Raw genomic sequence first — 128,613 nt, forward strand, 5'->3', positions numbered from 1 at the left:
AAGCAGTTGAAAGTTATTACCTAAAAGTGACACTAGTCAGAATTTATAAAATTGGCCTGGACAGGAAGGCAAAACATACAAAAACTGTAAATGTGGTATTGCTGTATTCGTAAAAGTGAACAATGTAATAAAAAAAAAAAAAAAACAATTCCTGAATTGTCGTTTCTTCTTGATTCCCTCACAAGAAGCAGAATAGAAAGTGATCAAAAATTATGTGACTCAATAGTACCAATGAAAACTCCAACTCATCCTGCAAAAACCAAACCCTCAAATGATGTCGGCAGCAAAATAAAAAAATAAAAAAACTATTGCCTTCAAAATTCAGTGATGCAAAACAATGTTTATTTTGTAAAAACGTGTTACTAGCCAAACCTAGAAAAAAAAAACAAAACCTATAGAAATCTAATATTGCTGTAATCCTATTGACCTGAGGAAGAAAGCACTTAATGAATTATCATACGCAGGGCTGTGGAGTCGGTAAGCCAAACCTTCGACTCCGACTCCGACTCCGACTCCTCAAATTCTCTTGCACCGACTCCGACTCCGGCTCCGACTCCGGCTCCGACTCCGACTCCGGCTCCGGCTCCGGCTCCGGCTCCGGCTCCTACATATATTGCTTATAGTTAGGTGAAAAATTTATTGTAGTACATGAATATGTGTATGTGAACATCAGACATTTAATAATTTTTATGATACAATAATCAAGATATTTGGATAGAACATAAAATATATTTATTGGAATACAACTTTAGAACACAAAAAACTGTAATAAATTGTAAATATGTAATACACTATGTAATATACAGTAGATTACATATATATCTTGTGTGTGTGTATATACACTGTATATATATATATATTATATATATTACATATTTACAATTTATTAGTTTTTTTGTGTTCTAAAGTTGTATTCCAATAAATATTTTATGTTCTATCCAAATATCTTGATTATTGTATCATAAAAACAATTAAATGTCTGATGTTCACATTGTACTACAATAAATTTTTCACTTAAATATAAGCATTATACTAAATGTTATTATTTAGTAAAATATTCAGCACATTCTGCATTGCACTCCTGTCCCCAATTTATTATATATTTTAGGAGTCGGAGTCGGTGCATTTTATACCGACTCCGACTCCGACTCCACCAAAATGAGCTCCGACTCCGACTCCGACTCCACGACTCCGACTCCACAGCCCTGATCATACGGTGTAATGTCTATTAATAAGGCGGTTACCTCTAAGATTCTAAAAACACACTGGGGTTTTGGAGAGGTACCGCCCCTTTTATTTCAGAAAGGTTTCCCGTTCCTGGGGGTGGATCCAGTCTCATGTACGGTGCTGTCATGGCTCTGGAAAAACCAATTACCGGTAAGTAATTATCGTCTTTTCCTTTCCCATAACAGCACCGTACATGAGAATAAAATAGAAGAAATTTAGGGTGGAACCACTGCAGAAGTACCTTTCTACAAAAGGGATTAAATCAACATAAACACATACAAATAATAGTGCTTAACCAAGGTGGAAGGTGCAGACCATACTGCAGCCATACAGATCTACTCTACCGAGGCATTCGCTGTCTCCGCCCAAGACATGGATATAGCCCAAGAAGAACAGGCCCTAATCACCTGAGGAGAGGCCTGACCTGACCCTGAATATGCCAACTAATGGCCTCACTTACCCATCTAGCACTAGTGGATCTGGTTGCTGCATTCCCTCTATGTGGTTCGCCAAAGAACAAACATGGCGGAGGATTTTCGCTATGGCCGAGTTATGTCCATGTATCTAAAGACGCTACTCCTGACATCAGGGAAGGAAAAAACGTGCTCTCCTTGAGACTTAGGATTTCCACAAAAGGAGTGTAATTAAGTACCAGGCCCCAATGGAATTTGAATTGACTTTGGGAAGAAAAGCCGGGGCTTAAATATTATTCCAACATCCTGAATTGTAATGAAAGGAGGGTGAATGGAAATGGCTTGAAGATCACAAATCCATCTGGTTCATGTTAATATTACCAATAGTGCTACCTTCAGGGTGAGAGGTTTAGTTGAGACCTAGTAGATGGTTCAAGAAATGTTTAACCAAGTTAAGGCTCCTAGGGGGTTATCCTAGTCCTTGCTAGTGTTCTAGAAGTAAATGAGGTCCCAATGAACCTACACACCCACAGATGGTCCACCATTTGTCTATCAAAGAGTGCGCCCAGGTCTGCTACCTGCGCTCTCAATGTACTAGTAGATAGGCCCCTTTCTGATCCTTCTGCAGAAACTGCCACACTCCTGGAATTGGCACCTGCTGACGTTCAGTTTGGCTGCTTTCACACTACGTCTTTTTAACATGCGTCCTAAACGTTTTTTTTAACGCAGAAACGGATCCAGTGCAAATGCGTTTTCATTTCAATGCATTTGCAATGGACTCGCGTTAACATGCGTTCACCAGCGTTTGCGTGCGTTATAGTGAGGATCCAGCGACTTGCAGTTTTTTAACTTCTTTCAAAACGCTACTTGTAGCGTTTTTGAGCTGCGTCCAACTTCTGCAAATTGCTGGATCCTGACTAAACAGCATGCAAACGCATGTGAACGCTGGCGTGCTGATAGGCAGGATCCTGCTTGCTCTACTGAGCATGCACAGAAGCCAGCCTCTGTGATCAGTCTCTCTCCCCCTCTCTCTGTCTCTCCCCCTCCCTCTCCTCTCTCTCCCACCTGAGAGCTGCGGACACTCGTAACCAAGGTAAATATCGGGTAACCACTTATCTTAGTTACCCGATGTTTACGTTTGTAACGTGTGCAGGCAGCCCGGCTCCTAGCAGCTGCAGACGCTTGTAACCAAAGTAAATATCGGGTATCCAAGCAAGTATACCCGATGTTTACCTTGGTTACGAGCCTCGCAGCTGTCAGATGCCGGCTCCCAGTCTGGCACGTTTAGTTACCATCACTCCCGATCACATGACTCAAATGCCCGCCCCTAAACATCCAGTGACAGGATCCTGCAAAGTAACATGCGTTTGCATGCATTTTTTGCTGTAAAAGCAGGATCCGCTTTTGCAGCAAAAAAACGTTCAAGACGCATGTTAAAAAGATGTAGTGTGAAAGCAGCCTTATCTGTCGCCCTGAAAACTCTAGGAATTTTCCCCATACCACTGCACACTTTGTGGAAGTAACTTCCTTCCTGCAACATGGAGGGTGGAATTTACATTTGGAGAAAACGCCCTTGCCATTAGAAGGTTTCTCTCAAGTTTCAGGCTGTCCAGTGTAACCCTTGTACTGGAGTATGACGAACCGGCCCCAGAGAAAGTAGATCAGGTTTGCTTGGTAGAATCCAGGGGTCCAATATAGACCAAAATTTTAAGCCACGTGAACATTGTCTCTGTGGCCAGAAAGGGCTACCATTATGACTCTGACCTGCTCCGTCCTGATTGTCCAGAACTAGCCAGATTAGTGGGAAGGTGGAAATATGTATGCTAATCGAAAGACCCATCTCTGTAGAAGTGCATCTATTCCCTGTGGTCCTCCCTGGGATCTAAGAAAAAGAATGTGTAATTGCATATTTTCCATTTTTTGCAAATAAACCCTTTTCTGGTTCCTCTCAACCTAAAGAGATATGAACACCTCCTTGTGTAAAATCCACCCAGCTTGTTGAAGGTATGGCGACTGAAGTAGTCGACTATGATGTTTGCTGAGCCTTACCGGCAGTGAGCTATGAGTGACCGCAACCTCCTTCCCGCTGTAATAATTTTTTTTTCTTTTCTATCAGGTATTTTGACCTGGTGCCCTGGTTATTTAGGTAGGCCACTACCGTACTGTTGTCTGAGAAGATTACCACGTTTTCCCTGGCGATCTTCTCTACTAGTATCTGTAATGCCTCTATCACTGATGGTAGTTCTTTGAATGCTTCACAAATCAAACCAAATGTTTGGGAAAAAAAGGAGACAGAATGTCATGACAAGCACATCTCGCCAACCATTAAGCATGGGGGTGGATTAATCATGCTTTGGGTTGTGTTCTATCCAATGGCACTGGGAACATTTCACGGGTAGAGGGAAGAATGGATTCAATTAAAGTTTAACAAATTCTTCAAGCAAACATAACACCATCTGTAAAAAAGCTGAAGTTGAAAAGAGGATGACTTCTACAAATGGATAAGGATCCTAAACACAATTCAAAATCCACATTAGCCTATGTCAAAAGGTACAAGCTGAAGGTTTTACAATGGCCCTCACAGTCCCCTGATCTGAACATCATTGAAAATCTGTGGCTAGACCGCAAAAGAGCAGTGCATGCAAGAGGACCCAGGAATCTTACAGAACAAGAAGACTTTTCCAAGGAAGAAAGCATGAAAATCCCTCAAACAAGAATTGAAAGACTCTTGGCTGGCTACAAAAAACATTTACAAGCTTTGATACTTGCCAAAGGGGGTGCTGCAGGGTACTAACCATGCAGGGTACCCAATATTTTTCATTGGCCAACTTTATTTTTTGTTGCGAATTTAAAAAATGTAAAAAACATTTTTTTTTTGTCTAAAATGCAGAGGATAAGTGTTATCCTTAACTTTATGGCTTTTACAGATAATTTCATCTTCAATTTGCTTAATTGTTCAGAATATCAGTAAACTTGACCAGGGGTGCTCAAACCTTTGCATGGCACTGTATGTGCTGCAGAAGCAAGCACTTTTTAGGTTCGAGGAGCTGCTTTTGAAGGCTGGATTCCATTCCCCTTGAAGGTACTGGTCCCTTAGGTGGGCCCCCACAACACTGTTTTGGAATCTGTAGTGATAGCCACCGGCTCTACTGTGTTCCAGGGAACTCCAATCCTGAGGCTTCCTTCATCCTGCCACCTCCAGTGATTTTAAAACCCACTATACCGCAGGGATCATAGACAGAACCGAATAGGGACATTGCACCCCTCAGAGAAAATACTTGGCTTCGTCTGAGCTGGTAAGACTGTCTTATTTGGACATTTTTCCTGGTGGAAGGAATCTATACTGAATCCAGATTGTACTGAATTTGTACTGAAGCCATGATTTTAAACTGTCTTTCCTTGACTGTCTCACGTTCACCAACTGTCCCAACCCTGAGAAGACTGATGTGACCTGGCTGACAGCTGCTGAAAAATCCTTCTTTGATCTTCCCACTAGCAAAAGGTCATCCAGGAAAGAGACTATCAGGAAATTTTTGTTTTTTCCTATATACAGTTAGGTCCAGAAATATTTGGACAGTGACACAATTTTCGAGAGTTGGGCTCTGCATGCCACCACATTGGATTTGAAATGAAACCTCTACAACAGAATTCAAGTGCAGATTGTAACGTTTAATTTGAAGGTTTGAACAAAAATATCTGATAGAAATTGTAGGAATTGTACACATTTCTTTACAAACACTCCACATTTTAGGAGGTCAAAAGTAATTGGACAAATAAACCAAACCCAAACAAAATATTTTTATTTTCAATATTTTGTTGCGAATCCTTTGGAGGCAATCACTGCCTTAAGTCTGGAACCCATGGACATCACCAAACGCTGGGTTTCCTCCTTCTTAATGCTTTGCCAGGCCTTTACAGCCACAGCCTTCAGGTCTTGCTTGTTTGTGGGTCTTTCCGTCTTAAGTCTGGATTTGAGCAAGTGAAATGCATGCTCAATTGGGTTAAGATCTGGTGATTGACTTGGCCATTGCAGAATGTTCCACTTTTTTGCACTCATGAACTCCTGGGTAGCTTTGGCTGTATGCTTGGGGTCATCGTTCATCTGTACTATGAAGCGCCGTCCGATCAACTTTGCGGCATTTGGCTGAATCTGGGCTGAAAGTATATCCCGGTACACTTCAGAATTTATCCGGCTACTCTTGTCTGCTGTTATGTCATCAATAAACACAAGTGACCCAGTGCCATTGAAAGCCATGCATGCCCATGCCATCACGTTGCCTCCACCATGTTTTACAGAGGATGTGGTGTGCCTTGGTGTGATACCAATGTGATATGACTGAAGTTTGAATGACTATTAGATAGGGATCATGATCAAAAGATAGGAGTGATCCCAGATATTATTTGATCCATCAATAATTTAGTATCAAAGAAGATGTCCTTTGGATAATATTTCACTAATACCAAGGAATACATGTCACACAGGTTTCTGAAGCAGTTTGAAGATAAAGGAAGTCACATTTACAGTTCCACTTACAGGAAACTTGTGGTTAGCGTAAAGAAGCTTGCATATGAAATTTACGGCTCATTGCAATATTTCACTAACACTATGGTTAAACTGTGGTCGGACAGTTGACCACTGGCAGGATGTGCAGGAAATGTGCAGGAAGCAAACGGTGCCTCCAGCAGTTTGTGGTCAAGTTACATGAACATGACTCAGCTGTCACATGCTGACGACCATTTTAACACAACCTACAATGTTTTCCTATAAAAATACACCAGACTCGCTTAATGGTAGGGAAAAACCTTCCAGGACATTGAAGTGTACGCACTGTTCCTGTGATGCAAGATGCCATGATGTTGATTCCTTTATCATTAACTCGAGTTCCCTCCGATGTGAAAGGATTGCTACAACAAACGGTAATGTTGATGCATATTTCTGTTATTGTATAAGTTTCTATGACTATAGTTCTTATGCCTATGTACCATTGACTATATATATTCATGTGCTATTAAAATAAATAGTATCTTGCTATAAAGAATATTAGTATTCGTGCCTGATTAGGATATCAGTGAGCGCTTCGTAAGTACGGGCTTTCAGCCCCCTTTTTAGTAGAATTTAGCAAGACACTTGGATCATGTGCCGTTCCCTTTCTTCTCCAAACTTTTTTCTTCCCATCATTCTGGTACAGGTTGATCTTTGTCTCATCTGTCCATAGAATACTTTTCCAGAACTGAGCTGGCTTCATGAGGTGTTTTTCAGCAAATTTAACTCTGGCCTGTCTATTTTTGGAATTGATGAATGGTTTGCATCTAGATGTGAACCCTTTGTATTTACTTTCATAGAGTCTTCTCTTTACTGTTGACTTAGAGACAGATACACCTACTTCACTGAGAGTGTTCTGGACTTCAGTTGATGTTGTGAACGGGTTCTTCTTCACCAAAGAAAGTATGCGGCGATCATCCACCACTGTTGTCATCCGTGGATGCCCAGGCCTTTTTGAGTTCCCAAGCTCACCAGTCAATTCCTTTTTTCTCAGAATGTACCCGACTGTTGATTTTGCTACTCCAAGCATGTCTGCTATCTCTCTGATGGATTTTTTCTTTTTTTTTCAGCCTCAGGATGTTCTGCTTCACCTCAATTGAGAGTTCCTTAGACCGCATGTTGTCTGGTCACAGCAACAGCTTCCAAATGCAAAACCACACACCTATAATCAACCCCAGACCTTTTAACTACTTAATTGATTACAGGTTAACAAGGGAGACGCCTTCAGAGTTAATTGCAGCCCTTAGAGTCCCTTGTCCAATTACTTTTGGTCCCTTGAAAAAGAGAAGGCTATGCATTACAGAGCTATGATTCCTAAACCCTTTCTCCGATTTGGATGTGAAAACTCTCATATTGCAGCTGGGAGTGTGCACTTTCAGCCCATATTATATATATAATTGTATTTCTGAACATGTTTTTGTAAACAGCTAAAATAACAAAACTTGTGTCACTGTCCAAATATTTCTGGACCTAACTATGTCTGACAATTTAGATGATGAACACCTTCGGGGCTACCGAGATGACAAACGGAAGACACTGATACTGAAGGTGAGTCAGCTTCCTTTTGACCATTACTGCCAGTCCGAGATATGTTAGGTGGGCTTTGTGGATAGGGATGTGGAAATAAACATCCGTCCAGTCTATTACCGACATGTAGCAGAAGGGGAATAGTAATCGTACTGTTGATTTTAAGGTCTCCATCTTGAATCTTTCTACCTTTAGATAGTGATTCAGGGATCTTTAGATTGAATTGGTCCTGAAGAACCCATCAGGTTTTTGTTTTGTTTTTTACTAAACACAGATTGCTGTAGTACCTGGTACCCTCTTATGCTACTGGCACCCTGACCAATACGTTCTTCTCTATTAATGAGGACTAACTGTTCCAGAACTTCTTGGCACCAGGTAGCTTATTATGCATTTTGGAGGGAGGAAAGAGAAATAGATCCTGAGACCGAGGGAGATAGTTTTTAATACCCAGTCGGAGCCCAGCTCACAGGTAATAAAATTGTTTTAGTGTTCTTGTCTGAGGCCCGGGGTCATTGCCTTTTAGGAGCTCCTCTTTGAGGGACTATGGAATAAGAACCCTTTAGGCTAAACTTTCTCTCCCCTTGGCATGGTATAGCGCATAATTTCATTTTCAATGAATATCTGTGCCCCAGTTTTTTAGCTCTAATGCTGGTTTGCTGGAATTGGGAAGGGCACAGGCGGCTAACCTAACATCGTCTACTGGGGCGTTGGCCAGGAAGATACAGTAGCTGTATTTTGAATAGTATTAGAGCTTCTAGCAACTGTATTCTCAGATCTCTATCTCTGATCTGAACCTATATTTCATAAACCCATTTTACAAGTGCAAGCAGCAATGCTAGGCTTACAGGATTCTGCTACTACTCCCCAGGCTCCTTCAAGGAAGGTGTCCACCTTCTCATCTAAAGGGTCTTACAGAGAACCTAGGTCGTCAAACGGGTAAGGCCATGTTTTATGAGACTTACTATAACCGCATCTCCTCCAATCTTTCAGCATTGCAATTAAGCATTTGTCGCGGCCCAACAGGCTGGCAGCATCCATGAGCTCTGCTCAGGATCCGAACCAAGGTCCTCTCTCACCCCTAACTACAAATAACACCACTAGACCAATGAGGGGAAGTGCCAAGATTGGCACCATGTTCTGAAAAGGGGTACGTCTTTAGAGTTTGGGGACCAAACTGCTTTTCCTTCATAAATAAATTCAGCAGATTTTATGCACAGGGAAGATCTTATGCCTTTGTGTTTTGAACACTTTGTGTCCTGGACTGATCGCTGCTCATTCGGGGATTCCACCCCATGGTACCTCTTATTATCTTTAAGTTTTTCCCCGTTTCCTCTCCAGAAAGCATGGCCGATCATGCTCTTCATCAGACAGACTGCTCTGATGAGAACCCCAATTCTCCAGTTTCCTCCCCTCGTCCTCAGCGCTATCCTCAGACAGGGAGTAGCAACTACTGGATGACAGGCTATCCACAGAATAGGCCTCCTATCAATCGCAACCCCTCACCTTTAAAAGGTGCAGCGAGGAGACCATATTGTGTGTTGTGCCCGATTCAGTGGGTATAGAGCAGGGGTGGGCAATTAATTTTCCCATGGGGCCGCATGAGAAATTGCGATGGTTTTAGAGGGCCTAATATAATTAACTCAGTTCTACCCAATATACTACATCACTACACCCCCCATATACTACACCTGTAATATACCACATCACTACACCCCCCATATACTACACCTGTAATATACCACATCACTACACCCCCCATATACTACACCTGTAATATACCACATCACTACACCCCTATATACACCTGTAATATACTACATCACTAGACCCCTATATACTACACCTGTAATATAATCACTACACCCCTATATACACCTGTAATTTACCACATCACTACACCCTTATATACATCACTACACCCCTATATACACTACACCTGTAATAAACTACTGTACATCACTACACACCTATATACTACATCTGTAATATACCACATCAATACACCCCATATACTACACCACTATATACACAACACCATATACTACACCTGTAAAACTACACCCCCAGTATTAGTCACCAGCTCCTCCTCCCCCATTGTCCCCTCCTCCGCTTATTAGTCACTACTTACCTCTCCCTTCTTATCGTCCCCGTCCTCAGGCACCTCTGTACAGGTCCCCACCTGAGCTGCTCCTTCTATTGTACTGGCCCTGGCTGCGCTGATGCTGTTCTCCTAGGGCCCCCGCCACTGCTTCTCTTCAGGCCCCGGCTGCTGCAGTTGTTTCTCCTGCCGGGCGGGAACTTTTGAAATGACACACGAGCGCCATACTGACGACATCAGGGCGCGCGTGTGTGTCAGAGAGAAAGGTGCCAGGCAGGGAACAGAGGAGAGATTCCTGCGTTCCTCTCCCTGCCCGGCACGCAGCAGCCAGACTCCACTGCACCGGCTGAAGACGGGCGGGCCGGTCACAGACAGTAGGCAGGCCAGATGTGGCCCGCGGGCCGCCCCTTGCCCAGGTCTGGTATAGAGGAAGATGTTTTGCTCTCTGCAGCTGGCAGATTCCTCCCACTACAGTGGCGACGAAACAGTCACCTGTTTTTATCCCAGGCAAGGAGATGGAGGGAGAAGATCCAGAGCTAGAGATAGATATACACACATTTTTTTGCCTTTTGGCCTACAGGGCATTTAGGGAAGGAGAGAGACAGACTTTGTGATGAGACGTCCACTTACCTGTCCTGAGTCCGGGCAGCTACCATGGTAGGACAGATCTGGGATCTTCTAAAGCGTTGCTGTGGGAGCTTCCATCTTGGAGGACCACTGCAAGCATGCTGTCTGGATAACCAGGTTTCAAATTGCATGGCATGCACCGTCATTTCCGCTCACATGAGCCTCCACTTCTCCAGAAGAGGTAGTGGGGCTCGCACTTGTGCACACGGCCGTGCGCCTTTCCGACGCATTACAGATGGTGCCTGCGGCTTTGCCTTCCGATCTCTAGAAGGCCGCTGCGGTGTCACTGCTTCAGCCGCCGCAGCCAGAAGGACTAGCCCCAGCCAGGACCCCCACCCTGCTAGGCACCTGTGGATCCGCTGCCCGACGGTTGCCCAGGAAGCCCCCAATTCATGCAACATTGGGCATGGAGGAAGGGAACCACGCATACGACCAGTGCGGCCTCGTGACACCTGGATCCCAGAGACCCGATCATCTGGAGAAGTTTCCCCAGGTAAACTTCGGTATTCTCTTCCAGGAACAGGAAACCATACTGGGGTTTTGGAGAGGTGCCGCCCCTTTTATTTCAGAAAGGTTTCCTGTTCCTGGAGGTGGATACACTCATGTACGTAGATTTCATGGGAAAGGAAAACAGCCAATTCTTAAACTGCTGTCGATTTCTTGATTCTGCCTCCCAAAGATAGCAGTATGACACGGCTCATATTTACCCTGTACTTTAAAGGGAACCTGTCACCCCTTTTTTGGCCTATAAGCTGTGGCCACCACCACCGGGCTCTTATATACAGCATTCTAACATGCTGTATATAAGAACCCAGGCCGGGGGTATAACATAAAAAACACTTTATAATACTTAACGGTCGCGCGGTGGGCCTTATGGGCATCTCCGTTGTCCGGTGCGGGCGCCTCCTCTTTCGGCCATCTTCGTCCTCTTTCTGAAGCCTGTGTGCATGACGTGGCTACATCATACACACTCGTCAGTCCTGCGCAGGCGCACTACAATACTTTGATCTGCCCTGCTCAGGACCTGAATGCCGGCAAGTGTGTATGACGTCAGACCCGTCATGCATCGCGGCTAGAGAAGGAGAATAAAGATGGCCAAAAGAGGCGGTGCCAGGACAGGACAACGGAGACGCCCAAAAGGCCCACCGCGCGACCGTTAGGTAAGTATTATTAAGTGCTTTTTATGTTATACCCCCGGCCTGGGCTCTTATATACAGCATGTTAGAATGCTGTATATAAGAGCCCAGTGGTGGTGGCCGCAGCTTATAGGCCGAAAAAGTGATGACAGGTTCCCTTTAAGCTGAGCATTTATACCAGGTATTAAGTGTAAATCTCTGAAATACGTGATCCAGACAAAAATCCCAATGGAAAATTCACTGTAATGAGACACTCCCATCTGGCCTGTGGTCCAGCAGTATCCATCTTTTTACTAGTCTTTAGACGTGCAGAAAAGTGCGGTCAACAACAGTTTTAGTCACCTTTGAAAAGACGGACACTGCTGAACAGAGGCGAAACAGAGTAAAGAATAACTCTGCTGCCTCATAGTGAATGGATCCATCGGGGGTTTCACCTGAATCACGTATTTCGGAAATGTAGATGGAAACCCTCATGTAAGTGCTCAGCATAGAGCACAGGAAAAATGTGAATTGATCAAAAAGGTTCTGTACCAAAATAGGCACCAAAGAGCATTCAACTCAACCCACAAAAACACAAGTTCACACCCGTCTTTTATCTCTTAATGGGAATGTCAGGGGCTTCCATGTTACTACTGTAGTAGTACAAAAGCTCTGGAAAAGCGCTATGGCTCCCCTCCCAAAAAAGAAAACCTGCAAAATCTATGCTCCAAAATCCAAATGCCCCCTCCCTTCCAAGCACTACAAAGTGCCTAAACCACAACTAACATCCATGTGTTTGGCATTTCTGTAGTGAGGAGAGCCAACTTAATTTACAGGAAGTATATCTCCAGAAGCATGAGCTGGGCGCAATGTACGAGAATTACAATGGATTATTTGCAATTTTTAATTCTGCAACATTCACTACGTTTGACTTCATGTGTGTTTTCCAGAGACTAAATTGTCACACACCCATAGATGAACTCCCAGAGAGATGTCATTTCCAAAATGTGGTCAATTGAGGGGGGAGGGGTCTCTGCTGTTCAGTCACTTAGGGATTTTGCAAATGGAGTCTGCAAACTATTCTAAGAAAATCTGTGCTTCAAAAATCAAATGGCACTCATTCCCTGCCAGGCCCTGTGGTACAGACAAACAGTACTGTACAGTCACATGTGGGGTATTGCCACGTTCAGTGGAAATGGTGTAACAAATTATGGGGCCTTTTTTAAACTATTCCCTTTATGAAATTTGGGGTTAAAACATTTTAGTGATAAAAATAAACAAAATTTCCCCACCCAATAGTATAAAATTATGACATGTGGTGTCAAGATGCTCACTGCACCCTCAGATGAATTTGAGGGGTACACCTTGTAAAATGGGGTTACTTGTGGGAGATTTCTGCTGTTCTGGCACCTCAGGTGCTCTGCCATGTGAGATTCCCAAACCATTCCACCTAAATCGGAAGTCAAATACGGCACTCCTTCCCTTCTCTGCTTTGGGGTACTGACAAACTCAGAAGTTACACAACATTTTTGTGGTTTTAAAAAAAATAAATTAAAAATGTACTTTTTCATATTCATAGATCAGCAATATAAAATTGTGGAGCACCTAGGAGGGACGATGCTGAAGTTGGTTTCTTATTCGTCAGTTTCTTATTCGGGGCTGAAGTTGGTTTCTTATTCGGCAATTTAGTTTTGTATGCATTTAACAACAAAAATAACACCTCACAATAAAATACAATGCACTGATGTGCCCTAATATAAATACACTCAAAATGAGCTGCGAAAATTATAAAACTGGCAAAAAAATGGGCATCAAAGTGGGCACCAAAGTATGTTAGTGAAAGGGTTAAATGGCTTTGGGCCACTGATCTAACACCCCAATTGCATATCTAGTGATGCCTCTAATCAAACTCAAGTGACTCCAGCCTGGCCCAAAGGGGTTCTGGGCATCAGAACTGGCATCAAAGTGGGCAAAACCCCTGTTTTCACAGATTTGAATAAGTAACTGGTGTTTTTGAAGGGTTAAATGGCTTTAAGCCACTGATCTCACACCACATTTACATACCTAGTGATGCCACATATCAACTTCAGATCCCTCCAACCTGGCCCAAACAGGTTCTGGGCATCAGAACTGGCATCACAGTGGACAAATGGACAGTTTTAACAGATTTGAATAAGTAACTGGTGTTTTTGAGGGGTTAAATGGATTTGGGCCACTGATCTCACACCACATTTACATACCTAATGATGCCACACATCAAATTCAGATCACTCCAGCCTGGCCCAAACAGGTTCTGGGCATCAGAACTGACATCAAAGTGGGCAAACCCCCAGTTTTCACAGGTTTGAATAAGTAACTGGTGTTTTTGAGGGGTTAAGTGGCTTTAAGGCACTGATCTCACACCACATTTACATACCTAGTGATGCCCCCTGTGATGCCCTGGAGAATCCAGGTAGTCACAATTAGGTCCCCGCACTACACTGTTCCCACACTTAGGAACATCAGCCAACACTTTAAGCCTAGTCCCTCCCTTAGGGAGAGATAGACACACCAGTGGGCGTGGCCAGGCGGTTGGTGCACACCAACCCAGGGGTTTAGACAGCCCAGGACGGGAAAGTAAAGAGTTGAGTGTTGAAGTTCAAGTTGAGAGGAGCTGGGGCTAGGTGTAGTCCCAGCAGGAGGAAAGAGTTCAATTTGAAGGTGCCAGGGTTGGAGCCCTGGTGCTGCTGGCTAGGAGGCAGACGGTGATGTCCATCAGCAGGAGACGGGAAGACGGCTTGGTGGAACCGAGGCGTGCCGGGCCAGGGTTGTAGCCCGCCGGTATCGACATAGGGAACCGTAGCACAAAGGGGGGTACTTGGACCCTGAATCCAGAATCGAATGGTTAATTAACCGATTGAGGCCAGGACTAGAGGTTCTGTCCCACCCAAAGTCTCTCATAGAAGACAACAGCCCACCAATTGGGGATAAGCGGTCACCGCCAAGGCCCATAGATCCCACGGGCCAGTGTCTGCGGGCACGGCTCCTTAGGCCACATCCTGCCGGGAGCGGACTCCTACGTTTCACACTAGGACGTCACTTTCTACTTAAAACAGTACAGAGAACAGAGATAGAGACCACCAGCCGGGTGGGGAACCCTGAATGCTACCGGCCGCGGCACGGGCCACAATCACCTTGGTTTACCAGAGACTCATGTGTTTGTTTCTAACAGTGAGCACCCCTGGCGGTCGCGATCCCCTGCACCACAGCCACCGGGTCCTGGGGCCACCATCCCTGCTCACGGAGGGGTTAACAACTTGCTGCACAACATCTCCCCCGGGTGCCCCGTAACTGCAGCGGTGGTGTCCCAACTCACCACACACCGTGGGTGGCGTCACGAACTTAATATGGCCCAGCCCATATATATACGTCCTCACCCCCTTTTTATTCGGCGTGTCCGCCAGACCCCCGGGTCCGGAGACCCTGGAGCGACCACCCCTGAAGGTCTGGACTCGAGCAGCGGCGTCTGCTGGCACGGGGCGGCACAGATCCTTACCCAATACCGAGTATTGATGAATTCCTAGACCGGCTAGCTGGGGCCCGATATGTCACTACCTTGGATTTCAGTAAGGCTAAGTTCACACATCCTGTGTTTTGCATCAGTCACAATCCGTAGCCTTGAGGAATTACGGAATCCTGCAAAATATTTTGCAGGAATCCTGTATTTCCCCATAGACTTCTATTAGTGACGGATTGCGACTGATGACCCTGCGTTGCATCCGCTGCGTCGCGGTCCGTCGTTTTTGACTGACCGCCGAGCGGGGAGCAACGCAGAATGTAACGTTTTTCGGGCCGTCAAAATTAACGCGCCGCGCAGGAATCCGTCGCCATCCGTCAAGCTTGTAATGCATGTCTAAGGTGCTGGATTCCGTCGTAATCCGTCTTACAACGGAATCCAGCGCAGGATTCCGTCATGCTCTACTGAGCATGCCCAGCACGCCCACTGGGCTGTCCCAAACACAGACGGATCATGACTGATCCGTCAAAAAACGGACGCACAGCGGATGTAACGGACGCAACTGATCCGTTTTTTCACAGGATTCCTGTGAAAGGAATCCTGTGAAAAACACATCAGTTGACATCTTGAAAATGACTGATCCGTTGCTGACGGACCTGACGGATTGAAAACACAGGATGTGTGAACTTAGCCTAAGGGATACTGGCAAATCCCTCTAACGGAGGGAGGGAGAGAAAGGTCGGCTTTTATAAACCCCTTTGGTCTGTATGAATTTCTAAACATGCCTTTTGGAATAAAGAATGCCCCTGCAACCTTTCAGAGAATGGCGGACTAGATCCTCCGGGGATGTGGCGACTTTGCTTGTGCCTACCTGGATGATATCGCCATCTTCAGCCACACAAGGGAGGAACATCTGAATCAAGTTGCTGTTGTTCTTGACCAGATTCTCGCAGCAGGCCTAACCATTCGATCCGATAAATGCCAGTTGGGAATGGGTGAAGTACAGTACCTAGGGCATTGAGTAGGAGGAGGGAAGTTACGTCCTGAACCTGCCAAAATCCAGGCTATTAGAGACTTCCCTGTACCCCAAACCAAGAAACAAGTTATGCTTTTTTGGGCACTGCCAGTTATTACCAAAAATGTGTTTCTCATTTCAGCACTGTGACCAAGCCCCTTACAGACCTCACCAGGAAAACGATGCCCCGAGTGGGGACCTAGACTCCACCCTGTGATGAGGCTTTTAACCTGCTGAAGGACGTCTTGGTCTGTGACCCTGTTCTGGCTGCTCCAGACTACAAGAGGAGATTCATTGTGCAGACGGATGCCTCTTCTTATGGACTGGGAGCTGTACTCAGCCAGGTGCAGTCGGGGAGGAGCAGCCCATTGCCTACCTCAGCAGGAAGCTGCTGGACCAAGAAGGGGCCTATGCAACTGTTGAGAAGGAATGCCTGGCTGTAGTATGGGCCCTTAGGAAACTAAGGCAGTATCTGTATGGACGAGAATTCACTGTGGTTACTGATCACAATCCACTCACTTGGCAGAACAGAGTCTCTGGGGACAATGGACGCATACTACGATGGAGTCTGGCTCTTCAACTCTATAACTTTACCATACAATATAGAAGAGGCAGCAAACACCAAAATGCAGATTGTTTTTCCAGGCAGGAGGAGCCGTGAGTCTGGTCCGCCTTGTTTACCTGTACTTGACAAGCGACCTGTTGAAGTCACTAGTCCGTACACAAATTGAGGGGGGAAGGGGTTGTAACATTATATTCCCCCAGCCTGTACTATATTGTAATCAAGCTCCAGCAGTAGCTATTGTCCTTGATCTGGTGAGGGGTTGCACATATATTGTTCTCCCACCTAGCCAGAATCCTACTCCACACTGATGAGGGGCAATACCTCGAAACAGCTGTCTGTGGATGGATACCAGGCCTTGGTATTTCCCTTGTCATATCTTTAAACTTGTCAAAGAGTAGGATATTGACTAAAAGGGCCACTTAACCCCTTCACGACCATGGACTGAAAGATCCGTCATGGTGCCCTGGGCCTTAACGACCAAGGACGGATCTTTCCGTCATGGCGTAATTGCGGCACCGGAGCCTCCGGTGACTGCGAAAAGTTAGCATAAACCGCAGATTCGGGGAGGAGGGGGACCTGTACCTGACCTCAGATGGGGTGGTGCCTCCTCCCCGGACCTACGGAGGCTGTGATTGGCTGACGAACGCCGCTCAACCAATCACAGCCACTGTAATGTTCCAGCCATTTAAAATGACTGAAACATTGAAATCCAGCCCTGGCCAGTGCAGCTATAGCACTGGCCATTGGCTGGAGCTGGGTGGCCTCACTGGATCACCCTCCCCCAGCTCCAGTAGCTCTGATTGGAGAGATCGGCCTTGTGACCGCTCTCTCCAATCACAGTTGACCTGTTGCCGGTGACCGCCCCATCAGCACGCCAGCACAGTGAGTGTATACAGTGCAATGGCAGGGCGACAAGATCCGGTCCCATGCTGTTATGTGACCGGAGCATGGGACCCGGAAGTTGCCGCGCTGCCATTGCACTGTATGAAACCGGCCTCCCGATTCGCCGCCGCTGCCCTCCGCGATCTGCCACCCGCACCCGCACCCCTCGTATCTGCTGCCCGCACCCTCACACCTCCCGATCCGCCGCTGCCCTCCGCGATCTGCCACCCGATCTGCTGCTTGCACCCCCACCCCTCGTATCTGCTGCCCGCACCCTCACCTCCCGATCCGCCGCTGCCCTCCGCGATCTGCCACCCGATCCGCCGCCGCCGCCCTCCATCTGCCACAGTGCCACCGCTCCCCCCGATCTGCTGCCCGGCCCCTGTCCCTCGTGATCGGCTGCTCGTCCCCTCACCTCCGTGTGCTGCCAGCACCCTCCACTCGAGATCGGCTGCCCGCTTCCTCCTCCGTTATGTGCGTCCCGGCCCCGCCCCCTCTCCGTTATGTGCTGCCCGGCACCGCCCCCTCTCCTCCGTTATGTGCTGCCCGGCACCGCCCCCTCTCCTCCGTTATGTGCTGCGCGCCCCCTCTCCTCCGTTATGTGCTGCCCGGCACCGCCCCCTCTCCTCCGTTATGTGCTGCGCGCCCCCTCTCCATTATGTGCTGCCCGTCCCCTCCCCTCCCCTCCGTTATGTGCTGCCCGTCCCCTCCCCTCCGTTATATGCTGCGCGCCCCCTCTCCTTTATGTGCTGCTCACCCCCGTGATGTGCTGCCCGTTCCCCCCACCTCTCACCCCCGTGATCGGCTACTCGCCCCCTCCCCTGTCACCCCCGTGATGTGCGCTCCCTCCCCTGTCACCCCCGTGATGTGCGCTCCCTCCCCTGTCACCGCCGTGATGTGCGCTCCCTCCCGTCACCGCCGTGATGTGCGCTCCCTCCCGTCACCGCCGTGATGTGCGCTCCCTCCCCTGTCACCGCCGTGATCTGCGCTCCCTCACCTGTCACCCCCGTGATCTGTGCTCCCTCACCTGTCACCCCCGTGATCTGCGCTCCCTCACCTGTCACCCCCGTGATCTGTGCTCCCTCACCTGTCACCCCCGTGATCTGTGCTCCCTCCCCTGTCACCCCCGTGATCTGTGCTCCCTCACCTGTCACCCCCGTGATCTGTGCTCCCTCACCTGTCACCCCCGTGATCTGGGCTGCCTCACCTGTCACCCCCGTGATCTGTGCTCACTCCCCTGTCACCCCCGTGATCTGTGCTCACTCCCCTGTCACCCCCGTGATGTGTGCTTCCTCACCTGTCACCCCCGTGATGTGCGCTCCCTCACCTGTCACCCCCGTGATCTGTGCTCCCTCCCGTCACCCCCGTGATGTGCGCTCCCTCACCTGTCACCCCCGTGATCTGTGCTCCCTCACCTGTCACCCCCGTGATCTGTGCTCCCTCACCTGTCACCCCCGTGATCTGGGCTGCCTCACCTGTCACCCCCGTGATCTGTGCTCACTCCCCTGTCACCCCCGTGATCTGTGCTCACTCCCCTGTCATGTGCGCTCCCTCCCGTCACCCCCGTGATCTGTGCTCACTCCCCTGTCACCCCCGTGATGTGTGCTTCCTCACCTGTCACCCCCGTGATGTGCGCTCCCTCACCTGTCACCCCCGTGATCTGTGCTCCCTCCCGTCACCCCCGTGATGTGCGCTCCCTCACCTGTCACCCCCGTGATGTGCGCTCCCTCACCTGTCACCCCCGTGATCTGTGCTCCCTCACCTGCCACCCCCGTGATCTGTGCTCTGCTCACCTGTCTCCTCCGTGATCTGCACTGCGCTCCCTCTCCCACCCTCCCCGATCTGCTGCCTCCATCTCCTGTGATCCAGCTGCCTAGATCCATCCTGTAGGGTAACTATCCCCAATCTCACCTCCCACTCCCCTTCCCCCCCATCCTCCTCCCCCCATCCTCTGCCGCTCCTGCATCCACTGCGCCCTCTCCCATCCGCCCCCACCCTATTCCAGCCGCCGTCTCACAATCTCACAATCACAGATGCTCCCTTTATATGCCGCTGCCCCCCCATCTGCCGCCGCCCCATCTGCCCGTTTTTTTTTTCTATGCCATGGGGGTCTAGTTTCCAAAATGGGGTCACATGTGGGGGAGCTCCACTGTTTCGGCACCTCAGGGGGTCTCCAAACACAGCATGGAATACGCTAATTATACCAGACAATTTTGCGTTTGAAACGTCAAATGACGCTCCTTGCCTTCCGAGCCCTGCTGCGCGCCCAAACATTTGATTTCCACCACATATGAGGTGTCTGTGTACTCAGGAGAAATTGCACAATACATTTTATGGTGCAATTTTTCCTGATACCCTTGTGAAAAAAAAAGCTACCTGGTTGAAGTAACAATTTTGTGGTAAAATTTTTTTTTTTTTATTTTCACGGCTCAATTCTATTAACTTTTGTGAAGCCCCCAGAGGCTCAAAGTGCTCACTAAACATCTAAATTCCATGAGGGGTCTAGTTTCCAAAATGGGGTCACATGTGGGGGAGCTCCACTGTTTCGGCACCTCAGGGGCTCTCCAAACGCAACATGGTGCGGCTAACGATTCCAGCTAATTTTCTGTTAAAAAAAGTCAAATGGCGCTTCTTCCCTTCCGAGTCCTGCCATGCGCCCAAACAGTGGTTTTTCGCCACATATGAGGTATCTGCGTGCTCAGTAGAAATTGCCCAACAAATTTTGGGGGTTCATTTAATCCTGCTACCCTTGTGAATATGCAATATTTGAGGCTAAATTAACATTTTTGTTGCAAAAAGTAAAATGTTCATTTTTTCCTTCCACATTGCTTTAGTCACTGTGAAGCACCTGAAGGGTTAATAAGCATCTTGAATGTGGTTTTGAGTAGCCTGAGGGGTGCCGTTTTTGGAATGGTGTCACTTTTGGGTGTTTTGTGTTATGTAGACGTTTCAAAATCGCTTCAAATGTGATGTGGTCCCTAAAAAAAGTGGCTTTGTAAATTTTGTTGTAAAAATGAGAAATTGCTCATAAACTTTGAACCCCTATAACTTCCTTAAATTTTTTATTTTTTTTTCCCAAAATTGTCCTGATGTAAAGTAGACATGTGGGAAATGTTATTTATTAATTATTTTGTGTCATATGTCTCGTTGGTTTTAGAGCATAAAAATTCAAAGTTTGAAAATTACAAAATTTTCAAAATGTTCGCGAAATTTCCGTTTTTTTCACAAAGAAACGCAAAAAATATCGGCCTAAATTTACCACTAACATGAAGCCCAATATGTCACGAAAAAACAGTCTCAGAATCACCGGGATCCGCTGAAGCGTTCCAGAGTTATAACCTCATAAAGTGACACTGGTCAAAATTGCAAAAAATGGCCTGGTCTTTAGGGTCAAAATAGGCTTGGGGCTGAAGGGGTTAATATGGTGGTCTCCTTAAAAAGAGACACTCCATGGCTAGGTCCTTCCCGGAGGGATATCTAGCTATTTTCTGGGTCGATACTCCTAACAGAGGCATCACAGACCTTTTTTGATTTGCATACTTCCCAGGGGGCACAGCACCTAGGATTTCACTGTGTTGAGTGCCCTCGTTGGCTGCTGGCAGTGTTTTCTCTGGCTGGTCTCCCCGAGATCAGTGATTGTTTTGTTTTGCTGGTCTACTAGGCATTGCTCCCACCTAGCCAGAATCCTACTCCACACTGATGAGGGGCAATACCTCAAAACAGCTGTCTGTGGATGGATACCTGGCCTTGGTATTTCCCTTGTCATATCTTTAAACTTGTCAAAGAGTTGGCTAATGACTAAAAGGAACACTTAGAATGATGGTTATGGTGGTCTCCTTAAAAGGAGCCACTCCTTGGCTAGGTCCTTCCCGGAGGGATATCTGGCTATTTTCTGTGTCGAGACTCCTAACAGAGGCTCCACGGACCTTTTTTGATTTACATTTTTAGTTTAGTTGATGCTTTGCTGGCTGAAGGGCCAAAGATCTGTGCTGAGGGCAGGTCCTGGTGCCTGTGTATGGACTATGGCACATTGAAGATCAGCTGCTACGTGGGATTTTGTTGTCTCATCCATGCTACCGGATTTAAGGAACTCATCTAAGGACTGTTGTTGCATTTTCCTTGGCATCGGATTGCTGGCTGGCGCTCCCGGATCTGTTTTCTTTGTGTGGACTCATTGTAGACTTTAAAGATCCATTTGGATATTGGATATTTTATGCTCCCTGCCTCAATTAAACTTGATGGATTGTTCATCGGCCTGGTGTTTCTGCCTGCTCTCTCGCACACCCTTTCACATGCTCCATCTCATCATTCATTGCTTTCAATTGTATCGGCAACTGTGATGCCGATACAATTGAAAGTGCAAACCTCGGCAAGGGGGAGGCCGGTCATAGCGCGGGCACAGGGCCCCCCTGAGTAGCGGTGACTTGTCCTACCACTGCGAGTGGGCCCCCCTGGCAGCCCAGGGCCCCGGCATTTGACCAGGTTTGCCGGGTGCCGACCCTTGTTCTGAGCATCAGAACTGGCATCAAAGTCAAGTAACTCCAGTCTGTCTTAAATGAGTGGGATATTGTGAAGATTTTGACTTGTGCAGATTTGTACAAAATTATGAAGGGGATTAGGATGCACCAAAGTGAAAAAGAATCCTAAGGCTATGTCCGCACTTTGCTTTTTACCTGCTTTTTTGCTGCTTTTTCAACTGCAGCGTTTAATGCCAAAATGGATATGTTCTGCTTTTCAAGCATAGTCTATGGGAATTTGGGTTTCTTGTCCGCAATTTGCTGTTTAAAATGCTGCCTTTTTGTGGCAGAAATTTGGGCAAAAACTCTGCTTTGCAGTTCAAAACGCAAATGGCAAAAACATTTGACATAGCTTTTCAAAGAAGCAGTATGTGAAATGTTTTTGCCATTTGCGTTTTGAACTGCAAAGCAGAGTTTTTGCCCAAATTTCTGCCACAGAAAGGCAGCATTTTGAACAGCAAAGTGCGGACAAGAAACCCAAATTCCCATAGACTATTCTTGAAAAGCAGAACATATCCATTTTGGCATTAAACGCTGCAGTTGAAAAAGCAGCAAAAAAGCAGGTAAAAAGCAAAGTGCGGACATAGCTTAAAGGTTTGCATTTATGGTGATATCAGTGGCCCAAAGCCATTTAACCCCTCAAAAACACCAGTTACTTATTCAAATCTGTGAAAACTGGGGTTTGCCCACTTTGACGCCAGTTCTGATGCCCAGAACCTGTTTGGGTCAGGCTGGAGTGATCTGAATTTGATGTGTGGCATCACTAGGTATGTAAATGTGGTGTGAGATCAGTGGCTCAAAGCCATTTAACCCCTCAATAACACCAGTTACTTATTCAAATCTGTGAAAATTGGCTGTGTGCCCACTTTGATGCCAGTTTTGATGCGCAGAACCCCTTTGAGCCAGGTTGGAGTCACTTGAGTTTGATTAGAGGCATCACTAGATATGCAATTGTGGTGTTAGATCAGTGGCCCAAAGCCATTTAACCCTTTCACTAACATACTTTGGTGCCCACTTTGATGCCCATTTTTTTGCCAGTTTTATAATTTTCGCAGCTCATTTTGAGTGTTTTTATATTAAGGCACATCAGTGCATTGTGTGTTATTATTGTGATGTGTTATTTTTGTTGTTAAATGCATAAAAAAACTGAGAAAACTAAATTGCCGAATAAGAAACTGACGAATAAGAAACCAACTTAAGCATCGTCTGGGGGGGGGGGGGTTAGGGGGGTTAAGATACTCACCAAACAGCTAGATGAATTCCTTGAAAAGGTAGTTTCGAAAATGGGTGCACTTGCGGGGGGTTGCAATTGTCTAAGCACATCATGGGCTCTCCAAACATAACATGGAGTCTGCCATCTATTGTTGACACCTGCCCCCCCACCTCTCCCTTCCCATTCCCTAGCGACTCTGGTTCAAAACCTTAACCATCACATACAAAGCATCCACATCGTCTCTCCTCCATACATCTGTGACCTAGTCTCCCACTACTTACCTGCGCATAACATCTGATCCACCTGTTATCTACATGTCATAGATCTGTTAAGCTGGGTTTACACACTGCAACATCGCAAAGGACATCGCTGTAACGTCACCGGTTTGGTGACGTAATAGCGACCTCCCTAAGTCTCTGCTAAGTCGCTGGTGAGCTGTCAAACAGGCAAACCTGGCCAACAACTCAACAGCGATCCGGACCTGCAGAGCGACCTAGCTGGTTGTTGGGGGCGTTGATAAGCAGCCTTTTGAAGGGGAAGTTGCTAACAAAGTCGCTGCAAAGTCTTTCACACACTGAAACTTTCCAGCGATGCTTGCTGCACAGCGGGAAACAAAGGACCTAGGAATGGTCCTGAACGATTTGTAACGATTACAACTTCACAGCAGGGGCCGGGTCGCTGATGTGTTTCACACACTGCAACATCGCAAACAACATCGCTATTGCGTCACAAAACCGGTGACGTTACAGCGATGTCGTTTGAGATGTTGCAGTGTGTAAACCCAGCTTTAGCTACACATCTGCTGTTCAATTCATCAGACATGTGCAGGGATCATCGCTGGCTCAGTGCAGCAGCCAGCGGTGATTACCTATTCATGATTTAGGAAACAATCTATACATCCTCAGTCGTTAAGGGGTTAAGAACATAGTTTAGTTAGAAAATTTGCTAAATTTTCATCAAATCTCCAATTTTTGCCTAAATTTACCACCAACATGAAATAAAACGTCACAAAAAACAGTTACTGGGATCCGTTGAAGCGTTTCAGAGGCATAACACTGATCAAAATTGGAAAAATTGGTCTGATAATTAAGGTGGAAGCCAGGCTCAGAGGAGGTGGTGTTTAAGAGGAAACATTTTTTTTTTTTTTTTTACAAAACTAAAAAACCATTGACATCATAGCCCAATTCTGAGACTGTTGGCGAGAACTGCCAAACACGCGGCACGCAGCAAACACTGGACATGTGAATGGTGCCCTAGACGAGATCTACCGGATCTAGCCAGAAATAAACTACATGGAAGTCGCCTCCATCTTTGCTGCAGTCCCACGTCCTTTCCTCCAGGTCCCCTCAGATTGTACAGCAGAAACGGGACAAGAAGTTCTTCACTACAAACTTACATCTTTACTATATATAGCTAAAAAATGACCCCAAAAATAATCATATAATAGATATCCCCAATAGATTGTAAATAAAAAACACATACAGAGAGGAACACACTGGTATGAGGGTAGATAGCGCACTAGCATGGCCGTGCTGCAGCTCTGTGAGGACAGGCGGCGGCTCATCACCTCAGACATCACACACCTCAGCTGCTGCCCTTCCCGCCCTTTCTCCTCATCCCAGCGCTCAGGCACTGACTGCACCTCCCCTTCTCGGCTCCACCCAGGGGCGTGTCCTGAGAGCGGGCTCCGGCTGTAGCGCTATCATGGCCTCCTTAGCAACCGGGAGCACGGAGACAAAAGAGTCCGCGGTGCAGGTACGTGTGTAATAAGAGGTCAGACACCGGGGGCAGCTGTCTCCATACTGTGTGCTATATATAACGTATCAAATAACGTGGTGTACAGTATTGGGAATCTGGTATTTTACTTTATGACATCCGGTATACAGTTTCTGACGTCATGCTGTCTCTGTAATGACGTCACCGGTGTGATCATTATGTGTATTATGTCATCAGGCCCCTGTACAGCCGCTGGCACCTTTGGTTGCTTTCTGTTGCATAGAGCACAGCATAAGTCTTGGCACTCCTGTTACTTGCTGTTCTTATAGCCAGGAGTTTTCTGGAGCAATTTTTTTTTTTATAAAGCTACTATAACCCCCCCCCTCCTCTGCAAATCCACGGCAGATCTATGGCAGAAATCTGAGGGGGAATCCTGAATTTCTGCTGCACAATTTACAAATATATTACATTTTTCCAAAACAAAAAATCCAGTGTGAACGAATCACTACAGCAGCACGAAACCGCGACCACACGCAGCACGGAACATTGGCCCGCCGTGCAGCTCTGTACTCCCAAGAGTAAAGATGATTTTAATCAATAGATCTTGGAATAATAAGTTCCACAATTGGATTTGTTTTAAAAAAAAATGTTCCTGGGCTGAGATAATCTTATAAATGTGCCCTTGCTATGTGCTGTGTAATGGCCGTGTCTGACCGTACAGAGACATGGTGTGTTCATACCACAGCTCCTTGGCTGAGATAATCTTATATATGTGCCCCTGCTATGTGCTGTGTAATGGCCGTGTCTGACCGTACAGAGACATGGTGTGTTCATACCACAGCTCCTGTGCTGAGATAATCTTATATATGTGCCCCTGCTATGTGCTGTGTAATGGCCGTGTCTGACCGTACAGGGACATGGTCTGTTCATACCACATCTCCTGTGCTGAGATAATCTTATATATGCGTCCCTGCTATGTGCTGTGTAATTGCAGTGTCTGACTATACAGGGACATGGCCTGATCATACCACAGCTCCTGGGCTGAGATAATCTTATATATGCGTCCCTGCTATGTGCTGTGTAATGGCCGTGCCTGACCATACAGGGACATGGTCTCGTCATACCACATCTCCTGAGTAGGGGGGGGACGCATAAGAATATAAAGACATTACAGCATGGGATCATAGCTGAGGTAAAACATTTTTTTTTAAAACAGGTGTGGGAATGCCATACCTCACAGAAAGAATCAGCTGTGATCCCTTATTATAATGTCTTTATAATCTTTTTTTTGCATTCTCCTCTGCCCAATAGCTGTGGTATAATCAGACTGTCCCTGTACGGTTAGACACGGCCATTACACAGTATATAGCAGGGGCACATATATAAGATTATCTCAGCAATGGAACATTATATTAACCCCTTCACGACCGCGGGCAGTAAAATTACGTCCTATTTTAACGTGACTTAACGACCAGGGACGTAATTTTACTGCCTAAACTTCATTTGATTGCCGTGGCCATAGCAACGGCTTTCAAATGATGTCCCCTGCTGTTTCTTACAGCAGGGGACCTTTGCTTGACCCCAGGGGGGGTGGCATCGCCACCCCCCATAGGCGATCGATGTGATTGGCTGTTCAAATCGGAACCGCCAATCACATTGATCACGCTGTTTTCGGCAAAAAAAAATGCCAAAAATAGTGTGATCTTGTAAAATCCAGCTAGGACCGGAGCTGCAGCAGCTCCGATCATTGGCTGGAAGCAAGCAGACACCGTGGCCCCCCCCTGCAGCACTGATTGGAGCGATCGTGCGATGACGCGCAATCGCTCCAATCAGTGTGCAGTGGGGCGGTCTGATCTGCCGGTGGCCGCCCTCCCCAGGCCTGTGCTGGTCTGGGGACCCTCCCCCAACATGTCTGCAGCGTGCAGCACTGGCTGGTACTAGTGGTACTACGCCACCGCTGCTGCTGCCGCTGCTGTCACGTCACGGAGCAGGAGCGGGAGCGGTGAGTATTGTGCTCACCTTGCAGCCCCTGCGCGTGCCCCCCTGCGATTTGCCCCCCCCCCCTGACATCTCGATCTGCTCCCTTGACATCCCGATCTGCCCCCCTGACATCCCGATCTGCCCCCCCGACATCCCGATCTGCCCCCCGCCATCTCTATTCTGCAGCTCCTCCGGTATCCCTCCTCCCCTGCTCTCTTGCAGCCCCTGCGCGCTCTTGTGATTTGCTCCTGCGCGCTCCCGTAATGGCCCCTGCCAGTGCCCCCCTGCGATCTGCCCCCCGCCATCCCGATCTGCCCCCGCACATCCCGATCTGTCCTCCGACATCCCGATCTGCCCCCCCAGACATCCCGGTCTGCCCCCAGACATCCCGATCTGCCCCCATACATCCCGATCTGCCCCCCCCCGACATCCCGATCTGTCCTCCGACATCCCGATCTGCCCCCCCAGACATCCCGGTCTGCCCCCAGACATCCCGATCTGCCCCCAGACATCCCGGTCTGCCCCCCGACATCCCAGTCTGCCCCCCGACATCCCGATCTGCCCCCCGCTTCTGCGTTTGAGAAGTCAAATGGCGTTCCTTGTCTTCTGAGCCCCGCCATGCGCCCAAACAATTGATTTCCACCACATGTGAGGTATGTGCGTACTCGGGAAAAATTGCACAATACGTTTTATGGTGCATTTTTTCCTGATACCGTTGTAAAAAGAGAAAAAAAAAAAAGCTACCTTGTTGCTGCAAAAATGTAAAAAAAAATTAAAAAAAAAAATAAATAATTTTCACGGTTCAACATTATCAACTTTCAGTGGAGCCCCTGGGGGTACAAGGGGCTCACTAAACATCTAGATAAATTCCTCTAGTTCCAAAATGGGGTAATTTGTGGGGGAGCTCCACTGTTTAGGCACCATGGGGGGGGTCTAAAAACGTGACATGGTGTCCGCTAATGATTCCAATCAATTTTGCTGTCAAATGGTGCCCTTCTCTTCTGAGCCCCGCCATGCGCCCAACAATTACTTTCCACCACATGTGAGGTATCTGCGTACTCAGGAGAAAATGGACAATACGTTTTATGGTGCATTTTTTCCTGATACCCTTGTGAAAAAAAAGCTACCTAGTTGAAGCAACAGTTTTGTGGTAAAAAAAAATTTTTTTCTTTTCACGGCTCAACGTTATAAACTTCTGTGAAGCCCCCAGGTGTTCAAAGTGCTCACCAAACATCTAGAAAAATTATTTGAGGGCTCTAGTTTACAAAATGGGGTCACTTGTGGGGGAGCTCCATTGTTTAGGCACCTCAGGGGGTCTTCAAACCTGACATGGCGTCCGCTAATGAGTGCAGCTAATTTTGCATTCAAATGGCGCTCCTTGCCTTCCGAGCACTGCCGTGTGTCCAAACATTTGATTTCTACCACATATGAGGTATCTGCGTACTCAGGAGAAAATGGACAATACATTTTATGTTGCATTTTTTCCCGATACCCTTGTGAAAAAAAAGCTACCTAGTTGAAGCAACAGTTTTGTGGTAAAAAATTTTTTTTTTCTTTTCACGGCTCAACGTTATAAACTTCTGTGAAGCCCCCAGGTGTTCAAAGTGCTCATCAAACATCTAGAAAAAATATTTGAGGGCTCTAGTTTCCAAAATGGGGTCACTTGTGGGGGAGCTCCATTGTTTAGGCACCTCAGGGGGTCTTCAAACCCGACATGGCGTCCGCTAATTAGTGCAGCTAATTTTGCGTTCAAAAATTCAAATGGCGCTCCTTGCCTTCCGAGCACTGCCGTGTGTCCAAACATTTGATTTCCACCACATATGAGGTATCTGCGTACTCAGGAGAAAATGGACAATACATTTTACTTTGCATTTTTTCCCGATACCCTTGTGAAAAAAAAAGCTACCTAGTTGAAGCAACAGTTTTGTGGTAAAAAAAATTTTTTTTCTTTTCACGGCTCAACGTTATAAACTTCTGTGAAGCCCCCAGGTGTTCAAAGTGCTCATCAAACATCTAGAAAAAATATTTGAGGGCTCTGGTTTCCAAAATGGGGTCACTTGTGGGGGAGCTCCATTGTTTAGGCACCTCAGGGGGTCTTCAAACCCGACATGGCGTCCGCTAATGAGTGCAGCTAATTTTGTGTTCAAAAATTCAAATGGCGCTCCTTGCCTTTCGACCTCTGCCGTGCACCCAAACAATTGATTTTTACCCCATATGGGGTATCAGCGTACTCAGGAGAAAATGCATAATAAATTGTAGGGTGCACTTTCTCTTTTCTCCCTTGTAAAAATGAAAATTTTATGGCTAAAGTAACATTTTTGTGTTAAAAAGTAAAATTTTCATTTTTTCCTTCCACATTGCTTTGGTTCCTGTGACGCACCTAAAGGGTTAATAAACTTCTTGGATGTGGTTTTGAGCAGCGTGAGGGGTGCAGTTTTTAGAATGGGGTCACTTTTGGGTATTTTCTGTCACCCAGGCCTCTCAAAGTCACTTCAAATGTGATGTGGTCCCTAAAAGAAATATTTTGTAAATTTTGTTGGAAAAATTAGAAATTGCTGATGAACTTTGACCCCTTCTAACTTCCTAACGAAAAAAAAATTTCTTTCAAAAATTGCGCTGGTGTAAAGTTGACAAGTGGGAAATGTTATTTAGTAACTATTTTGTGTGACATATCTCTCAGATTTATGGCCATAAATTTTCAAAGTTTGAAAATTGCGAAATTTTCCAAATTTTCGCACAATTTCCTAAATTTTCACAAATAAACGCAAAAAATTTCGGCCTAAATTTACCACTGACATGAAGTACAATATGTCACGAAAAAACAATGTCAGAATCGCCAGGATCCGTTGAAGCGTTCCAGAGTTATAACCTGTCAAAGTGACACTGGTCAGAATTGCAAAAAATGGCCCGGTCATTAGGGTGTTTTAGTGGCCGGGGGTGAAGGGGTTAAAACGCATCCAGTTGTGGAACTGATTTATGTTCCAAGATCTATTGATTAACCCCCTTTACGTCCTAGGTCATATCTGTCACTTTAATGTGGGCTCTCGCAGCCAGCCCGTATTGTTCCCCGCACATGTCTGCTGATCTGATCAGCAGACATATGCAGCAAACTAGCACGGATGGGTTGGAGATCCACCTGTACCTTTTAAGTAGTTAGATCGCGCTGTAAAACTGACAGCGCAATCTAGCATGCTTCGGTGTGGATCGCGCTGTTCGCCGTCGCCATTGGCAGCCCTGTGAGGAGATTACAGAGCATCAATAGATTACCATGACAGCATGGGGTTAGATGACCCCTGTTGTTATGACTCACTTCCTGTGAATGCCTTAAACAGGGAGAGGAATACGGGTGTATGCTGCACTTAAACCACAGAATCCAGAAGAATTTAAATAAATCCCTTTATTTTCATAGGTCTATGCGTTTCAGAGATATAACCATCTCCTTCTTCAGGACAAGAGAAATCATCATTGGTAAGATTTCCCTTGTCCTGAAGAAGGAGATGGTTTTATCTCTGAAACCCGTAGACTTATGAAAATAAAGGGATTTATTTAAAATCTTCTGGATTCTGTGGTTTAATCGCGGCATACACCCGTATTCCTCTCCCTGTTTAAGACACTATTAACTTTCGGGGCCGCTGCTGACCACCACCGCTAATTGTGCAGAAAGGAGTTGTGACTGACACAACCTTACCAGGTGAGTGCGTTTTCAGCACTAGTCTAAAACCCTATACCGGGTAAGACCCTATTTTTGCGCTTTTATTCCACAGTTACATCACGTTCCTGTGAATGCCAGCAGAGGAACGGCATTCATAGGAGATCAGCTTTCTGCTGTTCAGAGAGATGCTAAATCCAAATTTTGCTTGTGTCACATTTGTGTCTTTATTTTCTGTGACCTGTAAAGTTTTAATTTTTTGGGATCTGGGGCTGTGTGAGGGCTTATTTTTTGTTCTTTGAGGTGACATTTTTACTGATACCATTTTAGAATAGATTCAGTGATATTATTGCCTCTTATTGCAATGTTGCGGCAACTGAAAAACATAATTTTGGTGTTTTGATTTGTTTCTCGGTATGCCGTTTATCCATTAGATTAATTTATTTTTATCTTTTGATAGATCAGCCATTTCTGATATCAAATATGTGAATTGTTTTTTAATTGTTTATTTTTAATGGGACAAAAAGGGGTGATTAAAACTTTTGTGGGGGTTTTTTCATATTTTATTTACTTTTTATTGTATTTACTAGTCCCTTTAGTGGACTTGAAGCTGTGATCGTCTAATCATTAGCACTGTTCTGTATAACAGAAATCACAATCTTCTAGGAACGCCTGCCACAGGAGAAAAATAATGACAAGCATAAGTCATCAACAGACCCCTAGCTGTCAGGACAGCACATCAGCATCTTGCTATCACATCATGGGCATGACGATGAGCAGGTGGAATGACACTCCCCCGCTGGCATGTGTTAAATGCCTCTGTGAGAGATTGTCAGCTGTACTTAAAGGGAACCTGTCACCAGATGTGGTGACTATAAGCTGCGGCCATCACCAGTGAGTCCTTATATGCAACATTCAAGAATGCTGTATATAAGAGCTCAGGCCGCTATGTAGAACGTAAAAAACACTTTTATTATACTCACCTAGGGGGCGGTCTGGTCCGATGGGTGTCCCTGCTCTCTGGTCCGGCGCTTCCTCTCTGCAACGATCTCCATCCTCCTTCTACCCAGTCCTTCGGACCTGACATCCGTAATGTGATGGTGCACCACCACAGGTCCGAACATTCCTACATGAACAGTGTCCTGGAAAGTGTATTGGTCATCGTGGGCCAGTTGAACTGGCCACTAAGGTCTCCCGATATGACCCCCTTAAACTTTTACCTTTAGGGTCATCTGCAGGCAATTGCCTATGCCAGGGATGGGGAACCTCCGGCCCGTGGCCGTATGCGGCCCCTGATGATTTTTTTTATGCGGCCCCTGGGCACATTCTCGGGGACTACAGTACTCGGGCGGCAGATACAGGTCATGTCGGCTGCTAGCCCTTTAAATCACCATGTGTGGTGCACATACCATTAGGTCCTCAGCCTGCTGGCCTGTGCCAGCCTACTAAGGACGTACTTTGTGGTCGGGGTAAGCGTGAGATGCGCTGCGCTCCCGTCCCACAGAAGAAGAGGAAGCAGCAGGTTTACCAGCCTCCCTTTTGTAGATGCCTCCCACTACTGTGAGCCTTCTGCCTCCTGCGGTGCACTGAGCCTCCTGCCTCCCACAGTGAAGTGAGCCTCCTCCTTCCTACGGTTCTGTGAGCCTCCTGCCTCCCGCGGTGCTTTGTGACTCTTGCCTTTCGCGGTGCTGTGTGACTCTTGCCTCCTGTTAGGCCTCTTTCGCACATTCGTGTTTCCGGTACATGTGACGTCAGTTTTCACACGCATCAGAGACACGAACACATGTAGACCCAATAAATTCAATGGGTTTGCGCACACGTTCATGTTTTCACATGGACCGTGTGTACATGTAGAGCACACTTGGGGCCGTGTGCTCCACACGGCGACATGTCGTTTTTTTCTGGCAGGACGGATGTCATATGGACTCTGAAACCTCTAACCTGACTCAAATACACTGCGGAACCAAAGACCAAATGGAGAGGACATATTTGTAAGGTGCACCCAGCTAAGAAGGTTGCGCGAATGAGAAGCGCGCACGCGCGGGATTTCTAGGCGGTAACAGTGACGTCGCTCATGTAAATGAATAGTATCATGCCCAAGGGGTGAAGCAATGCCCAGGGGACTAGACCCTCTGTCATTTACATAGGGAACACGTAAGTTCCAAAACTTTTTTTATACATTCATTTTACACAATATTACAACACAGGAATGGTTAGGAAAGGGTTTATAAGCCACACATCACCCTGCTTGTAGGTTAGAACGCATATGGGACCTGACAGGTTCCCTTTAAGGTTGAAAGCACACGTGTTGTTTTTTGTTTGATTTTTGCAGCCAGAAGCAGAACCATTTTTTTTTTAGAAATTTAACGACAAAATCTTTCATGTGGAAACTGCTTCTAAAATATTTTTTTTCCTTTGGGATGGGGGGGGTTCTTTTTCCTTAAAAGGTTATTAAGTGTTGGGATTTTTTGCAGCCTTTTAATTGGGCAGTGTCTAGTTTGGCGCCGAGTCCATTAGTATTCACTTCACAGAAGTGACATACACTTATTTTTTTGTGGGTTCATCTGGGATTTTTTTGAAAACCTCTTCAGGAAAAAAAAAAAGTTAAAAACACCTCATATTAACAGCAAGGTGAATATTCCATAAAAAATGGTTAGAGTTCTCAAAGCATTTTTAAGCTGTTTATGAAGACGATTCAGGAGTGGATTCCCTCCAAAAGCTCTGTGCGAACATCAGGGCTGTGGAGTCAGTATATAAAACCTCCAACTCCTCAATTTCCCTGATTACGAGTCCAACTCCGACTCCATGACTTCGACTCCCTCATACAGTTGAAGCCAGAAGTTTCCATCCACTATCTATAAAGACACATATACATGTTTTTCTCCCTATCTTACATAAAATCAGACTAAACCTTTCCTGTTTTAGGTCAATTAGGAAACACAATTATTTATATTTGCCAAATGCCAGAATAGTTAGAGAGAGATAATGTTGAAGGCATTTTTATTACTTTCTGCAGTCAAAAGTTTACATAAATTTCATTAGTATTTGGTACCATTGGCCTTAAACTGTATGACTTGGGTCAAACGTTTTGGATATCCTTCCACAAGCGTCTCACAATCTATTTTGTGAAATGCACCAGTCCCTCCTGCAGCAAAAGAACCCCACAAAATGATGATGCCACCCCCATGTTTCACAGTTAGGATGGTGTACTTATGCTTTAAAGCTTCTCCCTTTTTCCTCCAACTGTAACAATGGCCATTATGGCCAAACAGATCAATTTTAGCTTCATCAGACAACAGGACAAGTCTCCATAAATGAAGGTCTTTGTTCCTGTGTGCATTTGCAAACATTAATCTTGCTATTTTATGTTTCTTTTGGAGTAATGGCTTCTTCCTGGCAGAGTGGCCTTTCAGGCCATGTTGATATAGTACTTGTTTCACTGTGGATAATGACACAATCTTACCAGCTTCCGCCAGCATCTTCATAAGGTTTTTTTGCTTTTGTTCTTGGGTTGACATGCACATGTCTGACCAAAGCACGTTCATCTCTGATACACAGAACCCGTCTCCTTCCTGAGTGGTATGATGGCTGGACATTCCCATCTTGTTTGTACTTGCATATAATTGTTTGTACAGATGAATGAGGCACCTTCAGGTATATGGAAATTGCACCCACGGATGAACCAGATTTGTGCAAGTTCACAATTCTCTTCCTGAGATCTTGGCCGATTTCTTTTGACTTTCCCATGATGCTACACAAAGAAGCAGTGTATGTCATGTGTGCCTTAAAATACATCCACAGGTGTGTCACTAATTATCTCAGATGTTGCCATTAAACCAAAAGCTTCCAAAGACATGACATCATCATATGGGCTGTCCCATATTGTTTAATGAGTACTTAGGGCGGCTTTGCACGTTGCGACATTGCACGTGCAATGTCGATGGGGTCAGATCGAAAGTGACGCACATCCGGCGTCGCAGTCGATATCGCAACGTGTAAAACCTTTTTGATACGATGAACGAGCGCAAAAGCGTCGTTATCGTATCATCGCTGCAGCCTCCGACATTTCCATAATGCCGATGGTGCGACAGGCACGATGTTGTTCCTCGCTCCTGCGGCAGCATCCATCGCTGTGTATGAAGCCGCAGGAGGGAGGAACATCACCTTACCTGCCTCCCGGCTGCAATGAGAAGGACGGAGGTGGGCGGGATGTTTACATCCTGCTCATCTCCGCCCCTCCGCTTCAATTTGCCGCCTGCCGTGTGACGTCGCTGTGACGCCGCACGACCCGCCCCCCTAAGGAAGGAGGCGGGTCGCCGGCCAGAGGGACGTCGCACGGCAGGTATGTGCGTGTGAAGCTGCCGTAGCGATAATAATCGCTACGGCAGCTTTCACTAGATATCGCACGTGCGACGGGGGCGGGACTATCGCTGCAGCATCGGTAACACATTGTTACCGATGTCGCAACGTGCAAAGCCCGCCTTAGTGTATGGAAACTTTTGACTTTGCAGAAAGTAATAAAAATGCCTTTAAACATTCTCTCATTATTGTGACTTTTGGCAAATATAAATACAAAAGCTTTGTGGGTTACATTGTATTTTTTATGTTGGCTTTCACCTAACATCTGCCTCCTTGTTTTCTGGCATTTCACACATGTCAAAATGCCAAAAAAAGCTGTGTGAAACAAAAACCTAAAAGGTTTTTCCTGTCTTATTACTGACATGCCCTCTAAAACTTTTTTTTTTTTGGCAAGCAAACAAAAAAAATGTTTTGAGAAGTTGCTTTACATTGATACATTTATTTTTCACAGGATGATGGTAGTTTTTCTATTCCTGTTGGGGATAATGGGCACAACTGGAAGCTGAAACAAGCAAAAAAGTCCGAATTTATCCGTGAAGCTGAAAAACTGAGACACCAGTAAGTGGACACTGAGATCACTTTTAATAACATTATCATGTAAGACATCCTGGTTCTTAAATGGAATCTGACAGCTGATTTGGGCAACCTAAGTCATACACTTGCTCCTTTGTTTTAGCCACGTATATTTTACTCTAAAATACTGCTGCATAAAACCTACCAAGTGGCTCAGATGACTAGTCAGCCTAGTGGATGTAGGGGAAGAGACCTATTACTCAAAGGGAGAGGGGCAGGAAGAAGCCATCAGGGGCTTGTCTTTTGGACTATGAAAATTCCCTCTTCAGACAGGAAGAGGACATGAACTCTAGTGCCACCTATTGGTGCTTCCAATAGGTGACAATGATGTTATTACAATCACTCATCATGTCCCGCATTCACTACTGCAACCCCCTCTTCTGTGCCCTCCCGTCGAACACTTGCACCCCTGCAATTTATCCATAACTCCACCCTGTCAGTGGTTGGCAGAATAAATTTAATCAAAATGATATTACTTCCAAAGCTTACCTACACACTACAACATAGTGCAGTATCAGTACCCAAATCCTTCTTCTCAATGTTGAACTCGCTTACTACCTCTTTCATATGGGGGAAATCCAGACCCAAACTTCGGTTATCCATTTTACAGAGATCCAAAAGACTGGGAGGGATGGCTTTACCGGAGTTCTTCCTCTACTACCTCGCGGGACAGCTTAGGGCACTAGAGACTTGGATGCCTGGATGTCAGCTGCCAAACTCTGAGAGTCACTTGGCACACGCGGCTGGGACTGATTGTTTAGTGGGTTTTCTTGAATCAGAAGGACTGAGAACACCACGGCAATTACCCCTCCTCAGGTTGGCAAGATTAGTCTGGCGACAAGCCAAGAGGGTGGTACACTTCGAAGGGGTGGTGGCAGAACTCCCATTATGGGGGAATAGCTACTTCCATACTCTGAGAGATCACCCCTCGGCGCAGTTCTGGGCCACTCACAGCGTCAGTGCATTAGGTGATCTTTTTGTCCCGGGAACCACAACCTTCAAGTCCTTTGAACAAGTCCAGATTGAATATAATGTTCCAAGATCACGGTTTTTTAGATACCTGCAGATTCGCACAGCGATTCAATCCCACATACAGAAAATTGGAGTGAGGAAATTGATATCATCACTTCCTATGATAGGTATTCTAAAATCACAAGGACCTCGAGGCCTCATCTCAGCTATATATACTTACCTGTTGTCAGTGGGGGTGGAGTCGGACCCCTTGCCAGCCCAGGATAGATGGAAATCTCTAATTCCCTCTCTACAGGGAGAGGAATGGGAAGAGATATTGCAATCTCCGACTGCGGTATCCCCATCAGTTAATAATAAGTTGATTCAATGCTACATTGTCCACCAGGCATACCTTACTCCAACTCGATTATTTAGTATAGGCCGTTCTCGTACATCGGAGTGCCCGAGGTGTCATCTCTCAGGGGCAAATTTCATACATATGATCTGGAGCTGTCCCAATATATCTTCGTACTGGCGGGGAGTGACATCTCTGCTGACATCGATTGTGTCGATTCCTGTTTTGTGTGACCCTTTGATATGTCTGTTTGGGGTGGTGGAGGAAGAGTCCTGGGATCATTACATGACAATATTCCTCAGAGAGGCATTGTTTCTGGCTAGGAAATTGATAGCTCTGAGGTGGATGGGAGATTCGAATCCAGCTGTGCGGTCCTGGGTTAAACTAGTCAATGCAACCATAGTCTATGAGCGGGTGGTATATTATAATAGGGGGTGCCCGGGAAAATGTAACAAAATCTGGGGTTTGTGGAATTCTTCTCCAGACACACTTGCGGAGGTTTGAGGGAGATTATGCGGATAATGCTGGTTCCCGTTAGATGTTGGGATATGAAACACTGTCCAATGGTATATTGAGGTATAATAATGCAATGTGGCTGTTGTTGTTCTTTCTTCCCTTTTCTATTAATCTTTCTATCTTGTTTTCAAAATATGGTCATGCTGATAGTTAGCGCTGTTCTTATGCTCAATATAAAATTAGATATATATGCAAACGATAAGAAGTATGGATAATAACATTGTTCTCTCTTAACTGCTAAAGATATTATGGACTTTATATGACTGTGTATTGTTATATTTAAATATTACTATCTATATACTGAGCTATCTTTATATGGCAAATGTCAGTTGTACCATGTTTGAAATTGTTAATAAAACGAAGTTAAAAAAAACCCAATTAATCCACCTATCCTTCACTACTTCTCCGCCATTGACATTCTCTTCACTTGCTTCCAATTACCCAGTGAATCCAGTTTAAATTACTCACAATGTCATACAAGGCTGTCAGTAAATTGTTTCCCCATACGTCTACAAACTAATTTGATACCTCTTCACACGTAGTCTCTGGTCCTCACAAGATCTATTTATATCCTCTTCACTAGTATGTTCCTCCAAGATTTAACCCAAGCATCCACTCTCCTCTAGAACAGGGGTGGGCAATTAATTTTCTCATGGCGCCGCATGAGAAATTGGGATGGTTTTAGAGGGCCGGACTAATATAATAAACTCAGTTCCACAAAATACTGTATATATACACTAACCCTCCATAAACAAACAGTGAGGCTAGTTTCACACTTGCGTTGGACGGCTTCCGTAGCATTGCGTTTTGTGACGGATGCAACGGATGCGTTGCATATAGTAGCACAACGTAATGCTACGGATCGTACAAAATAAAGGAAAGCGTTATTTATTTATTTATTTATTTATTTTCTTCTTTACAGTACCGGCAGCTGACTATTGTGAATGATCAGCTGATCGCTCTTAATAGCCGGCGGCCGAGCGCTCTCACATGCCGGCGGCCGAGCGCTCAGCTGAGCGCTATAACATGCCGGCGGCCGGGCGATCAGCTGAGTGCCCTGACATGCCGGCGGCCTAGCGCTCAGCTGAGTGCCCTGACATGCCGGCGGCCGAGCGCTCAGCTGAGTGCCCTGACATGCCGGCGGCCAGGCGATCAGCTGAGTGCCCTGACATGCCGGCGGCCAGGCGATCAACTGAGTGCCCTGACATGCCGGCGGCCGAGCGCTCAGCTGAGTGCCCTGACATGCCGGCGGCCGAGCGCTCAGCTGAGTGCCCTGACATGCCGGCGGCCGAGCGCTCAGCTGAGTGCCCTGACATGCCGGCGGCCGAGCGCTCAGCTGAGTGCCCTGACATGCCGGCGGCCGAGCGCTCAGCTGAGTGCCCTGAAATGCCGGCGGCCAGGCGATCAGCTGAGTGCCCTGACATGCCGGCGGCCGAGCGGTCAGCTGAGTGCCCTGACATGCCGGCGGCCGAGCGCTCAGCTGAGTGCCCTGACATGCCGGCGGCCGAGCGCTCAGCTGAACGTTCGGCCACCGAGAAATAAAATAAAGTTTTGTGATTAAAAAAAAAAAAAAAGAGAGAGCATGCGCAATGAAAAATAAAGGTTTCCGCTGCTCAAAAAAACGTTACATGCAGCGTTCCATCCGCCCGGCGCAGCGTCAAAATAACGACGCTGCGTCATCCAGCGGATGCAACGCTGACACTTGCGTTATAGTGCATTTTCCATACAAGTCTATGGAGAATAGCGCAGTGCGTTAACGAACTGCGCTATTCTCCATAGTGACGGACTGCGCTGAACGCAAGTGTGAAGGTAGCCTAAGTTAAACAATATAACAATATATGGAGGTCAGTGGGGAGCATACATACTGGCCCTGGTGGCAAGTGGGGAGCATACATACTGGCCAGTGGGGAGCATACATACTGGCCTTGGTGGCCAGTGGGGAGCATACATACTGGCCCTGGTGGCCAGTGGGAAACATGCATACTGGCCCTGGTGGCCAGTGGGGAGCATACATACTGGTCCTGGTGGCCAGTGGGGAGCATACATACTGGCCCTGGTGGCCAGTGGGGAGCATACATACTGGTCCTGGTGGCCAGTGGGGAGCATATATACTGGTCCTGGTGGCCAGTGGGGAGCATATATACTGGTCCTGGTGGCCAGTGGGGAGCTTACATACTGGCCTTGGTGGCCAGTGGGGAGCATACATACTGGCCCTGGTGGCCAGTGGGGAGCATACATACGTTCCAGTGGGGAGCATACATACTGGCCCTGGTGGCCAGTGGGGAGCATACATACAGTCCAGTGGGGAGCATACATACTGGCCCTGGTGGCCAGTGGGGAGCATACATACTGGCCCTGGTAGCCAGTGGGGAGCATACATACTGGCCCTGGTAGCCAGTGGGGAGCATACATACTGGCCCTGGTGGCCAGTGGAGCATACATACTGGCCCTGGGGGTGCTGAGGGCACAGGCAGGCAGCACTGCAGCAGTAGAGCCTGAGTGCTCCTCTGGCTGCCTTCTCTGAGTCCCCTGTGTGTCTGCTGCTTCTATTGCAGGCACAGGGGGGATCTGACAAGACACAAGTGCTGCTCCCCTGCTCTCCCCTCTTGCACTCACACTGCACTCTTCCTGCAGCTACTGGCTTAGATTACCGCAGTTGCAGAACAGACGTTTTGAAGTGGCCGCTGTTTAGCTGAGTCGGTCACGTGAGGATCCTGGGTAGAAGGGGCAGGTAAAGGGGGCGTGACCAGCATCGACAGCAGCAGGAGGGGACAAGGAAGGCATCCAAGGAGTGTGTGTGTCCAGCATTCAGAGTGGGCGTGGACGACAGTGAAAGGGGTGTGGCTAGCAGCATAGACGCCATGGAAGGCATCCAGAGACTGACCAGCATCCGGAGGAGCATAACTGGCAGCAAGAGGGGGCGTGATTGACAGAGTGGGGGGCGTGGCAGCTGCTTATCACTGCACTGCGGGATACATAGCTCCCGACAGTAAGAGTGGGGCTGAGGCATAAAAATTAAAATTTGTAGATCAGGCCACGCCTCCAACTCTGAGCTAAGACGGGCCGGTCACAGACAGTAGGCGGGCCGCATCTAGCCCATGGGCCGCCCCTTGCTCAGGTCTGCTCTAGAAGCTACTATATTAGCATATCAGATTGTCTTCCACTATTGATGGACCTCATCTCTTCAGGAAAACATACAACATGCAACAACCCCGCTGCCTCCTGACTAGCACTGGAGCTGTTCCATCCCCTTAATTTGCTATCTCCTTCCCCAATACCTTGTAGATTGTCAACCCATGAGCATCCTCTCCTTTTGTACACATCTGTCACTGTTAGTTCATGTTTATCGTTTTAATATTTTATATATGTGTGTATATCCTCTTCATATGTATAGCCAGTAATTAATCTGTTGTCCACTTGTGATGCCCCTGGACTAGTCAGGTCATCACAGGGTACTGCACGCTCTTTATCTCCCAGTGCAGGACTCAACCCCTCTTGGTTCTGGGTTCCCAACTTGCAGCACTCCAGCCTCCATCAGCATCCAAAATCCCAATCAAACCTCGCACCACATCCTGCCAGGCACACCAGTGGGCTGCTAAGCTGGAATAGGGCCGCCCACTTAGGGGTCAGGCAGGGAGGTGGGAGGTGACAAGTCAGTCGGCTCCAGGGAAGTGAAGTGAGAGGAGTTGAGTGGTAGCTCTCAAGCAGTGAGGAGCTCGGGGAAGCTGGGAGTTGGAGCTCCCAGGGGAGAAGCACATTGGGTTGCAGACGGTGGTCTGGACCCAGAGGAGTCGGAGACCCGGTCGCAGGATATTGGGACTGGGTGCCTGGCTAGTCGAGGAGGATGGTCAGCAGCTGCAGTCCAATAGCCATTCCGGGAGAGGCTTCAAGCAACCCAGCAATTAACCTGCGGAGGATACGGCCTTTATGGACTGTCCCTACGAAGCTCGGAGATCGGGGCACTAGCGCAACGAGGGGGATAGGGCTTTCCAAACAAAGCAGCCAACTGAAATCCCAAGCGTGAGCTCCTGAGAGCAAGCTCCTTTACTACCCATAGTAGAGAGCAGGGCCCGGACAGCTTCAAGCTTACGGGCCACTTGAACACTTCTAAAATTCTGTGCACGAAGGCAGGCTCCGGACCATCAGGCAGTACTGCAGGGGACGGAACCCGGACGAGCTCCCCCAAGAGGGCAGCAGCACCCAGAGGCTTGGTTTACCATGTTGTCAGCGTCTGCTTTCCGTTTGAGTGAGTACCTGATCAGCCCCTGCTACCCGCGAGCCTGCGCTCCCCCTGCAATCCATCCCACCATCCAGAGTCCCGGGGCCTTCCCCTACCCATAGAGGATAACGTCATCTGGCTTCCCCACTCCATCACTCCGGGTACTCCCAACGGCAGCGGCGGTACTCCCTATTACTGCACACAATGGGTGGCGTAAAGAACTATCTAATTCCCCTGTAAATAACCCCCCATCACGTTTTAGAGTGACCATGAACCCCCGGGTCCGGAGACCCTCAAGCCACGAGTAGCGACACCTGAATCCGAGCATTTGGACCGCTGGTGGGGCGGTACACATCTGAAACACACTAGTCAGACAACCCCTTTTCAATCTAAGTATTTTCCCTCATTAAAATAAAAACACTTGTACTCACCTCCGGCACCGTTCCAGTGGTGTTGTCACTCGCTCTACCAGGGCTCATATGATGTTGTTATGTCATGCGAGCACTGTAACCAATCAGCATCGGCTTCCTTCTTTTCGCCTTTGGATGTATCAAACATCAATAGGATGTGGGCAGCAAGCCGCAGCTCTGACTTCCTCTTGATGTTCAATTTGTCTGAAGTTGTGGAGAGTAAAGTCGGCTCTGATTGGGTGCAGGGCTCGCGGGATGTAACCTCGTCACATGAGCTTCGGGAGAGCGAGTGCCGACACCTCTGGGACGGTTAGTATAAGTGTTTTTATTTTAGTGGAGGCAAACACTTATATTGAGAAGGAGATGTCTTAGTAGTGGATAATCCCTTTTAATGAATGGTTCTTTAAAATAAATAATAGTAATAATATATTTGAATTTCTTTATCGTTCCTTTGGGAGACCCAGACCATGGGTGTTTAGCTTCTGCCTCCGGAGGACACACAAAGTACTACACTTAAAAGTGTAGCTCCTCCCTCTGAGCTTATACACCCCCTGGTAGCCAGTTCTAGCCAGTTTATCGCTTTGTGTTCAGGAGGCCATACATCCACACATGCATTCTCATCTGATTTGTTTGACTTTTGGAAAGAGTTTGAAGAAAAGCGGGTCCATATCTGGACTCCCGGCATGTCCCTTCTCACCCCACTGTGTCGGCGGTGTTGTTAAGGTTGATTTACAAGGCTGAAGCCTTACATGCCGCGCTCCTTCACCATCCCTTCTGGGCTCTGGCTTGAAGTGGGAGCCAGCACGGTCTCCATGCCTGGCAGGAGTCCGGTCTCCATCCACAGCCCCTTGAGGATTCTGTTGGACCGGAGCACTCATCCCCAGGGACATGGCCCTGCGTCTCAGCAGCTAAGTACTTGAGACGTTTATGTTGGGGGTCCCGGTTCTTTATTGTATGGGGAGAGTATGCTGTATGTGATTGTTTTTAACTTTTCCGGCGGGTTCTCCAGCTTTTGCCAGAGAACCGCGCCGATGGTGCCTGCTTGTCGGCCTCGCCGATTAAATTTAGGCCCCGGCTTCACCGGAGGCCTAGTTTTGTTTTCCTGCCCTTGCATGTCACTCATGCAGAGGGACAGGTTCGGCTCCTCCCGGCGGCCGTTCTACACAGGGGAGGGACACTCCCCACTGCTGGGGCGTCCTTCCTTCCCTGCAGGTCTCTATAGCCCTCCAGTTCCCGCTCTTTTATAGGAACGCCCCCTCTCTTCTCAGGCAGAGTTCACTCTGCTCTGGGACATCCTGCATTCTGCATCTCTGCTGAGGTGCTGCGCACTGGGGGACCGAGCTTCGGGATCTGGAGGGCACACAACACCGCGCTCAGCGGTCTGGTAAGCCACAGCCGGTCTCCGGTTGTGGACCTCTGTATATTCTCCCTGGGGTTCATTCTCTGCAAAGCCCCCACTCCAGCAGCATGTCTCACACAAGGAGCAAGGCTCCAAAGCTTTATGCTGCATGCACTGCATGTAAGCTCCTGCTGCCCGAGCCGAGCATTTATCCACACTGTGATGGTTGCTCTAACTTGGCGGTGCCACAGCCTGGAGTCTCACCCCCAGTGGTCTCTCAGGCTACTGCTGCTGCACCTGTGACTGAACCCCCGGCCTGGGTAGAGTCCTTTTCTAGGTCCATATCCCAGTCATTTGCTGAGTCCATGGGACTTTTGTCCAGGACTTTGATGAATATGCATCAGCCCCCCTCACAGGGTGCCTCTAATACTCTTGACAGAGGACTCCTATCCTCTGACCTCCGTCCATCAGAGCTCACGGAGGATTCATCATCTGATCCCAGACCCCGTCCTTCTAAGAGAAGGCGCAGGGTTTCCTCCCCCTCCCCATCCCACGGCTCTGTCTCAAGAGCTGACTCTCAAGATGAGGAGGATGCCCTCACTGGGGGCTCGGAGACTATGTATCCCATCGATTTCTCTGAGGGTGACTCGGACCTTAGTGATTTGATTGCTTCTATTAATTCTGTGCTGGATCTCAATCCGCCAGTGTCAGAGGAGCAACTCTCTTTGGCAGAAAAACATCAGTTTACCTCACCTAAGAGAGTGAAGAGTGTGTTCTTTAACCACTCCAGTTTTCAGACCGCTGTGACCAAACCCAGGGCCTGCCCTGACAAACGCTTTCCAAAGCGTGGTTCTGATAACCGGTTTCCATTTCCACCTGAGGTGGTCAAGGAGTGGTCTCACTCCCCAAAGGTAGACCCTCCGGTGTCTAGGCTATCAGCCCGGACCGTTGTGTCGGTGGCTGACGGCACCTCACTTAAGGATTCCACTGACCGTCAGATTGACCTTCTGGCCAAATCTGTGTATGAAGCTGCGGGGGCCGCGTTTTCCCCGACTTTTGCAGCAGTGTGGGCTCTCAAAGCCATCTCTGCTTCTCTAGAGGAGATGCATTCCCTCACCAAGGAATCTATGCCTGAGATGGTTACCTTAACTGCTCAGGCTTCAGCTTTTTCATCTTATGCCATGTCTGCCATGCTAGAGGCTGCTCACCGCACTGCGGTGGCTTCAGCTAATTCTCTTGTTATCCGCAGGATTTTGTGGCTTCGAGAGTGGAAGGCAGATGCTTCTTCCAAGAAGTTTCTTGCTGGGCTCCCTTTTGCTGGTTCACGGCTGTTTGGTGAACAGCTGGATGAAATCATTAAAGAAGCTACTGGCGGGAAGAGTACTTCCATGCCACAAACCAAGACCAGGAAACCCGCCCAGGGTAGGAATCAATCGAGGTTTCGTTCCTTTCGTTCCTCCAACTGGTCATCCTCTAAGCCTTCCGCCTCGTCCGCTAACTCAGCCAAGGATCAGAAATCCAACTGGCGCCCGAAAGCGCGTCCGCAGAAGACCGCAGGAGGTTCTGCCACTAAGGCAGCTTCCACATGACTCTCGGCCCGCTCCAACCACGTCCTTAGTCGGTGGCAGGCTCTCCCACTTTGGCGACGCTTGGTTAAAGCAAGTCTCCGATCAGTGGGTGAGAGACATCGTATCTCATGGCTACAGGATAGAATCCTCTTCCAGCCCTCCAAACAGATTTTTTCTCTCAACTCCCCCCTGCTCCAAGGCCGCCGCCTTCTCGCAGGCCGTGGCGTCCTTGCAGGCAAACGGAGTGATTGTCCCAGTTCCCGTTCAGGAACGGTTCAGAGGTTTTTACTCAAATCTCTTCCTAGTTCCAAAAAAGGACGGTACCTTCCGGCCCATCCTGGATCTCAAGCTTCTCAACAAGCATGTTCGGGTGCGGCATTTTCGCATGGAGTCACTGCGATCAGTCATTGCCTCTATGACCCAAGGGGAGTTCCTGGCGTCCATCGACATCAGAGATGCCTATCTACATGTGCCAATCGCAGTGTCACATCAGCGTTGGTTACGTTTTGCGATAGGAGAGGATCATTTCCAATTCGTGGCTCTCCCCTTCGGGTTAGCCACGGCCCCTCAGGTATTCACCAAGGTCATGGCGGCAGTGATTGCGGTCCTGCACCTCCAGGGGTTGGCTGTGCTCCCCTACCTGGACGACCTTCTGGTCAAGGGTCTATCCAGCGCAGACTGTCAGCGGAGTGTTTCGCTCACTCTCGCCACCCTAGCCCAATTCGGGTGGATTGTCAATCTTCACAAATCCACTCTGACACCGACTCAGAGTCTCACGTACCTAGCGATGCAGTTCGAGACTTTACCGGCACTTGTGAAGTTGCCCTTAATCAAACAGCAGTCTCTCCGGCTAGCGGTGCGCTCTCTGCTGAGGCCCCGCCGTTATACCCTCAGGCGCCTGATGCAGGTGCTGGGTCAAATGGTGGCTTCCATGGAGGCGGTTCCCTTTGCCCAGTTCCATCTGCGTCCTCTGCAGCTGGACATCCTCCGCTGTTGGGACAAGCGAACTTCCTCCTTACAGAGGTTAGTGGCTCTGTCGCCACGGACCAGGAGCTCTCTTCAGTGGTGGCTTCAACCCCTCTCCCTGTCCCAAGGGCGCTCCTTCCTGGCTCCGTCCTGGGTGATTCTCACCACGGATGCCAGCCTATCCGTCTGGGGAGCGGTACATCTCCACCACAGAGCTCAGGGCACTTGGACTCCGTCCGAGTCAGCCCTTTCAATCAATGTGCTGGAAACCAGAGCTGTGCTTCTAGCTCTCCTAGCCTTTCACCACCTGTTGGCGGGCAGGCACATTCGAGTCCAGTCAGACAACGCGACAGCGGTTGCCTACATCAATCACCAAGGCGGGACACGCAGCCGCCTGGCAATGTTGGAGGTCCAACGCATTCTTCAATGGGCGGAGGACTCCAAGTCCACCATATCCGCAGTCCACATCCCTGGCGTAGAAAACTGGGAGGCAGATTATCTCAGCCGTCAATCCGTGGACGGTGGCGAGTGGTCCCTGCACCCGGCAGTGTTTCAGTCAATCTGCCGCAAGTGGACCTAATGGCATCCCGTCACAACAACAAGGTTCCGGTTTACGTGGCTCGCTTCCACGATCCTCAGGCCTTCGCCGCGGACGCTCTGGTTCAAGACTGGTCCCAGTTTCGTCTGTCCTACGTGTTTCCCCCTCTAGCTCTCTTGCCCAGAGTCCTGCGCAAGATCAGAATGGAGGACTGTCGAGTCATTCTCATTGCACCGGACTGGCCCAGGCGAGCTTGGTATCCGGACCTGCTCCAACTGTCCGTGGAGAAGCCGTGGCATCTTCCGGACCGTCCAGACCTGCTCTCGCAAGGTCCATTTTTCTGCCGGAATTCTGCGGCACTCAAATTGACGGCGTGGCTCTTGAGTCCTGGATTTTGACGACTTCTGGTATTCCTCCTGAAGTCATCTCCACTATGACCCGGGCCCGTAAGTCTTCCTCCGTCACGATCTATCACAGGACTTGGAAAATTTTCCTGTCCTGGTGTCGCTCTTCCGGCCATTCTCCTTGGCCATTCTCGTTGCCGACTCTTCTGTCTTTTTTACAGTCCGGTCTGCAGCTAGGACTGTCCCTCAACTCTCTCAAGGGACAAGTCTCAGCTCTGTCAGTTTTGTTCCAGCGGCATCTTGCTCGGCTGTCTCAGGTCCGCACCTTCATGCAAGGTGCGTCTCACATCATTCCACCTTATCGGCGGCCCTTGGATCCCTGGGACCTTAACTTGGTCCTCACGGTATTGCAGAAACCCCCCTTTGAGCCTCTTAGGGAGGTTTCTTTGTATCGTCTTTCTCAAAAGGTGGCCTTTCTAGTTGCCATAACTTCTCTCAGGAGAGTCTCTGATTTGGCTGCGCTCTCATCGGAGTCACCTTTTTTGGTTTTTCACCAAGACAAGGTAGTTCTCCGTCCGACCCCGGACTTTCTTCCTAAGGTGGTCTCTCCCTTCCACCTTAACCAGGATATTTCCTTGCCTTCCTTCTGTCCGACCCCTGTTCATCGCTTTGAGAAAGCGCTGCATACTCTAGATCTGGTGCGTGCTCTCCGGATTTATGTGGCTCGCACCGCTGTGCTTAGGCGGTGCACCTCTCTTTTTGTGCTAACCACAGGGCGGCGCAAGGGTCTCTCTGCTTCTAAGCCGACCTTGGCCCGTTGGATTAGATCGACCATTTCGGACGCCTACCAGAGTACTCAGGTGCCTCCCCCGCCGGGGATCAAAGCACACTTGGCCAGAGCTGTCGGTGCCTCTTGGGCTTTTAGGCACCAGGCTACGGCTCAACAAGTCTGTCAGGCTGCCACTTGGACTAGCTTGCATATCTTTTCGAAGCACTACCAAGTGCATGCTCATGCTTCGGCAGATGCGAGCTTGGGCAGACGCGTCCTTCAGGCGGCTGTCGCCCACTTGTGAAGTTAGGCTCCGCCTACTTCTTAGTTTTTTCTGTTTATTCCCACCCAGGGACAGCTTTGGAACGTTCCATGGTCTGGGTCTCCCAAAGGAACGATAAAGAAAAAGAGAATTTTGTTACTTACCGTAAATTCTTTTTCTTATAGTTCCGTATTGGGAGACCCAGCACCCTCCCTGTTGCCTGTTGGCAATTTTCTTGTTCCGTGTGTTATCACCGGCTGTTGTCGTGGACAGAGTCTCCGGTTGTTCCGGTTCTTACTCGGTTCTACTTGTGGGTGGCTATTCTCCTTCAGCTTTTGCACTAAACTGGCTAGAACTGGCTACGAGGGGGTGTATATGCTCAGAGGGAGGAGCTACACTTTTAAGTGTAGTACTTTGTGTGTCCTCCGGAGGCAGAAGCTAAACACCCATGGTCTGGGTCTCCCAATACGGAACTATAAGAAAAAGAATTTACGGTAAGTAACAAAATTCTCTTTTTTATACATATATGACTGTGAATGGATGTCATAACACAAGTAACTATAAAGTGGCATAGAAACACTTGGAATCTTACCCTATGTAACTATTCATTGTGCTTTCCAAATTGGTTGTTAAGAACAGCTTGGCATCTCTGAGTGAGTCTCTAGTTTTTTGGCTTCAGCTTTCCCAATAATAAAAAATCTCATTGCTGCTATTGGTTTTAGCCTAATTTACCTGTCTACTTTTTTGATTTGCATGTGATTTGTCTGATTTCTATTTTTATCCCATTTTTTTTTCTTCCTTTAGAATAGCTGTTTTAGAAAAAGACAAGAATGGGCATCTCTATAACAAGAAGAATGACTTCCGTATTGAGTACAGTATGCTGGACGAGTATGAGCAAAAGCTGGCAAACAGCAGAAAAGCAGAGAGTATGCATTAGATTTACTGTATTATTGTTTTATCTGATGTTTGTATTGATATAGTTTTAGACATGTGACACAGGTTGTTTTTTATCCTGTCACTTTTGTTCACAGAAAATAAAACCGAACAACAACTCACAAAAATCCACAACAATGTCCGGCGGCTCCAGCTCCAGCTTAAAGATGTGAAACCTACCCCCGAGTGTAAGTACGCTGCACAGAGATATAAGACAGAATTGTAAATGCAAATCAAATAATTAGGGTATTTTAATACAGCACAAGTCAAAATAATATAAAAGCACACCCCTGCGGAATTTTTATAACCAACTTTATGAGGTAGCCACCAGCAGCCACATGTTTTTTTTCCATAGACGTTTAGTAGCTTTAGTCAAATTATTGTGGAGGCCAGGTCATCTGAAACAACACTCCATGGCTTTGCTTTTTACCAGGTTGGTAATTCTGGCAGTATGTTTTGTCATTGTCCTGTCAAAAAAAAATGATAGCCCAATTGAGTTAAACCAGTCTTGAGATTTATGCTACCCGATCTACAGGTAACATGAATCAGAATCTTCATTATTACAGCCATGACCAACCAGAAAATAATTTTCCACAAGAGTACACAAGCTCAAGAATGTATTAATTTAATCATTAAAAATTTCAGAAACAACTTATTAGACCAAAATATGTCAAATTCAGGTAACAAGGATCGCTAGTTGCAAATGATCTACAGCAAAATATACCAGTGGTTAACTGGGTATAGAATCCATGTCCACTGCCAAAATACAGAGTTTACAATAATACATAAATGAACTATAATCAATCAGAAAATAGTACAAAAGGTAATAAGTACCACCTAGTGGTGAAAAAATAATGTGGTCATATCTATAGTAGAATATTAATTTCAATATAAGCCATATAGTATTTATTCACAATCAAATACTAGATAATGACCACTACCTAGTGGTAAAAAAGGTAGTATAACCACGTCAATACCAATGACAGATTCTAATAAAAATTCTGTCCCCATAAAAAAATGTAAACTTACTATGTGCTTGGTATCTGCCAGACAGAATTTCTATTAGAAGTGGACATGGATTCTGTGGCCAGTTAACCATTGGTATTTTGTGCTGTGGATCATTTGGAACTAGCGATCCTTGTTAACTGAATTTGACATATTTTGGTCTAATAAGTTGTTTCTGAAATTGTTAATGATTAAATTAATAAATTCTTGAGCTTTTATGCTCTTGTGGAAATTTATTTTCTGGTTGGTCATACTGTTTTGAGTTTAGCTCCACTACATGTATTGGTACCTTGTGAACACCTTATACTGATTATTACAGACATGTATGTTTTACAGTACGCTCACACAAACGTATAACAATGCCGTGTGGTATCCTATGTTTTATCAGATAACACTCAGACCAGTGTTCTACTACGGGGCATTACAGATCCATAATCCTTTTTCTGTCATGCCGATTCGACATCAGAAAAACAGAAAACAATCGCAGCATACCGTGAGTGGCTCCAATAGTTGGATCATATGTGCACATACAAGTCTATGAGTGTGAGTGAAACATCGGATTGCATTCAGATGTCATCTGAGTGCAGTCCAATTACTGCGGACACAAGCAATGGAGAATATAGAGAAGTTAAGTTTTCTGTCTTCTCTGCATCTGTGTACATTTCCCAAAGGGAAACCTTTGTGGGTGAGTCCCTAATACACTTTAAGTTGATCTCTCTGATCAAACTAAAGAATGTATGTCTGGAACACCAATGGTGTGAACATGGTGCAAGACTCAAAAACATAACTATGCAATAGGATAAAGAGTTGCACACAAGTCACAATGTATATGGGAATGATGAAAAGCAAAACTGCTATGGGAATACTAGACTGAAAAATACAATGAACTATCTGAAAAAGGGAAAAACATGAAAATGGAATATGCATAACTGCTATGAATAATAGGAAAAAAAGAGATGTTTAGCCATTGTATTGATCAATGCAAAACAGCCCCAAAACCAACGCCAAGGTAATCTCTATTTTTGGGGTTCTTAGCTTATATGTACCATCACCTGCAGTTAAAAAACTTGCTCTGTATGGGAAGCAAAGGACCAAGCTATATATATGTGAAGTGAAACAAATGGCTGTGGGTGATCAAGTCCTCCAGCCCTACAGTGCCATGCAGAAAACAAAAGTGTGGTATAAAACGCAGGCCGTATAGAGAAGGCACTATATACCACTTTCGTGCTATCACAATGTTCAGGCCAAACTGTCACCTTTCATCAATTTCAGGAGATAGTGATCAAGGCCTTAATGTTTTGAAGTCGGAAAGCAACGGGCCCCAGTGCCTTTGGAACTGAAGATGGCTCAACATTTCCCAAGTGAGGTCTCTCAAACTGTAAAGAGAGGAAGGTTGCAAAAAAAAAAAAAAAATGCCGAGTGTGTTACAGAAGGGGGTAAGAAAGGACACCACTTCCCAATGTGACAACTGGCCTATGCATACCAGAATGTTCTAAAGTCTACCACTCATCCAAGGACTACTAAATTTTATTTCTACAAAACTCACATATGCTAAAATTATAAAACTCTCATACCAGGTAAATACCTTGATCAATTCTATTATATGGTCACTTGTGGGAGGGGAGTTTCTACTGTTTTGGCACCTCAAGGACTCTCCAAACGTGACATGATACCTGCAGACCATTCCATCAAAGTCTGCTCTTCAAAACGTCACTTCTTGGCAGTGTGCCTATACAGTAGTTTTCCACCACATATGGAATATCGATATACTCAAGAGAAATTGCAAATTCAAATAGTAGTTTCTTTCCGCTCACCTATTCAGTGTCTATATTACTGGCTGTGAATCCACTTGATACTGTGCGGTGCAAGGAAAACAAGACGCTGGGCAATCCAGGATACTCGTATGCAAAAGGAGATCCAGCACTCGTCCAGATAAAATCAATTACTTTATTTCAAAAAATTATTACAAACATGGCCCATAAAATAGAACATGGTATTAGCACCAATGCACACCGCTTACGCGTTTCAGACCGTGAGGTCCTTACTCATAGCATAGATAAATTTACAACATAAGCCATTTTTATAAAGCTAGAGAGGGAGTAAATCACAAGACAATGTCATTCGTAATTAGAATATTCAAATGTGCAATTATACAATGAAACAATTATTCAATAAAGGATTGCACTCTTTAGAATGTTATCAAAGGCTCCAAAAGACAATTACCCAAACTTCATCAGTATAACCTGTCTCAAGCTATTGTCCAGAGTTCGCTGTTATCACTCCCATGTTAAAGATACATTGAGAAACATACACAGGGCACACATGAATTATACATTTTCAATAATATACAATCTTAAGAATGGCAAATCATCAGATATTTAAAATCCACATATTTTCTCATTTTAATAGTAAAGATTTTCCATTACCTCATTTAATATTGGATTTATTTCCAAAGCTTTTACCCTGAGCTCACTAATGTTTCACAGATGGGGGTATTTGTTCACTCAGGAGAAAGTGCACAAGAAATTGTACAATGCATTTCTTTGTCGCTCCATTGGGAGACCCAGACAATTGGGTGTATAGGCTATGCCTCCGGAGGCCGCACAAAGTATTACACTAAAAGTGTAAAGCCCCTCCCCTTCTGCCTATACACCCCACGGGCTCCTCAGTTTTTTGCTTTGTGCGAAGGAGGCAGACATGCACGCATAGCTCCACAGATTAGTCAGCAGCAGCTGCTGACTATGTCGGATGGAAGAAAAGAGGGCCCATAACAGGGCCCCCAGCATGCTCCCTTCTCACCCCACTCTTGTCGGCGGTGTTGTTAAGGTTGAGGTATCCATTGCGGGTACGGAGGCTGGAGCCCACATGCTGTTTTCCTTCCCCATCCCATTTAGGGCTCTGGGTGAAGTGGGATCCTAATCGGTCTCCAGGCACTGAGACCGTGCTCCATCCACAGCCCCTGGGGACTCTGCTGGATAATGGAGCCGAGTATCGTCAGGGACATGGCCCTGCTACTTTGAGGTACTCTGTGTCCCCGTGGGGACCGCGCACAGAAACACTCCAGCATTGCTGGGTGTGTTAGTACGCCGGGGACAGCGGCGCTGACCGCAATTGTGCCATCACACGCTGCAGCGTGGCTGGGTGTGTAGTGTATTGGGGACTACCGCGCTGACCGCCGCTGCCATTGTTATACATGCGGCGCGGCTGGGACTGTTAGTGCGCCGGGGACATCCGCGCCGACCGCGCTTATACGGCGGCCGCGCTTATTACTCTAGTCCCCGGCTTTTGCGGCCTAGTCTCATTCTCTTCCCGCCCCCAGGCCTGCCAGTCAGGGGAAGGGCGGGACGCTGTACAGAATGTCAGCACTGAGGGCTGGAGCATGCTTTGCATACTCCACCCCCCTCACTGTGCACAGTGGGGCACCAGTTTCCCGCACTTTCTAGGGCACGCCCACGGCCCCCTCCTCTCCTCAGGACGCCGGCAGCCATTCCTGTCAGCTCTTCTGACGCTGGAGAGGGGAGACAAGCTCTGGGAGACCCAGGCAGGGATTCTGGTGGCCACACAACCGTTTTGAGCGGCCGGTAAGCAGCACCTCTGGTGCTGGCCCCACTTGTGCAGAAGTGTACTTATAGATTATATGATTATAGGCTATACTTTACACTGTATAGTGCACGGTTGATTTTTGGCTATATACCCTCCTGGGTTGCTCAGGGGAGACAACAGCATGGCGCCCACAAGAAGCAGGGGTGCCAAAACACAGGCTTACTATGCTGCCTGCGCCGCATGTACGGCTTCACTACCGGCAGGTTCCACTGACCCTCATTGTGTGCACTGCTCGGCCCCTGTGGCACTTACTCAGCCGGAGCCTCTGCTAAGGGTGGCCCAGGGGGAACCACCTGCTAACACTGTCCAGGTGACAGGGACGGAGTTTACAGTTTTTACTGAAAGGCTGTCTGAGACTATGGCTAAGATACTAGAAGCTTTGCAGTCCAGACCGGTATCTCAGACCATGGGCACTGTGGAATCATTGCCCCCTGGTTCCCCTCCGTTGGAACAACCATGTCCTCCCGGGGTGTCTCATAGATCCCAGGGTGAGGTCTCTGACACGGACCGCAGTCCCAGACCGCCTAAGCGAGCTCGCTGGGAAATTCCCTCGACATCATCACATTGTTCAGGGTCTCAGCGGGAGGACTCTCTGTATGATGCAGTGGAGGTAGCTGATCAGGATTCTGATCCTGAGGCCGCTCTCAACCTTGATACTCCTGATGGGGACGCCATAGTGAATGATCTTATCGCGTCCATAAATCAAATGTTGGATATTTCTCCCTCAGCTCCTCCAGTAGAGGAGTCAGCTTCTCAGCAGGAGAAATTCCGTTTCAGGTTCCCCAAGCGTACAACGAGTATGTTTCTGGACCACTCTGACTTCAGAGAGGCAGTCCAGAAACACCGGGCTTGTCCAGATAAGCGTTTTTCTAAGCGCCTTAAGGATACACGTTATCCCTTTCCCCCTGACGTGGTCAAGGGCTGGACTCAGTGTCCCAAGGTGGATCCTCCAATCTCCAGACTGGCGCCTAGATCCGTAGTGGCAGTTGAAGATGGGGCTTCACTCAAGGATGCCACTGACAGACAGATGGAGCTCTGGTTGAAATCCATCTATGAAGCTATCGGCGCGTCTTTTGCTCCAGCATTTGCAGCCGTATGGGCACTCCAAGCTATCTCAGCGGGTCAAGCGCAAATTGACGCACTCACACGTACGTCTGCGCCGCAAGTGGCTTCCATAACATCTCAAAAGTCGGCATTTGCGTCTTACGCTATTAATGCTGTCCTGGACTCTGCGAGCCGTACGGCAGGGCCTTGTGGCTGCGGGAATGGAAGGCAGATTCGGCTTCCAAAAAGTGCTTAACCGGTTTGCCTTTTTCTGGCGACCGTTTGTTTGGTGAGAGATTGGATGAAATCATCAAGCAATCCAAGGGAAAGGAAACATCCTTACCCCAGGCCAAACCAAACTTACCCCAACAGAGGAGGGGACAGTCGAGGTTTCGGTCCTTTCGGGGTGCGGGCAGGTCCCAATTCTCCTCGTCCAAAAGGCCTCAGAAGGATCAGAGGAACTCCGATTCATGGCGGTCTAAGTCACGCCCTAAAAAGACCGCCGGAGGTGCCGCTACCAAGGCGGCTTCCTCATGACTTACGGCCGCTTCACACCGCATCCTCGGTCGGTGGCAGGCTCTCCCGCTTTTGCGACACCTGGCTGCCACAGGTAAAAGACCGTTGGGTGAGAGACATTCTGTCTCACGGTTACAGGATAGAGTTCAGCTCTCATCCTCCGACTCGATTCTTCATGACATCTCCGCCTCCCGAGCAAGCCGATGCTCTTCTGCAGGCGCTGGGCACTCTGAAGGCAGAAGGAGTGGTGGTCCCTGTTCCTCTTCAGCAACAGGGTCACAGTTTTTACTCCAACTTGTTCGTGGTTCCAAAGAAGGACGGGTCTTTCCGTCCTGTCCTGGACCTAAAACTGCTCAACAAACACGTAAAGACCAGGCGGTTCCGGATGGAATCCCTCCGCTCCGTCATCGCCTCAATGTCTCAAGGAGATTTCCTTGCATCGATCGATATCAAAGATGCTTATCTCCACGTTCCGATTGCTCCAGAGCATCAGCGCTTTCTGCGCTTCGCCATAGGAGACGAACACCTTCAGTTCGTGGCACTGCCTTTCGGCCTGGCGACAGCCCCACGGGTTTTCACCAAGGTCATGGCTACAGTAGTCGCGGTCCTCCACTCTCAGGGACACTCAGTGATCCCTTACTTAGACGATCTGCTGGTCAAGGCTCCCTCTCAAGAGGCATGCCAGCACAGCCTCACCGCTACTCTGGAGACTCTCCAGAGTTTCGGGTGGATCATCAATTTTCCAAAGTCAAATCTGACACCGGCCCAATCGCTGACATATCTTGGCATGGAGTTTCATACCCTCTCAGCGATAGTGAAGCTTCCGCTGAACAAGCAGCGTTCACTACAGACGGGGGTGCAATCTCTCCTTCAAGGTCAGTCACACCCCTTGAGGCGCCTCATGCACTTCCTGGGGAAGATGGTGGCAGCAATGGAGGCAGTCCCTTTCGCGCAGTTTCACCTGCGTCCTCTTCAATGGGACATCCTACGCAAATGGGACAGGAAGCCGACGTCCCTCGACAGGAACGTCTCCCTCTCTCAGGCAACCAAAGCTTCCCTTCGGTGGTGGCTTCTTCCCACTTCATTATCGAAGGGGAAATCCTTCCTACCCCCATCCTGGGCGGTGGTCACGACGGACGCGAGTCTGTCAGGGTGGGGAGCAGTCTTTCTCCACCACAGGGCTCAGGGTACGTGGACCCAGCAAGAGTCCTCACTTCAGATCAATGTTCTGGAGATCAGGGCAGTGTATCTTGCCCTGAAAGCGTTCCAGCAGTGGCTGGAAGGCAAGCAGATCCGAATTCAGTCGGACAACTCCACAGCGGTGGCTTACATCAACCACCAAGGAGGAACACGCAGTCGGCAAGCCTTCCAGGAAGTCCGGCGGATTTTGATGTGGGTGGAAGCCACGGCCTCCACCATCTCCGCAGTTCACATCCCAGGCGTGGAAAACTGGGAAGCAGATTTTCTCAGTCGCCAGGGCATGGACGCAGGGGAATGGTCCCTTCACCCGGACGTGTTTCAGGAGATCTGTTGCCGCTGGGGGATGCCGGACGTCGACCTAATGGCGTCCCGGCACAACAACAAGGTCACGGCATTCATGGCACGTTCTCACGATCACAGAGCTCTAGCGGCAGACGCCTTAGTTCAAGATTGGTCGCAGTTTCAACTCCCTTATGTGTTTCCTCCGCTGGCACTGTTGCCCAGAGTGTTACGCAAGATCAGGGCCGACTGCCGCCGCGCCATCCTCGTCGCCCCAGACTGGCCGAGGAGGTCGTGGTACCCGGATCTGTGGCATCTCACGGTCGGCCAACCGTGGGCACTACCAGACCGACCAGACTTGCTGTCTCAAGGGCCGTTTTTCCATCTGAATTCTGCGGCCCTCAACCTGACTGTGTGGCCATTGAGTCCTGGATCTTAGCGTCTTCAGGATTATCCCAGGAGGTCATTGCCACTATGAGACAGGCTAGGAAACCAACGTCCGCTAAGATTTACCACAGGACGTGGAAAATTTTCCTGTCGTGGTGCTCTGCTCGGGGTTTTTCTCCCTGGCCATTTGCCTTGCCCACTTTCCTGTCCTTTCTTCAGTCCGGATTGGAAAAGGGTTTGTCACTCGGCTCCCTTAAGGGACAAGTCTCTGCGCTCTCTGTGTTTTTTCAGAAGCACCTGGCCAGACTTCCACAGGTACGCACGTTTCTGCAGGGGGTTTGTCACATCGTTCCTCCTTACAAACGTCCGTTGGAACCCTGGGATCTGAACAGGGTGCTGATGGTTCTTCAGAAACCACCGTTCGAGCCAATGAGGGATATTTCTCTCGCACGCCTTTCGCAGAAAGTGGTTTTCCTAGTAGCAGTCACTTCACTTCGGAGAGTGTCTGAGCTGGCAGCTCTGTCATGCAAAGCCCCCTTCCTGGTGTTTCACCAGGACAAGGTGGTTCTGCGTCCGGTTCCGGAATTTCTCCCTAAGGTGGTATCCCCCTTTCATCTCAATCAGGATATCTCCTTACCCTCTTTTTGTCCTCATCCAGTTCACCAATGTGAAAAGGATTTGCACTTGTTAGATCTGGTGAGAGCACTCAGACTCTACATTTCTCGTACGGCGCCCCTGCGCCGCTCGGATGCACTCTTTGTCCTTGTCGCTGGCCAGCGTAAAGGGTCACAGGCTTCCAAATCAACCCTGGCTCGGTGGATCAAGGAACCAATTCTCGAAGCTTACCGTTCTGCTGGGCTTCCGGTTCCCTCAGGGCTGAAGGCCCATTCTACCAGAGCCATGGGTGCGTCCTGGGCTTTGAGGCACCAGGCTACGGCTCAGCAGGTGTGTCAGGCGGCTACCTGGTCGAGCCTGCACACTTTCACGAAACACTATCAGGTGCATACCTATGCTTCGGCAGATGCCAGCCTAGGTAGGCGAGTCCTTCAGGCGGCGGTTGCCCACCTGTAGGACGGAGCCGTTACGGCTCTATTTTAAGGTATTATTTACCCACCCAGGGACTGCTTTTGGACGTCCCAATTGTCTGGGTCTCCCAATGGAGCGACAAAGAAGAAGGGAATTTTGTTTACTTACCGTAAATTCCTTTTCTTCTAGCTCCAATTGGGAGACCCAGCACCCGCCCCTGTTTTTTTGTGTACACATGTTGTTCATGTTGAATGGTTTCAGTTCTCCGAGATTCCTTCGGATTGAATTTACTTTAAACCAGTTTATAATTTTTTTCCTCCTTCTTGCTTTTGCACCAAAACTGAGGAGCCCGTGGGAGCACGGGGGGTGTATAGGCAGAAGGGGAGGGGCTTTACACTTTTAGTGTAATACTTTGTGCGGCCTCCGGAGGCATAGCCTATACACCCAATTGTCTGGGTCTCCCAATTGGAGCTAGAAGAAAAGGAATTTACGGTAAGTAAACAAAATTCCCTTCTTTCTCATGTTACATTTGTAACACTGGATGTCACATTTCACTGTTTTTTCTTTGCAGTTGTTGAGAGGCTTAGAGAAATGATGGAAGAAGTAGATAATGCAATTATTGCTTTTAAAGAAGAACAAAGGATAATGTAAGTTACAAAAAACTGCCTGTAATTTCAAAGACCACTTAGTATTCTCCTTTTTTATATACATTGTAAAGGCCCCGTCACACTAAGCAACATCGCTAGCAACATCGCTGCTAACGAACAACTTTTGTGACGTTGCTAGCGATGTTGCTGTGTGTGACATCCAGCAACAACCTGGCCCCTGCTGTGAGGTCGTTGGTTGTTGCTGAATGTCCTGGGCCATTTTTTAGTTGTTGCTGTCCCGCTGTGAAGCACACATCGCTGTGTGTGACAGCGAGACAGCAACAACTAAATGTGCAGGCAGCAGGAGCCGGCTTCTGCGGAGGCTGGTAACCAATGTAAACATCGGGTAACCAAGAAGCCCTGTCCTTGGTTACCCGATATTTACCTTTGATACCAGCCTCCTCCACTCTCACTGTCAGTGCCGGCTCCTGCTCTGTGCACATGTAGCTGCAGCACACATCGGGTTAATTAACCCGATGTGTGCTGTAACTAGGAGAGCAAGGAGCCAGCGCTAAGCATTGTGCTCTGCTCGCTGCTCTGTGCACATTTAGCTGCAGCACACATCGGGTTAATTAACCCGATGTGTGCTGTAACTAGGAGAGCAAGGAGCCAGCGCTCAGTGTGCGCTGCTCCCTGCTCTCTGCACGTGTAGCTCCGTGCGGTGGTAACCAAGGTAAATATCGGGTTGGTTACCCGATATTTACCTTAGTTACCAAGCGCAGCATCTTCCACGCTGCGCTGGGGGCTTGTCACTGGTTGCTGGTGAGCTCACCAGCAACTTGTGTAGCGACGCTCCAGCGATCCCTGCCAGGTCAGGTTGCTGGTGGGATCGCTGGAGCGTCGCAGTGTGACATCTCACCAGCAACCTCCTAGCAACTTACCAGCGATCCCTATCGTTGTTGGGATCGCTGGTAAGTTGCTTAGTGTGACTGGACCTTAAGCAAAGAAGGAAACCTACAGACCGGTATCTTTTATGCATCCACGATCTTTATTTTCCTTCCATTGTGTGTTAACACGTCTTTGTTAGAGTTATTTTGTGTTGTTCTGTTGTGTTTATTGATGTTTCAAAGAAAAAGTGAATACACAGCAATTAGTTTAATAAGTCTAGCTGTACAGTATATCACAAAAGTGAGTACAACCCCCACATTTTTGTAAATATTTTATTATACACTGTCATGGGAAAATACTGAAGATGTTAAGTAGTCAGTGTACAGCTTGTATAACAGTGTAAATTAGGTGTGCCCCCCTAAGTGAGGATAACCAGATTGTGCCCAATTAGCCATTTTCCCTCCCCGGTGTCATGTGACTCATTAGTGTTGCCAGGTCTCAGGTGTGAATGGGGAGCAGGTGTGTTCAATTTGGTGTTATCTCTCAAACACTCAGGCTGAAGTCACGCAAGTGTATGGCATCCGATGCGATATGCTAATGACCCTTGGCTCTCGCTCTGCTGTGAGCGTGAACAGAGTGTCATGCAACTGTGATCCGACCTTGCAATTGGATCACAGCTGTGGAGGAAAGAGTGATTTCTCCATCTCCGCTATTGTCAGCCTGTGCGTATATCACACTGCACTCGGATGTCATTCGAGTGCATTCCGATGTTTCACTCTCACTCATAGTCTTGTATGAGTGCGAGTAATCCGAGACTCGCAGACAATCGCAGCATGCTGTGATTTTATTCTTCAGTCCGATTAGGGCTGAGGAAAAATTTGCAAATGTGAGCTGCACCATTGTCTTAAATGGAGCACTTGTGCGAGTCATACGCTCGTGTGCGCGTACCCTCAAACTGATCACTGGAAGTTCACCATGGCACCTCATTGCAAAGAATTCTCTGAGGATATGAAAAAAAAGAACTGTTTCTTTACATAAAGATTGCTGAGGCATAAGAAGATTGCCAACACCTTGAAACTGAGCGGCAATACACTGGCCAAGAATATACAGCAGTTTAATAGGACAGGTTCTACTTAGTACAGGCCTCTCCATTGTTGACTAAAGAAGTTGAGTACATGTGCTCAGAGTCATTGTCTTTTCAAAATAGACATATGAGTGCTGCCAGCATTGCTGCGGTGGTTAAAGGCGTAGGGGGCCAGCCTGTCAGTGCTCAGACCATACACCTCACACTGCATAAAATTAGTCTGCAAACAGTTTGCTGAAGACAAGCAGACTAAAGGTACTGTCACACTAAGCGACGCTCCAGCGATCTCACCAGCGATCTGACCTGGCAGGGATCGCTGAAGCGTCGCTACATGGTCGCTGGTCAAACAGGCAGATCTCCACAGCGATCAGAGATCAGCCACCAGCGACCCGCCTAATGACGCTGTGCTTCGCAACTATGGTACACATCGGGTTACTAAGCAAAACACTTTGCTTATAGTTACCCGATGTGTACCTTGGCTACGTGTGCAGGGAGCCGGCTTCTAGAAGCTGCGGACGCTGGTAACCAAGGTAAATTGGTGACGCTGGTAACCAAGGTAAATCTAGAAGCTGCGGACGCTGGTAACCAAGGTAAAGCTCTTTGCTTGGTTACCCGATGTGTACCTTGGTTACCAGCGTCCGCAGAAGCCTGCTCCCTGCACATTCAGATTGTTGCTCTCTCACTGTCAAACACAGCGATGCATGCTTCACAGCGGGAGAGCAACAACTAAAAAATGGTCCAGGACATTCAGCAACGACCGGCGACCTCACAGCAGGGGCCACGTCGTTGCTGGATGTCACACACAGCGACATCGCTAGCAAGATCGCTGTTACGTCACAAAAAACGTGACTCAGCAGCGATGTCACTAGCGATGTCGCTAAAGGGCACGTTACACTCTGCGATATATCTTATGATATGTCGTCGGGGTCACGTCGTAAGTGACGCACATCCGGCATCGTTTGACATATCGTAGCGTATTACAGCTACGAGCGACTGTGATCGAGCAAAAATACTCACCTTATCGTTGCTCGTTGACATGTCGCTCATTTTCAAAAAATCGAATGTCCGGTTGTTCATTGTTCCCGAGGCAGCACACATCGCTCCGTGTGACGCCCCGGGAACGATGAGCTGCAGCTTACCTGCGTCCCGCCGGCAATGCGGAAGAAAGGAGCTGGGCGGGATGTTACGTCCCGCTCATCTCAGCCGCTCTGCTTCTATTGGGCGGCCGCTGAGTGACGTCGCTGTGACGCTGAACGTCCCTCCCCCTTCAGGAAGAGGATGTTTGCCGCCCACAGCGAGGTCGTTCGGAAGGTAAGTACGTGTGATGGGGCTTACAGACTTTGTGCGACACGGGCAAGAAATTTCCCGTGCCGCACAAACGATGGGGGCGAGTGCGATCGTAATCGACACGTGTAAAGCAGCCTTTAGTGAGACGTGGCCTTAAGGATAAGGATTACTGGAACCATGTCCTGTGGTCTGATGAAACCAAGATAAACTTATTTGGTGTAACACTTGAAGCCGCTGGGCCCCAGGATTACCATTTAGTGGGAGGTGCTTGACTAAGCGCCAACCGCGAGGCAGACGCCATGTGCTAATCCCAGGTCAGGGACCAGGACTGTGGCAGCTGACCCCAGGGCACGAATATACACAGTTGCAGACTGGCTCAAGTGTAGACAGGGACCACGAGGGGCGCTGAGGCACACAGCACGGGCAGGACGGACAGGCAGAGTCAGTAGCAGGACAGGAACCATCAGAGTAGCTAGGGCAGATGGCACGACCAGAATGGACAGGCAGAGTCACTAGCAAGGCTGAGACCACCAGAGTTGCTGAGGCAGATGGCTGGGCTAGGACAGAAAGACAGAGTCACTAGAGCCAACAGTGCAGGACGGATAGGTAGCAGGTACCAACAGAACAGGAAGGACAGGAACCAGGTACCAACAGGGCAGGATGGGCTAAAACCAGGTCCCGGAAGGACTGGAGCCAGGTGTCAACAGGACAGGCTAAAACCAGGTACAGGCAGGACAGGACGGACAACAGGACCTGAGAACTAGCTGGCTAGGGAACAAACCACTAACTAAACAAGGGCAATGATCAGGCACCCCTGCTAGTGGGAGAGTGCTTGAAGGATCCAGTGCCTCTCAGCGATGCGTTGGCCTTTTAACTTTTAAGAGTAGGGCAGCGGTGTGTGCGCACGTCCTAGGAGCACTCCTGGAGGCCCTGTGCTGCATGCATAGGCCCCGAGAGAAGCAGGAAGCACCCATGTGGAGCGCTGGCCATGGTGGTGAGTGAGCACGCGTCCCTGCGGGGAGAGGAGCAATTGGTGCAGGGACTCCAGCGCTACATTTGGTTTAGATGGTGTCACGTGCGTGTGGTGGCAACCGGTTGAGGAGTACAAAGACAAGTGTGTCTTGCCTACTGTCAAGCATTGTCGTGGAATATCATGGTTTGGGGAAGCATGAGTACTGGTGACTGTCAGGAGTTACAGTTCATTGAGGAAACCATGAATTTCAACATTTACTGTTACATATTGAAACAAAGCATGATCCCCTCCCTTCGGGAAACTGAGCCACAGGGCAGTATTCCAACATAACAACCCCCAAAACACTTCCAAAACTATCACTACCTTACAAAAGAAACTGTTACGTCACCACCAGAGTCCGCTCCATCGACTTCTACTCCGAACGCCAGGCGACGCCGTATTCCTGCCATGGATAGTTCTGGTGATGGAAGAGGAGTCGATGCCAGGGTGGGCGCAGGCTCCGCTCATCCCCTGGTCTGGGTTTCCTGGGGATCTGCAGTGCCACTGGCTGACTGTAGGTGGCAGGTGTCTCCCAGCTGAAGTACCATCATTCAGCTACAGCCTATGGGAAGACACCACACCCTTTTTAACGCACCTCCTGTCTGCTGACCTCTGCCAGAGATAGTTCTGAAAATTCTGGCACCTGTTTCGTCCTGTTCTGTGATTTTGTGTGCCGATTACCGCTTGTTTCCTGACTACCCTCCTGCCTGCTGTTTTTGTACCTCGCTGCCCGATCCGGTTTTGACCTCTGCTTGTTTCTGATTACGTCCTTGCCTGCCGATTCTGTCCCTGTTCCGCAATTCCTGGTATGACCCTGCCTGACGACTACGCTCTCAGACTGCAGCCTTTCCGCAGGTAGTGATCTCCAGGGCCCTGTGTAATTCCAAATCCCTGTATAGGGGTTAAAGGGTTTCAGGGCTCTGGGCGTCTTGCTTGGTGAGTGGCTTCCCTCTAGCCTGTCCATTCTAGCCCGTCTGAGTCTGTGGATCCAAGCAGGCGTTACAGAAACTGAGGCTAAATGTGCTGGACTGGCTAAGCATGTCTCCAGACCTAAACCCTATTGAGCACCTTTGGGGGTCCTCAAACTGAAGGTGGAGGAGAGCAAGGTCTCTAACATCCACAAGCTCTGTAATGTCGTCATGAAGGAGTGGAAGAGGATTCCAGTGACTCATATGAAGTTTTAGTGAATTCCATGCCTAAGAAAGTTAAGGCAGTGCTTGAAATTAATGGTGGCCACACAAAATATTGACACTTTGGGCACATTTTGGCATTTTCTCCTAGGTGTGTACTCTTAGGGGTACTTTACATGCTGCGATATCGGTACCGATATTGCTAGCGAGCGTACCCGCCCCCGTCGGTTGTGCGTCACGGGCAAATCGCTACCCGTGGCGCACATTGCTAACATCCGACACACGTACTTACCTGCCTAACGACGTCGCTGTTGCCTGTGAACCGCCTTTCTAAGGGGCCCGTTCGTGCAGCGTCACACGGCAGCCGTCCAATAGCAGAGGAGGGGCGGAGATGAGCGGCTGGAACATGCTGCCCACCTCCTTCCTTCCTCATTGCCGGTGGACGGAGGTAAGGAGATGTTCGTCGCTCCTGCGGTGTCACACATAGCGATGTGTGATGCCGCAGGAACGATGAACAACATCACTACTCACCAGACAACAATATTTGGTGTTTGGACGACCTCTCCAACACCAACGATTTTTACCACTGTTGCGATCGTTGAAGGTCGCTCGTACGTGTCACACACTGCGATGTCGCTAACGACGCCGGATGTGCGTCACAAACACCGTGACCCAGACGATAAATCGCTAGCGATGTCGCAGCGTGTAAAGTACCCCTTACTTTTGTTGCCAGAGGTTTAGATATTAATGACTATTGAGTGATTTAGAGGGCACACCAAATTTACAGTTGTATAAGCTGTACACTGAATACTTTACATTAAATCAAAGTGTTGTATTGTCAGTGTTGTTCCATAAAAGATATAATAAAAGTTTACAAAAATGTGAAGGTGTACTCATTTTTGTGAAATACTGTATATGCTTTCAATAGGGAAAATGCTACTGCACTCACATCTCATGTATTGAGTACAAAGTGTATACCTATAATTGACCTACGGTAAAACGTTGTACACAAAATATAATCCAAAGTTGAAATTCAATAAAGATAATTTTATTATACAAAAATGACATAAAAAACACAACATAATACTTAGGGGTAGTTTGCACGTTGCGACATCGCTACTGCGATATCGTCGGGGTCAAATCGAAAGTGACGCACATCCGGCGCCGGTAACGACGTCGCAACGTGTAAAGCCTAGATGCGCCGATAAACATTCGCAAAAGCGTCGAAAATCGGTGATCTGTGTAGCGTCGGTCATTTTCATAATGTCGCACCAATAGGAGATACGATGTTGTTCCTCGTTCCTGCGGCAGCACACATCGCTGTGTGTGAAGCCGCAGGAGCGAGGAACATCTCCTTACCTGCCTCCACCGGCAATGCGGAAGGAAGGAGGTGGGCGGGATGTTTACGTCCCGCTCATCTCCGCCCCTCCGCTTCTATTGGCCGCCTGCCATGTGACGTCGCTGTGACGCCGCACGACCCACCCTCTTAGGAAGGAGGCGGGTCGCCGGCCAGAGCGAAGTCGCAGGGCAGGTAAGTGCGTGTGAAGCTGCCGTAGCGATAGTGTTCGCGTGTGAAGCTGCCGTAGCGATAATGTTCGCTACGGCAGCTATCACAAGATATCGCATGTGCGACGGGGGCGGGTACTATCACGCTCGGCTTCGCTAGCCGATGTTAGCAATGTCGCAACATGCAAAGTACCCCTTAGAGGAAACCCCTTAAAAACATGAAAAAAAGCAGGGCAGTGCGGTCATGGGTGGGAATACATATGATGATGGCATGTATACCAACCCAAGTAGATGCAGAAATATACAATGATATAGTCAATGACTAGGAAGCCAGAAAATAGCACAGCAAATATAAAAAGTACAATCAATATATTATCAATGTATATAGTCCAAGTTCATACAAAGTAGACTTCAATAAAGTGCTTGTGCTTAACCTGAGACTAAAATGTTTCCAAAGAGGAGTGAGCAGCTATGTAACTAATACCCACCAGGGGTTTGGGATTTGCGTGGAGGGGAGGAAATGACGACACACACTTGCGTACACCCTTTTCCAACATGGCACTTGCCGCTTGTGTGTGTGGGCCGTGTGTGTGTGTGGCCCGTGTCATCATTTCCCTCCTCCCCCTCCTTCCGCTCGGCATCCAGTCAGAAGATGATCCATGCGCATCAGCACCTCTGGGGCGCCGGGTGCGGCGGAGGATGAGTGATACACAGGTTGGATTTATAATAATAATAATAATTAATAATAATTTGGATTTGTTGATGGTGGAACTATTTAATATGACTAGTAAAGCAGGCAAAACCCATGTCGAGATGGTGGGCAGTGTGATCTTTATCACATATTTTACTGCATGGCTTTGACTGGTGGGAATAAACCCTTGGAGCACAAATCCACATACCGCTGGTGGGGATTTGTTACATAGCTGCTCAGTCCTCTTTGGAAACATGTTAATTTCAGGGTAAGCACAAGCACTTTATGGAGGTCTTCTTTCTATATCGTTGTATGAGCTTGAAATCTCTACATTCATATATTGATTATACTTATTATAATTGCTGTGCTATTTTCTGGCTTCAAAGTGATCCACTATATCGTTTTATATCCAGCCAGTTTAAAAATATTTCTGAATCTACTTGGTTTGGTATACATGCCATCATTGTATGTATGCCCACCCATTACTCCACTAACCTGCGTTTTTTCATGTTTTTTTATGGAGTTTTGTCTCAGTATTGTATTGTGTTTTTATGTATTTTTTTTTGAGACAGGTAAATTACATCACATTTAGCAATTCACTTAGTAATACAATGGGAAGTTCGCATAATTGAGTTATCTGGGTGTCTGGCCTTCAGTGGCCAAAACATTACTAGAGTCAACAAAAACGTCAATACTAAACTCTCAAGAGTCTTGTAGAACAATGAGGGATTATCCCCCATCTATAAACAAACGATCTTCATGTCTGGCTGAATGTTAAGAAAGTTAACCCATGCTAGGCATTAAGAGACCATATCGTCACATTCCTCCCCTTCTTAATATTAGCCAGACAGGATGGGCTGCCGATCACCCTTCTCCTCTTGACGGCATTGTCCTTTTTAATGGTGAGGTCAGCAGCAGAGGCTCGCATCTATACACCTCCCCCTGATTACCTCCCCCAGGTTGAGCAGCCATATGGCGGACAAGCACTAAGGTGGAGTCCATGAGTTGGGCTTGCATACATTTCTTACTATCAATCTTCCCCCAGTCAATAGCCACAGTCTGGTTAGGCTTTCTCACGGTTGTTGGCTCAGAAGTGGATGATGGAGACTGGGAATGTGAATTATCATTGGAAAAGATGTTAGAAAGATCCACATCAGGGTCCTGCTTGGCTTGGAAGTGGGTGATGGCTGCTACAAACTGGCTGGATAGTCCTTGTCCAAGGTCATACTCCAAAATAACTGGTGTGAGCAGGTAATTCACAAGCCCCACTTCCCTCTGGGTGGTATCCGAAACAAAAGGCTTGGTGGGGCCATCCATGAACCCCACTTCAATTTCCTCCTGGTTAGTCCCTGAAATAACAGGTGTGGAGAGGCTGTCAATAAGCTCCACATCAGCTTTGCCCTGGTCAGTCTCCACAATCACAGGTATGGGGAGGCTGTTCACAAGTCCCACATCGATCGCTTCCTGGTTAGTCCCCAAAATATCAGGTGTAGGGAGGCTGTTCACAGGTCCCACATCGATCGCTTTCTGGTTGGTCCCCAAAATACCAGGTGTGGGGAGGCTATCCATAAGCTCCACCTCGACCTCTCCCTGGTCGGTCCTTAGGTCCAACTGCACACATGCCAGAGGGATGTCTGAGCGCTGGTCCTCAGCCAGGGAGATGGATAATTGGGAGTCTGGTAAATGGTCTTCTGGGGAAACAATAACTGGACTTACCAGGGTAATGGAGGAACCAGTGTCTCGTAGTCCCTGGCTCTGTATGTCACAGACCTTGACCGGCTGAGCTGGCAGATGGGCTCCCAGCATGGGGCCTCGGTTTTGGAGACAATCTTTATCGATATGTCCATGGCGCCCACATGTATAACAGCGCCGTAGATTGGGCAAGTCACAGGCCCTGTTTGTAGACCTTTGTTTCGGTGCAGCTTCTGCTGGGTAGCGGGACCATCCTTCTCGAGCGGCTGGTGTTAGCAGTACGGCAGCTGGAACCCCATAAATATATTCCAGAACACAAGCCCTCTCTTCTCTTGAGGATTTAGTCCCCAATGCAGCCAACAACGCTGTGGCTTGGGCCATTTTGGACCAAGTTGATTCCCGATTGTCACTAGATCCATGATGTGGCACAGTTTAAATCCTCTGGGTCAATATCGGCGGGATCCTTATCGTCCTCTGCATCATTCTGGGCATCCCAACGGACTAATTTCTGGATCAAGTCTGACCGAGTGTCAGCGTTCCTGTAGTCAATCTTTCGCATCTGGCACAGATCCTGAGCATCCATTTACTGCTGCGGTCGTAACTCCTCTCTGGTCCTTGTCCCACGGCTGAGTTGGTGGGGTTGGACATGGCAGCGTCCGAAACCTGAATCCCTCCCCTATGGCCTGCTAGGTATGCTTATGTGCCTCCCTGGTTGTTGAGCCCTGGACAGTGTCCACGAACACCAGTCTTCTGCAGCTCCCCTGGATAAAACAGGCTGAGTAGTATCACACCGCTGCCACCAATTGTGGAGACCCGGGGGTCAGTGGGTGCTCTCGTCCGCTGGCCCGGACGCCTTTAGAAAGACAGCTTGGCCCAGGGTTCATCCCAACTGAGCACCGACCTCCTTAACCGTGGGCTGAACACTACTCAGACAAAACAGGGTGAGGGAATCACAATATTAAGACTTTATTGGATCCCCAAACAATTAATTGCACATAGCACATAACCAGCAAAACACACAAAAGTAACAGGCAACAGAGTCTCACCCTTCCGCTGGCTCACCAGGAATTAGAATGTCCGTGCCTCAGAGCTTCCAGGGCTACTTACTCCAATCCAGCAGCACCCCACTTTCGGCGGGCACCCACCGAAACTGGAATAACGCCAGGCTGGCTGAGGTCTGCAAAGTCTGTAGCCAGGTGACCAAATTGTCCCAACCTGGGTTTCGTCCTTAAGTAGTCTCTGGAATGATGATATAATCTTGGCAGCCGGAGTCGAAATTCCTAGACTGTGGTATGGACTCCAATCGGAATCGGAGTCCCTAGATTGAAGCCATGTAGCCAAGTGATCCTCTAGTCGGAGCCAAAGTCCCTAGACCGAGTCCACAAGGCATCCTGGTTCTGATCCCCTAGCCAGCTCTTAAGAGCTTAAATTGGATCATGCAACATCCATCAACCACTGGTGACTTAAAGAAGTCCCTTTTTATAGCCATAGCCTTCCCTTCGGATATACTGTGCCCTTATCGGATTGGTTGTACAAGATTGCTTCTCTTATTGGATGAATTTCAAGCTATATTCAAATATCCTGAGACAAGGGTGAGACAGGTAAATTACATCACATCTAGCAATTCACTTAGTAATACAATGGGAAGTTCGCATAATTGAGTTATCTGGGTGTCTGACCTTCAGTGGCCAAAACAATTACATGAGTCAACAAAAACTTCAATACTAAACCCCCAAGAGTCTTGTAGAACAATGAGGGATTATCCCCCATCTATAAACAAACTGTCTTCATGTCTGGCTGAATGTTAAGAAAGTTAACCCATGCTAGGCATTCAGAGACCATATCGTCACACTCATCACCCTGAACACCATCCCCACTGTCAAACATGGTGGTGGCAGCATCATGGTTTGGTCCTGTTTTTCTTCAGCAGGACAGAGAAGATGGTTAAAATTGATGGGAAGATGGATGGAGCCAAATACAGGACCATTCTTGAAGAAAACCTGTTGGAGTCTACAAACACCTGAGACTGGGATGGAGATTTGTCTTTCAACAAGACAATGATCCCAAACATAAAGCAAAATCTACAATGGAATGGTTTACAAATAAATGTATACAGGTGTTAGAATGGCCAAGTCAAAGTCCAGACCTGAATCCAATCGAAAATCTGTGGACAGAGCTGAAAACTGCTGTTCACAAACGCTCTCCATCCAACCTCACTCAGCTCGAGCTATTTGCAAAGGAAGAATGGGCAAGAATTTCAGCCTCTTGATGTGCAAAACTGTTAAACACATACCCCAAGCAACTTACAGCTGTTAAAGCAGCAAAAGGTGGCGCTACAAAGTATTAACTTAAAGGGGACGAATAATATTGCACACCCCAATTTTCAGTTATTATTTATCTTTTTTAAAAAGTTTAAAATAAACAATACATTTCATTCAACTTCATAATTGTGTCCCACTTGTTGTTGATTCTTCACCATAACAGTAATATTTTTATCTTTGTGTTTGAAGCCTGAAATGTGGGAAAAGGTTGACAAATTCAAGGGGGCCGAATACCTTCGCAAGGCACTGTACATGTGTTTGTCATTCTGCCCAGTTTTAAAAGCCAGCTTCATAATTTAGGAAGCTGCATATAATGTTACAGGACAATGGTGTATACCAGCGTTGTTTATCTCCAGCGCTCGTACCGCCAACCCATCATAATTTCAGCATATCACAATGAGAGAACATTTGTTCCAGTTTCTTAGGAATTGATAATAATTACATAGCCAGCGCAATACATTAATTTTTGTGGGTATTTGACTGGTGGTGTTGAACACTTGTATACAATCCAATAGAGAAGCAATTGATGCACAATCTTTCATCACTGTATTTCAACTTAAACGAATTATCTCCTATTCAGAATACCCCTTATATGAGCAGAAAGACCATGGAGAAGCATAACTTTTGTAGACTGCAGCTATGTGTTTCCATTTGCTATTTAAAGAATACAGGTAATACAAACTGTATCGTTCACCAACAGACAGTGTTAAGACTTTTGTCACAGAGATCGTTTTTTTGTATGTAGTAATATAGAGAGAATTAGCAAAGCAAAAGTACTAAAATAGTGGTCACAATTAAAAATTAACTTTTAATATTTAGTTTTAAAAGGAATTTATACCACACACCATAAATGGTTGCAAAACCAACCAACTAATTAGGGCGGATGTTCAAGCCCCTATCATTACCCAGTCAAGGACACTGTGTAACCAGTAGTGATGGTTCTACTGAAATAACACCAATTGAGACAATTGTCCCATATGTAACATGTAGATTAATAATCCATAGCATAGACAAACTTTTGAGTGGGTATAGTCCCACTATGATGATGATATTAGAGACTAAACAACGTTATCGTCTCTACAATAAATATGCAACAGCTGCAATCTGCAGCAATCAGTAACCAACAAAATGGTCAATTGGAACACAAACTTGTTTTTTAGTTGTCCAGTAACAGGGGGGGGCACCAAATCCGCCTCACAATACCCCTTAGCTGGCAACAATCTGACCTGATGTTTTCTTAGACCTCCCGACGCGTTTCTTAATTTATCTTAATCCTCAGGGGACTGTGGTCAAGAAATAACAACTGTGAAAATAAACAATATAATCAGGCTAAAAAAACAATGCAAGGATTCATCAAAAAGGTCGCAAAGCATTCTCAAATAAGCCTCCCACATACCTTCATTAAAGAGGCGGACAACCAACATACTGTGTCCGGGCTGGTAGTAAGCACTGGGCTTTCAAACTTGCCGCCCTTAAATATCCTGTGGGCGGGATGCCCAAATTATCGTAGTTGCCACCCCTATGCTGAGAGCACCGTCCCTACACGATGAATGATCGGTCAAGAACCAATCATCAGATAGTGGGACCGCCCACCACCATATTTGGGCCACAACAATTGGTGGCCGTCGCTGAGGGCTCACCCTCATTGACCAATTGGTGTATTGGAAAGTCGTCCCCCAATTACATCCCCGTGTGTGATGGTCATATGCTCTCTGACATCACCACCTATCACATTCCTGCCACTCATACCATGTGACCGGAACTACCGCATTTGGCCGGCGTACAGCGCGGCCGGAAGTCCCGCCCATATGACGTCCAATCGTACATGTGACCGCAGGCCGGCGTCATCCGATCTATCCCACATCAAAGGATGACCGGAGCTATACAGCATACCTCTAGGCGCCTGACATCCTGCCTGCAGTGCTAATTTCATTAATATTTCTATTGCCGTATAGCCGGAAATACATGAGATTTTCAGGCACGCATCGCGGTCACGTGATCTACCCACGTGACCGCAGGCCGACGTCAATCAGGTGACCGGAAGTGCGCGGAACCACATCGCGCACCTCCAGATACATCAAACGCCAAACAGCGACGCGTCAGCACGTCACCAGGGCAACCTTTAATCACATGACCTGTCATATTCTCATTGCCATAGTACACTTCGAGCGCCCATATTTGTACATAGGCTGGCGACACACAAACATGCTTGCGTACCCCCCACCTGTTAAAGGGGCTAGGGCTCGTCACATGAGAGATAACATGAGGGCAAGTTGTGCAGAATAAGGAACGGGAAGAGGAGGGGGGGGGGGGGGGTAGGGAGGGGGGTATTCTTAGAAAGAATCAGTAGGGAGGATTGAGAATGCTGAATTGTCCTAATAATAGAAGGACACAAGATTGGATTCAGGCAGGCACCCACAACGGGCCCAATCGACACGGACACGAGGCAATTGGAGAATAAAAACAATCAGATATCCAAATAGAGTTTGGCAGGGGGGGAGGGGAGATTATCAACAGAAAGGAGGAGGGTTGGGTGTCCTATAACGGACCCTACTCAGCCCTATCCTCCCCCTACCTACCAACGGAGTGTAACAACACCTTAAAGTACCGGGTGCCCCCGCTCCACGGTGGCTGTCCCTAAAGGACCCTAATCTGGCCCTAGGGGCTATAGGAAGCACCCATAAGTGAGTGTCTCATTGAGACCCCACGGTGTTTGGGTTTTCGATGTATATATCCATTTGCACTCCCGCTGGAGGATCAATCGATCCCAATCTCCCCCTCGAATCGGGTAATTGATAAGATCGATTCCATGAAAGTTAACCCTGAGATGTCACTGTTATGCACGACTTCCATGTGTTTGGCTAGGGGAGTATCCCTCTTATGGACTATATCTCTAAGGTGCTCCCCCACCCTTCTCCTGAACTCCCTTCTCGTCTTGCCTACATATTCCAGTCCACAGCCACATCTTGCTTTATAGACCACCCCCTTCGAACGACAGTTTATGAAGTTCCTGATGTCAAAGGAACAACCAGTCGCAGAGCTGGAGAAGGTCCTCCCGGTTTCGATGTGTGGACAAGCAACACACCCCTTACATCGAAAACACCCTTTCAGTTCAGTTCGTAACCAGGTGTTGTCTTTTGGGCGAATAAAGTGGCTGTGGACTACTCTATCACCGATAGAGCGACCTCTCTTATATGTACATTTTGGATGGTTACCCACCACATCACCTATGTCTACATCCATCTCAAGAATTGGCCAGTGCCGTTCCAAGATCTTACGTATTGCAGCTGACCCATTGGTAAAGGTGGAGATGAAATGAAATTTCCCATCCGTTGTCTTGTTCTTATTATGCGAGGGAACTAATAGACTGGATCTTTCCCTAGATTGTGCCGCTTTGTAGGCCTTAGAGAGGACATGGTCAGGATATCCCCTTTCCCTAAACCGGCTGCGTAAATCATCCGCCTGTCGGGAAAAGTTTAAAGGGGTGGAACAATTCCGTCGTGCCCGCAGATATTGTCCCTTGGGGATGCCTGCCCTGAGAGGTAAGGGATGATTGCTCTCCCAGCGCAGGAGTGCATTGGAGGAGGTAGGTTTACGAAAAGTGTTAGTCGTTAGGGTTCCATCAGCATTTTTTGTCACAAGAATGTCCAAAAAAGACAGCTCTCTTTCGTCACATAGGGCCGTAAAACCTAGCCCCAAAGGATTGTGATTGATCTCAGAGACAAATTGTAAAAATGTCTCCTTGGAACCCCGCCATAGCACGAATACGTCGTCTATGTAGCGGGTCCATAATACAATTCTATCCAAATCATAAGGGGAATCTTCCCCAAAAATGAGGTTCTCTTCCCACCAGCCCAGGAGCAGATTGGCGTAAGATGGAGCACATGGACAACCCATGGCCGTGCCCCTGAGCTGGTGGAAGAAGAACCCATCAAAAAGAAAAAAATTTTTTGTAAGACAGAAAGAGAGCAGTCTGACCAACCACGCATTGTGACTTGTGAAGTGACAGCCTCGTCCTTTCAAAAAGTACTCCACCGCTCTCAATCCATCCTCATGCACGATCGAGGAGTACAAGGCCTCCACGTCAATCGAGCATAGGATGGTGTCATTATCAAGCACAACATCTTCAATCTTTCTCAAAAAATCCGTTGAGTCCAACGTGAATGAATTCAACGAACTCACGAACGGCTTGAGAATATGATCGAGATAGGTGCCGATGTTCTGACAAAGGCCCCCCACCCCAGACACAATTGGTCTACCTTTACGGGGTGTGAGGCCTTTGTGCACCTTGGGGAGACAGTAGAAGGTGGCCAATGTAGGAAACAGAGGAAACAGGAAATCATATTCGTTTTTATCTATGAGTCTGGCTTCCAAACCTTCTAATAGAAGTACCTTAAGTTCTGCTTTAAAGTCATTAAGGGGATTGTGTTTCAATCTCTTATAGTTGTCAGTGTTATTAAGGATAGTCAAACACATCTTCCTGTAATCCTCCAAGTCCTGTACCACTATATTGCCCCCCTTGTCTGAACTTTTTATTACGATCGAGCGGTCTTGTTCCAAGGCACGCAAGGCCATCACTTCAGGTCTAGTCAAGTTAAACACTTTGTGTTTTTTCTGGCGGGCCAAATTTTCAATCCTTGAGATTTGAGACTTGCTCAACAAAGACGTCTATAGTGGACTGATCAAACAGATTAGGAGGCATGCGACGACTTTTGTTCTTTAGGGACGTAAATGGACCTTCGCCACTAAGGTTAGGGTCTGCGTCTGATAAATGGTAAAGTAGCCGTATGTCTCCCAAAAGCGCCTCAGGTACCCCCAGTTCTTTGCTCATGCGTTTCTCTTCCTTTACAAAATGCTTGTGCCACTTAAGTTTCCTAGCAAATAAGTGTAGGTCTTTAATACTTTCAAACAGCTGGAAATCTGAAGTGGGAACAAAGGAAAGGCCCCTGCTCAACACACACATTTCTTCCGTACTCAAAACCCATGAAGACAAATTCAAGACCTGTGGTTGTCTGTCTGGTTGGGTGGGCGCGATTGACTTCTCAGGTAATACCCCCTGGTCTAAAAAACGCACTCCTGGATTGTCGTTGTGGAACCCCCTACCTCTTCCTCTTCCTCCTCTACCACGTTGCCTTCCTCTAGAGTTTTTATTACGCTTTTTCACTATCTGAGGCCTCAGTATCAGATGAAGAAAAATCAGTTTCAAGACCAGCAGGAGCGTTCCTAGGGACAGAGAAGGTATACGCCCTCCTATCCCTAAACTCCTGCAGATCCCGGATCCGGGATCTGCAGGAGTTTAGGGATAGGAGGGCGTATACCTTCTCTGTCCCTAGGAACGCTCCTGCTGGTCTTGAAACTGATTTTTCTTCAACTGATACTGAGGCCTCAGATAGTGAAAAGCGTAATAAAAACTCTAGAGGAAGGCAACGTGGTAGAGGAGGAAGAGGAAGAGGTAGGGGGTTCCACAACGACAATCCAGGAGTGCGTTTTTTAGACCAGGGGTATTACCTGAGAAGTCAATCGCGCCCACCCAACCAGACAGACAACCACAGGTCTTGAATTTGTCTTCACGGGTTTTGAGTACGGAAGAAATGTGTGTGTTGAGCAGGGGCCTTTCCTTTGTTCCCACTTCAGATTTCCAGCTGTTTGAAAGTATTAAAGACCTACACTTATTTGCTAGGAAACTTAAGTGGCACAAGCATTTTGTAAAGGAAGAGAAACGCATGAGCAAAGAACTGGGGGTACCTGAGGCGCTTTTGGGAGACATACGGCTACTTTACCATTTATCAGACGCAGACCCTAACCTTAGTGGCGAAGGTCCATTTACGTCCCTAAAGAACAAAAGTCGTCGCATGCCTCCTAATCTGTTTGATCAGTCCACTATAGACGTCTTTGTTGAGCAAGTCTCAAAGGATCTTGAAAATTTGGCCCGCCAGAAAAAACACAAAGTGTTTAACTTGACTAGACCTGAAGTGATGGCCTTGCGTGCCTTGGAACAAGACCGCTCGATCGTAATAAAAAGTTCAGACAAGGGGGGCAATATAGTGGTACAGGACTTGGAGGATTACAGGAAGATGTGTTTGACTATCCTTAATAACACTGACAACTATAAGAGATTGAAACACAATCCCCTTAATGACTTTAAAGCAGAACTTAAGGTACTTCTATTAGAAGGTTTGGAAGCCAGACTCATAGATAAAAACGAATATGATTTCCTGTTTCCTCTGTTTCCTACATTGGCCACCTTCTACTGTCTCCCCAAGGTGCACAAAGGCCTCACACCCCTTAAAGGTAGACCAATTGTGTCTGGGGTGGGGGGCCTTTGTCAGAACATCGGCACCTATCTCGATCATATTCTCAAGCCGTTCGTGAGTTCGTTGAATTCATTCACGTTGGACTCAACGGATTTTTTGAGAAAGATTGAAGATGTTGTGCTTGATAATGACACCATCCTATGCTCGATTGACGTGGAGGCCTTGTACTCCTCGATCGTGCATGAGGATGGATTGAGAGCGGTGGAGTACTTTTTGAAAGGACGAGGCTGTCACTTCACAAGTCACAATGCGTGGTTGGTCAGACTGCTCTCTTTCTGTCTTACAAAAAAATTTTTTCTTTTTGATGGGTTCTTCTTCCACCAGCTCAGGGGCACGGCCATGGGTTGTCCATGTGCTCCATCTTACGCCAATCTGCTCCTGGGCTGGTGGGAAGAGAACCTCATTTTTGGGGAAGATTCCCCTTATGATTTGGATAGGATTGTATTATGGACCCGCTACATAGACGACGTATTCGTGCTATGGCGGGGTTCCAAGGAGACATTTTTACAATTTGTCTCTGAGATCAATCACAATCCTTTGGGGCTAGGTTTTACGGCCCTATGTGACGAAAGAGAGCTGTCTTTTTTGGACATTCTTGTGACAAAAAATGCTGATGGAACCCTAACGACTAACACTTTTCGTAAACCTACCTCCTCCAATGCACTCCTGCGCTGGGAGAGCAATCATCCCTTACCTCTCAGGGCAGGCATCCCCAAGGGACAATATCTGCGGGCACGACGGAATTGTTCCACCCCTTTAAACTTTTCCCGACAGGCGGATGATTTACGCAGCCGGTTTAGGGAAAGGGGATATCCTGACCATGTCCTCTCTAAGGCCTACAAAGCGGCACAATCTAGGGAAAGATCCAGTCTATTAGTTCCCTCGCATAATAAGAACAAGACAACGGATGGGAAATTTCATTTCATCTCCACCTTTACCAATGGGTCAGCTGCAATACGTAAGATCTTGGAACGGCACTGGCCAATTCTTGAGATGGATGTAGACATAGGTGATGTGGTGGGTAACCATCCAAAATGTACATATAAGAGAGGTCGCTCTATCGGTGATAGAGTAGTCCACAGCCACTTTATTCGCCCAAAAGACAACACCTGGTTACGAACTGAACTGAAAGGGTGTTTTCGATGTAAGGGGTGTGTTGCTTGTCCACACATCGAAACCGGGAGGACCTTCTCCAGCTCTGCGACTGGTTGTTCCTTTGACATCAGGAACTTCATAAACTGTCGTTCGAAGGGGGTGGTCTATAAAGCAAGATGTGGCTGTGGACTGGAATATGTAGGCAAGACGAGAAGGGAGTTCAGGAGAAGGGTGGGGGAGCACCTTAGAGATATAGTCCATAAGAGGGATACTCCCCTAGCCAAACACATGGAAGTCGTGCATAACAGTGACATCTCAGGGTTAACTTTCATGGGAATCGATCTTATCAATTACCCGATTCGAGGGGGAGATTGGGATCGATTGATCCTCCAGCGGGAGTGCAAATGGATATATACATTGAAAACCCAAACACCGTGGGGTCTCAATGAGACACTCACTTATGGGTGCTTCCTATAGCCCCTAGGGCCAGATTAGGGTCCTTTAGGGACAGCCACCGTGGAGCGGGGGCACCCGGTACTTTAAGGTGTTGTTACACTCCGTTGGTAGGTAGGGGGAGGATAGGGCTGAGTAGGGTCCGTTATAGGACACCCAACCCTCCTCCTTTCTGTTGATAATCTCCCCTCCCCCCCTGCCAAACTCTATTTGGATATCTGATTGTTTTTATTCTCCAATTGCCTCGTGTCCGTGTCGATTGGGCCCGTTGTGGGTGCCTGCCTGAATCCAATCTTGTGTCCTTCTATTATTAGGACAATTCAGCATTCTCAATCCTCCCTACTGATTCTTTCTAAGAATACCCCCCTCCCTACCCCCCCCCCCCCCCACCTCCTCTTCCCGTTCCTTATTCTGCACAACTTGCCCTCATGTTATCTCTCATGTGACGAGCCCTAGCCCCTTTAACAGGTGGGGGGTACGCAAGCATGTTTGTGTGTCGCCAGCCTATGTACAAATATGGGCGCTCGAAGTGTACTATGGCAATGAGAATATGACAGGTCATGTGATTAAAGGTTGCCCTGGTGACGTGCTGACGCGTCGCTGTTTGGCGTTTGATGTATCTGGAGGTGCGCGATGTGGTTCCGCGCACTTCCGGTCACCTGATTGACGTCGGCCTGCGGTCACGTGGGTAGATCACGTGACCGCGATGCGTGCCTGAAAATCTCATGTATTTCCGGCTATACGGCAATAGAAATATTAATGAAATTAGCACTGCAGGCAGGATGTCAGGCGCCTAGAGGTATGCTGTATAGCTCCGGTCATCCTTTGATGTGGGATAGATCGGATGACGCCGGCCTGCGGTCACATGTACGATTGGACGTCATATGGGCGGGACTTCCGGCCGCGCTGTACGCCGGCCAAATGCGGTAGTTCCGGTCACATGGTATGAGTGGCAGGAATGTGATAGGTGGTGATGTCAGAGAGCATATGACCATCACACACGGGGATGTAATTGGGGGACGACTTTCCAATACACCAATTGGTCAATGAGGGTGAGCCCTCAGCGACGGCCACCAATTGTTGTGGCCCAAATATGGTGGTGGGCGGTCCCACTATCTGATGATTGGTTCTTGACCGATCATTCATCGTGTAGGGACGGTGCTCTCAGCATAGGGGTGGCAACTATGATAATTTGGGCATCCCGCCCACAGGATATTTAAGGGCGGCAAGTTTGAAAGCCCAGTGCTTACTACCAGCCCGGACACAGTATGTTGGTTGTCCGCCTCTTTAATGAAGGTATGTGGGAGGCTTATTTGAGAATGCTTTGCGACCTTTTTGATGAATCCTTGCATTGTTTTTTTAGCCTGATTATATTGTTTATTTTCACAGTTGTTATTTCTTGACCACAGTCCCCTGAGGATTAAGATAAATTAAGAAACGCGTCGGGAGGTCTAAGAAAACATCAGGTCAGATTGTTGCCAGCTAAGGGGTATTGTGAGGCGGATTTGGTGCCCCCCCCTGTTACTGGACAACTAAAAAACAAGTTTGTGTTCCAATTGACCATTTTGTTGGTTACTGATTGCTGCAGATTGCAGCTGTTGCATATTTATTGTAGAGACGATAACGTTGTTTAGTCTCTAATATCATCATCATAGTGGGACTATACCCACTCAAAAGTTTGTCTATGCTATGGATTATTAATCTACATGTTACATATGGGACAATTGTCTCAATTGGTGTTATTTCAGTAGAACCATCACTACTGGTTACACAGTGTCCTTGACTGGGTAATGATAGGGGCTTGAACATCCGCCCTAATTAGTTGGTTGGTTTTGCAACCATTTATGGTGTGTGGTATAAATTCCTTTTAAAACTAAATATTAAAAGTTAATTTTTAATTGTGACCACTATTTTAGTACTTTTGCTTTGCTAATTCTCTCCTTGACTGGTAAGCAACGACACATTCTGTCCCATGTAGTAATATAGCAAGTTATAATTAGTAGATGTTTGGTGGTCAGATCGCCTGAATTCCCACCCATTGCCAGCATGGTGGTTAAATTAAGAGATATTTACTGTATACAAATTCTCGGATCACTTGGCCATGTGTTCCTCAGGGGTGGTGGAACACATGGCCAGGTGATCCGAGAATTTCCATACGGTAAATATCTCTTAATTTAAACTGCTCACATTTTGTCGCTAATTGAATAGTAGCTTATGGGTGTACTACTTGTCCCTCCAGAATTTCCTGCGGATAATCTTATTGCATATTACATATAGTTGTTCAAATAGTTACAGCTTGGGGTGCTCTGGATGGGATATGAGCTCACTTTCTGCTGCGGTTTCTATATGGTTCAATACTAAATGTGAGGTTAATATTGTTGCCCTGTTGGTGTTGTAACCACTGATGTTTGAATTGATCTTACCTGCTATATAAAAATTTAATAGGCAGGTTTAAAGGTTTTTTGACATCAATAGGGCAACAAGAAGCCGTATGGGTTATTGATAGAAACATTGTGTTTTACAACAAATAAGGGTTAAACTGAGTTTTCAAAATTTAAGATTTGGATAATTGCCTTATGGATTAATGTTACACTATAATATTTTTCTATGAATATTTCTGATTGAGAATTAATCTTTTCGGATGCTACCCTGGGATCATGTGTTCTGCTCAGTGGGTTTTTCCTGTTTTTAATCGATTATTGTAAATTAATGTTATCAATAAAGTTTGCTATTTTTTTAATAAATACTTGTATACACTTTCACTTCGTATCTAACCAAATATAAGTGGTTGGGTTTGTTGGTATCTGTATAGCTTGAAGTGTGTGTTGTTTAATAAGGACAATTGATATGTAAGCCTACTGTTACCTGTTACGTCTTTTGATTTATTTATTCATGTATTGCATGTTTTAGTTACGAAGAGCTTATCAAAGAAGAAAAGACAACTGTTATTGAGCTGAGTGCTCTAGAAAAAAAAATGGAGGCATCTTTCAGCGCTGTGGTGGAAAAGTCCTTCAAGGTTACCTCTGGTAAAGCACAGGTGGATGGTATGACCTGTAGTCAGCTTCCAGAAGATGTTGTGGTATTTGAGAAATTTCTGCAGCAGACAGGTGGCCGTTTAGGAGGATGGGATGACTTCGACCATCAAAGCTTTCTGAAAATTTGGACAAAGCACAAAGGCAGACCCTCATACTTGGAAGAGGCCCTGGCATACCTTCCAAGCAGGACAAGACAGGATGTTGAACAACATGAAACTTGGTATAAGGAGTTTCTATTCTTAGAAGAGAAAAAGAAAGACGTAAGAATAATTAATAAGAGCATTATAACATTTAGGCACTGTGCGGATTTGCCTCGGTTTTTGCTGCAGAATTGGTGCAGGTTTTGTTCATAAACTTCATGTAGTCCTTCCCCAGCAAAGTCTATGAGAAATCCAAAATGCTGTGCACACGTTGTGTCGTTTTCCTTACAGGTTCTGCTGCAGAATTTCTGAAGCAAAGAGAAGTAGCATGTCACTTTTTTTCTGCATTTTTCCCTGTGTTTTGCCATTGCCTATGTTAAAAAACCTCAGGGACGAAACCACAAGCAATCCGTCCAAAAACGCACCAAACTGCGGTAAAAATCCATGCCTTTTTTATGCATTTTCTCTGCCAGAGGGTGGGTTTTTTGCTAAAGAAACAAATCCACAGTGTGTGCACAGGGCCTTATACACTGATTCAGATAATATTAATTATAAATTCAAAAGCTGAATTTAAACTTCTGGAATTACTAATAGATGTGGTCTTTTTCAGCAACAAGCTATAGTACAGTCATGGCCAAAAGTTTTGAGAATGCTACAAATATTAATTTTTACAAAGTCTACTGCTTAAGTTTTTCTAATGGCAATTTGCATATACTCCAGAATGTCATAAAGAGTGATCAGCTTAACAGCAATTACTTGCAAAGTCAATATTGGCTAAGAAAATGAGCTTCAACCCCCAAAACACATTTCAACATCATTGCATTCCTGCCTTAAAAGGAGCAGCTAGCATTGTTTTAGTGATTGTTCCATTAACACAGGTGTGGGTGTTTTTTTTTTTTTGTTTTTAATCCAATCATTTTTTATTGTAGGAAGTTACATTACAAAAAGAAGAAATTCAGGTATCATTGGCAATAATACACAAAGAGAACAACGCTGTAACACGTGGTAGTATCACCTTTGATTATGATTCACATTTCTTGTCACACCACCAACAGTCATGTCTGATGCAAGTTGCAACTTTTTTTTTTGGTTAATCAATACCCAATACGTATAGAGTCAACCTACCAATTTACTCTTTAATCCTCAAAACGAGGGTTCCAAACACCAGAACCAGAGAGTAAGAAAGGAAGATAAGAAAAGGGAGGGGAGAGAGAGGTGGGGGAGAGGGGGAGAACCATGGATGGTTGCAAGGAGGCAACCAGGGAGGGGGAGGGGGGAGGGAGGGAATTGGATGGCGTTTCGGGGTAGCCTGAGCAGTAACAACAACAGAGATTTAAACACCTTTAATATTGACATGTGGTATGGGTGAACTCCCTGCGTAACACTCTCTTTGACCCTATTTGACCCATTTTTAATTATCAACAGTTTGCCCTGGAAACAGATGCCTGACAGGGGATGCATATACAGAGTTTAGCCACGTGTCCCAAATTTGAAGTATTTTGTTTTTGGCGCGGATGGAGTGAGCCAGACAGAACTCGTATTGGCATTGGAGATTAATTCGGTTAAATAGTTCAACTAATGTAGGCGTCTTTTGGGGATTTCCAGTGCAAACTTATGCAATATCTGGCAGCTACTAGAATGTGAACTAATAAACCCCTGGATTCCCAAGAGAACTCCTCTATACCCACATTTAGCACTGCCAGACCTGGATTCGGATTAATAGGATTGCCTGTCAGCTCACCCATCAGGCCAAACACCTCCAACCAGAACGAGAAAACCTTGGGACAAGCCCACCAGCAGTGAGCAAGAGTACTCCTTTGGAGGCAGCCCTTCCAACAATGTGGCGAATAATTTGGGAGGAACTGTGCTAAGTTGGCTGGGGACCGATACCATCGCAGGTGTACTTTTTTCAGTTGCTCCAGATGATTTATACACTTGGAATATTTTTGAATATTTGCTGATGCCGAGTGCCAGTTTGAAGGAGAGGTAGAGACACTCAACTCCACGTCCCATTTATTCATATAAGGAGATTTTTGCTCTTCGGGGGGGTTATTGAGCCATTTGTATGTCGAGGAGATACCTTTGGATTTAATTATCTTTTTAAATACCAAAGCCTTTGTTGTAGGTAACAGAGGATTCGACTTTGGAGGAAATTTGGAGGCCAGAAAATGACTAATTTGGATGTGTTGATAGAAACAGCCCTTTAAAGAGGGTTGTTCCCGTACTATTTCATTAAAGGGGTTAACACCCAAATCAGAGTATAGATCCGCCAGCACTGTAATACCCGATCGCTCCCACCTGGCCAGATTCAAAAAGGGGATTTGAGATTCCAACGACTTGAGGGAAATCTCTGAAAGAGGAATCTGAATCTTATGAATCAAGTCATTTCGCCAGACCTCCAGGTAGGCTGACATGGTGGGAACACACGGGGAGAACCGTGAACGGCTCAAATATTCTGCTTTCATCATTCTTCTGACCGAGCCCTGGCGGGACAGGAAATTTTCAATCTGAGCCCATCTATGTGAATTACCTGGACGCCACCATTCCTTTAGTGATTCAATTAGTAAGGCTTTATAATATGCCGTTATGTTTGGGGTGCCCAATCCCCCTAAGTCATATGGGGGGTATAACACTTTACCTGCGACCCTAGCCCTTTTATTACCCCAGACAAATTTGTTAGTCAACGATTGACGTTTCATCAGGGTTTTGTGAGAAATTTTGATGGGAAGGCATCTGAGCACATACAATATTTTGGGTAAGAAAACCATTTTAAAGGACTGTATCCTGGCCATCCAGGACAATGATATTTTTTCATACCTTCCCAATTCCTTTACTAAATTTTGGATCAGAGGTTCCAAATTTTCTTTAATTAACATCTGCGATGGTGTCAGCTTAATACCCAAATAAGGTATCCCCCTGTTGCACCATTTGAATTGAAAGGCCCCCTCCAGCGCACTCCTTGCCTCCACCGGTACATTAAACGGCAGTATCAAAGACTTTGCAGCATTAAGCTTATAATACGACATTTTAGAAAAGTTTGATAATGTGTTCACCACTGCTGGAATCGACACTGCAAGGTTAGAACAGGAAATTATCACATTGTCTGCGTATAAACCAAGTTTATGTTCAAATTCCCCAACTCTTATACCAGAAATGGCTATGTTTTTTCGTATAGCTTCCGCCAGAGGTTCTACCACTAAAGCAAAAATAGCGGGAGACAATGGACCCCCCTGGTGGGTGCCATTACTTATTTGAAATTTAGATGACAGAAACCCCGATGCCAACACTGACGCATTTGGGTAAGAGTAGAGGGCTAGAATGGATGACTTGATTTTCCCCAAGAACCCGAATTTTGTTAGAACTCTCTCCAGGTATCCCCAGTGCACCCTGTCAAAGGCTTTTTCAGCATCAAGAGACAGGAATGCACTGGGTTCACCCTATATCTCCACCAGTCCAATCAAGTCAAGCATCCGTCTGGTGCCATCCTTAGATTGCCTGCCTGTCACAAACCCAACTTGGTCTGGAGCCACTAAGGTCGGGATCACTTTATGAAGTCTATCTGCCACTAGTTTGGCATAAATTTTAACATCATAATTTAGGAGTGAAATGGGCCTAAAATTACCCGGGGTGTCTGCAGGTTTCCCTGGCTTGGGTAGCGTGATAATAATCGCTTCTAAGTTGTCTGGGGAAATTGACCCTTTATTTTGCCAAAAATTGAAGGTTTTTGACGTAAAGGGGGACAGAGTAGATGTAAATTGTTTGTATGGCAGCCCATCGGGGCCCGGGGCGGAGTTAGACTTAATCATTTTGATGGCACCTAGGATTTCATGTGTAGTAAAGGGAAGATTAAGTTCCTCTAATTGCTCATCTGAGACCCGGGGAAGATCCAGGGTGTCTAGGAAACCCTGTATATCCACTTGAGTCGGCTGTGACGTATTGGAATCATATTTTAGATTATACAGGGCCTCATAGTATTTCGCAAATGCTTCTGCTATTTCAATGGGATGTCTAGTGATTGTTCCGTTTGGGTCCCTGAGGAATTCTATTTTAGATTGAATCTCACGTTTTTTCGTCCTTCTTGCCAATAAGGACCCCGCTCTATCCCCCTTAGCATAAAATGTCAATCTATTTTTTTTAAGATTATGTTCGTATTTTTGCAGGAGTAGGGATCTTAGTTGGAATCTATGGGTTACAATTTCTTTAGTCAATTTAGGGGTTGCTTTGGCTTTATTCAGGGATTCAAGGTGATGAATACGGGTTAATATATATTTAATATCTGCGTCTTTTTGCCTTTTTTGGATGGAGGCTATTTTTATGAGCTGCCCTCTGACTACTGCTTTATGAGCAGCCCACAGGGTCTCGTCAGAAATTTCCCCATTATTATTAAGTTTGAAATATTCTGTTAACACTGACTCTACTTCATCATGTACCTTCTGCCTACCAAGCAAGCTGGTATTCAGTCTCCACCTAGGGGAATTTTGAACATTAAAGCTACCCTGAACAGACAAAGAGATCGGCGCATGATCTGTCCAAGTAATTAAACCAATATCAGCTGCCACACAATTACTTATAGATTTGCTGTCGACCAAAAAAAAATCAATTCTACTGTATGAGCGATGCCTGGAAGAGAAGAATGTATAGTCTCTTTCTGATGCGTGCAAATATCTCCAGATGTCATGAAAATGGAATTCATTGATGAGATGCTTAAGTTCCTTAGCATGTGGGAGGCTGATGTTGGAGCAATCCATGGAGCGTATAACAGGTATATTAAAGTCTCCACAGATGATTTCCATCCCTGTGGCAGTATCTTTGAATGCTTGGAAAAATTTCCTAGCAAAGGTCAATTGTGATGAATTTGGGGAGTAGACCGTTGCCAAGGTATAAGGGATGCTGTTGATATAACAAGACAAAATAATATATCTTCCATCCGCTCCATAACTGACATTTATCAATTTAAAGGCCACTGCGTTCTTTATTAAAATGGCCACTCCTCCTCTTTTTTTTGAGTCATTAGCAAAAAAGGCGTGTTGGAACCTTGAATGAAGTAGCCGTTTATTATCTGTGGAAAGAAGGTGGGTCTCCTGAATGCATGCTATGCCTTCACCTCTCTCCACATCATTGACCTTTTTGCTGGGGAGTTTAGTCCGTTCAAATTAATAGACAATATCTTAATTCTCATATTGGAGCCGCAGGGGGGTTTGAATTCCTAGGAACGCCATCAGGGATGAGAGGGGCTAGACCAGCAAGGAATTGAGAGAAATTTCCAAAAAAAATTAAGGAACATTTGTGAGAAGAGGAACAAAAACAAAAAAATTCCAACAACACCGGTTTGCCCCGAGTAGGGTGCCCGGTGTATAACCACTCGCCATAGGCGAGAACATCAGGGGGGCTACGTGACATCCCGTGTCACAGGAGCAGGGACAGCAGGTGCCATAAGCAGGAAGGCGTCCCAGCTAAGCTACTGACCATTCAGGGTTAATCCTGTCTGGAGGGCAGGTGTGGGTGTTGATGAGGACAGGGCTGGCGATCAATCAGTCATAATTAAGTAAGAATGTCACCACTGGACACTTTAAAAGGAGGCTGGTGCTTGGTATCATTGTTTCTCTTCAGTTAACCATGGTTATCTCTAAAGAAACACGTGCAGCCATCATTGCTCTGCACAAAAATGGCCTAACAGGGAAGAGTATCGCAGCTACAAAGATTGCACCTCAGTCAACAATCTATCGCATCATCAAGAACTTCAAGGAGAGAGCTTCCATTGTTGCCAAAAAGGCTCCAGGGCGCCCAAGAAGGACCAGCAAACGCCAGGACCATATCTTAAAACTGTTTCAGCTGCGGGATCGGACTACCAGCAGTGCCATTGCTAGCTGCTCAGCAATAGCAGCAGGCTGGTGTGAGTGCTTCTGCATGCACTGTGAGGCGGAGACTGAGCAAGGCCTGGTTTCAAGGAGGGCAGCAAAGAAGCCACTTCTCTCCAGAAAAAACATCAGGGACCGACTGATATTCTGCAAAAGGTACAGGGAGTGGACTGCTGAGGACTGGGTAAAGTCATTTTCTCAGATGAATCCCCTTTTCGATTGTTTAGGACATCTGAAAAACAGCTTATTAAGAGAAGAAGAGGTGAGCGCTACCACCAGTCTCATGCCAACTGTTAAGCATCCTGAAATGATTCATGTGTGGAGTTGCTTCTCAGCCAAGGGAATCGGCTCACTCACAGTATTGCCTAAAAACACAGCCATGAACAAAGAATGGTACCAGAATGTCCTCCAAGAGCAACTTCTCCCAACTGTCCAAGAGCAGTTTGGCGCCCAACAATGCCTTTTCCAGTATGATGGAGCACCTTGCCATAAAGCAAAGGTGATCACTAAATGGCTCATGGAACAAAACATAGAGATTTTGGGTCCATGGCCTGGAAACTCCCCAGATCTTAATCCCATTGAGAACTTGTGGGCAATCATCAAGAGACGGGTGGACAAACAAAAACCAACAAATTCTGGCAAAATGCAAGCATTGCTTATGCAAGAATGGACAGCTATCAGTCAGGATTTGGTCCAGAAGTTAATTGAGAGCATGCCAGGGAGAATTGCAGAGGTCCTGAAGAAGAAGGGTCAACACTGCAAATATTGACTTGCTGCATTAACTCATTCTAACTGTCAATATAACTTTTTGGTACTCATAATTTGATTGCAATTATATTTCTGTATATGATGTAAACATCAAACACACACAATTAAAAACCAGAGGGCAACAGATCATGTGAAAATATAATTTTGGTGTCATTCTCAAAACATTTGGCCATGACTGTACAGTATTTTTCTCTGCTTCATGCACTCTGCTACAGCAGACTGTATGACAGCCGTAGGAACTCTGTGGGTGCCATATTGCAGTTCTACGATACTTGGGGGTTGTACAAGGCATAATACACCAGTGTTGATGAGGCTGTAGTCAAATATCCAAAAGACTGGTGTTATTTTCAGGTTATCTTGTATTTAGAAAGACTGATTTTAGCTGTACTTCTGACTGAATGAGGAGTTCAGAAACCAGATTGGAGGAAATTAAAGGGAATCTGTCAGCAGGTTTTTTCTATCTCATCTGAGAGCAGAATTATGTAGGCAAAGATCCTGAATAGTGTTGAACAGACCCGGACTGGAAAAATCCGGATCCGCGCGGTTTCAGCGGTAGATCCGGATCCGACCCGGATGCGGGATTCCGGATGTAAGATCCGGATTCGGCATTTTTTTTTCTTTCTTTCTCTCTCTCTCTTTCTCTTCCCTTTACATGGCTGATAAGTAGAAAAAAAAAATAATTTGTTTCTGATACTGTCTAAAAGGTTTGTTAATTTTCTAGATTTATGCTAAGTTTGTTAATGGTGACCCTTTAATAAATAGAAGCACTGATCATTTATCTTTTGTTAAGCGTCATTCAGATGTCTGTTTTTCACTTATAGACTGTGGATCCTTGAAAATCACAACAGTATACGGATGCCTACCATGTGCAATCCGGGTGTGATATTTTTTTCAGTTTGTAATGGGTAGAAGAAACTTTACATTTTTATTTTATTTATTTATTTAAACCATATGAGAAAATTACTCATGGTAAAAACTGATACACTGATGAAAATGTGATCCAAAATACTGATGAATTGCATTTTTAAGCACAAGAGAAATCATAGACATCTGAACGACACCTAACTTTTACAAGCACGAAAGTATAAAAACATATCTTGGTATTCTGATATAAATTTATCCTTTATTTCCCAGTCTATTCAAAAGTGGAAAGCTAAGAAACAGGAGGAAAAAATAGAAGTGTCAAAAGGGCAAGAGAAAACAAATGACATTTCTGAGTTTGATCAAAACCAGCAGGAAGAGTCCCAAAGGCAAAAATTGGAAGAGGAGAGAAGGAAACGTCACCAGGAACTGGAGGCCTGGAGGAGGCAGAAAGAAATTGAGGCAGCAACAAAACTGGAGGTAAAGTTGAAGGAAGAAGAAGAACGTCAGAGAAGACAGAGGAAAGAGCGACAGAGGCAACTGGAAGTCAAGCTTATAGTTGAGGAAAATACAAGGATCAAGAAGGAACAAGAAGACTTTCTAAGACTAGAGAAGGAAATAAAGCAGGAAGCTGAGAGAGAAGAGAGACAAAGAATGGCTGCTTATGAGATCTGTAGGTTTCAAGAAAGGGTGAGTAAGAATGGTGACTATAAAAATGTGTCCCAGTTTTCTGAAAATCATGTCACAAGAACTCTCTTGCACACGCTGTGAAAACTATGCAGTCCTTGTGATTTGAAACCCACAGCAACTGAGTTAGCATTGTAGATATATCAGTGCGTATTTCACCCTTTACAATGTAGAGGATGAGATGGACTGAATTTTCACACCATTTTCACTACAGGATTAGCAGCAATAAATACCGTTGCAGGTTCAGTATGGGTAAACTTGATGTCCTTTCATCACAAGTGCCTCACCCCTAGTGATGCAAACTACCATGTTTCCCTGAAAATAAGCTCTAGCATGATTTTACAGAATTTTTGGAGTAAGCTTGATATATAATATACTCCAAAAATAAGCCCTAGTTGCAGTCATGGCCGGTGTTAGGGGAGTCAAGCTTTGCAATTTCTCAGGGCACCACTTTATTAGGGACCCCAGCGGTTGTAATCAGAGTTTCAATGTGTTTAAGTACATGTGATAACTTCACAGTCATGTGACGAAAGGTCTCTTAATTGCAGAGGTCTAAAAGAACTGAAAAGGAGATAGGCTAGTATTCAGGATTGGTATTATGGGGAAGGGAGAGCAAACTGGGAAATTTCACAGGGCCCCCATTCTCCTTTTATATCCTGATGATAACACTGCTCAGGATCTTTGTGACATCACAACATGTGACTAGGTTGTCACCAAAAGGTCTCTTAATTGCAGGAGTGTAAGGCTATGTGCGCACGCTGCGTTTTTTTGACGCTGCGTTTTTGTGCGTTTTTGGCCACTAAAAACGCACAAAAACGCACCTGCGTCCAAAAAACGCATGCGTTTTTACCGCGATTTGGTGCGTTTTTGGCTGCGTTTTGCTGCGTTTTTGATCTCTGCGTTTTGCTGCGTTTTTCCAATGCATTGCATGGGCGGAAAACGCAGAAAAACGCAGGAAAGAATTGACATGTCCATTTTTTTTTTTCAAGTTCAAAAACGCAGCTTAAAAAAACAGTTGTGTGCAGACAGCAAAAATGAAAACTCATAGACTTTGCTGGGGAAGCAAAGTCATGCAGTTTTGAGGCCAAAAACGCACCCGAAAAACGCGCAAAAACGCCGCGAAAAACGCACTGTGCGCACATAGCCTAAAGCTTAGGAGGAGATAGGCAGGTATGTATGTGCAATCTATGGATGGATATGTAGATAGATGGATAGATAGATAAGAGATATATAAATAGATAGATACACACTTGTTACACCCAGGGTTTGGAGAGTTAGGCTATGTGCACACGGTGCGTTTTTCTCGGCGTTTTTGCGCGTTTTTCGGGTGCGTTTTTGGCCTCAAAACTGCATGACTTTGCTTCCCCAGCAAAGTCTATGAGTTTTCATTTTTGCTGTCCCCACACAGCGTTTTTTTTCAGCTGCGTTTTTGTGGTGACCACAAAAACGCAGCATGTCAATTATTCCCGCGTTTTTCACTGCGCTTTTCATCCATTGAGTTCAATGGGATGTTGAAAGACGCAATGAGAAACGCAAATAGCTGCGTTTTGGTGCGTTTCTAAGACCAAAAACGCAGCTATAAGCGCAGGAGGTGGGTAGTAAAGTGACGTGTACAGGAAGAGGATTCCTTCTGTCAGTATAGACAGAAGCATGAATCCTCCCGGTACCGTCACCGCCGCGTCCATCTCCCGTCCTGTGCATGTATGCTGCCGTGCGGCGCCATGTACAGGCAGGAGGTGGAAGCGGCTGCGAAAACAAAAGTTAACAGTAGAATAAAAAAAAAAAAAGTTATACTCACCTGTCTGCAGCCTCGCGGTGCCATGCCCGCTCCCAGCTCCTGTCACGGTATCGCCACCCCCGCTCCGGCTGTGTGCAGTCTCCCCGGGGCAGGACCTTGCTTGCAGGACCTGGCGATGGATCACCTGATGCAGTCACCTGACGCATCAGCTGATCGAGTCTCGGGCTGACGCGGGCGCCCGGCCGGTATCAGCGGATGCGTCAGGAGACTTCATCCCTGATTACCGGCAGCTGCTGCAGCGATCGGACAGGATCAGACTCCCGCCCCATCGCTCCGGGAGCTGCCGGTAATTCAGCACATAAGTGAGTATTATTTTTTTTTTTTTTTCTACTGATGCATCAGCTGATTGTATAATCGGCTTTTATACAATCAGCTGATGTGTGATGGGATTCACATCCTTTAACCTGACACATCATCTGATCGCTTTGCCTTCCAGCAAACCGATCAGATGATATTGGATCCTGATTGGACGGCGCGGGACCCTGACCCAGGATTACTGCGGAGGGGGGTTTATTTCAATAAAGATGGAGTCACTAATTGTGTTGTGTTTTATTTCTAATAAAAATATTTTTCTGTGTTGTGTTTTTTTTTTATCTTTACTAGAAATTCATGGTGGCCATGTCTAATATTGGCGTGACACCATGAATTTCGGGCTTAGGGCTAGCTGATAATATACAGCTAGCCCTAACTCCATTATTACCTGGCTAGCCACCCGGCATCAGGGCAGCCGGAGAGTTGGATACAGCGCCAGAAGATGGCGCTTCTATGAAAGCGCCATTTTCTGGGGTGGCTGCGGGACTGCAATTCACAGCGGGGGTGCCCAGAAAGCATGGGCACCCTGCACTGTGGATTCCAATCCCCAGCTGCCTAGTTGTACCCGGCTGGACTCAAAAATGGGGCGAAGCTCACGTCATTTTTTTTTAAAATTATTTCATGAAATTCATGAAATAATTTAAAAAAAAAGGGCTTCCCTATATTTTTGGTTCCCAGCCGGGTACAAATAGGCAGCTGGGGGTTGGGGGAAGCCCGTACCTGCCTGCTGTACCCGGCTAGCATACAAAAATATGGCGAAGCCCACGTCATTTTTTTTTTGGGGGGGGCAAAGAAATCCTGCATACAGTCCTGGAAGGAGGATGCTGAGCCTTGTAGTTCGACAGCTGCTGTCTGCTCTTCTGCATACACTATTGGATGGAGGATGCTGAGCCTTGTAGTTCGACAGCTGCTGTCTGCTGTCCTGCATACACTATTGGATCGAGGATGCTGAGCCTTGTAGTTCTGCAGCTGTCTGCTCTTCTGCATACACTAGTGGAGAATGAAGAACACATTGAAGAAGGAAATGACATCAGACCTTTTTTTTTTTTGTTCACTGATAAAAAACGCATAAGGACGCAGTGAGCAAAAACGCAGCAAAACGCAGCAAAAAAACGCACCAAATCGCGGCAAAACGCGTGCGTTTTTTGCCGCGTTTTTTCGACGCAGGTGCGTTTTTGTGCGTTTTTAGCGGCCAAAAACGCACAAAAACGCAGCGTCAAAAAAACGCAGCGTGTGCACATAGCCTTATGTTAATGTTCCAGAATGTAATAGGACTATATTTTAGTAAATGATGATTTTTTTTTAGTTCAAGAATACAGTGCCTTGCGAAAGTATTCCGCTCCCTTGAATTTTTCAACCTTTTCCCACATTTCAGGCTTCAAACATAAGGATAAAAATGTTAATGTTATGGTGAAGAATCAACAACAAGTGGGACACAATTGTGAAGTTGAACAAAATTTATTGCTTATTTTAAACTTTTTTTAAAAATAATTAACTGAAAATTGGGGTGTGCAATATTATTTGGCCCCTTTACTTTCAGTGCAGCAAACTCACTCCAGAAGTTCATTGAGGATCTCTGAATAATCCAATGTCCTAAATGACTGATGATAATAAATATAATCCACCTGTGTGTAATTACGTCTCCGTATAAATGCATTCAAGAGGGCCGAATACTTTCACAAGGCACTTATTATTCACCCAATTTTGACTGGCACTGTAAATATGAATTGTTGTTCATGGAGAAAAACAAGACATCTCCTGAAAATAAGCCCTAGCCCATCGTTCAGTGTAAGAAATAATATAAGACCCTGTCTAATTTTTGGGAAAACACGGTAGCTAGCCTTTCATCACAAGTGCTCTGAAAAGAATACCCCAGAAAAAACTGATATGTTGTATTGTGCCTGGTGCAGCCTTGACGGGGGTGATGTTTGTATGCCACAGGGATTCATAGACTGAAGTCACGCATCATCCCTTTAGAGCAGGGGTCTCAAACTTGGCTGGGTGTATGGGCCGCACAGAGGAAAAAAAATAATTTGGGGGGCTGCATTCTTTGGAGGACAAAGTGACATTTTTATTGGTACCATATAATATATATATATATATATATACAGGGCCGTATTTGCCATTAGGCACTTGAGGGCACGTGCCTAGGGCGGCGCCTTCCAGGGGGGCGGCGCCCAAACTAAAATTTAAAAAAAAAAAAAAAATTTTTTTTTTTTTAAATCTTCCTCCCTCCTCCAAACTCTTTATTAAATCCGGCGCCTTTTTGGAGGAGGGAGGGGGCGCACAGTCATTTATAGTCGCGTCTATAACACGCGAATATAAATGAAACTGTGAGCGTGCCGGCACTTACTTCCGGGGTCAGAGGAGCTGTAATCAGCTCCCCGCCCCGACGTGCTGCCGTGCGCTCACTGTGCAGAGGTCACAGGAGCGTGAGGCAGCGCCGCGCAGAGGAGGACGGGACATGGAGCCGCCGCCGAGGAAGAACGGGAGGTGCAGCCGCCGGAGATGCCGCCTGGAGCAGGTAAGCGCTTTACAGCCGAAGACAGCGCCGAACAAGCAACCCGGGGGGGGCGCAACATGGAGGATGGGGGGATGGAACATGATATGGGGGCGCAACATGGAGGATGGGGGGATGGAACATGATATGGGGGCGCAACATGGAGGATGGGGGGATGGAACATGATATGGGGGTGCAACATGGAGGATGGGGGGATGGAACTTGATATGGGGGCGCAACATGGAGGGTGGGGGGATGGAACATGATGTGGGGGCGCAACATGGAGGATGGGGGGGATGCAGCATGATGTGGGGGTGCAACATGGAGGCTGGGGGGAGGATGCCGCATGATGTGGGGGCGCAATATGGAGGATGGGGGGGATGCAGCATGATATGGGGGCGCAACATGGAGGATGGGGGGATGGAACTTGATATGGGGGCGCAACATGGAGGATGTTGGGATGGAACTTGATATGGGGGCGCAACATGGAGGATGGGGGGGATGCAGCATGATGTGGGGGTGCAACATGGAGGCTGGGGGGAGGATGCCGCATGATGTGGGGGCGCAACATGGAGGATGGGGGATGGAACATGATGTGGGGGCGCAACATGGAGGATGGGGGGGATGCAGCATGATGTGGGGGCGCAACATGGAGGATGGGGGGATGGAACATGATGTGGGGGCGCAACATGGAGGATGGGGGGGATGCAGCATGATGTGGGGGCACAACATGGAGGATGGGGGGGGGATGCAGCATGATGTGGGGGTGCAACATGGAGGATGGGGGGGGGATGCAGCATGATGTGGGGGTGCAACATGGAGGATGGGGGGGGGATGCAGCATGATGTGGGGGTGCAACATGGAGGATGGGGGGGGATGCAGCATGATGTGGGGGTGCAACATGGAGGATGGGGGGGATGCAGCATGATGTGGGGGTGCAACATGGAGGATGGGGGGGATGCAGCATGATGTGGGGGCGCAACATGGAGGCTGGGGGGATGCCGCATGATGTGGGGGCGCAACATGGAGGATGGGGGGATGGAACATGATATGGGGGCGCAACATGGAGGATGGGGGGATGGAACTTGATATGGGGGCGCAACATGGAAGATGGGGGGATGGAACATGATGTGGGGGCGCAACATGGAGGATGGGGGGGATGCAGCATGATGTGGTGGCGCAGCATGGAGGATGGGGGGGGATGCCGCATGATGTGGGGGCGCAACATGGAGGATGTGGGGGCGCAACATGGAGGATGTGGGGGCGCAACATGGAGGATGGGGGGATGAAGCATGATGTGGGGGCGCAACATGGAGGATGGGGGGATGAAGCATGATGTGGGGGCGCAACATGGAGGATGGGGGGGGATGAAGCATGATGTGGGGGCGCAACATGGAGGATGGGGGGGATGAAGCATGATGTGGGGGCGCAACATGGAGGATGGGGGGGATGAAGCATGATGTGGGGGCGCAACATGGGGATGGAGCATGATGTGGGGGCGCAGCATGGGGGATGGAGCAGAATGGGAAAATGGGGGGGGAGGGAAAATGAGGGAGGGTGGTGGACAGTATAGCAAATGGGAGTTACAGTATGGAGAATGAGAGGCATGGTATGGAGAATGGGGTAGCACGGGGGGGGGGGGCATGGTATGGAGAATGGGGTAGCACGGGGGGGGCATGGTATGGAGAATGGGGTAGCACGGGGGGGGGCATGGTATGGAGAATGGGGTAGCACGGGGGGGGGGCATGGTATGGAGAATGGGGTAGCACGGGGGGGGGCATGGTATGGAGAATGGGGTAGCACGGGGGGGGGCATGGTATGGAGAGTGGGGTAGCACGGGGGGGGGCATGGTATGGAGAATGGGGTAGCACGGGGGGGGCATGGTATGGAGAATGGGGTAGCACGGGGGGGGGGGCATGGTATGGAGAATGGGGTAGCACGGGGGGGGCATGGTATGGAGAATGGGGTAGCACGGGGGGGGCATGGTATGGAGAATGGGGTAGCATGGGGGGGGGGCATGGTATGGAGAATGGGAAAGCATGGGGGGGTACTCTGTATGGAAGGGGAACCATGGTGGGCTTGGTATGGAGCGGGCTTGATATGGAGAAGGGGCAGCATGGGGAGCGCTCAGTTAGGAGCCTGGAAGGGCTGGGTATACAGAATGCGAAGCATAAGGCTCATTATAGAGTGGGGACATCATGAGGGGGGCAGTGAAGTGGGGGCTGCATGGAGAGGTGGGGACAGTGGAGGTCATAGTTCATAAGTGAGGTAGGTCTGGAGGGTATAATTCAGTGGGGAGGGCAGTGGGGGTTTCATGTGAGGGGGCAGTGTAGTGGAAATGTTATAGGAGAGAATGTGGAGGCTGTATACTGTAAGTGACACGGTGTGGGGTCATTCTTTGTGAAGTGAGCTCAGTGATGGGCAATTATTTATTCTTGGGCTTACTTAGGGTGGTTACTCTTTAGTGAGAATTATGAGTCTGTCACCAGATTTTTGCCACCTAATTTGAGAGCAGCATAATGTAGGGGCAGAGATCCTGATTCCAGTGTTGTCACTTACTGGGCTGCTTAGTGTAGTTTTGATAACTACTGCTGATTAAACAGTGATGTTATCATTACAGGACTACTTGGTGTGCTGCAGGTAGTCCAGCATATTCATGAGCTCTGTATAACTGCGAGATCTGCAGCAGAGAAAATGACAGCAAACAGCTCAGTAAGTGACACATCGCTGGAATCAGGGGCTCAGTCTCTACATTATGCTGCTCTCAGATGGGGGAGCAAAACCTGGTGACAGATTCCCTATACGGGCACCATTGCAGTATGTGCTGCAGCAGACCAAACAAGAGGGGAGTCTTGGGAGACGCAGGACAATGTGTTGCTAAGAACGATGACATTTTACTTTTACTCCCAAAATGCCAATTAATCTGCAGACACATTTATACAGGGGATGTCGCTCTGGCATATACAGTTTTAACTTAATATTTTATTATATATATGCAAACTGTTCTGTCCCCCCTCGTGCGGCTGATGTCTTGGTGCAGATGTGCACCGTCCTATTTGCATATTAAAGACAGTCCCTCGTCCTTAGGTGAGAGTCAGTGCTGTCTAAAATCACTTAGCATTTCTGCACGTGTCCTGACACTGGAGGAGCAGAGTAGCACTCCAAGTGTCAGTGTGGGTGTGACTGCAGTGTCCGCGTGGGTGCGCCTGCAGTGTGACTGCAGTGTCCGCGTGGGTGCGCCTGCAGTGTGACTGCAGTGTCCGCGTGGGTGCGCCTGCAGTGTGACTGCAGTGTCCGCGTGGGTGCGCCTGCAGTGTGACTGCAGTGTCCGCGTGGGTGCGCCTGCAGTGTGACTGCAGTGTCCGCGTGGGTGCGCCTGCAGTGTGACTGCAGTGTCCGCGTGGGTGCGCATGCAATGTGACTGCAGTGTCCGCGTGGGTCCGCATGCAATGTGACTGCAGTGTCCGCATGCAATGTGACTGCAGTGTCCGCATGCAATGTGACTGCAGTGTCCACGTGGGTGCGCGTGCAATGTGACTGCAGTGTCCGCATGCAATGTGGGCGCGCCTGCAATGTGACTGCAGTGTCCGCGTGGGTGCGCCTGCAGTGTGACTGCAGTGTCCGCGTGGGTGCGCCTGCAGTGTGACTGCAGTGTCCGCGTGGGTGCGCCTGCAGTGTGACTGCAGTGTCCGCGTGGGTGCGCCTGCAGTGTGACTGCAGTGTCCGCGTGGGTGCGCCTGCAGTGCGCCTGCAGTGTCCGCGTGGGTGCGCCTGCAGTGCGCCTGCAGTGTCCGCGTGGGTGCGCCTGCAGTGTGACTGCAGTGTCCGCGTGGGTGCGCCTGCAGTGTGACTGCAGTGTCCGCGTGGGTGCGCCTGCAGTGTCCGCGTGGGTGCGCCTGCAGTGCGCCTGCAGTGTCCGCGTGGGTGCGCCTGCAGTGTGACTGCAGTGTCCGCGTGGGTGCGCCTGCAGTGTCCGCGTGGGTGCGCCTGCAGTGTGATGCAGGTACGTTCTGACACCTGGTTGCTGCCTGTATTTGACTGCCGATTCAATGAGGAAGGTTGTTGAAGTGAGCAGACAGCACATCACAGCGCCGTGTCCCCCTCCTTACTGTACTCCTCCTGTGTTGTGTGCACACCCGCACTGACGCTTGGAGTGTGCCGCTGTGCTCCTCCTGTGTTGGATGCACACCCGCACTGACGCTTGGAGTGTGCCGCTGTGCTCCTCCTGTGTTGTGTGCACACCCGCACTGACGCTTGGCGTGTGCCGCTGTGCTCCTCCTGTGTTGTGTGCACACCCGCACTGACGCTTGGAGTGTGCCGCAGTGTTGGGTGCGGTGCAGTCAGGAGATCTGGTGTTGCGGTGCTCACTCTCACCAATGGATCACTATTAATCAAGACAAAGGCCTGGCTAGTATTTTCCTATATTCGGTGGTATCGTTCACCCAGGCTTAGGCCACGCAGAAATGTCCTCATTTTCATATCAAATAAATGTGGCTTTTTCAGTGAACATTAAAGGGAACCTGTTACACCCTTTTTCAATTCTAAATTGCCCCCCCTCTTGTTAGTGACGCAACGTTAAGTGATGCACATTTTCTGACTAACAAGACAATGGAGCAGTTTAATATTAAAGGTCGTGACCAGTTCCTTTTAAGCTGAACTATATGGGTGGGTTTATTTCTCCACAGATCATGTCCCCCATATAAATATTTCCGCAGTCTAGGTGTCATTTTGGGGTGACAGATTCCCTTTCAGTCAGCTTAAAAATCATCTCACCTGACGAATGAGTTTTTTGCTCGTGCATCGGGTGATGGACACTGTTTAGATAAATCAGTTTCCCATCTTTGGCTACAGTGTGAATGCTGCTTTAAAGGGGTTTTCTCACATTGGGAACTTACCCCCTATCCTTGGGATGGGGAATAACTTTCCAATCGCTGGGGGTCCGACTACCGTGGCCCCGAGTGTTTCCCAGAACCAGAACATGCAGACAGAATGGATTCCGGGAGTAAAATTTCATAGTCCTGTCTCCTGAGCTGTGCACTTAAGAGGTCTTTTGAGCAATTGGTGGGGGTCTCAAGTCCCACCCCATGATGCCCCTTCTCCCTACTGAGCCCACCTCTGCCCTACTAATCTCCTCAGAATTAATGGACCTAAACCTATAAGATCTCGTCCAAAAGTTAAGTCTACTGCCTGGGACTAATCAGTATTGTGGTTCTTATATGGTCCACAGTCTAATGATGGCTGGTAACAACTACCAGCATCTCCTTACCATTGTTAAGGGCATACTGAGAGTTGTACGTTAATGCAATACATAGATGTATATGGGTCTAACCTGACACTGCACTTGATTGCTGTGTGAAGTTGGCAATGTATTCATGTACTGATGGTGGTTTTGGCGATGTATTGTCTTCAGGGTGGGTTTGGTGATGTATTATTGTATTTAGGGTGGTTTTGGTGATATTACTGTATTGACGGTAGTTCTGTTGATGTATTACTGTACTAACTGTGGTTTTGGTTATGTATTCTTGTATGTAGTGTGGTTTTAGTTATGTATTACTGTACTGATGGTGGTTCTGGTGATAGTCATGTGGCTGTTGTAATCTTTACCTTATCAGTCTTGATCCTAAAACATAGGGTCAGCGTGCTGGACTAAAATACAGCTATCTGCATGTCTGTCAGCCGAATAAGTAATAGACTAAAGCCCCCATACAGTATAATCTGATCTTTCAGCCGGCAGCTATCTTGCTCGGCTCTCCCATATACAGGAGCACTCATTCTGCCACTTGTTTCTGTGTTCTTTATTAGAGCCGCTGCTAGACATCTCCGACAGTAGCTTATCATTTAGAGGATAATAGGATCTACACTCCGTAATTGGACATTCTGGATCCTTATTCCCCCCCGACAATCAGAAGTTAGAGCCTCCATTCACATTGGGCTTTCAGCAGAACCTGTCGATATTGGCGGGTTTAGACAACTTTAGGTTAATGTGTATGGAGGTCTTAACTACTATCTGAAAGCTCTGGGCTCTATCGGGGAATGTGCACACGTCTTGTAGATGTCTGTGAACCCCCGGAATTATTCAGACAGAAAACACTTCAGGACAGTCATCATTTTATCCTGAAGCAAATATTTTTTTTTTTTTTTGCTGTGGCTTCTTGGTTGTTTTTTCCAACATCTTTTAGCTACGGGACTTTACTTATTTTTTAAATGAAGTAGTAAGCGGCATCCAAGCAGAAGCCGCCATATAATGGCCGGTCACAACTAGTAAGCGGCATCCAAGCAGAAGCCGCCATATAATGGCCGGTCACAACTAGTAAGCGGCATCCAAGCAGAAGCCGCCATATAATGGACCGGTCACAACTAGTAAGCGGCATCCAAGCAGAAGCCGCCATATAATGGCCGGTCACAACTAGTAAGCGGCATCCAAGCAGAAGCCGCCATATAATGGACCGGTTACAACTAGTAAGCGGCATCCAAGCAGTAGGCGCCATATAATGGACCGGTCACAACTAGTAAGCGGCATCCAAGCAGAAGCCGCCATATAATGGACTGGTCACAACTAGTAAGCGGCATCCAAGCAGAAGCCGCCATATAATGGCCGGTCACAACTAGTAAGCGGCATCCAAGCGGTAGGCGCCATATAATGGACCGGTCACAACTAGTAAGCGGCATCCAAGCAGAAGCCGCCATATAATGGACTGGTCACAACTAGTAAGCGGCATCCAAGCAGTAGGCGCCATATAATGGACCGGTCACAACTAGTAAGCGGCATCCAAGCAGAAGCCGCCATATAATGGACTGGTCACAACTAGTAAGCGGCATCCAAGCAGAAGCCGCCATATAATGGCCGGTCACAACTAGTAAGCGGCATCCAAGCGGTAGGCGCCATATAATGGACCGGTCACAACTAGTAAGCGGCATCCAAGCAGAAGCCGCCATATAATGGACTGGTCACAACTAGTAAGCGGCATCCAAGCAGAAGCCGCCATATAATGGACTGGTCACAACTAGTAAGCGGCATCCAAGCAGTAGGCGCCATATAATGGACCGGTCACTGTGGAGCCGCTTCATGTCTGAGGAAACCTGACGCGCTTAAAAAAAACTCCAAAGACTGAACATATGGACAGCAAGTTGTTTTACACTGCAGTGTATGAGTTCATTTCTTTAATATTTAGAGTTTGGGTTTTTTGGGCGGGTTATAGGGCGGATCTATCTGAAAAAAACACACCTTGGGATCACTGATTTTGAACATTTTCACTTGTTCATTATAGCAAACGTGCACATTCTTTGTTTAACCCCTTCACGACCATGGACGGATATGTCCGTTATGGAGTGTGTCCCGTTAAGCCCCGCCCCCTTTTTTTCAACAGCTGACATGTGTGCCTGCTAGCCGCGGGTGGAATCACTTCCACCCGCGGCCATTAACCCCTTAAATCTTGCTGCCAAAGTCTGGCAGCAAGATCTAAGTGCGCGCGGCCATGTTTTTTTACTTACCACCGTCCCCACCGGAAGTCATGTGCGTGATCAGGTGACTATCGGTGGTTGCCATCGTAGCACAGGGTCATGTGATGACGCCTGCAGCTACGAAGTTTCACTTTCGTTTTCCCTCGGCCGAGAGCAGAGGGAAAAAGAAAGTGACTGTATCTGCTGTTTACAGCTGTATAGCTGTGATCAGCAGATAGATAATAGCGATTGGATTGCTGATCGCTATAGCCCCCTAGGGGGACTAGTAAAATAAAAAAAAAAAGTAAAAAAAAAAGTTTAAAAAAAAAAAAAAAAAAACCTAAAAGTTCAAATCACCTCCCTTTCCCCCATTGAAAATTAAAGGGTTAAAAAATAAATAAATATACACATATTTGGTATCGCCGCGTTCAGAAATGCCCGATCTATCAAAATATAAAATCAATCTGATTGGTAAACGGCGTAGTGGCAAGAAAATTCCAAACGCCAAAATTACGTTTTTTGGTCGCCGCAAGTTTTACGCAAAATGCAAGAACAGGCGATCAAAACGTAGCATCTGCGCAAAAATTGTACCATTAGAAACGTCAGCTCGAGACACAAAAAATAAGCCGTCACTGAGCCATAGATCCCAAAAAATAAGAACGCTACGTGTTTCGGAAAATGGCGCAAAACGTGCGCCACTTTTATTGGACAAACTTGTGAATTTTTTTTAACCCCTTAGATACAAGTAAACCTATACATTTTTGGTGTCTACAAACTCGCACCGACCTCAGGCATCATACACACACATCAGTTTTACCATATAGTGAACACCGTGAATAAAACATCCCAAAAACTATTGTGCCATCATATTTTTTTTCAATTTTTCCACATTTGGAATTTTTTTGCTGTTTTCCAGTACACCATATGGTAAAACTTATGGTTTCATTTAAAAGTACAACTTGTCCCGCAAAAAACAAGCCCTCATATGCAAGATTGACGGAAAAATAAAAAAGTTACGGCTCTCGGAAGAAGGGGAGCAAAAAACAAAAATGCAAAATCGGAAAGTGCCCCGGGGCTGAAGGGGGTAAATATAAACATTTTTTTATATATATATTTTATTCCTTTCTTGTAACTAATAGTCTTACAATTAGCACTATATAGAAAATTTGACCAACATCTTTTAGTAATGTTCCCCATATTGTTGTAACGTGGCCATCCTTGTCCCCTTGTAGTATTGTGCCCCATCCCACAGTAATGTGCCCATCCTTGTCCACTTGTAGTATTGTGCCCCATCCTAGTCCCCATCCTACAGTAATGTGCTCATCCTTGTCCCCATCCTAAAGTAATGTTCCCCATCCTTGCCCCATTTTGTAGTAATGTGTTCATCCTTGTTCCCATCCTATAGTAATGTGTCCATCCTTGTCCCCTTGTAGGAATGTCCCCATCCTATAGTACTGTCCCCATTCTATAGTAATGTGCCCATCCTTTAGTAATGTGCCAACCTTGTCCCCATCCTATAGTAATGTCCCCAGCATTATCCCTATTCTATAGTAAGGTTTCCCATCCTTGTCCCCTTGTAGTAGTGTCCCTATCTAGAGTAATGTGCCCACCTTGTCCCCATCCTGTAGTAATGTCCCCATCCTATAGAACTGTGCCCATCCTAGTCCCCATCCTATAGAACTGTGCCCATCCTAGTCCCCATCCTATAGTACTGTGCCCACCTTGTCCCCATCCTATAGTAATATGCCCACCTTGTCCCCATCCTATAGTAATGTCCCCTTCCTATAGTAATGTGCCCACCTTGTCCCCATCCTATAGTAATGTCCCATCCTATAGTAATAATGTCCCCATTCAATAGTATTGTGCCCATCCTTGTAATCTCCCCATCCTATAGTAATGTCCCCAGCCTTATCCCCATCTCATAGTAATGTGCGCACTTTGTCCCCATCCTGTAGTAATGGGTTAGCAGCTCCCCTCACCTTCCACAGACGCCGTAGTGAAGCTGAGGGGAGTGGTCTGCGGCCCCAGATCCACAGTGATTGGAGAGATCGGTCACAAGGCCGGTCTCTCCAATCAGAGCTGGGGGCGGGTGAAACAGAGGTCACAGAGCTCCAGCCAATGATCGGTGCTACAGCTGCCCTGATCTTGGCTGGATTTCAATGTTTCAGCGATTTTCAATGGTTGAAACATTAGTGGCTGTGATTGGCTGAGCGACGTTCGTCAGCCAATCACAGCCTCCGTAGGTCCGGGGAGGAGACACCACCTCTCCTGAGGTCCCCTCCTCCCCGAATCTAAGGTATTTGCAGCGATCGTAGCCACCAGGACTGCGATTTCACCATGACGTACTGGGTATGTCATGGGTCCTTAAGTACCAGGGAGCCATAACGTACCCAGTACGTCATAGGTCGCTAAGGGGTTAACGTCCAACACACACACACACACAAACAAACCATTCTTCTCACCTGTCCCGCTCTCCCTCCGCTGCCTCGTCTCTGCTTCGTGCGGCCCCCAGGCCCGTGCCCCTGTTCACTATTGCGGCAGGTTCAGTGTCACTGTCAGTAATTTATGGGAGATGATTGTATTGCCGGCGCGAGAGCACAGCGCCGGCAACACATTCATCTGATATAAAGCGCAGACAGTGGCTGCGGCCCCTGCACCTGCTGCGATAGTGACCAGCGGCATGGGCCTGGGGGCCGCATGAACTACCCTGAGGGGCCGCATGCGGGCCGCGTGTTTGAGACCCCTGCTTTAGAGGTACACTAGGTATAGTAAGGTATATCTACTTTTCCCAGAGTGTTTCCTTAAATATGATGTCTTTCATAGAGATTTCTGAGATTTACTTTAATCCTTCACTCTAGGATCAACAAAAAATTGAAGAAAAGACATATGAAAAAAGAGCCCGAGAGGAAGCTGAAAAAATGAAAGAAAGAAGATTAGCGAAACTTAAAGAAAAGGTAATGCCATCTTTCCTATTTTTAAGAACCAGAATTAAAATTAATCATAATTTTACTACGGAGGCAATATAAATGTGACTAGCATGAAGATTACAAAATTATTCTGACACTGTCTGCGATGTCGTAGTGTGCAAAATACCCCAAAATAAGTGTTTCATCATGGATAACATGAGTCAACCTGTACAGTGGAGATATTTATCATGTGCATTTGATTTCTTAAGTGCAGGATCTGTGGCAAAGATAATTGATGTGTGCTCTATTTGAGAATTTTGTCTGGTTCTAATTGAGTTATTTTTAGCCATATTTATAACATTTTACCTTATAAAACCTTTCAATAATTTTGCATATGCTTGCTGTGAGCAAGTGAGTCTAAAATAACATAACATGACATAGAATAAGCCAGTATTGCACTTTCACATATACTAGGAAGGGAAGCTAGGTTTCTCTATCGTTTCATTGGGGGACACAGGACCATGGGTTATGCTGCTGTCACTAGGAGGCTGACACTAAGTAGACACAAAAAGTTAGCTCCTCCCTAGCAGTATACACCCCGAGCCGGAGGCGGACCCAGATCAGTTTTTTGCTTAGTGTCGTAGGAGGCTGATGTGGGCCGTCTCGGCCCCCCTCAGCCATTTGATTTTTGCATTTTTTTCCTTTTTTTCGGCGCCGCTCATCGCTCTCATACCTGTCTTCTCGTTTTCTGCAGGTATTCTCTTCATCACTCATCCTCTACAGCCCTGTGGGTACCACTCCCCAGGGTCGCAGGGGCTTGAGACTTCGGGCCCTCTCCCCCGTCCATCCCCGTGGTACCACTCCCGGGTTTGCGCGTGTGGGCAGAACCTCATGGGCACCCCTGATTTGCCCTGCGGTATCACCCCAAAGGGCGTACAGGGGCATACAGCAGGGACGGGACCTCCACAGTGCGTTTGGAATCCGATGGGGCCCGCATCGCTGCCTTCTCCTGCGGGGGGGACTCATTTCCCCCCTCCTGATGTCCACTTCCCTGCCTCTCCACGCTGCTCCCCCGGAGCCCGCAGTCTTCCAGGACGGGGGCGCTGCACACAGGCAGGGGCAGAGCGCCCTGCCTGCACCGCATCCATCGCTGGGCCCGGCGCCGCCGAGATCAGGTAGGACCGACCTTCTCCTACCTTCTTCCCTCGGCTGCTGCAAAATTTAGGCCCCGGTCTCGGCCTAGTCGCTCCTGCGTCCTAGCCACGCCCCCCCGCTGCAGCGCTATTGGCCGCCGAATGTCAGGCCCAGTCTCCTCCCACCGCTCAGCCTCCTGGCTTATGGTGGGGGCAGTGGATACTCCGTTTTTCGCGCTCTAACGCGGCTCCTCCCCCAGCCTCCTCCAGCGTCTCCTCGCCATCTTAGCCTGCTCCTGGTCCCCTGAGGCTGCAGCACGCCGGCGATCTCTCCCTGGCCACGCTCACTCCAGGACTCCCTCTTCTGGACTGGTGGGCAGCACACAGGACCTGGGTAAGCTCTGCTCCTACGGACTAGCCCTCACTAGGTAGCGTTCACTTAGTTTAGTGACGATTTAACCCTCTCCTGTCTCCTTCTTAGCAGCCCCAGAGAGAGTACCGTTGCATCATGCCTAATGCTAAGTCCGCCCGACCCAAGCAGGCCCCTTTTGCCTTATTTTTGCATGCTCCTCCTGCAAAACCAAATTTCCCCTAGGCCTGGACGCCCCGCTATGCTCCGGCTGTTCTGCAGACTCGCAGCCTCCGCAGGACTCCTCTGCCGACGCTTCCGATACTGGAGCCGCCGCAGCGCCAGATGCTACAGGGTCCTGCGTCCCGCCCCCCACCCCCACCCCCCCCCCGACTGGCTGGCGTTCCTGTCCCATTCCGTAGATTCCCTCTCTGAGGCTTCTCGGACCATCGCGCAAGCTCTGCGCCTGCTGCCGTCGCTCGCCCATACTCCCACAGACCCGACGCAATCGCCTCCGGAGCAGGTGAGCCCCGTCGCAGGGACCTCCTCGGCTGCTCAGAAGCGGACCCGCCAGGTCTCGTCTTCAGTGTCTTCCCAGGTTTCACCTTCATCCCCAGGTCCAGACTATCATTCCTCCCGGGAGTCTTCCGACCGCTCCGATGATGATTCAGATGCAGCACCCCTGCTGGATTCAGAGCAGGCGGCTGATGTTCGGCGCAGGGTGAATAGCCTGGTAGAAGCAGTAAACCAGACCCTAAAAGGTACAGGTGGACCACGTCTCCTCCCAGAGCACCCAGGTCTCTTAAGCGGATGAAGCGGGCCCAGAGCGCATTCAGCGGACATCCAGAATTCCCTGAGTTACTGCGCAACCACAGGCAACAGCCGGACAAGGTGTTTACCAGCGGTAAGTCCATTGATTTACATTATCCCTTTCCTGAAGGACTCCGAAAGGAATGGGCAGGCTCCCCTGTAGTCGACCCCCCAGTCTCCCGCCTGTCTTCTCACACAGTCCTATGGGGAGATAAGGTATACACACTGTTGGGGCTCTATTGCATTGATCAATTCAGTAGCTAAATTTCTCTTGATTCATATGTTCATGGCAGTAATGCAGATTCCATTTTTCACATTTTCACTCTTACATATAGCTATTGGATTTTTCAAGTCAGTATTCACACAGCAGTTTCTGCTATTTCATGTATTCCCCTTACATAGTCACTGGTGTGCATACCTTATCTCCCCATAGTGATGTTTTTTTAGGTTTTTGCACCCAGTTCAGACTTAGAATGGTGTTCCAAATGTTATTCCTTATTTATTTCTCACACAGTCCTTCCGCTCACTAACGGTACGACCCCACAGACCGTACTATTGACAGGTTGGCCCGTTCCGCCTTCGAGGCAGCGGGCACATCCCTCTCCCCGGCCTTTGCCTCGGTTTGGGTTGCGAAGGCACTGATGTCCTGGGCGGACACTCTATGCAGCGGACTCCGCGCCATTTCTGCCAATCCGGATCTGGTCCACATCTCTTCGCAGATTTCACTCGCGGGTGAGTACCTTCTCAACGCAGCTCTGGCGTCTGCCAATTGCACGGCCCAGGCCTCCAGCAACAATGTGGCCATCCGACGAGCCCTCTGGCTCCGGTCCTGGAACGCGAATGCGGCCTCTAAGAAATCGCTGACTTCTCTGCCCTTCCTGGGGGAACGTCTTTTCGGAGATAGGCTGGACCAGTTGATCTCCGAGGCGACGGGAGGAAAGAGTACATCCCTCCCCCAATTTCGCCCCAAGCGCGTCCAGAATCGGCGCCCCACCGCTCGTTTCCGGCCCTTTCGCAGCTTCAACCCCCTACCCCAACCTCGGAAAAGCCGCTCTCCTCCGAGAGACAGGAGGACCCCGTCATTCAAGACCAATCCTGCCTGGCGTTCACGTCCCCGCCAGTCCACGAAGTCCTCCTCCGGTTATCGTCGTCGCTCCTCCAAGTGACTCGCGGTCGGCGCGCAACAGCGCCAGACTCGTGGGAGGGCGTCTGTCTCAGTTCCAGCATGTGTGGATCCCCCTGACCGCGGATGCCTGGGTCAGAGAGATCATCGTCTCAGGCTACAAAATAGAATTCGATTCAAAGCCACCGAGACGTTTCTTTCAATCTCGCCCTCCCGAGTCTCCCGCGCGGGCTCGCGCGTTCTTTCACTCCATAGAATCCCTCCTTCAAGCCGGAGTCGTGGTACCAGTCCCTCCCTCAGAACATTTCAAAGGGTTCTATTCCAACATTTTTGTGGTCCCCAAGAAGGACGGCTCTGTCCACCCCGTCCTCGACCTAAAGCTTCTCAACAGGTCAGTGAGGCCTCGGCCGTTTCGCATGGAGTCCCTCCGCTCCATGATCGCGTCCATGGAGGTCGACGAATTCCTGGCATCGCTGGATATTCAAGACGCCTATCTTCACGTCCCTATAGCCACCTCTCACCAACAGTTCCTCCGCTTTGCGATAGCAGAGGATCACTTCCAGTTCACGGCTCTTCCTTTCGGCCTCGCATCCGCCCCCAGAGCCTTCACGAAGATCATGGCGGCTGCCATGTCCGTCCTACATTCCAGAGGTGTTATGGTCATTCCGTACTTGGACGATATGTTGATCAAAGGTTTTTCCTTCGAGGACTGTCGTCTTGGGGTTCAGGTCACGATCGACACCCTTTCACGGTTAGGGTGGCTGATCAATTGGAAGAAGTCCTCTCCTACCCCGGCCCGACGGATCACCTTTTTAGGCATGGTATTTGATACCACCCAAGGGTGGGTGTTCCTCACACAGGAGAAGATGTCCTCCCTGCAACGAGACCTCCGCGTTCTCCGACGTCAGCGCCAGGTCTCCATCAGGTTCGGTATGCGAGTCCTCGGTCGTATGGTGGCGGCGATGGAAGCAGTACCCTTTTCCCAGTTCCACCTCCGGCCTCTCCAGCTGGCCTTGCTGAGGAAGTGGGACAGACCTCCCTTTTCTCTGGACCGCAGGTTTCATTTTTCACCGGAGACCCGCCACTCACTTCGTTGGTGGATCAATCGACGCAACCTCGCGATAGGAAGGTCATTCCTCCCGCTCCACTGGAAGATAGTGACCACCGACGCCAGTCTCCAAGGCTGGGAGGCAGTGTTCCGGCATCACACAGCGCAAGGCCGATGGACACCTCGAGAGAGTTATCTCCCGATCAACATTCTGGAGATAAGAGCCATCCGGCTAGCCTTGCAGCAGTTTCGGCACCTAGTACAGGGTTGCCCGGTCAGGATCCAGTCGGACAATGCCACGGTTGTGGCGTACATCAACCACCAGGGAGGCACAAGGAGTGTCGAGGCGATGCAAGAAGTCAAGAAGATTTTGCACTGGGCCGAGTCTCATCACTCCCTGATCTCAGCGGTACACATCCCCGGCGTGGACAATTGGGCGGCGGACTTCCTCAGCAGGGAAGGCCTCGCCTCCGGTGAATGGTCCCTCAACAGGGAAGTCTTCAACCAGATCTGCGGCAGATGGGGAGCTCCGGATGTGGACCTAATGGCCTCCCGGTTCAACTGTCAGGTTCCACAATTCGTCGCGCGGTGCCGCGACCGCTTGGTGCTAGGAGTCGACGACCTCACCCTATCATGGATCCAGTTCAGTCTCCCGTACATCTTCCCTCCGCTTCCTCTGATCCCGAGGGTCCTCAAGAAGATCAAGGCAGAAGGAATACCAGTCATTCTGGTGGCTCCGGACTGGCCCAGGCGAGCATGGTTCGCGGAACTCACTCAGCTCCTCGCAGACGCTCCGTGGCGCCTTCCAGACCGTCCAGATCTTCTGCAGCAGGGACCTCTTTTCCACCAGAACTCAAAGGTCCTACATTTGACGGTCTGGCTATTGAATCCTTGGTTCTAGCTCAGGCTGGTTTTTCTTCAAGGGTGATACAGACAATGATTAGGGCCAGGAAGCCATCTTCATCAAGAATATACTACCACACGTGGAAAGTCTTCTTCTGGTGGTGTGAGGAACACAGCATTTCTTCTCCTCTCGCCTTCTCCCTTCCGTCATTATTGGCATTCTTGCAGTCAGGCCTAGATGCGGGTCTCTCGCTTGCCACACTAAAGGGCCAGGTATCGGCTCTGTCAATCCTGTTTCAGAAGCCACTCGCCTCTCGCCCACAGGTTAAGACCTTCATCCAGGGAGTTGCCCACCTTGCTGCGCCGTATCGTCAGCCTCTAGAACCGTGGGACCTTAATCTAGTCCTAGGGTCACTTCAAGATCCTCCCTTCGAACCCTTGCGGGATTCTTCCCTTTCTCACCTGTCTTGGAAGGTGGTGTTCCTCGTTGCCATCACTTCTATTCGAAGGATGTCAGAGCTGGCAGCTCTCTCTTGTCGTGCCCCCTTTTTGGTTTTTCACCAGGACAAAGCGGTTCTCCGGCCAGATCCCTCCTTTCTGCCAAAAGTGGTCTCACCGTTCCATCTAAACGAAGAAATTGTCCTTCCGTCCTTCTGTCCTGGTCCCTCTCACAGCCTGGAGAGGTCCTTGCACACCCTGGACCTGGTGCGCGCCCTCAGAATTTACGTCTCCAGGACCGCGCCGTTCCGTAAGTCGGATTGTCTGTTTGTCCTTCCTTCCGGTCCCAAGAGGGGTACGTCGGCATCCAAGGCCACGATTGCCAGATGGATCTGTTCCGCCATATCTGAGGCCTATCGGATTCGGGACAGGTCTCCGCCGCGGGGGGTAAGGGCGCACTCTACCCGGGCAGTGGGAGCCTCTTGGGCGATTAGGCATCAGGCGTCGGCCGACCAAGTCTGCAAGGCCGCCACCTGGTCTAGCCTGCATACCTTTACTAGGTTCTATCATGTTCACACCCAAGCATCAGCACCAACAGATGCCAGTTTTGGGAGAAAGGTCTTGCAGGCGGAAGTTGCACACCTGTAATAGGGTGAGAGCATTCGATTATTGTACAAGCCCACCGAGGGAGGCCGTTTTTTCTTCCTATCTGCGGTGCTTATGTATTCCCACCCAGGGACTGCTTTTGGACGTCCCATGGTCCTGTGTCCCCCAATGAAACGATAGAGAAAGTAGGATTTTTGTGTACTCACGGTAAAATCCCTTTCTCTGAGTCTTCATTCGGGGACACAGCACCCACCCTGCTTGTGTTTTGGTTGTTTAATTGCATTTGCCTGCCATTTTCAGCGGTCTTATGTTCATAGACCATTTGTTAGCACGGCTACATTATTTTAGTTATGACTTTGTTTTATGTATGGTGATTCTGGTACTCCTCCTACTGCTTGTGCACCAAACTGATCTGGGTCCGCCTCCGACTCGGGGTGTATACTGCTAGGGAGGAGCTAACTTTTTGTGTCTACTTACTGTCAGCCTCCTAGTGACAGCAGCACTGTCCTGTGTCCCCCAATGAAGACTCAGAGAAAGAGATTTTACGGTGAATACACAAAAATCCTACTTTTTTTGTTGTTCCCAAAACTTCCTGAAGTAGTTAAAGGGAATCTGTCACCAGGTTTTTTTGCCACCTAATCTGTGAACAGCATAACGTAGGTGCAGAGATCCTTATTCCAGCAATGTGTCACCTACTGGGCTATTTAGTGTAGTTTTGATAAAATCACTGTTTAATCAGCAGGAAATTATCATTAGAGGACTACTTGACATGATGTCAGGCAGTCCAGCACGTTCATGGGCTCTGTATAACTGGTGGATCTGCAACAGAGAAAACATTGATTTTATCAGAATGGCAGCAAACAGCTCAGTAAGTGACACATACTGGAATCAGAGTCTCTGTCTCTACATTATGCTGCTCTCAGATGGGGAAGCAGAAACCTGGTGACAGATTCCCTTTAAGGAAAAAACCGATGGCTTCTGTCTATCTGCTTGTATATACTGTCATGTGCATTTTGTCATTTTTATTTATTGAAACACTAGACATGTTGTGATCTTATCAATGCAGGTGCAGGTTCATGTTGATAGAGATCCTGCCAGACTCTGCAAGCTTACTAAAGGATGGGAAGAGCGCTGTAAAGACATTGGCCCTACTGGATCTGCTCCATTAGTACATATTCCACACAGGTAATACTGATGTATATATTTACACCACAGCTCAGTGCTGGATCTGTCTCATGACCGATGCCACCCATGACTGACTTTGCCTTACATTGGATTCCTTCATGGTTTCTGTCATTTTGACAGGAAAATAAAAGCTGCATGTGCATGACCATTCTTCTTAGGAAATGTGACAAAATTTGCAGCTGTGGATCTGAATAAAGACGTGAACTCAGAAAACAAGTGAACAAATCAGCCCTCGTATTTCACACTGAGTAAGGGGTGCAATTTAACCCCATTCACCACCTTTGACTCATATATACGTCAAAGGTTGTGTCGCTGCCCTTTATGCGGGTTTTGACTGCAGAATTTAACACCTGTCATGTCATTCCATGGTCGCATCGGCGGCCCAGTGATGTGATCACAGGGCGCCGATGGGTTGTCATAACAGCTAGGGTCAGCCGATGACTCCTGTGTCTGTCATGACAGTAATCCTATGAATGCCGCCTCACAGCTGTCATACCTGTGAGGTGGCATTCATAGGGAGTCATCACTTCTTTTGCAGAGGCAGTGCTGAAGCTGATGAATTAAAATTGAAGAAAAAAAGTTTACAAATATGAAAAAAAAAGAAAAACATAAATGTTCAATTGAATATAAAACAATAATTTATAAAAAAAAATACATATATTTGGTATTCCTGATTTCAGAAATGTCCAATCTGTCAAAATATAAGATAACTTAGTCTAATCAGTTAACAGCGTAATGACAAAAAAATTTAAAAAGCCAGTATTACGTGTTTTTTGTCCGCCACAACATTGCAATAAAACAAAGTAAGATACTGAGGCGATCAAAACATTGTATCTACCCTTAAGCGGGCTTTACACGCTACGATTTCGCTACAGCGATCTCGTTGGGGTCACGGATTTTGTGACGCACATCCGGCCGCTGTAGCGATGTCGTAGCGTGTGACTCCTAGGAGCGATTTTGGATCGTTGCAAAAACGTCCAAAATCGCTCCTCGTTGACATGGGGGTCCGCTGCCAGTTATCGCTGCTGTCGCAGGGGCGAAGTTGTTCCTCGTTCCTGCGGCAGTGCACATCGCTACATGTGACGCCGCAGGAACGAGGAACATCTCCTTACCTGCCTCCGGCCACAATGCGGAAGGAAGGAGGTGGGCGTGATGTTACGTCTTGCTCATCTCCGCCCCTCCGCTTTCATTGGGCGGTCGCTGTGACGGCGAAACGGACCGCCCCCTTAGAAAGGAGGCGGTACGCCGGTCACAGCGACGTCACTATGCAGGTAAGTATGTGTGACGGGGGTGCCAGATTTTGTGCGCGACGGGCAGCGATATGCCCGTTTCGCACAAACTATGGGGGTGGGTCGCATGCTAGTGATATCGGGCCGGATATCGCAGCATGTAAAGCCACCCTTAGGCTCTGTGCCCACGTTGCGTATTTACATGCAGTGCCAGTTATGCTGCTATCTGCCCCGCTATGTAACTGCATGCGTTCTGTGTCCCCAGCATAATCTATGAAGATTGCGCATAATCCATGCGCACGTTGCGTTTTAGAACGCAGCGATTTGCATGCTGCCAAAACGCTGCGTTCTAAAAAGCAACATGTCACTTATTTCGTGCGCTTTGTATGCAGGTCCTGCTCTGTCTATGATGGGGGTTGCATCCAGAGCGCATGAAATCGGCTTTTTCACTGCATCCATTACGCAGTGTGATTTGAAGTGCACGTGTGCTGTTCAAATCGCTGCAGAAATTTCTGCAGGGACACAACGCAATGTGGGCACATACCCTAATATTGAATCAGTAAACCATCAGCTTAGGGTACAAAAAATAAGCCATAACATAGACCTATATCCTGAAAAATAAAATGTTATGGTTCTCGGAAAATGGCTCCAAATGCTAAATGTATTTATTATTATTTAATTTTTATTCACCACTTAAATTAAAAAAAAACTTTACAAGTGTAGTATCAATGTACTTGTAGTGACCTGGAGAATCATACTGCCAGGCCGGGGTTTACCATATAGTGAACATGGTACATAAAAACAAAAAACTATTGGGGAATTGCTCTTTTTTGCAAACTCACGGCACTGGTAAAATGAATATTCATTCAAAAGTACAACTTGGCCCACAAAAAAAACAATCCCTCATATGGGCGAAGGGGAGGAAAATAAAAAAAAAAAGAAACAAAACAGAAAATGGCAAGGGCATTAACCCCTTAACGACCGCGGACAGTAATATTACGTCCTAGCGGTCATAGTATTACTGCCCGCGGTATGCTACCGGCAGCATGCCGCGATCGGAGCACATCTCATCTGATTTTGACAGCTGAGATGTGTGGCTGCTAGCCACGAGCAGAATCGTTATCTGCTCGTGCCGTTTAACCTTAAATGGCACTGTCAATATGTGACAGCGCCATTATAACGGCATCGGCGGTAAACATTTACTTACTGGCCAATACCGGAAGTCACGTGACGTGATCACGTGACTTCTGGTGGTTGTCATGGTAGCACAGGGTCATGTGATGACTCCTGTAGCTAACATGAATACTTTCGGTTTCAATCAGCACGGAGCCAAGTGAAGCAGAAAGTGAGCATATCTGCTGTTTACAGCTGTATAGCTGTGATCAGCAGATGTGGCAGAGCGATCGGATTGGTGATCCATATAGCCCCCTAGGGGACTAGTAAAATAAAAAAAAAAAAGTTTTGAAAAATTAAAAAAAAAAACAAAACTAAAAGTTCAAATCACCCCTTTTGCCCCATTGAAAATTAAAGGGTTAAAAAAATATACACACATTTGGTATCACCGCGTTCAGAAACGCCCGATCTATCAAAATATAAAATTAATTAATCTGATCAGTAAACAGCGTAGCGGCAAAAAAATTCCAAACGCCAAAATTACGGTTTTTGGTCTCCACAAATTTTGCGCAAAATGCAATAACAGGCGATCAAAACGTAGCATATGCGCAAAAATTGTACCGTTAAAACCGTCAACTCGAGATGCAAAAAATAAGCCGTCACTGAGCCATATATCCCGAAAAATAAGAACGCTACGGGTCACTGAATATGGTGTAAAACGTGCGCCACTTTTTTCGGACAAACTTCCGATTTTTTATATAACCCCTTAACAACTCAAACCCCTTATATAATAGTAAACCTATACATGTTTGGTGTCTATGAACTCGCACTGACCTGTGACATCACACCCACACATTAGTTTTAGCATATACTGAACACAGTGAATACAATATCTCAAAAACAATAGTGCTATTGCACTTTTTTTGCAATTTTTCTGCATTTGGATTTTTTTTGACGTTTTCCAGTACACTATATAGTAAAAATTTTGGTTTCATTTAAAAGTACAGCTCGTTCCGCAAAAATTGTTTTCTTTATCGTTCCTATGGGAGACCCAGACATTGGGGTGTATAGCTTCTGCCTCCGGAGGACACACAAAGTACTACACTCAAAAGTGTAGCTCCTCCCTCTGAGCTTATACACCCCCTGGAGAACCAGATCTAGCCAGTTTATCGCTTTGTGTTCAGGAGGTCATACATCCACACATGCATTCTCATCGGATTTTTCATTTTTGGAAAGAGTTTGAAGAAAAGCGGGTCCAAGCCTGGACCCCCGGCATGTCCCTTCTCACCCCACTGTGTCGGCAGTGCTGTTAAGGTTGATTCCCAGGCTGGAGCCTTACATGCCGTGCTCCTTCACCATCCCTCCGGGGCTCTGGCTTGAAGTGGGAGCCAGCACGGTTCTCCATGCTTGGCATGAGACCGGTCTCCATCCGCAGCCCTTCAGGATCCTGCTGGACGGAGCACTCATCCCCAGGGACTTGGAACCCTGCGTCTCAGCAAGCTAAGTACCTGAGACGTTTATATGTGGGGGTCCCTTGTACTTTATTGTTGTGGGAGAGTGTGCTGAGTGATTTTTATGACATTTCCGGCGGGTTCTCTGGCTGTCGCCTGAGAACCGCGCTGATGGTGCCTGCGCGCCGGCCGCACCGCTCAAATTTAGGCCCCGGCTTCGCCGGAGGCCTACTTTCGGTTTCACTGCCCTCGCATGTCATCCATGCAGAGGGACAGCGCGGCTCCGCCCAGCGGCCGTTCTACAAAGGGGAGAGACACTCCTCACTGAGTACATGTCTCCTCCCCGTGAATCTCTTTGGCCCTCCAGATCCCGCTCTCAGAGTGAGCCCCGCCCCCTCTCTTCACTCCGGTGGCCATTTTCTCAGCGTTTTTCCCTGCGATCACCACTGGTCTGCAGCATCCCTGCTGAGGTGCTTGGGAGTCCGGGCTTCGGGATCTGGAGGGCACACAAACCGCTCCAGCGGTCTGGTAAGCCACAACCTCCGGTTGTGGACCTTCTGTATATACTCTCTGGGGGTCATTCTGGCAGAGCCCCCACTCCAGCAGCATGTCTCACACGAGGAGCAAGGCTCCAAAGCTGTTTTCAGTATGCACTGCATGTAGGCTCCTACTGCCGGAACCGAGCACCTATCCACATTGTGATGCCTGCTCTAACCTGACGATGCCTCAGCCTGAAATCGCACCCCCAGGGGTCTCTCAGGCTGCTCTGGCTCCTGTGGCTGAACCCCCGGCTTGGGTAGAATCCTTAACCAGGTCTATCTCCCAGTCTTTTGCTGACTCCATGGGACATCTGTCCAGGACTTTGCTGAGCATGCATCAGCCCCCTTCACAGGGTGCCTCTGCTGCTAGGTCTCTCTCAGGACCGGAGCTCACAGAGGATTTATCATCTGGTCCCAGGCCCCGTCCTTCTAAAAAGAGACGCAGGGCTCCCTCTCCTTCGTCCCGCGGCTCGGTTTCAGAAGCTGACTCGCAGGATGAGGAGGATGCCTTTACTGGGGGCTCGGAGACTACCTCCATGTGCCCCATTGGTCTGTCCGAAAGTGACTCAGATGTTAGTGATTTGATTGCGTCCATTAATTCTGTACTGGATCTCAATCCGCCAGTATCAGAGGAACAACCTTCTCTGGCAGAAAAGCACCAGTTTACCTCGCCTAAGAGGACAAAGAGTGTGTTCTTTAACCACTCCAGTTTTCAGGCCGCTGTGGCCAAGCCCAGGGCCTGCCCTGACAAACGCTTCCCAAAGCGTGGTTCTGATGACCGTTTTACCTTTCCACCTGAGGTGGTCAAGGAGTGGGCTCATTCACCAAACGTAGACCCCCCGGTGTCTAGACTCTCAGCCCGGATCGTTGTATCAGTGGCTGATGGCACCTCGCTTAAGGATTCCACAGACCGCCAGGTTGACCTTCTGGCCAAATCTGTATATGAGGCGGCAGGGGCCTCGTTCTCCCCGACTTTTGCAGCAGTGTGGGCTCTCAAAGCCATCTCTGCTTCTCTGGAGGAGATGCATTCCCTCACTAAGGAATCTATGCCTGAGATGGTTGCCTTAACTTCTCAAGCTTCGGCTTTTTCATCCTATGCCATGTCTGCCATGCTGGAGGCTTCTCACCGCACTGCGGTGGCTTCGGCTAATTCCCTCGCTATCCGCAGGATCTTGTGGCTTCGAGAGTGGAAGGCAGATGCTTCTTCTAAGAAGTACCTTGCGGGGCTCCCTTTTGCTGGGTCCCGGCTGTTCGGAGAACAGCTGGATGAAATTATTAAGGAAGCTACTGGCGGGAAGAGTACTTCCATGCCACAAACCAAAACCAGGAAACCTGTCCAGGGTAGGAATCAGTCGAGGTTTCGTTCCTTTCGTTCCTCCAACTGGTCGTCCTCTAAGCCCTCGGCCTCGTCCACTAACACTGCCAAGGACCAAAAATCCAGCTGGCGCACAAAAGCGTGTCCACAGAAGACCGCAGGTGCTGCTGCCACTAAGGCAGCCTCCTCTTGACTATCTGTCCGCGCCAGCAACGTCCTTAGTCGGTGGCAGGCTCTCCCACTTTGGCGACGTGTGGTTTCAACACGTCTCCGATCAGTGGGTGCGGGATATCATCTCCCACGGCTACAGGATAGAATTCTCTTCCAGCCCGCCAAACAGATTTTTTTCTGTCAACTCCCCCCTGCTCCAAGGCCGCCGCCTTCTCTCAGGCCGTGGCATCCCTGCAGGCCAACGGAGTAATTGTACCGGTTCCCGCCCGGGAACGGTTCAGAGGTTTCTACTCAAATCTCTTCCTAGTCCCCAAAAAGGACGGTTCCTTCCGGCCCATCGTGGATCTCAAGCTTCTCAACAAGCATGTTCAGGTGCGGCATTTTCGCATGGAGTCTCTGCGGTCAGTCATTGCATCAATGACCCAAGGGGATTTCCTGGCATCCATCGACATCAGAGATGCCTATCTGCATGTGCCAATTGCAGTTTCACACCAGCGTTGGCTACGTTTTGCAATCGGAGAGGAACATTTCCAATTCGTGGCTCTCATCTTCGGGTTAGTCACGGCCCCTCGAGTATTCACCAAGGTCATGGCAGCAGTGGTTGCGGTTCTGCACCTACAGGGGTTGGCAGTGAATCCCTACCTGGACGACCTTCTAGTCAAGGCTTCATCCAGCGCAGAATGTCAGCGGAGTGCCTCGCTCACTCTTGCCACTCTAGCCCAATTCGAGTGGATTGTCAATCTTCCCAAATCCACTCTGACTCCGACCCAGAGTCTCACGTACCTAGGGATGCAGTTCGAGACTCTGCCGGCACTTGTGAAGTTGCCCTTAGTCAAACAGCAGTCCCTCCAACTGGCGGTCCGCGCTCTGCTGAAGCCCCGCCGTTATTCCATCAGGCACCTGATGCAGGTGCTGGGTCAGATGGCGTCAATGGAGGCTGTTCCCTTTGCCCAGTTCCATCTGCGTTCACTGCAGCTGGACATTCTCCGCTGTTGGGACAAGCTTCCTTCCTCCTTGCACAGGTTAGTGGCTCTGTCGCCACAGACCAGGAGCTCTCTTCAGTGGTGGCTTCTGCCCCTCTCTCTGTCTCAGAGGCGCTCCTTCCTGACCCCGTCCTGGGTGATTCTCACCACGGATGCCAGTCTGTCCGGCTGGGGAGCGGTATGTCTCCACCACCGAGCGCAGGGCACTTGGACTCCGTCCGAGTCAGTCCTCTCGATCAATGTGCTGGAAACCAGAGCTGTGCTTCTAGCTCTCCTAGCCTTTCACCACCTGTTGGCGGGCAAGCACATCCGAGTCCAGTCAGACAACGCAACAGCAGTTGCCTACATCAATCACCAAGGCGGGACACGCAGCCGCCTGGCAATGTTGGAGGTACAACGCATCCTTCAATGGACGGAGGACTCCAAGTCCACCATATCCGCAGTCCACATCCCAGGCGTGGAAAACTGGGAAGCAGATTATCTCAGCCGTCAAACCGTGGACAGTGGCGAGTGGTCCCTGCATCCGGCAGTGTTTCAGTCAATCTGCCGCAAGTGGGGCACTCCGGATGTGGACCTAATGGCGTCCCGTCACAACAACAAGGTTCCGGTTTACGTGGCTCGCTCCCACGATCCTCAGGCCTTCGCCGCGGACGCTCTGGTTCAAGACTGGTCCCAGTTTCGTCTGTCCTACGTGTTTCCCCCTCTAGCTCTCTTGCCCAGAGTTCTGCGCAAGATCAGAATGGAGGGCCGTCGAGTCATTCTCATTGCTCCGGACTGGCCCAGGCGAGCTTGGTACCCAGACCTGCTCCATCTGTCCGTAGAGGTGCCGTGGCATCTTCCGGACCGTCCAGACCTTCTCTCACAAGGTCCGTTTTTCCGCCAGAATTCTGCGGCTCTCAGATTGACGGCGTGGCTCTTGAGTCCTGGATCTTGACGGCTTCTGGTATCCCCCCTGAAGTCATCTCCACTATGACTCGGGCCCGTAAGTCTTCCTCTGCCAAGATCTATCACAGGACTTGGAAGATTTTCCTGTCCTGGTGTCGCTCTTCCGGCCATTCTCCTTGGCCTTTTTCCTTGCCGACCCTTCTGTCTTTTCTACAGTCCGGTCTGCAGCTGGGATTGTCCCTCAACTCTCTCAAGGGACAAGTCTCGGCTCTGTCAGTGCTGTTCCAGCGGCGTATCGCCCGGCTGGCTCAGGTCCGCACCTTCATGCAAGGTGCGTCTCACATCATTCCGCCTTACCGGCGGCCCTTGGATCCCTGGGACCTCAATTTGGTTCTCACGGCTTTGCAGAAACCCCCCTTTGAACCTCTTAGGGAGGTTTCTTTGTTTCGTCTTTCACAGAAAGTGGTCTTTCTAGTGGCCATAACTTCCCTCAGGAGAGTCTCTGATTTAGCTGCGCTCTCTTCGGAGTCACCTTTTTTGGTTTTTCATCAAGACAAGGTGGTTCTCCGTCCGACTCCGGACTTTCTCCCTAAGGTGGTTTCTCCTTTCCACCTTAACCAGGACATTACCCTACCTTCCTTTTGTCCGGCTCCTGTTCATCGCTTTGAAAAAGCGTTGCATACTCTGGATCTGGTGCGGGCGCTCCGGATCTATGTGTCTCGCACCGCTGCTCTTAGGCGGTGCACCTCTCTTTTTGTGCTAACCACAGGTCGGCGTAAGGGCCTCTCTGCTTCTAAGCCGACCTTAGCCCGTTGGATCAGGTCCACCATTTCGGAGGCCTACCTGTGTTCTCAGGTGCCTCCCCCGCCGGGGATCAAGGCACACTCGACCAGAGCTGTCGGTGCCTCTTGGGCTTTCAGGCACCAGGCTACGGCTCAGCAAGTCTGTCAGGCTGCCACTTGGACTAGCTTGCATACCTTTTCAAAGCACTACCAAGTGCATGCTCATGCTTCGGCAGATGCGAGCTTGGGCAGACGCATCCTTCAGGCAGCTGTCGCCCACTTGTGAAGTTAGGCTCCGCCTACTTCTCAGTTTTTCTGTTTATTCCCACCCATGAACTGCTTTGAGACGTCCCAATGTCTGGGTCTCCCATAGGAACGATAATGAAAAAGAGAATTTTGTTTACTTACCGTAAATTCTTTTTCTTATAGTTCCGTATTGGGAGACCCAGCTCCCTCCCTGTTGGCAGTTTCTTGTTCCGCGTGTTATCACCGGCTGTTGTCGTAGACAGAGACTCCGGTTGTTCCGGTTCTTGCTCTGTTTTTACTTGTGGGTGGCTATTCTCCTTCAGCTTGTGCAGTAAACTGGCTAGATCTGGTTCTCTAGGGGGTGTATAAGCTCAGAGGGAGGAGCTACACTTTTGAGTGTAGTACTTTGTGTGTCCTCCGGAGGCAGAAGCTATACACCCCAATGTCTGGGTCTCCCAATACGGAACTATAAGAAAAAGAATTTACGGTAAGTAAACAAAATTCTCTTTTTTGCCATTTGGGTTTTGCACTTCAAAGCTGAGTTTTTGCCCAAAGTTCTGCCACAAAAAGGCTGCAGTTTGAACTGCATAGTGCGGTTTAGAAAACCAAATTCCCATAGACTTTGCTTGAAAAGCAGAACACATCCATTTTGGCATTAAACGCTGCAGTTGAAAAAGCAGGTAAAAAGCAAAGTGCGTTTTTACCCTTAGGGCTCTTTTCTAAATGATACTCTTACTTTGTTTGATTTGATTGGTGACTGTATTAGAAAAAGACTTTAGAAAGTGATGCAATATCATAATAAAATATAAATTTGTACAAAATTATTAAAGGAAATTAAAATTAGTAACTGATTCTGAAAATAGCTAATAATGTTACAAAAAGTAATGTAAAATGTATATTTTTTTTAATTGTAGGGCTGTTCCAACATGGAGACAAGGTTTATAATCCGCTACCATCTGAAGATTATTGGATACCATGATTCATTAACTACAGTAAAGGACATCATCTCTTTTGGGCTGCATTAAATCTGCACTGCAGCCACAACTTGTAAATGCAGTATTGTAGTTATTCACTTCAGTCATTTACAAAAGCTGCTGCTGCTGCTGCTTCGGGGATCAATTGACATTTCCATATAGCACTTGAGCGCTGTTTGAAGCCCTGTGACCACCTAACTATACAACATGCAGTCAGCTATGGCAAGTGACGTGTAGGCTGACTAATATTTTAGTAAACACAGCACACCTTTTGTGATATATGAACAGGGCCATAAACTAAATATAATATAGACAGCGAGGACAATAGTAGAAAGCCTAAATTATCTTTTATTAACAATTAATTTAAAAACAAACAGTATATAAACATTGTATGGGTACCACCAGATATAGGGGGAGGACAGAGAATGATAAATTTATAAATAAGTACAATATTGCTGGCTTAAATAAATTCATACTGTATAAATAATTATTAAATAACATATAATTCTAATCATCAAGTGCAAAGTACATAATTTATTAATGACCTAATGTGCGGCTCATCCAAAGTGCACAGTGCATTACAATTTTATTAAGGGTAATTTCACACTTGCGTTGAACGGCATCCGTTGCTATCCGCCGCCTTGAGGAATTAATGTAACCGTTGCAGGAAACCGTTTATTCCTCATAGACTTCTATTAGCTTCGGATAGCAATGAATGGTCTTGCGTTTCATCTGCCCCGCGGCGCATCAGTTGTTTTGTCGCTGACTGTCAGTGACCGTCGGGCGGAAGGAACGCTGCATGTAGCGTTTTTCTCTGCTTGGCGGAGTGTCAAAAAACGCAACCTGCAGGATTCCGTCGGCGTCTGTTGTTTTTATAATAGCCTATGGTCAATTCACGGATTCCGTTAACGCAACCGTCTTTACACAACTGCGCATGCCCAGATGTGTAAAGTCAAGAAAAAAAAACTATAACTGATTGCGTTATTTTGTACGATCCGTTGCATCCGTTGTGCCACTATATGCAACGCATCCGTTGCATCCATCACACAACGCAATGCAACGGATGCCATTCAACACAAGTGTGAAAGTAGCTTAATAGTTACAAGTGAAAAGGTTTTGGTACCGTGTTAGCCAGTTGAAAAATTATTGAATGTTCTCAGTGAGAGGAACAAAATTATAATCTTGTGATACCTTTTAATGGCTAACTAAAATAAAATAAAGTGATGTTACAAAGCAAGCTTTCGAGACATCTCAGGTCTCTTCCTCAGACATGGTATGACAAAATATCTGACGAAACACAAATATATGCACAGCCATCCCTCTGCTCCGTTTGTGCATATATTTGTGTTTCTTCAGATATTTTGTCATACAATGCCTGAGGGACAGACCTGAGATGTCTTGAAAGCTTGCTTTGTAACATCACTTTATTTTATTTTAGTTAGCCATTAAAAGGTATCACAAGATTATAATTTTGTTCCTCTCACTGAGAACATTCAATAAATAGCCTAATACGCATGGTATAACCCACATGCAGCATCACTGGCCATCCAGCAGGGGGAGCTCAGAGTTGAGAATGCACTTTGGATGAGCCGCATATTAGCTCATTAATAAATTATGCACTTTGCACCTTGATGATTAGAATTTAATGTTATTTAATTATTTATATGAATTTATTTAAGCCAGCAATATTGTACTTATTTATAAATTTATCCTTCTCTTTCCTCCCCCTATATCTGGTGGTACCCATACAATGTTTATATACGGTTTGTTTTTAAATTAATTGTTAATAAAAGATCATTTAGGCCTTATACTATTGTCCTCATTGTCTATATGACTAATATTTTAGTCATACTCCAGACATATCTGTCAGCATGTACTAATTGGTTTCTGATTTCATTCGAATTTAAGAAATGTTTAGTTTTTATATCATTTTTAATACTTACAGCAGAACATTTACTTGTGCCCTGTGCAAGAAGTTAAAATGGCAAATACCATGGAAATACCATAGATGTACCAGTTGCGAAAAGCCCTTTAAGTTCATATTGGGATCTGTGCACACAACAATTTTTGCAAGTAGTTTCCTTTTTTATGTTTTGACTACTGAATATTTTTTAACCTCTTTCCAGCATTTTTTGTGTAATTTTTTTTTTTTAATTGTTTTGAACAATGAAAAAATCACTAGCGGTTTTCAAGCAAAGATACTGGCAATATGCTCAGTGTGTCTTTTGAGCCTTCACATTGACTTCTATTATAATGTATAGAGTATCCTCAGAGTGGAAAACACCTGAAGAATGGTCAGGTCACTTCTTTTAACCCTTTGGCGTTCTTGACAAATTAAGCAGTTTAAAGAAGCTCAAAAAACTGGACATATGAACAACAAGTCAGGTGCAATATGCACCCAGCACCACGAGCAGTTCTGGGTGCATATTGCTAATCCCTGCCTAACCGTACCTGTATACACTAGCATAGATAAAGAGATCTTTAGAAAAAGTATTTCTAAAGATTGTTTATTATATGCTAATGAGGCCAGGGACTAGTCACAAGGGCATGAGTTCCCTTAGCTAGCCAGCCCACATAGCATGTTAGCACGCCCCTGTGGGCGTACTAACATGCATAATGAATGCACAGCTTCGCCACACATACCTCAGTCTTGATAGCAAGTGGCAGAGGATGGATACGCACTGTGCATGATCCGGATTCCCCGGTACTTCCGGGCATGCGCACTATACCTCACTGAAGCCGGGAAGCTTACACCCGGCATCAATTTAGTGCGCATGATCGGAAGTCCCGGGGACTCCAGATCATGCTCAGTGCGCATCCATCCACAGGGGCTTGCTAAAATGCTATGTGGTCCGGCTAGCCAAGGGAACTCACGCCCTTACTACTAGTCGTGAGTCTCATTAGCATATAAGAAACGATCTTTAGAAATACTTTTTCTAAAGATCTCTAGTGTATACAGGAACGGTTAGGCAGGGATTACTAATATGAACTCAGAAACCCAGAATTGCTCGTGGTTCTGGGTGCATATTGCACCTGACAGGTTCACTTTAAGCTTCCTTTATAGTTTTTATTTGCTTCCTTGTTTATTAAATACTGCATGATTATTTTTGTGATTTTCTTTTTCATCTACAACTGGAAACTTAAAGTATGATGTGTTTGGAAAAAACTTGTTTTTTTTAAAAAAAATAAAATAATAAATACCAAAAGAGAAAAAAAATGGCACTAAATACTTTTTGTGAGGCTACATTCACACATCTGTTTCTACTTTTATATCTATGTAAGGGCTCATGCAGACAACCATATTTTCTATCCTAGTACTATGCATCAAAACATCACATCGTATTGGAACCAATGTTCTTTAACGAAGCAGTCCACATGTCCGATTTTCTTTTTCTTCCTCGGACCGCTCATGCAACATGTACAACTTGCCGCCGAGAATCGGTTGGTACTTGGTATTTTTGGTCCATGGGACTGTGAAAAAAAATTGAGCCACACTCAGATAACATCCGTGTGTGGTACGATTTTTCATGGACTGACAGAATGGATAAAATTGAAAAAGTTTTTGTCTTTTGATTCTCCATTTCAGAAAAACAGATCCCTCTCTGATCAACCTCTGATCAAAGTCTGATTAGCATAATCGGACGGTTTTCATAAAGAAGTCTTTATGACTGCAGAGAGGAATAACTGAATAAGCAGGCACATAGCAGAAGCCAAAAAACCCTACGACAGTATGTATTGACACAATGATTGCAGATAAGATGCTACTAGAAAGCAGAGACTAAAGGCCCCGTCACACTAAGCAACATCGCTAGCAACATCGCTAGCAACATCGCTGCTAACGAACAACTTTTGTGACGTTGCTAGCGATGTTGCTGTGTGTGACATCCAGCAACAACCTGGCCCCTGCTGTGAGGTCGTTGGTTGTTGCTGAATGTCCTGGGCCATTTTTTAGTTGTTGCTGTCCTGCTGTGAAGCACAGATCGCTGTGTGTGACAGCGAGACAGCAACAACTAAATGTGCAGGCAGCAGGAGCCGGCTTCTGCGGAGGCTGGTAACCAATGTAAACATCGGGTAACCAAGAAGCCCTGTCCTTGGTTACCCGATATTTACCTTTGATACCAGCCTCCGCCGCTCTCACTGTCAGTGCCGGCTCCTGCTCTGTGCACATGTAGCTGCAGGACACATCAGGTTAATTAACCCGATGTGTGCTGTAGCTAGGAAAGCAAGGAGCCAGCGCTAAGCATTGTGCGCTGCTCCCTGCTCTGTGCACATTTAGCTGCAGCACACATCGGGTTAATTAACCCGATGTGTGCTGTAACTAGGAGAGCAGGGAGCCAGCGCTCAGTGTGCGCTGCTCCCTGCTCTCTGCACGTGTAGCTGCGTGAGCTGGTAACCAAGGTAAATATCGGGTTGGTTACCCGATATTTACCTTAGTTACCAAGCGCAGCATCTTCCACGCGGCGCTGGGGGCTGGTCACTGGTTGCTGGTGAGCTCACCAGCAACTCGTGTAGCCACGCTCCAGCGATCCCTGCCAGGTCAGGTTGCTGGTGGGATCGCTGGAGCGTCGCAGTGTGACATCTCACCAGCAACTTCCTAGCAACTTACCAGCGATCCCTATCGTTGTTGGGATCGCTGGTAAGTTGCTTAGTGTGACTGGACCTTAAAGGTCCAGTCACACATAACGAGATCGTGAACGAGATCGCTACTACGTCACACTTTCTGGATAGTTTATGAGTCGTTGTTGAAATTGCATGTTGGGTGTCACACATAACGAGTTTATGAACGAGCATGCGTCCCGTATAACGATCTTTCAAATCGCTGGGACCCTGTCACACAGCAACTATGTTAACGATTCCAATCCCATTAGGGGCGTAGTAAAATGCAGTGAGTCACGTAGGCGTGCATTTGCGTCGCCTTTTCCATACCCCCCTCCGCTTTCATTGGCGGCCAATACTGCGTTCTGATTGGGCGGCCGGGCGGGCGGCGCCTTTTCCACACCCTCCGCTCTGATTGGTGTCCAATACTGCGTTCTGATTGGGCATGCAGGGGGCGTATCTAGCGGTTAAATTTTGGATCGCGTCACCCTTTGTCACTTCTTTTGCGCTTTGCTTTGAGATAGAACCTGCGTCTCCACCCTGATTCCTTCGTCCATTGTACCCGGTCGCTTTGTTGGTGTGTTTTTCGGATCGAAGCCGCAGCTGCACCTGGAGTATCCCTGCAGTGCTCTCGAGTGTCGGTGAGATCGTATTTGCGATTCCGCTTGGATTCTACATTGATATACACTTCTTTGAAAAGGTAGGTCTTTTTTTTTTGGGGGGGGGGGCTTATTTTTGATTAATGTTCTTGCTGTTAGATATATGTTAATATTTATTATGTGAGTTGATTGCTGTTAGATATATGTTAATATTTATTATGTGAGTTAAAAAAGTTGCTGGCTTTTATCTGTGTGTGTATAATGCCTTTTAAAGAGGGGTCTCTCCATAGTGCTGTTTGTAATGTGTCCTATCCTAGCATCGCTGGCTCTTTTGTCTCTCAGCTACAGCCGCCATTTTGTGTTTCTGCCACACATAGGGGCGGCCATTTTAGTCTCTGCCACACCATAACCCAAAATTGTGATCGGTTTATTGCAACTTCTTTTATGTTTACATATAAATTTTTCATTCTTTATTTCAGATGGCTTATTATAACAAAGAAGACTTTGTGCGTGAGCTGCTGGATTTGTATAAATCACTGCCCTGCTTGTGGAGAATCAAATCCGCAGAATATTCTGACAGAATAAAAAAACAAGCCGCCTATGCCCAACTGGTGGAGCTTTTTAAAAAACACAGTGGAGGCGAGGCGGTGGATGCCAAACTTGTAAAAAAGAAAATACAAGGCTTGAGGACTGTATACAAGAAAGAAGCTAATAAGGTGGACAAATCCAAAAAGTCAGGGGCCGGCACTGACCAGGTGTATGTTTCACCTTTGTGGTATTTTAATCTCCTTGAATTCACAAGGGACCAGGAGCTACCACGAAGGATGGAAAGCTCCTACCAAACAAACCAAGACCTGGAAGCAGACATCCCAATCGATGACATCCCGATCGATGACAACACCTCCGCTGTTGTAGATGTAAGTACCTTATTTGCTTCACGTTACATAGCATTCAAACTTTTTATGTACATGCCATTGAGGAATACAAAATAGTAACTTCTTGTTACCGTGATTTATTGTGCAGTTTTGAAAAGTTATCCCTTCCAGTTCAGATAAGTACACTCCAATACAATTTTGTCACACTTAAATTAAATTTCATAACTATTAATGTATGACTTTTAATTAACATTTATTTTTCTGTTCCCGCAGAACCCTCAGACAGATATGGTGAGGCCCCAATTGAATGAGAACCCCACCACATCTATCCAGCCTATTGTGGAGGATAATGAGGCACCTGCACCCTCTGGTGAAATGCGGCGAACACATTTCCGCAAAAAGAAGGCCACCACCCCTGTGACATCCGCTGAATTTTATTCTTTGGCAACCCAACTGCTATCACAGCCAAAAAGCACTCCAGTTGATAGCTTTGCCACATTTGCATCAGACAGACTCAGCAAATTGGATTCCACACAGAGGGAGCAAGCAGAGAGACTAATGTTTGAAGTCCTAAGAAAGGCAGTCCGAGGAGAACTTGATGACACTGACACTATATGCAAGATGAACCAGCCCCATCATTCTACTACATGGATTCCTCGCCAGCCCCTGCGAAGTACACCAAAGAGGATGCATCCACCAAGCTTGCAGCTTGACCTCCCCCCACAGTATCCCCCCCCCCACAGTATCCCCCCCCACATTATCCCATGTATTCAAATGATTCATTTTTAACCCAACTGTCATCTCCCACCCGGCCAGAATATGTCAACCAATATGAAGAGGGCAACTAAATTTTGTTATTGTTGTTGTTTTGTTATTTGAGATTAATTTTAATTGATTGTTCTATTTTCATTGTAATAATAAATTTATGTTGGTTCAATCTTGCTGCCTGCTTTACTTAATTCAGCATATGGTTGTGATGCCCTGGCAAAACACGGTAGTTACAGAGATTGTACCATACTCCACCCTCATTGGCATACCACCACACAACCCCCACACTCATGTACACCAAACAACCAGTAAAGCCTAGTCACCCCCTCGTGGATAATGGGATTGGTGCATCTATACAGATGCCTACATGTAATATGATGTTTGTGAGTGGTGAGTTTGTGAGTGGTGATAGCTGTTAACTTGCTTTATGCAATGAGACATA

General features: G+C 47.4%; 1 protein-coding gene across 1 annotated transcript; it reads left to right on the forward strand.

Annotated features, from left to right (window-relative positions):
- The first annotated feature begins 24,917 nt into the window (after window positions 1-24,917).
- CCDC112 (coiled-coil domain containing 112) lies at window positions 24,918-121,666 on the forward strand. The gene is made up of 10 exons (XM_075341892.1): window positions 24,918-24,993; window positions 35,394-35,500; window positions 48,557-48,678; window positions 48,784-48,873; window positions 58,317-58,392; window positions 80,716-81,100; window positions 88,741-89,157; window positions 104,063-104,158; window positions 111,527-111,645; window positions 121,274-121,666. Exons 1-10 carry the CDS (start codon window positions 24,943-24,945, stop codon window positions 121,302-121,304), a joined length of 1,494 nt encoding a protein of 497 aa, XP_075198007.1. The 5' UTR covers window positions 24,918-24,942; the 3' UTR covers window positions 121,305-121,666.
- Window positions 121,667-128,613: the final 6,947 nt, after the last annotated feature.

Source organism: Anomaloglossus baeobatrachus, chromosome 1 (genome assembly GCF_048569485.1).
Source record: "Anomaloglossus baeobatrachus isolate aAnoBae1 chromosome 1, aAnoBae1.hap1, whole genome shotgun sequence".
NCBI classification, from domain to species: domain Eukaryota; kingdom Metazoa; phylum Chordata; class Amphibia; order Anura; family Aromobatidae; genus Anomaloglossus; species Anomaloglossus baeobatrachus.

What these genes read in the sequence shown, in the direction of transcription:
- CCDC112 (XM_075341892.1), top strand. Translation starts at nt 24,943, where the DNA reads ATGGCCTCCTTAGCAACCGGGAGCACGGAGACAAAAGAGTCCGCGGTG. An exon ending in AAACAGCAGAAAAGCAGAGA is followed by an intron (nt 48,679 to 48,783) that starts GTATGCATTAGA and finishes TTTTGTTCACAG; the next exon opens with AAAATAAAACCGAACAACAA. An exon ending in TCTGTAGGTTTCAAGAAAGG is followed by an intron (nt 89,158 to 104,062) that starts GTGAGTAAGAAT and finishes CCTTCACTCTAG; the next exon opens with GATCAACAAAAAATTGAAGA.